The 144,179-nt window shown below is 44.3% G+C and overlaps 1 protein-coding gene across 3 annotated transcripts; it reads left to right on the top strand.

Annotated features, from left to right (window-relative positions):
- The first annotated feature begins 90,517 nt into the window (after positions 1–90,517).
- On the top strand, positions 90,518–141,648 carry LOC141096524 (probable tRNA methyltransferase 9B). Of its 3 annotated transcripts, XM_073583205.1 has the most exons (5): positions 90,594–90,716; positions 121,157–121,257; positions 121,990–122,177; positions 136,624–136,797; positions 140,522–141,648. In XM_073583205.1, exons 3-5 carry the CDS (start codon positions 122,006–122,008, stop codon positions 141,490–141,492), a joined length of 1,317 nt encoding a protein of 438 aa, XP_073439306.1. In that variant the 5' UTR covers positions 90,594–90,716; positions 121,157–121,257; positions 121,990–122,005; the 3' UTR covers positions 141,493–141,648. The 3 variants fall into 3 exon arrangements, with proteins under 3 accessions (XP_073439304.1, XP_073439306.1, XP_073439305.1); XM_073583203.1 differs by lacking the exon at positions 121,157–121,257 and having other exon boundaries at positions 90,518–90,716; XM_073583204.1 differs by lacking the exons at positions 90,594–90,716; positions 121,157–121,257 and adding an exon at positions 118,624–118,761.
- Positions 141,649–144,179: the final 2,531 nt, after the last annotated feature.

Here is a 144,179-nt window from a genome sequence, read left to right as displayed (position 1 = left end):
CATCTTATAGAGGCAAAAAGAGGTGACAGGTTCCCTTTAAAGGAGTTGCCCAAGATAATTTTTTTCCCATAGGGTTGCAGCTGTAGAAAATAACAAATAGACCTATATTCATGCTCCACAGGTCCATTACTGCCTCTCTGCTGTTGGTGGTCTTTGTTTACAGGCTGCAGTAGTTCAGAAACTTTCACCAACACAAGCCGCTGTGCACAGTGACTGGCTGCAATGGTCAAGGGCGCTGTAGTTTTTTTTTTTTTTTTTTCAAACTATTTTTATTGCATTTCAACAGAAAAATACAGAATTATAATGCACATGACTTATGTAATCATCATTACATATTTCCATATATCAAAACAAATCTCTGTTAATATCCTTAGCCTTTTTATAATACTTTCAACCCTCCCAACTTTCCCAACCCTCCCAACTCGCTCCCTCCGACCCCCCCACCTCCCCTTCCCTGCGTACATTACTGTTTGCCCAAGATCAATTATGGAATTGGAATGTGTCCACTAGTGCACCGTAACAAATACCACTGTGTGTTTCCAAAATGAGCTTTGAGCCTGTTCTTAATCTCTATATCAAGTGTTGAGATGAACAATGACCAAGTATTGAAAAATTTCCCCGCTAACTATTCCTTGTTTGTTAATGTATCTAACCAATCCATTTTAAATAGGAAAAGAATCTTTGATAAAATTAGAGATTTTGGTGGAGCAACAGGGTTCAACCACCGGTGCATAATACTTTTCCTAACCGCCGAGGCCCAGATCACCAACATAGCCTTCACATGTATAGGTACCTTTTGTTGAGACTCATCCAATATATTGAAAATAGCCCATTGTGGAGTGAGGGGGAAATTGAATTTATAGTTGAATTGTAATTCCGCATGAATGCTACGCCATAAAGCCTGAATCTTATCACAACCCCACATGTGATGAAAGATATCGGTATTGTGTATTCCACATTTTGAGCATTTATATGGATCTGTAGGTGTCATTTTAGATTGTACATATGGGGTAATATATACTCTATGCAGGATTAATAAAGCCATATCGGTATAACTACTATATGGGATAATTTTCTTTTGTGCTATCGTTGCATTCAAGAAATCCTCTACTTCCACCCCTTCAATATCTTTTGCCCATCTTGCTGGACCTGTATCCTTCCCTACCCATGACCACTCTCTACGCAAGACAGAATATATGTGGCTTGTCAAAGAAATCAAAGTTCTTGTCGCCCTAAGAAAGGAGTCTAATTTATTTCCTTGATTTGCCTCCTGTCCATTACTGACAAATTTTTGGGCTAGACTACGCACTTGTAAAAATAGAAATTGTCTATTCCTGAAAAATGGGAAGCGATGTCCTCGAAAGAAAGCATGGAAAAATGTTGGTCTAAAATGTCAACCACCATGGTACATTTCTGTTGTGCAAGGGCTGTATAATCCTTATGTGGCCTACCTCCCACAAATTGAGGATTGTCTAAAAACGGTTGAAAGGGGGATATTTCGCTTTTCAACTTACACATCTTCCTCCCACTCCTCCAGGTCAAAGTAGTCTGCCACAATATCGGTTGATCTCTGATATCGTTGGGGAGGTCTTTATTACTTAGATGGATCATAGCCATTAGTGATATGTGGGGGTATAATTGCTGTTCCAGATGGACATTAGCAAAATGAGAGCTCCCCGTAACCAGTCAATATAATGTATCTAAAGTTAGCCGCTAAAGCCTCTTTCACACTTTAGTTTTTTGCCATCAGTCAAAATCCGCCAAAATTTGAAAATGGCAGATCCGCTTTTCTTGTTGCGGATCCGCCATTTTCCCCCCTTGGGATACATTAGTGGCGGATTTTGACGGATGGTCGTCCGTTGCGTCCATTATTCGGCGGATCCGCAAAATTCCTTGCGGATTCTGTCTGAGGGGGACGGAGCATGTAACGTTTTTTTTCGACGTCAAAATGGCGGATGACGGCGGATCCGCCGTCATCCGCCATGCGGTAGAATGGGCGCCTATGGGCGGCGGATCCGCCGGGATCCGCGATTTTGCGGAATCCGCCGGCAGGATCCGCAAAATCGCACTGCGCATGCCCAGGAAAAAAGATACTTTTCCAGACAGTCCCAAAACTATATAAGATGGGCTAATTGGGCCCAGACATGCAGTAGCAGCCAGACAGCAAGCCAGCCAGACAGCAAGCAAGCCACCCACCCAGCCTGCCAGACCACCCACCCAGCCTGCCAGGCACCCACCAAGCCTGCAGCCACACAACTATCAAGAGGCCTGCCAGTACCAGCTACCAAGTGTGAGTATACCTATGACATTTCTGTGTGTATGGCCTGCTAGTGTGTAGCGTGTGTGTGTGTGTGTGTGGTCTGCGAGTGTTGCATGTCTGTTTTTTTTTTATATTTTTTTTTTTTTTCTGTTGCTTGTGTACTGCATTTTATTTTCATACAACTGTAATTATATTGTATTTTTTATGCTGTGATTGAGTGGTGTATGGTATGTGGTGTAATTGGGCCCAGACAATCCGGCACCAGCAACACTGAAGACTCCAAGCAAGATATCCGACTGCAGCCTGCCTGATAGAAGATTGAACTAGAGCTATAAAACCTGTCTGCACAGCTGCAAGTCTACCACCTGCAAGACCCCTGGAGCGTGCGTGTGCGGCCTGTGTGTGTAATGCATTTTTATTTATTTTTTTTTTTTCTGTTGCATGTGTACTGCTTTTTATTTTCATACAACTTTAATATTGTATTTCTTGCTGTGATTGTGTGGTGTAAGGCCGGTTTCATATTTGCACTTTATAGCGCAGTGATAACCTGCACACGTCCGCCACTAATCCCCGTCCCATCTGGTCATCACCGCCTACTAGCACACATGGACGCTTGCGATCTGCACACCCCATCTTTAGTATGGGGTGCGCAGATTGCAAGCGTTCATGTGCGCTAGTAGGTGGAGATTAGTGGCGGACGTGTGCAGGAAATTGCTGCGCTATAAAGTGCAAATGTGAAACCGTATTGTATGGTGTTATTGGGCCCAGACATCTACATCAAACACCAGCCTGACTGTATCAGTCAGGCTGGTGTTTGATGTAGATGTCTGGGCCCAATAACACCACATACAATACCATTTAGGCCGGTTTCACATTTGCACTTTATAGCGCAGCGATTTCCTGCACACGTCCACCGCAATTACCGTCCCATCCGGTCATCCCCGCCTACTACCGCACATGAACGCTTGCGATCTGCGCACCCTATCTTTATCATAGGGTGCGCAGATGGTGTGCTGGCAGGATTTTACCGTGTGCTGCGCACTTTTGAAGGTGTGCCCTTGTGCGCCAAACGCAGCATGTTGCATTTTGGCGCGCACGGCACACCTTCAAAAGTGCACAGCACACTGTAAAATCCTGCCAGCGCACCATCTGCGCACCCTATGATAAAGACAGGGTGCGCAGATCGCAAGCGTTCATGTGCGGTAGTAGGCGGGGATTAGTGGCGGACGTGTGCAGGCCATCGCTGCGCTATAAAGTGCAAATGTGAAACCGGCCTAACTGGTATTGTATGTGGTGTTATTGGGCCCAGACATCTGGCAACAGCCACACTGAAGACACCGAACCAGACATCAAACACCAGCCTGACTGATAGAATTTCAAACTCCGCTGCAAATCTTCCACCTGCAAGACACCTGGAGTGTGTGTTATGCGTGTTTGTGGTTTTTTTTTTTAAATATTTTAATTTTGTAATGTATCTGTTGTAAATTTGCGTTTTTTTATTTTTCATTTATTGTGGTATTTAAAATAAAGAGCAGAGTAGCTCCTATTTGTTGGAAAAAAAATAATAAAAAAAAAAAATAAATAAATTTGTTTTGAAAAAAATCTCCTTTTGTATCATTTTAAAAAAGGTAAAATTAAGTTACCATACAGGTAATTAAAATTTTTTGGTATACAAGTGTGGTTAAAAGTGAGATTGCAACATACCATGAAAAAATGGGTATACACAGCTGAGTTTTTCAGGGAATTCAAAAACATGCAAACACAGTGGGTATACACAGAAATTAAACACCTTCAATCACTGGTTACACTCTGTTGAGAGTTTCAGGGAATGCAAACACTGGTATACACAGCAATTACACACCTTCAATCACTGGTTACACTCGGTGAGACCTTCAATCACTGGTTACACTCGGTGAGACCTTTAATCACTGGTTACACTCTCGGTGAGAGTTTCAGGGAATGCAAACTGGTATACACAGCAATTACACACCTTCAATTACTGGTTACACTCAGTTACAAAACACAAAGAAAGTGGGTTTACACAAAATATTACACACCTTCAATCACTGGTTACACTCTGAGATAAGGGAATGTAGACATGCAAACACTTAAAATTGCGTATAATTAGTTTCAGGGAATTACACATACAAAATGTTTTTTTTGGTTTGTTTTTTAAACTTTCATATCATTTTCTTTCAGTTCACACAATGAAGCGCCACCATACAAGCAGAAGACATGGCCAGCCCAACCGCAGCAGGGATGGAGAACGCAGCAGAGATTCAGACCGCAGCAGGGATCAACAACGCAGCAGAGATGACCGGTCAGACCGCAGCAGAAACAGTAACCCTGACCGCAGCAGAGAGGAACAGCCACACCGCGGCGTACAGGCAACCATTAGTTTCCCTGTAAGTATAAAGACCTGAAAGCTTATTATGATCCTTTGTATAGTAGCTTAACAAGTGTCTTTATACTTGCAGATCACTTCAAGCACTACCAGCAAGGCCGCAGCAGAGAGAGCAGCAGCAGAGAGGGCCAGCCAGACCGCAACAGAGACTGCCAGCCAGGCCGAAGCAGAGACTGCCAGCCAAACATTTTCCCTGTAAGTATAAAAGCCTGAAAGCTTATTATGATACTTTGTATAGTAGCTTAACAAGTGTGTTTATACTTGCAGATCAGTTCAGGAAGCAATGCAGCTGCCCCAAGCCGTAATGTCTTCTCCTGAAAGCTCCCCCTCACATCATCAGCGAGCTGAGGTAAAAAAAATTTTGTTTTTTTTTTATTTAAAATAATTTTTTTGGGGTTAAAAACACTATCCTATTATGTTTTAACAGGAAGCTGATTCAGAGGAGCTTCCAGGAGGAGACGTGCAGGGTGGAGAGACACACGGAGGGGGTGCGCAGATTGTAAGTTTAGCACATACACAGATACATAATGCTACACCCAACACAAACATTCATCACAGTGCACACTCCATAACTACGCATCCATCCAAACAAAATTTTTTTTTTTCCCACAGTCTTCAGAATCCGGTGCCCGCACTAGAGTGACTCCCAGGACATCCCAGGGTCGTCAAGGTGATGCCTCTGGTGGTCGGCAAACGGTAAGTAACCCTATTTGGATAATTGTTTAAATGAACATCATGTGTTTGAATAGAATGTAATTTTTTGCTTTTTGTTTTGTTTTTTATCTTCACAGGTTTCACAGCGTGCTCCCCGCAGACATCAGGAGGAGGGTGTCCTTATTGATACCGATGACCTCATCCGTGAGGTGGAAATCCGGGAGCCGCTGTGGAACATGGCAAACCGTCTTCACGCCGACCAACCAATCACCCGACGGCTCTGGGATGAAGTCTGTTCTTCAGTTATTGACAACTGGGAGGAACTCAATGCGAGGGCCAGGGATTTTGTGCATAAGTATTACAACTTCAGTAACTTATATTTCCAGTATGTGAAGTGTTGAATACTAAACCTTTTTTTTTTTTTTTTTTTTGCTTCACAGGTGACAGGGTTATCACACGGTGGCAGTCGCTCCGGGATCGCTTCAAGAGGGACTACAAAAAAGAGATTCAGACCCCGAGTGGATCGTCGGGAGGACGCCGGGGACCCCAGTACAAAAACTTCAAAGCCCTGGCGTTCCTGCGATCTACAATGGTGTGCAGAAGGTAAATATTCCCCAAACAATTCCTGTAGTAGAAATGTTTAACCAATTTTTTTTTCAGCAGACTTAAATTAAATATCAATATTTTTAATATACATTTTTTTTCTCTTTTTTTAGCACCATCTGCAGCACTCGGGAGTCTGCATCAGAGTTGCGTCCCTCTGGAGTGATCCCTAGTGAGACTGCCCCCGGTGACCACATCGAGGTATCCGACCCCTCTGTACCTACCCTCTTGTCTCATCCCTCTATCCCCTCCACCAGCACTGGAACAGCAGGGCAGACTTCATCACATGAAGCTGCTGGTGACGACTTGTTCCCTGTTCCCCACCCCTCAGACACTGCCGCAACATCTCGACCAACTTTTGGTTCTGGCCGGCAGCGTCTGAGGAGTCAGGAAAGGCTGACCTTGTCTGACTGTTTGAATCTAAACTCAACTGTTCAACACGGTTTCCACACTTATGGACAACGGTTATCTTCTGGGTTGACCATGATCAATCAAAGTATCATGGAACTCAGAAGATACATGGAACAGATGAATTTAGAATCAAACCAGACACCGAGACATACCTTTTTTCAATCTGTTGTCCGGCAAATGGAAGGTTTAAGTACTCACCAGCAGATGCGTGTGATGCAAGCCTGTCAGAATGCTCTAGTGGAAGTGCTTGCTTAAGCATCTCATCCTCCCCCTGTCCATCCTCCCCCTGTCTATCCTTCCACAGTCCATCCTTCCACCACCATCCATCACACAGCCGTCCCTCCTCCTACCACTTCCTCTCCTTTCTCTAGTTCCCCATTCCATTCTTCCCAGTACCTACCTTCCCCATTGCATTATACCCCAATGCCCTCACCATACCCACCCCCACATACACCTTCAATGTACCCACAAACCTCATCTGTCCATCCACTCCCGTCCCAACCACATGTGTTAAACCCCCCCTTCCACTTCTGGTCCTCACCAACTCCCTCCCCAGTCCTCTACCCCCCCCTCGATGTGGTCAACCCTGTTAACCCCTCCAATACTATCTCCACCCAACATTATCACACTCTGTGATGTTTTCTTATTAAAAAAATAAATAAATAAAAAATAAAGGTAATATATACCAAGAAAAAAAGTTACAAAAAGTAATATATACCAAAAAAAAATTACAAAAAAGGTAATATATACCAAAAAAAAAAAAAAAATTACAATATTACAAATTCAGAAATAAACTGTTTTTTTTTTCAAAAAACTTTATTGTGTTGTTTCTTTTTTGCTTCTTTTGAAATATTCAAATTACACCAGTGGTGTAAAAGGTAAACACAACACTTGGTAACACAACACACAACAATATTTCACAGTACATCGGTGGTGTACAAGGTACAAAAAAACACTTGGTAGCACAACATTTGGTACCATTTCAAAGTGTGAAACGCTTGGTACACAACACTTGGTAAAATTTCAAAGTGTCACATTTTACACTTGGTACATTTGTAAGTGCAAAACAACACTTGGTAAAACTTTATGCTTGGTACCCAACAATTTGTACCCAACAATTGGTAACACTAGTAAAACTTTATGCTTGGTACCCAACAATTGGTAACACTGGTAAAACTTGGTAACACTGGTAAAACTTTATGCTTGGTACCCAACAATTGGTAACGCTGGTAAAGTGTAAAACTTGAAGAAAAAAAAAAAATGGTAAACCAAATCACATGGTAACAATGCTTGGGAAATCCAAACACTTGGTAACATTTCAGTTAAAAAAAAAAAAAAATTACTCACAATTGGTATAGAAAATTATATCATGTCATCTTGCCAGTCCACTTGTCCCTCTGGGGTCACAAAATAGTCTGCAAAGGTGTCCCTGATTCTTGCCACTGATCCAGTACTCCGAAAAGTTTGTTGCTCATAATCCCACAAGGTGGTTCCAGACAGATTATCATCGATGGAAACTGGTTCCTTTGAAAGGACAAAATTGTGCAGGATTACACAGGCCTTAACCACCTCATCCACAGTCTCTGTTTTCATTTTCATGGCTGTTAACAGGACTCTCCATTTGGCAGTTAAAATTCCAAACGCACACTCCACAACTCTGCGCGCTCTAGTTAACCAATAGTTATAGATTCTTTTCCGGTGTGTTAATCCACGACTACCGTATGGTTTGAGTAGGTGTTTAGAAAGCTGAAAAGCATCGTTGCCAACGCACACAAAAGGCATTGGTGGGCCTGTTGTTCCAGGGAGTGGTCTTGGAGGTGGGAAGTTAAAATTATCTCCATACAAGCGACGGCCCATGGTGGAAATCTTGAACACCTGAGAGTCATTAGAACGACCGTATGCACCAATGTCCACGGCAATGAATTTGCAGTTTGCATCCGAAATGGCCATCAGCACAATAGAAAAGTATTTCTTATAGTTGTAAAACTGTGAACCAGATCCCATAGGTTTCACAATCCTGATATGCTTGCCATCCACGGCACCGATGCAGTTTGGAAACTGGCAGATTTCTTGAAACTTCTCTGCAATCTCCAGCCACCTCTCCTGTGTTGGCTCTGGAATGTATTCCTCCTGTAGAGAATCCCATAATGCCCTGCAGGTTTGTTGTACAATTCCAGCAATAGTGGAAATCCCAATCCGGAACTGGAAATGGAGGGAGGTGAAGGATTCTCCAGTTGCCAGGAATCTGTTAAAAAAATTGAAACAGTAAAATTAATACAAACTACAAGCCATAACATAACAATAAAATCCTGCAGAATCAGAAACATTTTAAAATTTAGGTAACTTACTGAAGGGTCACCATCAAACGCTCCGCTGGTGATATAGAAAACCGCATGTAAGTGTCCCTTCTCCGGATTTGTTCTCCAACACGATCCACCAATATCTCAAAGAATTCCAGCCTCATGCGCACGTAGTTGAAGAACTTGTGCGGATTATCCCTCAATTCCAGGTACAATGTGGAAAAAACACCACGGGTGAACCTCTGCGCATTAATGGGATGAATCCACTGGCGCCGTCTCCTCATACGCAGGATTCGCAATCTTCTTTTCTCCGTCTCGAGAGCAATAATTGCCAACTGATTCAAGTGAAGATCCAATTCCACACTGAAGCTGTCAATACTCGCAATAACTCCTTCCAGACTCGCACTAACTCCTTCCATCGCTGCCACTAGCTCTAAAACCTTTCAAAGAAATTGTATCACAACACCCTAGATATATTTCTCCCTAGTTTCCAGCATCCAATCACATTTGAGAGCATTTTCCAAGAGCGAATCATATTTGGGAGCATCCCATTTTGGAGGCGTGGAAAAACGGATCCGCAAGAAAACGGATCCAACGGATGTATACAGGGCCGGATTAAGGTTGGTGGGGGCCCCTGGGCAGAAAATCTGGTGGGGGCCCCCATATCATTAACATTTTAGCCATAACAGTAGAGCGCGAACTGTAGCACTCAGATGTACAATCTAATCTTATCCTCTTGTTCTGCCACATTCAGATTTACAGTACTACAATAGAGATACAGTCCAGGATAACTCAAAGCAGTCCAATTATAGACAGAAAGAGTTACTCACATTTTTTTTATTGAACCCAATGTTAAGACAGCCAAGGAATAATAAAAATGCAGAAAGGGAAAGTTTTCACCGGCAGCAATTGTTGCTAACTACTGTATAACAATATGCTCTCTATTGTATTATCTCCGGAGTACAGCTCCCCCCCCACGCAAGGGTATACAGCTCTTGCCCCCTACAAGGGTATACAGGCAGCTTCCCCCCCCATGGGAATACAACTCCCCCCCAACGGGTATACAGCTCTTGCCCCCTACAAGGGTATACAGGCAGCTGTCCCCCCCCCCCCCCAAGGTTATACAGTTCTCCAATGTTTCGTCTTTATACAGTTCCCTCCTCCAGGTATACAGGCCCAAATGTACAGCTCCCCTCTCGCGCATACAGCTCCCCCGATCAATATATAGCTAGCTGGAGCCTGGAGGCAAGGGGGTTAATCACCGTGGCGCTGCAGAGTTGATTGGCGGGTACACAGCAGGCGGCGGGCGCACGATGCTCGTGAACGCGGCGAGCAGGCAGAGGAGATCCACAGGACAGGAGGCGTGACAGGAGAGGAGGCATGACAGAAAGAAAGAACAGAGAAAAAAGAAAACAGAGAAAGAAAGAACAGAGAGAGAGAAAGAAAGAATGGAAAGAAAGAACAGAGAAAGAAAGAAAAGAAAGAAGAAAGAAGAGAGAGAGAGAGAGAGAGAGAGAAAAAAAAAAAAGAAAGATTAGAGAGATAAAGAAACAGAGATAGAAAGATTCTATAAAGATACTATAGCAGCCCGGCTCCCACTGTAGTGCCCACCTGAGCCTCCCGATGCAGGAAATATAACGATCCGCTCACATGGCCGACATCCCCAAGTTCAAGGCGATCCTGCTGTCCGCGCTGTTGGAGAAGGACATGGTGATGGATCTGAAGCATTCCCTAAAGTGCTTCATAGAATCATAGAATCATAGAATCATAGAATCGTAGAGTTGGAAGGGACCTCCTGGGCCATCTGGTCCAACCCCCTGCTCAAAGCAGGATTCGCTAAATCATCCCAGTCAGATGTCTGTCCAGCCTCTGTTTGAAGACTTCCATTGAAGGAGAACTCACCACTTCTCGTGGCAGCCTGTTCCACTCATTGATCACTCTAACTGTCAAAAAGTTTTTTCTAATATCTAATCTGTGTCTCCTCCCATTCAGTTTCATCCCATTGCTTCTAGTCTTTCCTTGTGCAAATGAGAATAAAGTTGATCCTTCTACAATGTGACAGCCCTTTAGATATTTAGATATTTAGATATTTGCTTCCATGGTTCCGTCACAATCTCCTCCCGAAATTACCTAATTTCCGGTCAGCTTCTAGCACGTCACTTCCGGTGGAACGTCACATGCGAATTTTAAAGTGCTCCTCGGGGCTCCGCCGTGTACTCCTGTGTCCGCACGAAAAGTAAGCTCCCAGCCGGGGCAGTATGTCTCTCAAAATCGGGACTGTCTCGCTGGGAGGTATGAATGCTCCCCACCATACACCTTGTACACGTATGGCACCGCATACATCATACACACACGGTTCCGCTTTTTATGCCTCATACACACGGCTCCGTTCTGTACACCTTGCACACACACACTGCTCAACTCAGTACACACATGGCTCCACTCCGCAAACCTCGTACACATGCGGTTCCGCTCCACACACCTTGCACACACGGAGCTCCGCTCCATACACACACGTGGGGCTCAGCTCCGTACACGTGCGGCTCCGCTCAGTACACCTCACACACTCGCGGCTCTGCTCCGTACACCTCATACACACACACGGCTCCGCTCCGTACAACTTGTACACACACGTCTCTGCTATATCCACCCTGTAAACCCTCCCTGACCCCACACAAACTTCACCTCATCCAGGACGATGAGAACCAGCACAGAGAGCAGAGTCCTGCATAAACCAAGGGCTGATACTGGGTACTGGGGGAACATTATACTGTGTATGGGGGGGATGGCGGTACTGGGGGAACATTATACTGTGTGGGGGATGGCAGTACTGTGGGAATATTATACTGTGTGAATATTATACTGTGTGGGGGTGACGGTAGTGGGGAACATTATACTGTATGTGGGGGGATGGTGATACTGTGGGAACATTAAACTGTATGTGGGGACGTGATACTGTGGGAAAATTAGACTGTATGTGGGGACAGGAAAGGGACATTGCAATATGTGTTTTGTTACTTCCTGTTTTCCATACTTGGGTCACATGTACAAGGAACAAAATGCTATGATTCATAGAAAGTGACAACAAAAAAGCACCAAGATAGTCTCAGCTCTGAAAAGGTTACTGCCCCCTCTGCCCAGTAATGGGGAATCTCCAGCACCTACCTCCACATGCAGAGCCACACTCCACATAGAGAATAATGGAGCCTCCAGCACTGACCTCCACCCGCAGAGCCGCACTCCACATAGAGAATAATGGAGCCTCCAGCACCTATCTCCACCCGCAGAGCCCCTCTCCACATAGAGAATAATGGAGCCTCCAGCACTGACCTCCACCCGCAGAGCCGCACTCCACATAGAGAATAATGGGGCCTCCAGCACCGACCTCCACCCGCAGAGCCGCACTCCACATAGAGAATAATGGAGCCTCCAGCACCGACCTCCACCCGCAGAGCCGCACTCCACATAGAGAATAATGGAGCCTCCAGCACCGACCTCCACCCGCAGAGCCGCACTCCACATAGAGAATAATGGAGCCTCCAGCACCGACCTCCACCCGCAGAGCCCCACTCCACATAGAGAATAATGGAGCCTCCAGCACCGACCTCCACCCGCAGAGCCGCACTCCACATAGAGAATAATGGGGCCTCCGGCACCTACCTCCACCCGCAGAGCCACACTCCACATAGAGAATAATGGAGCCTCCAGCACCGACCTCCACCTGCAGAGCCCCACTCCACATAGAGAATAATGGAGCCTCCAGCACCGACCTCCACCCGCAGAGCCCCACTCCACATAGAGAATAATGGAGCCTCCAGCACCGACCTCCACCCGCAGAGCCGCACTCCACATAGAGAATAATGGAGCCTCCAGCACCGACCTCCACCCGCAGAGCCCCACTCCACATAGAGAATAATGGAGCCTCCAGCACCGACCTCCACCCGCAGAGCCGCACTCCACATAGAGAATAATGGGGCCTCCGGCACCTACCTCCACCCGCAGAGCCACACTCCACATAGAGAATAATGGAGCCTCCAGCACCGACCTCCACCTGCAGAGCCCCACTCCACATAGAGAATAATGGAGCCTCCAGCACCGACCTCCACCCGCAGAGCCCCACTCCACATAGAGAATAATGGAGCCTCCAGCACCGACCTCCACCCGCAGAGCCGCACTCCACATAGAGAATAATGGAGCCTCCAGCACCGACCTCCACCCGCAGAGCCACACTCCACATAGAGAATAATGGAGCCTCCAGCACTGACCTCCACCCGCAGAGCCGCACTCCACATAGAGAATAATGGAGCCTCCAGCACCGACCTCCATCCGCAGAGCCGCACTCCACATAGAGAATAATGGAGCCTCCAGCACCGACCTCCACCCGCAGAGCCGCACTCCACATAGAGAATAATGGAGCCTCCAGCACCGACCTCCACCCGCAGAGCCCCACTCCACATAGAGAATAATGGAGCCTCCAGCACCGACCTCCACCCGCAGAGCCGCACTCCACATAGAGAATAATGGGGCCTCCGGCACCTACCTCCACCCGCAGAGCCACACTCCACATAGAGAATAATGGAGCCTCCAGCACCGACCTCCACCTGCAGAGCCCCACTCCACATAGAGAATAATGGAGCCTCCAGCACCGACCTCCACCCGCAGAGCCCCACTCCACATAGAGAATAATGGAGCCTCCAGCACCGACCTCCACCCGCAGAGCCACACTCCACATAGAGAATAATGGAGCCTCCAGCACCGACCTCCACCCGCAGAGCCGCACTCCACATAGAGAATAATGGGGCCTCCGGCACCTACCTCCACCCGCAGAGCCACACTCCACATAGAGAATAATGGAGCCTCCAGCACCGACCTCCACCCGCAGAGCCGCACTCCACATAGAGAATAATGGAGCCTCCAGCACCGACCTCCACCCGCAGAGCCACACTCCACATAGAGAATAATGGAGCCTCCAGCACTGACCTCCACCCGCAGAGCCGCACTACACATAGAGAATAATGGAGCCTCCAGCACCGACCTCCACCCGCAGAGCCCCACTCCACATAGAGAATAATGGAGCCTCCAGCACCGACCTCCACCCGCAGAGCCACACTCCACATAGAGAATAATGGAGCCTCCAGCACCGACCTCCACCCGCAGAGCCGCACTCCACATAGAGAATAATGGGGCCTCCGGCACCTACCTCCACCCGCAGAGCCACACTCCACATAGAGAATAATGGAGCCTCCAGCACCGACCTCCACCCGCAGAGCCGCACTCCACATAGAGAATAATGGAGCCTCCAGCACCGACCTCCACCCGCAGAGCCACACTCCACATAGAGAATAATGGAGCCTCCAGCACTGACCTCCACCCGCAGAGCCACACTCCACATAGAGAATAATGGAGCCTCCAGCACCGACCTCCACCCGCAGAGCCCCACTCCACATAGAGAATAATGGAGCCTCCAGCACCGACCTCCACCCGCAGAGCCACACTCCACATAGAGAATAATGGAGCCTCCAGCACTGACCTCCACCCGCAGAGCCGCACTACACATAGAGAATAATGGAGCCTCCAGCACCGACCTCCACCCGCAGAGCCGCACTCCACATAGAGAATAATGGGGCCTCCAGCACTGACCTCCACCCACAGAGCCGCACTCCACATAGAGAATAATGGAGCCTCCAGCACCGACCTCCACCCGCAGAGCCCCACTCCACATAGAGAATAATGGAGCCTCCAGCACCGACCTCCACCCGCAGAGCCACACTCCACATAGAGAATAATGGAGCCTCCAGCACCGACCTCCACCCGCAGAGCCGCACTCCACATAGAGAATAATGGGGCCTCCGGCACCTACCTCCACCCGCAGAGCCACACTCCACATAGAGAATAATGGAGCCTCCAGCACCGACCTCCACCCGCAGAGCCGCACTCCACATAGAGAATAATGGAGCCTCCAGCACCGACCTCCACCCGCAGAGCCACACTCCACATAGAGAATAATGGAGCCTCCAGCACTGACCTCCACCCGCAGAGCCACACTCCACATAGAGAATAATGGAGCCTCCAGCACCGACCTCCACCCGCAGAGCCCCACTCCACATAGAGAATAATGGAGCCTCCAGCACCGACCTCCACCCGCAGAGCCACACTCCACATAGAGAATAATGGAGCCTCCAGCACTGACCTCCACCCGCAGAGCCGCACTACACATAGAGAATAATGGAGCCTCCAGCACCGACCTCCACCCGCAGAGCCGCACTCCACATAGAGAATAATGGGGCCTCCAGCACTGACCTCCACCCACAGAGCCGCACTCCACATACATGGCTGCTCTCAGTGCTGTGCGCACAGGACCTGTGATGAGGTCACAGGAGGGGAGGAGACAGGGGTCACATGATCGGGGCCCTGACACCTTACCTCCTGTGATCTCATCACAAGCCTTTGCACGCTACCAGCAGCATCAGCGTTCACGCTACTTGTAGATGCTGCTGGTAGCAGAGCACATAATGCCGCCCCCACGGTCACTCACTTTTAGGTGGGGAGAAGATGGAGTGCCATTGCAGCAGCCAGCAGGAATGTGGTGGGGGCCCCCTTAGAAGCTCTTGTGGTGGGGGCCCCGGGGCTGAAGCCCCGCCTGCCCTGCCTTTAATCCGGCCCTGGATGTATAAAACGGATGCCAACGGATGGGACGGATCCGTTTTGTTGAGGATCCGCAATAAAATCGGTATGGCGGATCCTTAAAAAAACGGATCCGTCCCATCAGCTTGCATCCGTTTTATACATTTTTTTGCGGATCCGCTAATTTCAAATTTTGGCGGATTTTGACTGATGGCAAAAAACTGAAGTGTGAAAGAGGCCTAAGTTGTATCTACCTATATCTGGAAAATTAACACCTCCTTCCCTCTTTAGCATTTCTAGTTTATATAGCCCAATACGTGGTCTGCCTCCTTTCCCCCATATAAAGCGCCTGAATCTCTCATTTAAAATATTAATATCTGACTGATATAAAAGAAGTGGCAAGGTTTGAAACAGATACAATAGCTTAGGGAATACAACCATTTTGATCAGATGGCATTTCCTTGAAAAGCATAATGTAAAATGCTTCCAGGAGTTCAAAAGATTTATTATTGCAGTAATAAGGGGTCTATAGTTTATTTTATATAAAATTGAGGGATCTGCTGGGAGTTGTATGCCTATGTATCTTATACATTCTGACTTAGATTTAAAGGGGAAGGAACCATCTGAGAGTCTACCTGACCTAAAAAGTGCTAAGGCATCGGATGTATTGTAGTTTATTTTAAACCCCGTAGTAACTCCAAACCTCTGTAATGTCCATAATATAGCTGGAATCGCCTGGGTTGGATTAGCTATAAACAACAAAATGTCATCAGCGAAGACTAATAATTTGATTTCTGTATTTCCAGCACGGAACCCCTCAAAGTCTGACAGATCCTGTAAGGTTCGTAAAAGTGGGTCTAGGACCAAATTAAATAATAGAGGGGATAGTGGGCATCCTTGCCTAGTACCTCTCTGAATTTGGAATGGTGAGGACAACGTGTTATTTACAAAGAGCCTGGATGTAGGGTTACTATATATTGACTTGACAGCACCACAGAACCAAGATCCAAATCCCCGTAGTTGTAACAAATTGTGTTTGATGTGGTAGAATTAATTCCGGAATAATTTGCTGTACTCTGGTTGCAAGAATTTTTGTGAGAAGTTTAAAACCGGAATTAAGCAGAGATATTGGTCTGTACCCCTCAACCTGCATTGGGTCTTTTCCTGGCTTAGGGAGCATTGTAATGCAAGCCTCATTAAACCTATCTGGAAGACACTCTGTCTCTACTACTCTATTAAACACGTCGCATAGATGCGGGCCTACCGAAGCACTCAATATTTTGTAATGTTCATTACTAAAGCCGTCTGGCCCTGGTGCTTTTGATATTTTAAGTGTATTTATCGATTGTAATACTTCTGTGGTGGTGATAGTAGCATTTAGAATGGCTCTATGTTCCTCTGTAATAATAGGAGCAACTTTTTTCTGAAGAAAACACGAGTCTTCGGTGTCCTCGCCCTCCCCAGCCCTGTATAAAGAGCTAAAAAACAGTTTGAATTCGTTTACTATGTCTTCATTATTAGTTAGAATTTGACCACTATGTTCACGAATTTTATTTATTTTTGTTGCCATCTTATAGGGTTTAGTAAGAGAGGCCAACAGTTTCCCTGGCTTATTTCCCCATTTAAAATATTTATGCTTTTGATAGTCTAAGCTGTACATAGCTCTTTCATGATCTAAAATCTTCGCAGCCTCTTTTGCCTCTAAAAACTTCTGTCTATTTAAGAATGAACCATTTGACTTAAACTCTTTATAGGCTTGGGTTAATCGCCTCTGCGCCTCCAATGTGTCTTTTAGCAATTTTTTCCTCTTGTTCCCCACATAAGAAATAATTTGTCCCCTTAACACCGCCTTCGAAGCTGTCCAAAATAAGTGTGCATAATCACAGTGGTCTTTATTATCTTCTTTGTAAATATTTTCCAAGACATCTGCAGAAATGCCTTGAAGTCATCTGACTGCGCTGTAGTTTTGACATCACCACCGCAGTCTGTCAGCAAAGACCAATGAGGCGATGGAGAGGCAGCAGTATGCCGTTGGGTCGCCCTCCCAGGGCCGTGGGGTACTCGGTACCCGGCCGGTGTCAGGGGGATTATTTGCGGCGGCGGTGACCCGGTCCGTGGCCCTGGGCGCCCAAATCATTGGTGGTTTGTGGTGGTTAATGAAATAGTAGTTCGTGACGCCACCTGTGGTGTTCGGCAAGGGAGGTGTTAAGCCGACGCTGCATGCAGATCCGCTGGGACTGATGGTGTGGTGCAGCAAGGATGGTGTAGCTCCCCACAGGTGGAGCTGTAGTCCCAGGGCAGTGTAGGTGCAATGGATCTGGAGAAGTGCAGGATGGTGTGGATACTGGTACCCAGATGTAGCGGTGCTGAAGGTGTTAGCGACGAAGGAATGGAGGACACCAGAGCTTGCAGTTTCAAAGCTTTACTCACAGTTCGTGGTACACACTGGTGCCTGCCTCCATGCTGTGTCCTCCAGGGTAAAGACTCAATCAACCTCCCGGGCAAGTCAGGGCTCTCCTCTCCAACACTCCACCAACATGTACTTTTCCTGAACGACTCCTCCAATGCGCCTTGTGGTGTGAAGCACTCCAGTACTTTGCAACCCTGGAATGCCTCCTAAGAGATGTTCCTAGAACTCTACTTGCACGGCAGACAGCGTAGCCTGCTTCGGGGACGCCTCACTCCCGGCTCTCTATCTGTGTCGCTGTTGTGCCCCAAGTCTTGGATGGGAGTAATGCATTTACAGCCAACTTCTCCACCGGTTTCTGCTGCAGAAGGCTAAGTGTCCATACAACCTCGGGGACCAGGCCCCGGCCTTGCGCTGAGAACCTATAGGCAGGGTTCCTCTTCCAACCCACTCCTCCTCTCTGTTCTCTACTCCTTTGTTCCGTACTTGTCTTTCCTTCTGATGGATGCTTAGGTTACAGTTCTACATCTTTCCACCTTTCTTACTTTCCCGTGCCAGCTGGCTCAGATCACTGAGGCAGCTGCAGCACTCCTTCCTTCATCCCTTCTCCCAGGGATCCTCACTCCTCACCGAGGGACTTCCTACTCCACCGACCTTCTGTCAGACTAACCTGTAATTCTAAACTTTTGCAGCCTTTTATATGGATCTAAACTCCACCCACCTCCCAACACATCCAGTGTTCCATGCAGGGAACCACCAAAGGTGCTCCTAATATATAGGAGAAGCAAGGACCTCAATGTGATGTGCAGAACTACCCTGTTGTGTGGGGTGCGAGTGTTGGAGTGTGGAAAGGAGTTCCCAACTTACCAGGATGGTGGGGCACCGCACCTTAGGAGAAGGTGCAGTACCTCTGTGGCGACTGAGCCTCAGGGGTGCCACACCTGGGAATAATGAACATATGCGAGTTTGTTATGCTGTACAGCTGCAACCGTGGGAAAAAATATTATCCTGGACAATCCCATTAAAATCCATTATATTTTATAATGGTTTCCCACTAGCTGCTTCCACTGGTATGAATGAAAACCAGAAAAGAAGGAAATGTCGTATCTGGGTCATAGAGGGTGTAAGGGTTGCCACATGGTCTTTCCATGGTACAGGATTGCTGTCACTTAATATTCTTGTACCAGTAGACATGGAAACAGTAAAATTGTTATTTTAACAAAATTGCAATGACTAAAGACCTTGGGGTCTAAAATGTGTCTTCCAGTGTGAACTCACCCCTATAGGGTTAGTGGCTACTATGCTGTTATAATGGATTTTAAGAATTTTCAATAAACATTCGTTTTATGGGATTTCTGGAGCTGGAGCCTTTTTTCTTCACTTTGGGTGACTAGATGATCAGAGACAGGAGGAGCTTAGGTAAGAAGAGCATCTCTGAAGCACAAACTGAAAGTAAAATTCTGTGTATAAATAACAGAAAAACTGACTGAAACAACGGAAACTAGTCTAGAACAGGTGCATACCAATAAACAACTTGCATCTCAAAATATGAAAATGGTTGCATTCAATCATGCTAAACATGTCAATGTGAAATACATGAAGTGTGAATAGCAAAATGGCTTTTGAAATTTAGGAAAAATACACATGAGGCGCTTAGCACGAAATTTGGCCAAATAATGTCAGCCAATGCACCATCATCAAAGTAACCTCATGAATTGAATGGGTCCCTGACCTAACTGCCCAATGTCAACACTTACCTATGGCTAATCTCTGAATGTATGGGTGAATATAAACATGTGTGTAGAGATGAGCGACTTTGCCTTTTTTCGGGTCGAGTCGAGTTTAATGAAACCCGACTTTCGCAAAAGTCGGGTCGAACACAATCGGCCGATTATCGTGAAAAGTCGAAGGCCGACTGAAACACGAAACCCAATGCAAGTCAATGGGGAAGAAAAGTCGGCAGTGAGTGGAGGACAGGAAACACACCTACAGTGCCCATTTTAATGCCAAAAACATAAATTCTTATTACTTAAGCTTGTCAACCTTAATTTACTTTATAATAATAGTTAGGCATTGAAAACTGGGGGTTAATTGGCTAAAGTTGTGGGGGGGGGGTAGGACTGACTCCAGATTTTTGTGGGCTCAGGGCCAAAGAGTGTCACTGGGCTCCTTTAACACATGCCACAATTCATGATCCTCTGATACAGCAGAGAAATAGCGGTATAGTACAATGAAAAATACTTCACTTCTTACATCACATGACTGTCTTGCAGCAGAAACCGGAGGAAGTAGCAGCTGTAAATGCTCTGTTCCCAACTAAGGCTCGGAGGCCCCAGCAGCGACATGTGTGAGCCAGAAGGAAAAGGCTACGGCTGCCTGCCATACAAGAAAGTTCCAAAAGAGAGTCAACAGGGGGAACTTCAGTGAACTCAGTACTGCGAGTACCTCAGATAAGCGCTAGAACGGAGGCCACACTACCTATCTGCAGAGAGAGAATTCCTAATTTGCTTCCAGGCTGACCAACTGCTTCTCCATCTGTACTCTGGGTCCTGGATGGCACTTACCAAGTACAGGTAAAGGAACTGCACGACTGTGTCTGTCATCTTTCTCCTGCGCCTGGCGCATGGCTCTGCTACATCCTGCACTGCACACCATCTACCAACTATTTCATCTGCCCTGCGACTATGGCCCTACCTGTGCAGGGCTTCTACATCTTAGCTGCACCACAACATCTATCCCAGAGAAGCGACACTGCAGCGCTGGTCAATCTGATCAGAAACCACAGGTGGCATCATGTATCATTCACCTATAAACGTTATTCACCCCTTTGCATGGACGCCCAGGGCCACGGACTGGGTCACCACCACCGTGACACATTCCTCTGAGACACCGGCACGGTACCGATTAACCCCACTGCCCTGGCTGGCGACCCTCACTCCATGTCAGATTCATCTTGGACTGGGGAATTCACAATTTGACTTGATAACCCAGGCATGGTATGTGAAAAGAGCTCCATGGAGTAATCTGTAGTGTGTAGCCTGCCGCATCCTTCACTTTTGGTAGGGGTGAAGGACACAAGGAAAGGTATTGTTCCTGACCAGGAGCCTCCACTGACGACTCAGTGCTTTTATTTTTTTGAAACTTCAGAAGAGGAGGCGATAGAGCTGGAGGCTGTGTCAGCAATGTAAGACAAAACTTGTTCCTGAAGCTCCGGCTTTAAAGGCGGTTTACCTACTCCCAGAAAAGGGAGCCTTCGAGGCCTTGTGGAGCCAGACAATGATGCAGGCTCAACACCTCCTGCCTTAGGTGCTATTGTGCTTTTGCCACTACCAGCAGATGCACCACCACCACCATCAGTACCAGCTGGCAACCCCCGCCCACTTCCACGGCCTCACCCACCATACTTCCTCATTTTTGGGAAAATGTACCCAAAATACCACCATCTATATCGTACTGTAAAACAAGGTACAAGGTGTATATAGTATTGGGGAGAATTTGAATCTCCCTAGAGATTTTAGGAGGCTGAACTATTATCTCAGGCCCACTATAGATTACACCTCAATTTAACAGGCTGAAATAGGCTGGTGTATGACAAGGTATTTATAGTATTGTGGAGAATTTGAATCTCCCTAGAGATTTTAGGAGGCTGAACAATTATCTCAGGCCCACTATAGATTACACCTCAATTTAACAGGCTGAAATAGGCTGGTGTATGACAAGGTACAAGGTGTATAAAGTATTGTTGAGAATTTGAATCTCCCTAGAGATTTTAGGAGGCTGAACTATTATCTCAGGCCCACTATAGATTACACCTCAATTTAACAGGCTGAAATAGGCTGGTGTATGACAAGGTACAAGGTGTATATAGTATTGGGGAGAATTTGAATCTTCCTAGAGATTTTAGGAGGCTGAACTATTATCTCAGGCCCACAATAGATTACACCTCAATTTAACAGGCTGAAATAGGCTGGTGTATGACAAGGTACAAGGTGTATATAGTATTGGGGAGAATTTGAATCTCCCTAGAGATTTTAGGAGGCTGACAATGATGCTCTCAGTCCAAGTATGGATGCAGGCAGCCTAATAAGCAGGACTGCTGCACACAGAAGGGTGGAAAAATGAACGCTTGGTAACTGTGCAGAAAAGAGGAAGAAAAGTATTTTTGCTTTTAAAAAAGCAGTTTGCACAGCAGTGTGCAAACAGCAATGCAGCTATCAGGGAGCCTTATAAGGCAGCCTAATAACCAACAGAGCTGATGCACAAAAATATAGCCTCCCCTGTCACTGCACACAAAGTGTTGTGTTGTACAGTGAAAATCGCAGAAGCAGTTTTTTTTTCTTCTTCCCTGCCTAACACTCTCCCTTATTCTGAATCAGCAGCAGCAGCTCTCCCTATGCTAAGATTGGCAGAAGTAAGATGGCGGTCAGCGTGCACGCCCTTTTATAGCCCCTGTGACGCCACACAAAGCCAGCCAATCACTTGCATGCCCTACCCAAAGATGGTGGTAACCGCTGCCCATGTCATCGCGTTGCCCACAGTGTGGGTCCTCCATCATTGGTTGAAAAAGGGCGCTGGAAGCATCACTTGAAACGCGACTTTGGCGCTCTGGTCGCCGACCTCATGGCCGACCTCACGCTATGGTCGGGTTTCGTTTCATGAAACCCGACTTTAGCGAAAGTCGGCGACTTATGAATTTGACCGTCCCGTTTCGCTCAACTCTACATGTGTATTTTTTCTAAATTTCAAAAGCCATTATGCTATTCACACTTCATGTATTTCACATTGACATGCTTTAACACGATTGAGTGCAACCATTTTTGCATTTTGATATCTAAGTTGCTTTTTGTTATGCACCTGTTCAGACTAGTTCTTGGTGTTTCAATCAGTTTTTCTGTTATTTATACACTAAACTTTCTGACGGTGCACTCAGCCCTTCATGCAGTGATTTTATTTCATCTAATCACATCAGGTTCCGACCAACTCATAAATGTAGGCTTTACCAAGAGAGGTGTTTATTTCTATCCATACATTCAGAGATTAGCCATAGGTAAGTGTTCACATTCACACTGGGCAGTTAGGTCAGGGACCCATCCGATTCATGAGATTACCTTGACGATGGTGGATGGGCTCACATTATTTGGCCAAATTTTGTGCTAAGCGTTTCACATTAACATGCTTTAAAGGGAATCTGTCACCCCATTTTTCGAGTATCAGCTGCCAGCACCGCCACCACAGGCTTATCTGCAGCATTCTGTAATGCTGTAGGTAAGCCCCCGATGTAACCTGAAAGAGAAGAAAAATGAGTTAAATTATACTCACCCATGGGCGGTCCAGGTTCGGTTCGGGTCCGGAGGGTGTCGCGGTCCGGTCCGGCGCCTCCCATCATGTAGCGGTGACGTCCTCTTCTTTGCTTCCTGTTGCGGCTCTGGCACAGGTGCACTGGTCAGCCCTGTTGAGGGCATAGCAGAGTACTGCAGTGTGCAGGCACCAGACCAGGTCAGAGAGGTCCGCAACGTGAAGCAAAGAAGAGAACATCACCGCTACAAGATGGGAGGCACTGGACCGCAACACCCATCGGACCAAGACCGGACCGCCCCCCCAGGTGAGTATAATATAACTCATTTTTCTTATCTTTCAGGTTACATCGGGGGCTTATCTACAGCATTGCAGAATGCTGTAGATAAGCACCTGATGGCGGTGCCGGGAGCTGATAGTCCAAAAATGAGGTGACAGATTCCCTTTAACAGGATTGAGTGCAACCATTTTCCTATTTTGCTAAGTAAAATTTTGTGTGGTGTACGAGAAACACAACATTTATGAGTATATGTAACTTGGATAACTTAAAATCATTTATAGTATTAATAATGATCTCAATAATTAAAATATGATATGGTTGGCTCTGGGACACTCTTAGAATTCAATTATCCGAAGTGCTGGATGCTGATTACAGGAATATTGGATTGCTCTTTGGATAATCCCATTTATAAAAGGCTCATTGCTGCATTTCAGAAACAAAGTATTGTCTCCTCTTAACTATTAAACACTTCACCTTTCCTTTTGATCTGCTAATCTGTCTCAGCTGACAGAAAATGTGTAATATGCTATTCTAGTAAAAATGATCATCAGCAGCACTAGTCTCCATCTATTAGGATTTCCGTCACTTTTTGATGGTAAGATTAATACAGTCTGTCTGCCAATTCTTACCAGAGGAAAAAAATCTTGTCTCATTTTTTCAGGTTCGGAGACCCAAACCCTCAAGATAGCAGCAGGGTTAAATGATAAAATTCTGGTTGCCTCTACCTGCTCTTAGGGGAACCTTCAAAGCTTTCTGCCTACTGTTTTATGATTGAGTTTAATGTATAGACAGTTTGTATTAAGCTCCTAAGCTCCTCATGCTGGCTAAAGTGGAATTTAATTTTATATTCTTCAGGGGATAAAAAAATTATAAAAGAGATCAGACTGGTATAAAAAAATAAAAAGAAGTGTTAGCCTCACTGACTCCCTGTAGATCCCATTGCAACACTTACCAATGGGCTCCACTTCCCGATCCTATCTCTACACAAAGTACATGGTAGCTCGATGGTCCTCCAAAGCCTTTTAGAGGCCATTGGGGAGCAAGTAAACATTGGAAAGGAGGCTGAAGGGAGATCATTGATGGTGAGTATAAATTATTTTATTTTTTATACCAGTATGAGCCCTGTCTGTCCGTCAGCTTCTCACTTTCTCTCTCCCTATCACATGTGAATTAGCTCTTCCTAGGGCCTCTTTCACACTTCAGTCTTTTGACGTCAGTTACAATCCGTCAAAGTGTGAAGAGAGAGAGAGAAAGAGAGATTCTGTGCCAGAACGGCTTTTGGGGTTAAATTAAATGAATGGAAATTCTTCCAGGCATGCTCAGTTTAAAAAAGCAGAATCCATCTACGGATTCTGTCATTTGACGGCTTGCAATGGATCCCCCACCCATAGGCTTCCATTCTAGCCAACGGTGGACAGCGACAGATCCATCACAATCCGTCTTTTCAACGTAGACAAAAAACGTTGCAAATTCCATCTACTCCAGACGGCGGACGCTGAAATTCCGATGGATCCGTCAAATAACGGATGCAACGGATGACCATCCGTCGCAATCCGCCACTAATGCAAGTTTATGAGAAAAAAACTGATTCCGACAAAAAAACGACAGATCCGTTTTTTTCAAAAAAGGGCGAATTTCGACTGACGCCAAAAGATTGAAGTGTGAAAGAGGCCTAGGGGAACCTATTCTGCTTTATAACTCCAGCCTGTTGCAGGGTCTGGCTAACTGTTAACCCTTTCCTGCCTGCATCTGCAGTATGCTCTCTCTCTCTAGAGCTATCATGTCTAATGAAATACAGTGCATTGTACATTACACTTAATATAGGCACTTAATATAATGCATAACAACAAGTAACAGTGCTAGACTCTTCAAGGGGAGCCACCAACGGAGCCACCGACCTTTCATTCCATTACAAGGAGACAAAGTTGCAATCAGATGATGTCCTCAATATACACAATTGTCTTGATTCCCACAGTTCGGCTTATGGTTGCACTAGAAAAATTCATCTTGGATCGTGATTAGTCTTTTCACAAAGAACATACTGGAACATCAGACAATTCTGTAATGCAGTAGATTTCCTTGTATTTTTTATGTGAGGTTAGGGGAAGTGTTATATTAAAGGGATTGTCCCCTGCTAGGAAAACACTTTCTCAATCGGAATGTTTGCTCCATTAAAATAAAAACACTTATACTCACCTCCACCATTCCAGCAGTGTCATCACTCATGATCCTGAAACTAAAGTGATCTTGTCATGTCATGTGAGCCAGGTGCTCAATCAGCGCTAGGGTCAATGTCCCCGGAAGTATAAGTAATCAAGAGGAAGTGATGTTATGCAATTTAGGTGAATAATCTAAAGTTATAACTCTATGGAAAGTTATACAGTCATGGTCAAAGCCAAAAATGTTGGTTTATGTCCCAGGTAATGGGTCTTCCAGCAGGACAAAGACTCCAAACATACTTCAAGAACCACCCAGAAATGGATGTAAATAAAGCCCTGGAAAGTTCTGAAGTGGCCAGCAATGAGTCCGGATGTAAATCCCATTGAATGCTTGTGGAGAGATCTTGAAATTGCTGTTGGGAGAAGGCGCTTTCAAATATGAGAGACCGGGAGCAGTTTGCCAAAGAAGAGTGGTCCAAAATCCAAGTTGAGAAGTATAAGAAGCTTGTTGATGGTTATAGGAAGCAAGTGATTGTAGTTATTTATTCCAAATGGTGTGTAACCAAATAATACGTTGAGGGTTCCCACAGTTTTGTCAGGGTTTTGTGTGAAATTATATCCAATTTGAATATTTTTCTACAGATTTTTTTTTGTGTTGTTGCAATACACAAACTGGAAATAAACTTGTGTATAACACAACATGTGGAATTGCAATAATTTACTGGGAGAAATACTTCATTTTCTGTAACAATTTCAATGCTGCCATCACTTTTGGTCATGACGGTATATGTTCTGGGCTTTAGTTAAGGATAAGTAATGAACGACAGTTGTCCAAAGTTATTTTCCTCTCTCTTCTTAAAGATCAATGTTTTTATTAATCCCAAAAACTGAATTGGGTGTTAAGATTTGTCATTATAAAGAATAAATGGAGCTAAAGGAAATTTATCACAAATTATTAACTATTAGTGATCACCAAACGTTATATTTGATATATTTTCTATCATCTAAAAAGAAAGGAAGGCATACACGTCATGGAATCTGCATAGATGACGACTGAACAGCAGATTATGCGGCTTGATTTTTATATCTGCGCATTCCTAATGTGGTGTAACATTGAGAATGTCGTAAGTAATTTACATATATCCTCAGATCATTGATTTATGTATTCCGTAAGGTTTGCTGCATTTTACAGCTACATGTATCAAGCCATGATTTACTTGAATGGAATCCAACTGAAGAATTTTACCTCAAAAACCTATTTATATGTAGCACTTGCAAAGACAAATCCACGCAGACCTTTAGCTAGACAATCCATTACTCTGTTACTGAGAAACCTGCATTTGAGTGATATGCAAATGAGGTTGAAGTCCTTTGGACACCAGGAAGCACTTCCTAAGCCTCTGTCACTCCGGCTCTATTGCCCACCCAGCATTGCCTACTACTGTTTGACTGACAGTTCCTTTGCTTGTAGTCACAGAAGCAAGAAATGGCAGTGCTGGGCAGGGAATAGAGACGAAGAAACAGAAGCTTAGGAAGTGCTTCCAAGTGTCCAAAGCACTTCAGCCTCATTTACATATTGATTCAAGCACATATTTTTTGCTATTGAAAGAACAGACTTTCTAACTAAAGGTATGGCATGAGTTACATGCACATAAATAAATTAATCTATATATATATATATACATACAGTGGGTACGGAAAGTATTCAGACCCTTTTACATTTTTCACTCTTTGTTTCATTGCAGCAATTTGGTAAATTCAAAAAAGTTCATTTTTTTCTCAATAATGTACACCACTCTGCACACCATCTTGACTGAAAAAAGCAGAAATGTAGAATTTTTTTTCAAATGTATTAAAAAATAAAAACTGAAATATCACATGGTCATACTTATTCAGACCCTTTGCTCAGTATTGAGTAGTAGATTCTGTAACAAAATCTGAAAATTGAATGAAGTGTTAAAATTTGACCATTATCCAATGCCCTAGGTGGACGAGCTGATTGAGCGACTGGGGCAGGCCCAGTACTTTACCATGCTCAATCTGACCAAGGGTTACTGAAAGGTGCCTTTTACAGAGTCAGAGAAAGAAAAGACTGCCTTTATAACACCGGAGGGTCTTTATCACTTTGTTGTCTTGCCTTTTGGATTACATGGGGTCCCAGCCATGTTCCAGAGGCTGATGGACAAAATGTTAGAGCCCCATCAGAAGTATGTGTCAGCATACTTGGATGATATCATCATCTTTAGTACTGACTGGCATATCCACTTGTCCCAGTTACAAGAGGTAGTGAATTCGCTCAGAGATGCGGGCTTGACTGTGAATCTAAAGAAATGTGCGCTAGGTCCTGAGGAAGCTCGGTACTTAAGCCGTGGGGTTATCAAACCCCAAATAAATAAGATCGAGGCCATTCAAAACTGGACCCGACCTGTTACTACTAAACAGATAAGAGTTTGTATGTTCTCCCCGTGTTTGCGTGGGTTTCCTCCCAGTACTCCGGTTTCCTCCCACATTCCAAAGACATACTGATAGGGAATTTAGATTGTGAGCCCCATCAGGGACAGCGATGATAATGTGTGCAAACTGTAAAGCGCTGTGGAATATGTTGGCGCTATGTAAAAATAAAAATTATTTAAGAGCATTGGGTATTCATCGACGGTAACAGAGTAATGGCATCATTGGGTATTATCGACAGTTCGTACCTAATTTTGCTGGAGATAAGCACCTCTGACCAATCTCTTAAAGGGAAAGAAGTCGGTCATGGTTCAGTGGAACGCTCAGGAAGCTTACTAATCTATGAAGTTGACGTTGCGTGGACAGCCCGTCCTCACCAGCCCCAACTTCAAGAAAGACTTCATCGTACAAACGGATGCCTCTGAGGCCTAGGAGCGGTCCTGTCACAGAAGGTGAACAGAAAAGAACATCCGGTGACCTACTTGAGTAGGAAACTTACCCCAGCCGAGAAAAAATATAGTGTAGTGGAGAAGAAGTGCTTGGCCATTAAACGGTCCTTGGAGTCCCTGCGCTATTATTTGATTGAGCGACATTTTCAATTGGTGACAGACAATTCACCCTTGGTCTGGATGAGAAATGCCAAGGAGAGGAATGCAAGGGTCACCAGATGGTTCCTGTCACTGCAAAACTTTAGCTTCATGGTGGAACATCGAGAAGGGAATGCGCAAGAAAATGCGGATGCCCTGTCACGGGCACCCTGTATGGTGTCAAGTGTTCAACCCCACAAGTTTGAACAGAGGTGGGATATGTTAGGCAGTAAGTGGGATCATATGCAAGAGGATGCAGACAGAGTCATATAGAACTTGCTGGAGTGCCTTGTGTTTACTGAAAAACATCTGTGAATTACAAGGCAAAATAAAAGTAAGTGTGGATTGGGTCCAAATAGTTGACAGTCAGATTTTAGGAAAACCCGACATGGGCTTTTATTTTTAGAGGGATTTGCAGGTTTGGCTGTGGGGTGAAACCCTCTTTCCACTCCGGGTTTTGGGAGTGGTTCTATGTCCACGATTCCCATTTAATCTCTCAGTTTGGTTTTAGGTGCGTCAGTTTTGAGTTTTGCAATGTGATAGGCCTGTAAGAAGCAAACACAGAGTTAGGGACTTTAAAGTGGCTGACGCACCCAGGAGTTACAGTGGTGTCATTGCCCACCCCAACGGGTTGGAACATGAACTGTTTTTCGGAACCTGGCTGCAAACCGGAGGATATTGTTCTAGAAATAAAGATATTTTATGTTGAACTTTCAGTGGTCACTGCCTATCTGTCGCACTGTGTAAACCGCGCTGCACTACTATCTACAGCTCTGGCAAAAATTAAGAGACCACTTTCAAATGTTCAGTTTGTCTGATTTTTCTCTTTATAGGTACATTTTTGAGTAAAATGTAATTTGTTCTTTAAGTCTACAATCTTCTGACAACATGTCTCCGAATTTCCAAGCAATAAATTTTGTATATTTTCTGAAAAAGAAAAATGGTCAAAATAAAAATCAAAAACCCAGAGCTTTCAGACCTCAAATAATGCTAAGAAAACAAGTTCATAGTCATTTAGAAACAACAATACTAATGTTTTAACTCAGGAAGAGTTCAGAAATCAATATTTTGTGGAATAACCATGATTTTTAAAAACAGCTTTCATGCGTCTTGGCATGCTTGCCACCAGCCTTTCACTCTGCTTCTGGCGCAAAAATGTAAGCAGTTCTTCTTTGTTTGATGGCTTGTGATTATCCATCATCCTCTTGATTACATTCCAGAGATTTTCAATGGGGTTCAGGTCTGGAGAATGGGCTGCCCATGACAGGGTTTTGATGTGTGGTGGTCTCTAAGTTTTTGCCAGAGCTATATATACAGGATGGGCCATTTATATGGATACATCTGGGTGGGCCATTTATAAAGTTGGATCCAAAATGGCCGCCATGGTCACCACCCATCTTGAAAAGTTTTCCCCCTCCCATTTACTAATGTGCCACAAACAGGAAATTGATATCACCAACTATTCTCATTTTATTTAGGTGTGTCCATATAAATGGCCCACCCTATCTATAACATATATATATATATATATATATATATATATATATATATATCATATACACACAAAAAATATTAGCACTCATTCCAAATTAATTACTATTACATTTTCTGACAAATGTAAATACAAAAGCCAAAAAGACTGTAACTAAATAGTATAATACTACAGTATAATACCTTTATATGATAATAATATTTGTAAGCGCTGTATATTTAGCAGTACTCAACCACATGTTACATTGAAAATGTAACAAAGACAAAGCACATTTTAAATATTTTCTTTTTTCTAACATATATATTTCTGAAATTATTTCTGGAAGAATACCACCCCCTAGTGTTAAAAATCAAACCATAAATATTATAAATGGATTCAGCGCAGAATAATTTGTCTGAGTCTCTAACACAATTACCGCACAAAGCTGCCAACATGTTTTATGAGCATACAGAATAGACATTTATATTCAAATCACATAATCTTAATTTGGTTTAAAAAAAAAAACATAATGAGGACCTTGAATTCATTCCCAGGTATTACTTAGCATATAATACAGCTTTATGCGGAACATTCTGTTTGTGGCCCCTGTGTGGGCTAAAAGTGTGCCACCATCTGTTTAAAACTTTTTTCTTCTTGAAGGGCAGTAAGTAACCTTATGCTAAATCTTATACTTTAGAATTTATATTAAAGGAGAAAGTTGCCAGTTGCCACCGTTAACGTCTCTCAAGGACTGCTGGAGACATAGAGTGATGTACAGGTGGCTCCTTGGTCTCAGAATCTTCTTGGGAAGTGTGCTACCATATTTATAATGTTTTGTCGTAACTTGTGCCAAATTTATCATTAAAATGCAACATGTTATAAATACGGGGTAACAGAGTGGGGTACACTAATGATTCGGCACAATTTACTACATATTCGACATATGCGGGTCACCTTGTTTTGTTCTGGGAATTCCTGACCAGGGCAAGTTGGTAGCCATTTGAAATTTTACTTGTTTATCTTCAGACTAGTTGAATGATGATGTCTTATATGTTTGACAATATTTATAAATCCCTATTCCAACACATTGATATTGCAAAACATTTTTTTTTTCTGGAGGCGTCAGACTTTTTAGATCTAAGGCCCTGATTCATGAACTTGTTTCCATCAGTTTTCTGGTGTAATGCAAAGTTTTTACACAACTTGGAAGTTGCCAAAATTTTGGCGACTTTTGGCATTTTCATACCAATTCCTGCCAGCTCCGCCAAAATGAATGGAGCAAGGGAGGGAAGGGGAACAGCTAAGCCCTCCTACCTAATTCATGAAAAGTTACTCCACACTAGTGGCGTAACTTATACCAGTTATGTAGTGCAGGCACTGACTTGAATACATTTCTGCTGGAGGCGCCTGGCATGTGTAAGATGTATCTATCATAATTCATTAAGTGGCGTAATCCTCTTAGTGAGCGTCATACTCCAGTAGCCCCATTTATTATCGGCATCCTAATGAATGGGGACCAATGTATGGAAAACTCTACAGATCATTTCTAAAAACTACATAAGTAATTTCTCCATCTCCTCTGCTGCTGGCCTTTGTGGAAATTGCTCTCAGGTGAAATCCGAGTGCAGTGCAATGTTTCACACACACCCATAGACTTATATGGGTAGCTGTGATCCGAATTTAGCATGCAATAGCGTCATGCTGCGTTTTTTTCCTGTCCCATCGAGATCCGATGGCAGCAGGAAAAAAAAACGCCATTGAGAACAGAAGCGTAGGATTAATTTGGTATGAATGCAATCGGATTTTTAATTGGATTGCATTCGTCCAATTTAATAGCAAGTAAGAGGAAGCCCTAATACTATGTTACTTCAATATTTAATTTTCTGATTCTCCAAAGTTGGCACCGAAAGTATTAGTAAGGCTTCTAATATCTGCCTTTACTTTTATAGACTAGATCACATAATTATCAGTGATGGAAATATTTAGTAGTCTTGGTGTCAGGACCTTATATTCTCTCCAAAGAACTATAGGATGTGCCATCTGTCAGCAGCCTGGTCATAAAATTTATATTTATAGGCATTCTGGCATTTTCTGCACAAATTACAAGCTGCTGGCAAATCTAGGGTCCATCTGGTTTGAGCATTTTCCAAGAGTCAATGATATGAGATTTTCATCTCTTGGCTTTGGCCATCCCCGATTCTTTCTATAAACGTTGGTCAAGCCCGTTTACAAGACTGTTGGCTGTAATGTAGTGATCACTTTCCTTTAAAAAAATAAGTGCTGAAAACCTTATCAACAGTAGAAAAATAAAACGCTCCATGGAACGCTACTTTACGGTTACAGACATTACAAACACTGAGCAGTTGGCGGACAGCATCAATGCAACAATCCAGAGGATTTCAGACAACTGGAAATTTAAGTCTAAACTCTGCAGCCAAGAGACAAACAACTGAGCATAATCATCCCATCATTATGCAGCTATAACGGTTCCCTGTTGAACAATACGATAGCATGTCAACTATTCCGCAGCCTAAATGTTTCTTTCTAATGGGCATGCCATAAAGCCATGATTAAAATGTGAAATAACACTCTTGCTTGCTATTAGCACACTGACATTGATATAGATTTCCTTTTTTTTTCTCACAAGCAACATAAATCTCAAGCGGAAATGTAGATAATAGCCAAGCAACTGGTATGCTGTAATTGCGTCTGCAGATAGAGGGGGATTCTGAATACTATAAGGCTGCAGTCACACTTAACCTATCAAAATACGGTCCGTTTTCTACGGACGAGAATCGCAGAAATGTTCCCTGAACAGTGATCCGTATGTCATCCGTGTGCAATGCGAGGATGCGTATGGCATCCGTACGGCGAGATTTTCTCGCCGGCTTGCAAAATGGGCATATAATGGATCCATGGCCTCAAATATTCATGAAAAAATATATACTGTCTGTATATATATATATATATATATATATATACAGTATATATGTCACTGACACACATATATATTTATATTGCATAGAGATATAGATATCAGAATAGCTGATAATTCAATTGTCGGCATCTGCAAAATCATTACAGAACCCACCAGGATATGAGACATGTTTTACATACAGTAAACCATTGCATATCTGTTAGATTTATATATGTCCCTCACTAATAATGTTAGTAGTGTGTTTGTGTTAAACTTTGGAGCAGTAGTTGTTAAATTAAAGGATTAATTCACGGAAAAAAACTGGCGTGGGCTCCGCCCAATTTTCTTCACCAGAGAGGGAAAGCCAGTGACTGAGGGCAGAAATTAATAGCCTAGAGAGGGACCATTGTTTTTGGGCAACCCTGGCTAAAAAAATCTGCCCCCAGCCAGCCCAGAAAAGGCGCTGTTCTTGGAAAAGATTCAGTATATCTTTTATTTTACTCATTGAAATGCCTTTACATGCATATGAGTCCAGTGGGTGGTCCTACTATTGATTGACAGCTATCTCTGCATTGCACTGTCATACAGAGAAGACTGTCAATCACTAAATATGATCACCCACTGATTCCATTTTCAACATGACAGGTTCTCTTTAACCCCTTTACTCACCAGGCTCTTTGCTCCTTCATGACGAGGCCAAATTTTACAATTCTGACCACTGTCACTTTATGTGGTAATAACTCTGGAATTCTTCAATGGATCCCACTGATTCTGAGACAGTTTTTTTCATGATATATTGTACTTCATGATAGTAGCAAACTTTTTTCGATATATGACGAGTTTATTTGTGAAAAAAAACAGAAATTTAGCAAAAATTTAGCAATTTTCACACTTTTAATTTTTATGCCCTTAAATCAGCGAGTTATATCACACAAAATAGTTACTAAATAATATTTCACACATGTCTACTTTAGAACTGCACAATTTTTGAAACATCATTTTTTTTTGTTACGAAGTTATAAGGTTTAAAAGTTGACCAGTGATTTCTCATTTTTTCAACATAATTTACAAAACCATTTTTTTAGGGACCACCTCACATTTGAAGTCACTTTGAGGGTCTATATGATAGAAGATACCCAAAAGTAACACCATTCTAAAAATGCACCCCTCAAGGTGCTCAAAACCACATTCAATAAGTTTGCGAACCCTTCAGGTGCTTCACAGGAATTTTAAGAATGTGGAAGGAAAAAATAAACATTTAATTTTTTTTCAAAAAAATTTTACTTTAAACCCCAATTTTTTTATTTTCACAAGTGGATACCATGTTGCCTTTGGAGAGCCCCTGATGTGCCTAAACAGTGGAACTCCCTACAAGTGATACCATTTTGGAAACTAGACCCCTCAGGGAACTTATCTAGATGTGTGGTGAGCACCTTGAGTATGCAGATACCCCATATGCAGGGGAAAACTACTATGTCATGTTTAGAGATACCCTGATGTGCCTAAACAGTGGAAACCCCTCAAAAGTGACACCATGAGTGGTGAGCACCTTGAAACCCCAGGTGCTTCTCAGAAGTTTATAACATTGAGCCGTGAAAATAAAAATCATACTTTTCCCATAAAAATGTTTTTTAGCCTCAAAGTTTGAATTTTCATAAGGGTAACAGGAGAAATTGCACCATACAATCTATAGTGCAATTTCTCCTGAGTACACCAATACCAAACATGTGAAGTAAAACTACTGTTTGGGCACACAGCCTGCTTGGAAAGGAAGGAGCGCTATTTGACTTTTTGAAAGCAAAATTTCCTGGAATAATTAGAGGACGTCATGTCGCGTTTGAAGAGCCCCTGATGTGCTTAAACAGTGGAAACCTCCCATAAGTGACCCCATTTTGGAAACTAGACCCTTCAAGGAATATATCTAGGTGTGTGGTGAGCAGCTTGAACCCCCAGGTGCTTCACAGAAGTTATATAACATAGAGTCGTTAAAATAAAAAATTCTAATTTTCCCACAAAAATGTAATTTTAACCCCATTTTTACCCCAAGGGTAACAGGAAAAATGGACCCCAAATTTGTTGAGCAATTTCTCCTGAGTACACTGATACCCTATATGTGGTTGAAAAGTACTTTTGAGGCACAGTGTAAAGCTCAGAATGAAAGAAGCACCATGTTTGAGTTCAAATTTTTCTGGACTGGTTTGAGGGTGCAATGTCACAATGGCAGAGCCGCTGAGGTGCCAGAACAGTAGAACCCCCCCCACGAAAGGGACAACATTTTACAAACTACACATCTCAATGAATTCATCTAGGGGTGCAGTGATCATATTGACACAACAGGTGGATCACAGAATTTTAAAACATTGGGCAGTGAAGAAAAAAATAATTACATTTTTTCCACCAAAATTTTATTTTAGCCCCCTCTATTTCCATTGATGGGTGAGGGACCTGAGTGAAGACTTTTTTGTGGATTGAGTTTATGCTTTTATTGGGAACATTTTACATAACATATGAAATCACATTTAACCTGCGCTATATGTTGAGCATTTACTTTGGGGTTTCCATCTAAATCTCTGAGTGGCGTGATTCAGATGAAATCCCCAAAGGATCCATCTCTATATATAAAAATGAATGTGTGTGTGTGTATCACCAACCAATCACGAAGCATCTTTCATTTCACCAGAGCTGTTCAAAAGAAGCTGAGCTGTGATTGGTTGCTATGAGCAACAGTTTTTCTTGCAAACAATCACTAAGCATCTCTCAGTTTTCCAGAGCTGGTTAAAAGAAGCTGAGCTGTGATTGGTTGTGCTATGACCAACAGTTTTCCCACTTGACAACACCTCAGCAGACACTGACATGGTGGGAGAAATATAGCATCTTCGGGAACATAAGCTCCCAGCCATTGTCTGCCCCCCTGAAAGGAGCACAGAGCACATGACAGAAATGAATCCCCCACTCGCATGCCCATATACCATCACACATCCTCCATTCCTCCATCCTATAGGCACATCTTCCCCTCTTAAAGGGATCATTGGTATGGAAGTCAGAGCAAATCCATCCAGCGCTTTGGTTTTGACCCCAGGCCTCTCTTAAAGGGATCCCCAGTGTGGAAGTTAGGACCGTTCCTCTCAGCTCTGTGGTTCTGACCCCAGGGTCTCTTAAAGGGATCATTGGTATGGAATTTAGGGCAAATCCACTCTGCGCTTTGGTACTGACTGCAGGCCCTTCTTAAAGGGATCTCCAGTATGGAAGTCAGGGCAAATCCATCCAGCGCATTAATTCTGACCCCAGGCCTATCTTAAAGGGATCCCCAGTTTGGAAGTCAGGGCAATTGCCTTCAAATGCTCTGGTACTGACCCCAGGCTCTCTTAAAAGGATCTCCTGCATGGAAGTTAGGGCAAATCCCTCGGCACTCTGATTCTGACCCCACGGTTCTATTAAAGGGATCATTGGTATGCAAGTCAGGGCAAATCCACTCAGCACTCTGGTTCTGATCCCAGGCTCTCTTAAAGGGATCCCCGATATGGAAGTTAGGGCAAATCCACTCAGCACTCTGGTTCTGACCCATGTCACCTCTTAAAGGAATCCTCGGTACGGAAGTGAGGGAAAATCCACTCTTCGCTTTGGTACTCGGTATGGAAGTTAGGGTAAATCCCTTAGCGCTCTGATTCTCACCCCAGTCTTCTATTAAAGGGATCACTGGTGTGGAAGTCAGGGTAAATCCACTCAGTGCTCTGGTTTTGACACCAGGCCTCTCTTAAAGGGATACCCACTATGGAAGTTAGGACCGTTCCACTCAGCGCTTTGGTTCTGACTCCAGGCTGAGGGGATGATGTGGGATATTAGTGGTAGTCGTCCAGTGGCTCTGGCTGATGGGATGATGTGGGATATTAAGAGTAGTAGTCCGGTAGCTCTGGCTGACGGGATGATGTGGGATATTAGGGGTAGTAGTCTGGTGGCTCTGGCTGACGGGATGATGTGGGATATTGTGGGTAGTAGTACGGTAGCTCTGGCTGATGAGATGATGTGGGATATTAGTGGTAGCAGTCCGGTGGCTCTGGCTGATGTGGGATATTATGAGTAGTAGTCCAGTAGCTCTGGCTGACTGGATGATGTGGGATATTAGTGGTAGTTGTCCGGTGGCTCTGGCTCATGGGATGATGCGGGATATTATAATGAATGTGGCTATGGGGAATGGACAAGGCTATACACTCAGCTTTATATATATATATATATATATATATATATACAGTCATGGCCAAAAGTTTTGAGAATGACACAAATATTAATTTTTACAAAGTCTACTGTTTCATTTTTTCTAATGGCAATTTGCATATACTCCAGAATGTTATAAAGAGTGATCAGCTTAACAGCAATTACTTGCAAAGTCAATATTTGCCAAGAAAATGAACTTTATCCCCCAAAACACATTTCAACATCATTGCAGCCCTGCCTTAAAAGGACCAGCTAACATCGTTTCAGTGATTGCTCCATTAACACAGGTGTGGGTGTTGATGAGGACAGGGCTGGAGATCAATCTGTCATGATTAAGTAAGAATGACACCACTGGACACTTAAAAGGAGGCTAGTGCTTGGCATCATTGTTTCTCTTCTGTTAACCATGGTTATCGCTAAAGAAACACGTGCAGTCATCATTGCACTGCACAAAAATGGCCTAACAGGGAAGAGTATCGCAGCTAGAAAGATTGCACCTCAGTCAACAATCTATAGCATCATCAAGAACTTCAAGGAGAGAGGTTCCCTTGTTGCCAAAAAGGCTCCAGGGCGCCCAAGAAAGACCAGCAAGCGCCAGGACCGTCTCTTAAAAGTGTTTCAGCTGCGGGATCGGGCTACCAGCAGTGCAGAGCTTGCTCAGAAATGGCAGCAGGCAGGTGTGAGTGCATCTGCACGCACTGTGAGGCGGAGACTCTTGGAGCAAGGCCTGGTCTCAAGGAGGGCAGCAAAGAAGCCACTTCTCTCCAGGAAAAACATCATGGACAGACTGATATTCTGCAAGAGGTACAGGGAGTGGACTGCTGAGGACTGGGGTAAAGTCATTTTCTCTGATGAATCCCCTTTTCGATTGTTTGGGACATCTGGAAAACGGCTTATTCAGAGAAGACCAGGTGAGCGCTACCACCAGTCTTGTCTCATGCCAACTGTCAAACATCCTGAAACCATTCATGTGTGGGGTTGCTTCTCAGCCAAGGGAATGGGCTCTCTCTCAGTCTTGCCTAAATACACAGCCATGAATAAAGAATGGTACCAGAATGTTCTCCAAGAGCAACTTCTCCCAACCGTCCAAGAGCAGTTTGGCGATCAACAATGCCTTTTTCAACATGATGGAGCACCTTGCCATAAAGCAAAGGTGATAACTAAATGGCTCAGGGAACAAAACATAGAGATTTTGGGACCATGGCCTGGAAACTCCCCAGATCTTAATCCCATTGAGAACTTGTGGTCAATCATCAAGAGACGGGTGGACAAACAAAAACCTTCAAATTCAGACAAAATAAAAGCATTGATTTTGCAAGAATGGACTGCTATCAGTCAGGATTTGATCCAGAAGTTGATTGAGAGCATGCCAGGGAGAATTGCTGAGGTCCTGAAGAAGAAGGGTCAACACTGCAAATATTGACTTGCTGCATTAACTCATTCTAACTGTCAATATAACCTTTTGGTACTCATAATATGATTGCAATTATATTTCTGTATGTGATAAAAACATCTAACAAACACACACAAAAACCAGAGGCCAGCAGATCATGTGAAAATATAATATTTGTGTCATTCTCAAAACTTTTGGCCATGACTGTAGATATAATCATTATAATTTGTTATAACTAACCGTAGTTAGTTACTATGCCTGGGCAGCGCCGGGCTCTTCAGCTAGTTCACTATAATAAGGCAGCAGAGTTATCTCTGTTCAGCGATATCCTTTTATTCAGAAGTGCACAAAACTGTGGCAGACTGCGTTTTTATGCAAGCCTAAAAAAGACTGCCACAGATGGATTATAGACCAAACGGCGTCAACAGTGTCTCCATCTGCATCATTATAGTGAATCTTCCCACGGGCATTCCATCTAATCACATATTTCAGAGATTTACAGGGAAACCGCAGTGTAAGCACTCAGCACAAAGCTAAGGATAAATTTGATAAATTTGAGCTGAGCCTTACTGCGATCTTTGGAATGCAGAATGAACAAATCAACAGCACGTGAAGAATTGGTTTTATTTATTTTTCACATTGTTCCTCGTGAGGTATAAGTGAATAGTCTTTATTCTTTGGGTCGGTGCAATTACAGCGATGCCAAATTTAACCTTTTTTTATGTTTGGCTGGTGTCACACAGAAAAAGACGCTTTTTTTGGGAAAAAAAATAAATTGCCATATTTTGAGAGGTATAATTTTTCCATATTTTGGCTGACACAGTCATGTGAAGGCTTGTTTTTTGCAGGACAAGGTGACGTTTTTTATTGGTATCATTTTTGTACACATTTCATTTTCTGATCGCTTTCTATTCTGATTTTCGGGAGGCAGAATGAATAAAAACCAGCAATTCAGGAATTTTTTTTATGCCATTCAGTGTATGGCTAAATTGATAAGGCAGCTTTATTCTTTAGATCAGTACAATTACAGCAATATCACATTTATTTTTTTTATGTTTTGGCACTTTTACACAATAAAAACTATTTTATCGAAAAAATGATTATTTTTGCATTGCTTTATTCAGAGAGCTATAACTTTTTTATTTTTCTTCTTGCAGAGCTGTATGACAGCTTGTTTTTTTGCAGGACAAGATGATGTTTTCAGTGGTACCATGTTTATTTACATTTGTCTTTTTGACCGCGTTTTATTCCATTTTTTGTTTGGCGGTATGATAATAAAGCAGTTTTTTTGCCTTTTTTTTGCAGTGTTCACTAAAGCGATTAACTACTGGGACAGTTTTATAGGTCGGTATCATTGGATCATCATGGCAACGATCGGTCCCTCGCGATGATGTCACCGATCCCTCTGCTTGTCTACTAAATACTGCAATTGATATCAATCGCAGTATTTAGGGGGTTAAAGTGCCCGGAGCGGTGCGGGCACTGTGCTCACCTTACAGCTGATGCTCAGTGGCGATCACGCACACACAGCCCATGTGCGCGCAAAATCGCCATGACATATCCATACATCCAAGGTTCGTAACTACCATTCAACCTGGACGTAAGGATATAAGTGTTATTTGTGTATTAATCCAAAGTTGCATGAAGGTGTTTGCATGCATAAACTTTTGTTCACAGTGATCTCTAGAAGTACATAACATATGTTGGTATATACTCCTCACATACAGTTTTTGTAGCATATTTTTTGCTTGCGTTGTACATTACAAAGGTAGGATGCTTTTGTGACCATATGTGTTAATCTGTTTAGAATTTAGGAGCAAAATGAGTTAATTGATTTCACCATTGCATTCAATGGACAAGTGACTTGAAAAAACTGGCAATTGATGAGTCCCACTAAGTCTTACAGATTCATGTTCAAAGCTCCATTTACTATCCAAATGCTGTAAATATCCTTATCTCGCTTACAGTTGATAAATGCCATCCTCACCGTTTTTTGTGACCACTAAGGAAAATAGAACCTAAAAGTTGCATCCTCTAATACCCAAAGAAATCAACAAGGAATTTTAGAAAAGGCTTAGAATTTCATCTACTCTCACTTCTTGTATTTTTCTCAGAACCAATAGGTCCTGTTTGAGGATAATTCTGCCAGTAGTTTTGACCATTCCAGATTTGTTGCGCCATCGGAGCCTACGTAATTGCCATCTCTTTTGGGCTGCGTTTGCCGTAAACCTGAGGATCAGGTGAATGCGGAGGTGAATCTTAGTGGATCAAGGCGTCCTCACCGTACATAGTCTCCGGTGAGGTCCAGTGTTAAAAGGATGGTACTTTCACGATCCATTTTTGGATTCGTGGCAGCTCTGGTTCCATTATAATTTAAATGTAGCTTTTTTCCTTTCAAGTCAGCAGGGGTTAATGTCAGTCTTCCTTGCTGGCAGCATGCTGCAACTGCAGAGTTGCTAGGTCAGCTGATGTGGGTGGTGACCACTCCAACCATCATTTAAATGGTCAGCTGATGCATCAGCTGACTGTGATAGAGTTATTATATGGAGATCAGTCTTGCAGTTTCAGCTCTCTGGTGTCAGTGCTGTATCAGCTACTTCAGGAGTTTGGGGTTCTGTTTTAATGTCCTCTGCGGTGTGGAGCTTGGCAGCAGAGTCTGGAAGCTAAGTGTTGTGTTTTTACCTTGTCTGTCTCGTGCTTGTCACCACCCCCTGTGTTGTGCCATCTGCAGTGGTGAGGCTAGCGCCCTTACAGCCAGTGCACTAGCCAGGGCAGTGCAAGCTGACAGCGAGGGACGAGGCTCGTGATGGTAGTGGGGGGAAGGATCCACTTAGGGCATTAGAGGAGTGCAGGGACAGGCTCTGTTTGGAGCTCAGGAGGTGTCCCATCCCTCATTCCCTATCAGTAGAGCCAGCGTCGGACTGGAATACCTTGGGCCCACCAGAGAAAAATTATTCTTGGGGCCCACCATCATACCTCGCAACTTTTGAAGAAGGGAAAGAGGGACAAAGGTTGCGTCAAATTTTAGACCATGCCCAAATTCACCCATTTCACAACTAGACACACCCATGTCCACACCCCAACTGCACCCATTTAGCACTGCTGATCACACTGACTGGTACTGAGGGCACAGTGGCTGGCAATATGGGCACAGTGGCTGGTACTGTGGACACACTGACTGGTACTGAGGAAAAAAAAGAAAGAAAGAACAGAGAGAAAAAAGAAAACAGAAGAAAAAGAACAGAGAGAGAAAAAAAGAAAACAGAGAGAAAGAGAAAGAAAGGAGAGAGAGAGAAAGAACAGAGAGAGAAAGAAAGAACAGAGAGGGAAAGAAGAAGAGAGAGAAAGAAAGAATGAACAGAGAAAGAAAGAACAGAGAGCGAAAGAAAGAACAGAGAGCGAAAGAAAGAACAGAGAAAGAGGGGAAAGAACAGAGAGAGAAAGAAACAAAGAAAGAACAGAGAGAGAAAGAGGGGAAAGAAAGAACGAACAGAGGGAGACAGAAAGAAACAGAGAGAGAGAAAGAAAGAAAGAAAGAACAGAGAAAGAAAAACAGTGAGAAAGAAAGATTAGAGAAGGAAAGAAATAAAAGAGAGAGACAAAAACAGATAGAGAGAAATAGAGAGAAATAAAGAAAGAACAGAGAGAAAGAAACAGAGAGAGAAAAAAAGAAAGATTAGAGAGGGAAAGAAAGAATATATAGAGAGAGAAAGAAACAGAGAGAGAAAGATTCTATAAAGATATTATAGCAGCCCGGCTCCCATTGTAGTGCCCACCTGAGCCTCACAATGCAGGACATATCATGATCTACTCACATGTCCGGCATCCCTGATTCCAAGGTCATCCCGCTGTCCGCGCTGTCGGAAGAGGACACGGTGATGGATCTGAAGCATTCCCTGAAGTGCCTCCATGGTTCCGTCACAATCTCTTCCCAAAATTACCTCATTTACGGGGCTCCGCCGTGTACTCCTGTGTCCGCGGGAAAAGTAAGCTCCTAGTCGCAATAGCGGGGCAGACTCTCAAAATCGAGACTGTCCCACTGGATCCGGGATGGTTGGGAGGTATGAATGCTCCCCACCATACACACGCACAGCTCCGCACACTTCATACACACACGGTTCCACTTTGTATGCCTCGTGCACACACAGCTCCGCTCCGTACACCTCGCACACACACGGCTCCATTCAGTACATGTTAGGTGTCAAGTTCCTGCCTCTGCACAGGAGGAAGCCCGAGCCATGCCTTCTGCAGTCTCCCATTCTGTTCCGGCCGCAGAGGAAGCTGCCCAGCAAATGCGTCGATCCCGGCATCTTGCTCAAGCTAGTGCTGTCAGGTTGGTTGCTGCTGCCACCTCTGGGTCAGCTTTAGCAATCTGCCCTAGCCAGCAGCGAGCAGGTCCAGAGTCTAAGTCCTTTTTGCAGCCTACTAAGCATGCCCGTGGGACGACCTCTCATTCGAGGTCGGAGGTCACGTGCTCAGGTCCTCAAGCAGCTCGGATTGGACCATCAGGAAGGTCCCGGAAGGACGCTGCTATAAAAGGTTTGCATGGCCGCTCGGCCATGCGCTAGTATAGACTCTTGTTGTTATATGAGTGAGTGATGATGGATACATGAAACTGGTGACTGACTTATTATGACTCCCCTCCCTTGGATACGCATGTGACAGAGAACTGTCAGTGCCTATCAGTGGCATTGCCTTTGCGCCACAGTGCTTCCTACTCACAGCACCTTACTTAGCGCCATATTGTGCCATCCAGCACAAGGCACCTTGTACCGCCTAAAGTAGCAGCAACCGCAGTAGCGGCGCCATGCGCAGGTTGTGTGCTTTCCTTGCCCTAATCAGGGAGGTTAGTGTGTCCGCCAGAGCGGTGCAGCGCGCACCTAGTATGCTTATATTTCAATTGCTCTCTCCGGCACCGTGCGGCGCCGAGCGCTAGTGGTCTAGAGGGACTCTAACTCTGTGTCTCTGGGGCAGAGTCCTGTGACTATTCTAGCGCTCTTCCGACTGAGGCCTGTGAGTTTTAACAGGCTTCGGTAGTTACACTCTGCGGCTAGGCGGTTCTCTGAAGCAACAGAACTCGCCACTGTACACACCGGGTGACCTTAACCCGCGTGTGTTTATCTATTACTTTGCCATATAGTCTCCGCCATTACCAAGCAGCAGTTAAGATCTCTGCATGGTGGACACTGGGCTGTGAACGCACCTAAATACCATCTTTATTATTGGGTGCGTTCCGCTAGCCCTTAACAGTACACACATGGCTCCACTCCGTAAACCTCGTAGTCACATGGCTCTGCTCCGCACCATACACACACGGCTCCATTTCGTACACCCCATACACATGCGGTTCAGCTCCATACACCCCGTACACACACAAGGCTTCGTACACTTCATAAACACAGGGCTCCATTACGTACACCTCGTACATACACGGCTCCGCTCTGCACACCCCATACACACGCGGCTTCGCTTCGTACACCTCATACACATGTGGCTCCGCTCTGTGCACCTTCTACATGTGGCTCCGCTCCACGCACCACCTACACACGCGGCTCCACTCCGAACACCTCCTACACACGTGGCTCCGCTCCGTACACCTCCTACACATGCGGCTCTGCTCCTTGCACCTCTTACACACGTGGCTCCATTCCCGACACCTCCTACACACGCGACTCCACTCCCTACACCTCCTACACACGAGGCTCCGCTCCGTACACCTCCTAACCACGCGGCTCTGCTCCGTACACCTCGTACACACACAGCTCTGCTACATCCACCCTGTAAACCCTTCCTGACCCCACACATAAACTTCCCCTCGTCCACTGTGCCTGCTGATGCGGTGTACTGGACTGGCCCCCCATACACAGTGACAGACGGACACGGGGCCCCCATACACAGTGATGGACTAACACACGGGGCCCCCATACACAGTGACGGACAAACACACGAGGCCCCCATGTGGTATGGGCCGGGTTTGGGGGGTGGTCCACTGCTTACCACGTCTGGACGACACAGGCACCAGGCGAAGCAAGGACAAGACAGAGGCAGAGTTCTGTTGCAACAGTTCCGAATTTTATTCGTCGTCCTCCTGACGGCCACAACCACGCACCGCAGTTCTATACAGTTCTCTGTCTCCAGGCCCGGGTACCTGTACCTTTCCTTCAGTCGAAATAACGTCCCTTGCGGATCTTTCACTGGGGCTGTTCTAGACCAATCTACCGCCAGCGCTTCACCTGCCCGAGGTTGTCATCCAATCGGTACCCCTGGGGCCTCGTCTGTCCTGCGGTCCGTCGGGTCAGGGACACCCCCCTGACTGTCTCTTTCCTGTCAGTCCCCTAGCCGAGCTCTTCACTGTTCTCCGTCTTCTGCCGAGCTCCTCCCGGGACTAGACTACCTGGAACCCCAACCAGTCCTATTTATCCCCTCTCTCACTGGGAATTCCCCTCCTGGGTTCCTATCTCCCTGCCCCCCATGACTAAGCGTTTCTCAAGCCCTAACCTGCTGTTGAGTCCTGAACTACTCCCCCCTGCCATCTTGTGGTCATTTCTAGGTACTGCACTCTCTTGTCTGTCTTTCCCAGCTACCACCCTGCTGTCCTTGTCAATCTCCGTCCATAGTGCACCAACCATTCCCTCCTACTTCCAGTCAAGTCTGTCCGTCAAGTCATCTTCCCCACACTCCCCCTTCCTTTGTCCATTGTCGTCCCGACAATCATACTCCCTACCTACGTCGTCCTGAAGCTTGTCCACAGTCTGTTGTCGGACCAGTCATTCGGCCAAACCCGCTGCCCACGGGGGCGCGCACACCACTTGACATCTCCTTTCAGGCTGGCGAGGTCCACACGGGCTACTCTACGGCGTGTACCCTCCACTTCTCTCCCCTTCTACTACCTTCAGCTGTCCGGAACGCCAGGACCAAGGCCTGTTGCCTACCAGGTCATCACTGGCGCCTGTCCTTTTGGGGTGTCCGTGGTGTCGGGGACCTGACTGACGGACCACTGTCTGGTTCAATGCTCTTCGTCTCTTCGTCATTCACTTAAAAAAGAGTCATGGTCGGTGTCATCACATCTACCTCGTACCCGGGACCTGTTACACACACATTTTTTTTTTTTTGTTAAACACACTACTTATTAAATCAACTTTAACATACTGTTACTTTTACTTTAATAACAACAGGAGTTACTCAACTGGAGTAACCCTTTTATTCTTTTTTTTTCCTCTCTTTTTTTTGTTTTTTTTCCCACACAACATTTTCTCACAGCACAACATCTTTGTTTGAAATGGAATATAAATGCTCCCCCTCCCTTTAGCATTAGTATCTTCTCCTCCACATCCCCGCTATGTCAGGAGAAAAAGGTCAAACAATAAAAAACATTTTTTTTTGTAACCTGGACAAAAAACTGTCCTCGTGGCCTGCACAACTGTGCAGCGAAATCCTGACAGTCCAGGCCATCTCCTGATAGCCGGTAGCAAGGGGCCCCACAGCTATGAAGCTCCCGGGAAGCAGGGAGTGTCTCTAGGGGTCCTTTTTATGGGGGCTCGTGGTCTTCGGGTTCAGTGATTACGGCTACCGCGTAGTATCCGCAGGGACAGTACTCCTTGTAGTACGATACCAGGTCCCCCTCCCGGAACGCCCGGCCGTGACGGATGGAGGTCACATTGATGTACAACTTCTGGACGGTTGCGAGGTCCTGAATGAACCCGTATCCCTTCTCCAGGTTGGTGTGCACGAGCCGCCCCATAGATCTTGAAGCCGCCATGCCAGCCTCCCCTCTCTCATGGAGCAGGTTCCAGACCTCCTGCTCCCTGGCCTTTTTCTTCTGTATGACCTCCGTGACCCAGACGGAAGGTCTGGTGTAGGCCCCGGAGACCGGTGGGTGGGACACGGCCAGGGTTGAGAGCGGGGCAGAGGCGGCCGCAGATTCCGGTAACCCAGCAGCCGCTGGGGCCGGGCGGCTGGCAGGGGCAGCCCCCAGTCCCGGTGGATAGGTCGCAGGGCCCAACAAGCAGGCCGTGGCCGACTCCGGGGGTGACGCAGATGTGGCCGCGGGGCAGGCCGCAACCAGCGTCGTGGACGGGGCCGGAGCGGCGGCCAGTTTCAGGGGTTAGGCCGCTGCTGGCAGGTGGAAAGCAGTAGCGTTGGCCACGGGCTGGTCCCGCACCGGTGATACCGGACGTGGCGCCACCGGGCAGGGTGGCTCGGGGACGTGAGTAGAGGCGTTGCTCAGCCTGGGGGAGGCCGCAGAGCCCTCCGCAGCTGGGTCTACAGCAATGCAGGAGGCCGCGCGGGGAGGCCCGGTGGTGGCGGCTGGCTGCGGAGCCATCGGCTGGGCCAAGGGACCTCTCACCTTCCCCGGTGCCCTGGCCTCCGACAGGCCACCCCGTGACTCCTCCTGCAACCTCCGATCTTCACCCCGCTGTCCGGCAGGGCTAGCCTCCAGGCTTGTGGGTCCCGCAGGGAGGCTTCCAGGCGATGTCTTCGGCGGCTGCTCCCCAGGGCCCGCAGTCGCTCCTCCTGTCCGTCCGATGTCTGGGGGGCTGTCTGTGGCTCCAGAAAGCAGGTCTCCCAGCGAGATCTGACCTCTTGACGCCACCGCCATTCCAGGCGTCCGAGGCCACGGCAGCTGTAGCGTTGCATCCTGTCTGGTGTACAGCAGTCGAATGAAGCCAAACAGCCGCAGCCGGTCTTCCCACCCGGGCCACTCCCGCTCCTGGGTGGAGCGATGGTCGGCTTCTTCACCCATCTCCCCGGGTCCAGTATGAGGGGGCGGCGGTCTCCGGACATTCACCGCTCCCCCCAGGGGTAAGTTGGAGATGGCTCCAGTCTGTCCAGAACAATTGCAAACGCCAGGGCCTCCTCCTGGTGTTGGAGTACCACAGCCATGTTGGTCGGCTTCTGGTACCGCCCCGGATCCTCTGATGACAAGCGATGATCCGGAACAAAGTCTCCAAATTATAATCCACAGGTGAGCAGTCTTGTAATCCACAGGTATTTGTAATCCACAGGTGAACAGTTCTTTTGGAGTCCTCCTGGCGCAGGCCTGCCGCGGAAGATGTCGTATTAGCGGCGGCGATCCTGCCGACTACACCAAATGTGGTAGGGGCCGGGATTGGGGGGTGGTCCACTGCTTACCACGTCCGGATGACACAGGCACCAGGCGAAGCAAGACCAAGACAGAGGCAGAGTTCAGTTGCAACAGTTCCGGATTTTATTTGTCGTCCTCCTGACGGCCACAACCACGCACCACAGTTCTTTACAGTTCTCCGTCTCCAGGCCCGGGTACATGCACCTTTCCTTCAGTCGAAGTAACGTCCCTTGCGGATCTTTCGCTGGGGCTGTCATAGACCAATCTACTGCCAGCGCTTCACCTGCCCGAGGTCATCGTCCAATCGGTACCCCTGTGGCCTTGTCTGTCCTACGGTCCGTCGGGTCAGGGCCACCCCCCTGACTGTCTCTTTCCTGTCAGTCCCCTAGCCGAGATCTTTGCTGTTCGCCGTCTCCTGCTGAGCTCCTCCTGGGACTAGACTACCTGGAACCCCAACCAGTCCTATTTATCCCCTCTCTCACCGAGAATTCCCCTCTTTGGTTCCTATCTCCCCACACCCCATGACTAAGCGTTTCTCAAGCCCTAAGCTGCTGTTGAGTCCTGAACTACTCCCCCCTGCCATCTTGTGGTCATTTCTAGGTACTGCACTCTCTTGTCTGTCTTTCCCAGCTATCACCCTGCTGTCCTTGACAATCTCCGTCCATAGTGCACCAACCGTTCCCTCCTACTTCCAGTCAAGTCTGTGCATCAAGTCACCTTCCCCACACCCATACACAGTGATGGATGGACATGGTGCCCACAAACACAGTGACGGACGGGGATGAACACGGGACCCACATACACAGACCGACCCTGGCAGGACTAATGAAGGAGGCAGGAGCTGGGGGCTGGAGGCGAGGCCTACCGGAGGATTCTCCGGTGTCCCGGTGCCTCAGTCCGACACTGAGTAGAGCCTTCCTCTCCCCATTTCCATCCCGTTGAGTGTGTGTTGTGCCGTCCGCTGACTGACCCCCTGTGGGATTGTGAAAATAATACTGTAATCATAATTGCACCATATGCTAATAAGTTGATACAGTCATGGCCAAAAGTATTGACACCCCTGAAATTCTGTCAGATAATATTCAGTTTCTTCCTGAAAATGATTGCAAACACAAATTCTTTGGTATTATTATCTTCATTTAATTTGTCTTAAATGAAAAAACACAAAAGAGAATGAAGCAAAAAGCAAAACATTGATAATTTCACACAAAACTCCAAAAATGGGCCGGACAAAAGTATTGACACCCTCAGCCTAATACTTGGTTACACAACCTTTAGCCAAAATAACTGCCAACCGCTTCCGGTAACCATCAATGAGTTTCTTACAATGCTCTGCTGGAATTTTAGACCATTCTTCTTTGGCAAACTACTCCAGGTCCCTGATATTTGAAGGGTGCCTTCTCCAAAGTGCCATTTTTAGATCTCTCCACAGGTGTTCTATGGGATTCAGGTCTGGACTCATTGCTGGCCACCTTAGAAGTCTCCAGTGCTTTCTCTCAAACCATTTTCTAGTGCTTTTTGATGTGTGTTTTGGGTTATTGTCCTGCTGGAAGACCCATGACCTCTGAGGTAGACCCAGCTTTCTCACACTGGGCCCTAAATTATGCTGCAAAATTTGTTGGTAGTCTTCTGACTTCATAATGCCATGCACACGGTCAAGCAGTCCAGTGCCAGAGGCAGCAAAGCAACCCCAAAACATCAGGGAACCTCCGCCATGTTTGACTGTAGGGACCGTGTACTTTTCTTTGAATGCCTCTTTTTTCTCCTGTAAACTCTATGTTGATGCTTTTGCCCTAAAAGCTCTACTTTTGTCTCATCTGAGCAAAGAACATTCTTCCAAAATGTTTTAGGCTTTTTCAGGTAAGTTTTGGCAAACTCCAGCCTGGCTTTTTTATGTCTCGGGGTAAGAAGTGGAGTCTTCCTGGGTCTCCTACCATAAAGTCCCTTTTCATTCAGATGCCGACGGATAGTACGGGTTGACACCGTTGTACCCTCGGACTGCAGGGCAGCTTGAACTTGTTTGGATGTTAGTGGAGGTTCTTTATCCAACATCTGCACAATCTTGCGTTGAAATCTCTTGTCAATTTTTCTTTTCCGTCCACATCTAGGGAGGTTAGCCACAGTGCCAGGGGCTTTAAACTTCTTGATGACACTACGCACGGTAGACACAGGAACATTCAGGTCTTTGGAGATGGACTTGTAGTCTTGAGATTGCTCATGCTTCCTCACAATTTGGTTTCTCAAGTCCTCAGACAGTTCTTTGGTCTTCTTTCTTTTCTCCATGCTCAATGTGGTACACACAAGGACACAGGACAGAGGTTGAGTCAACTTTAATCCATGTCAACTGGCTGCAAGTGTGATTTAGTTATTGCCAACACCTGTTAGGTGCCACAGGTAAGTTACAGGTGCTGTTAATTACACAAATTAGAGAAGCATCACATGATTTTTCGCACAGTGCCAATACTTTTGTCCACCCTCTTTTTTATGTTTGGTGTGGAATTGTATCCAATTTGGCTTTAGGACAATTCTTTTTGTGTTTTTTCATTTAAGACAAATTAAATGAAGATAATAATACCAAAGAATTTGTGTTTGCAATCATTTTCAGGAAGAAACTGAGTATTATCTGACAGAATTGCAGGGGTGTCAATACTTTTGGCCATGACTGTATGTAAACTCTGAAGTTTTCCTGAATCAGTGTAGGATTCTGGTTTCTTGTCTGCACACCATACACAAACCTTCCCCTCTGTTTTTAATTTGCACTATCAAAAGCCTCCAGCTGTATAAGATGTTTTATGACACCTTTAACAAATCAAGAAAGACATGTTGCTCAAAGCAGAGATCACTAAGTTTCAACTTACGTGCTTTGGACAAATCATGTGAAGAGAGCAATGACTGGAGAAGGACATCATGGTCAGAAGAATAGACGGAACAAGATGAAAAGAAAGACCAGCAACCTGATGACTTGATACGATCAAGATAATGTCAGTGAACACTCTGGTGGACCTTTCTACACTTGCACAAAATCAATCTTCCTATAGAGCGTTCATTCATCAGGTTGTCATGGTTCAAGATCGAGTTGAAGGCGTTAAATAATTAGTAGCATTACCGGAAGGGACAACTGTAAGACACTGCAGATCCCACTTCAGGCTGCTCGATCTACAGTGCCATGTAAAAGTTTGGGCTCCCATGGTCAAAATAAATTACTGTTTTTGTGAACAGTTAAGAAAGTTGAAGATGAAATGATCTCTAAAAGACCTAAAGGTAATGATAATATATTTACGAAACATATATTTTTTCATCGTTTACATTTTTAAAATTAACAAAAAGGAAAATGGGCCAATGCAAAATTTTGGGCACCCTGCATGATTAGTACCTAGCAGCACCTCCTTTTGCAAGCATCACAGCTTGTAAATGTTTTTTGTAGCCATGCAAGAGTCTTTCAATTATTGTTGCTTGAAGGATTTTCACCCATTCTTCCTTGGAAAGTTCTCCCATTTCTGTGAGATTCCTGGAGTGTCTTGCATGCTTTGCTATTTTGAGGTCTCAGCAGATCTTCAATGATGTTCAGATCAGGGGACTTTGAGGGCCATTATAAAACATTCAACTTACACCTTCTGAAGTAGTTTATTGTGGATGTGTGCTTAGGATCATTATCAATTTGTAGAAGCCATCTGTTATGAATTGGTTACCGAGGAGGATAGCAGGCCAGGCTAAGCCACAGAAAACCAGAGAGGTTGGTAGCCAAGCGGATGCAGACCCCTGATCCTATCCACACAACTAGCAGTAGCCGTGGAGCGTACCTACGATGATCCTAGATGCCTCGGCACAGCCGGAAAGCTAACAGCCTAAAGCAAGAAAGGAGAAATCTAAACTACCCCGGAGCAGACCCCAAAGGAATAAATAGCCCCCAAACATATATTGTCGGTGAGACAAGATGAAAACACAAACACAGGCAGAAAAATAGACTGAGCAAATGATGGGGCCCACACTGACTAGACAGGACAGGAAAGGAAAGACACTGTCTGCAATCACGCAAAAAACCCTGCAAAAAGTCCAACATGTCTGATGCACAAAAACACTGAAGTCGCACGACTTCACCCCCACTATATCAGCACTCTGGTAAATTCTGAAAGCAAAGCAAAAAGAGACCAATATAAAAGGGGACAAAACAAACTGGCACATGCAGTAACATATGGGCGGTGATTCAGCACAGCCCCAGCCGGAGCTAGCTGACCCGCACAAAGCAGAGATAACAAAACCAGCTCAAATGCAAACAGAATAGCAAATGAACCACTTAGCTGAACATGCAGGGAAAGAGCAGGAGACATCAGACCTCAGGAGGCACAGGAAGAAAATCACCAGCAGGGATAGAGGGAGTCAGCTGTCTTAAATCCCAATCAGAAACCCCAGATCTCCAATCGTCTTCCTCATTATCAGGTGGCAAGCCTCTGTCAATCAGATCGATCAGCTCCACTACCTCCAGTAACCACCAGAGGGAGCCCAGAAAGAGAAATCTCAATCTGACAGGCTCCACTATCTTCAGTAATCACCAGAGGGAAGCCAGAGAGAGAATTCACAACAGCCATCCTCTTTTCAACTTGAGCTTTTTTTTTACAGATGGTGTTATGTTTGCATCAAGAAGTTGTTGACATTTCATTGAATCCATTCTTCCCCTTACCCATAAAATGTTCCTCTTGTCATTGGTTGCAATAGAACCACAAAGCATGATTGATCCACCCCTATGCTTAATGGTTGGCGAGATGTTCATTTTCTGAAATTCTGTGCCCTTTTTTCTCCACACATACCTTTGATTATTGCAGTCAAATAGTTCTATTTCAACCTCATTGATCCACAGGACTTGTTTCAAAAATGCATCAGGATTGTTTAGATGTTCTTTTGCATACTGCTGATTGTTATGGTGAGGACACAGGAGAGGATTTTTTCTGATGACTCTTCCATGAAAGCCATAGTTGTGCAGGTGTCTCTGAACAGTAGAACAATGTACCACAACTCCAGCATCTGCTAAATCTTTCTGAAGGTCTTTTGCAGTCGAGCAGGGGTTCTGATTTTCCTCTCCAGCAGTCCTACAAGCAGCTCTTACCTAAATTATGTTTGGTCTTCCAGACCTGATTTTGACCTTTCTGTTAACTGCCATTTCTTAATTACATATCAATATCAGGAAAGGGCAACTTGAAAACGCTTTGCAATCTTCCTATAGCCTTCTCCTGCTTTGTGGGCCTCCAACATTTTATTTTTCAGAGTGCTATGCAGCTGCTTAGAACAACCCATGGAGGCTGATTTTTGGCACAAGGTTAGAGGAGGCTGGGTTTTTATAAAGCTGGGAAATTTGAATTATCTGTCCTTTCCTAATGATGATAGTGAATGTTCTGCCTTCTTCCACGGATGACGCTGTGTGGATTCCAGCATACGGCTTAACCTTTCATCCACTCCCAGAAACAAGACTGTATGGGTGCTTAAGTCTATTATTTATTGGGATGATATGGACAACGATGGGAGATGATAACAGATGGTATAGTAGAACAGTAGTAGATGATATCAGAGGTTGTTGAACACAAATATGGATGATTCAGCAGATTGTTGTACAAAATGTAGATGATTCAGGTAAAGACTACAAGAGACAGATAATACAGCATATCAGTACTGAAAGACAGTATACAATACACAAATACTGGCAGGTAATAGCAATGCAGGGTATTATCATACAGTAGCAATGCTACAGGATGCTGTTATCATACATTATATAAGAGCTGGGCAATATAACATACACAGCAGTAAAGGAGAAAGATAGCTAACACACTAATGGCTGACAGCTTTACACTCACTGAACGGAGGATGCATAACTAGAGGATGCTTATAACAAACATGCAGTGAAATAACATCACAGGAGCTGAGCATGCAATGCAAACATCATAGGGGGCTGCATTATGGCTGTTAACAGAGATGCATAACTAATAACTGCATTATCCTTACCGAAATCCGCTTGTTATAAGCAATGGTTTGCAAAGAGCTGAGCTGAGCAGGTGTGAGCTACTCTGGAGACGGCTGGAAAAATGGTTATATGTTGTTGACCAGGCAGAAAGAAGGGGCAGTTCTGAACAATTAACCATTTGGAGAACAGAAAATTCCAAACACATGAATAAAAGGAGAAGGGCAACTTATGACACCTACTGGCGATAGCTGGAACAGCACTTAAAAATATCTAGCTGCACAGAATGGGCAGAACAGTGAACAAGCCATAACCCTAATGCTATGTGCGCACGTTGCAGATTTGCTTGCGGAAATTTCTGCACGGTTTCTGCATTTTTTTGCAGAAAACAGAGTGGAAATTCCACGTGTTGTTTGTGCTGATTTCATGCATTTTTGATGCAGATTTGTTTGTGGAATTTTTTGCGGATTTGGTAGCTAAATAAACATCTATTATTTAAAAAAAAGATGTAATTTTCAAGTCCAACCTACATTGTTGATGTGATTCAACCAAGAGGCTCTATTCTATATTCTCCGCCCACACACTCTTCCTCCCTCTGACATCATATCCTTTCACAAATCTGCGTTTTTGGCACCAAATCTGCATTAAATCCACAGCAAATCCAAAAACCTTTTTACACCGGCTTTTTTTCTGCAGATTTGAGTTACTTAGTGGAAGTCAATGGGTAAAAAACACTGCAGATTCGCAAAAAGAATTGACATGCTGCCAAAATAAAATGCTGTGAGTAAGGCCCGAATTTTCCGCATCATGTGCACAACAATTCTGGATTCTCATTGATTACCCTTGCTCTAGTAATCCTTTCCGTTGTTTGTGCATTTCTGCGCAGAGAGAACTGCTGCGGAAACACAACAAATCCGCATTGTGTAAAGTCTGAAATCTTGGTCAAAGTAAGGGCTCATACTCACTTGCGAGAGACTCGCACAACTCCCATGCGAGTCTCTCGCATTAAAACCTGGCACTGCTGCCGGCACGTGGACCGGAGCATGCGGCTGCATAGAAATACAAATCTCCAAGAGTTCCCAAACTTTAGCATAGGCCTATTTTCCTTTTTGTAATTTTTAAAATAAAAAAGTCAATACATTATATATATATATATATATATATATATACTGTATATAGATATATACAGTATATGTATATATATAGTGAGCCAGTTACCCCTGTTATAGCTAGGGTGCGCTGTGTGTTCTCCCCAGGGTATGCATGGAGGCATAATGAAGCTATGGGAATGCATTGTGGTCACAGGCATAGCTGTGATTGCAATGGTGAAGCAGTGACCAATGTCACAGGTAGGGGTCGCTGTGTAGTCTCCCCAGGATATGAGCGGAGATGTATGAGGGCCATAGGTGTGCATGGCAGTCACGGGCGTAGCTGTGTGTGTGTGTGTGTGTGTGGTACCGCTGCTTTACATATGGTGGAAAGAATGCGGGCAGTGTGAACTGAGGCATACCCCAGAGAGTGCTGCAGATCATTGTGCAAGGCTGCTGGAGAAATTGAGGAACTTTTGGAGCAGTTTTTGCTCAGTCAGAAACGGCTGCAGCAAGAGGTGCTGCAGTTGCAGCAAAAGGTTCTGCAGCAGCAGGAGCTGCAGTAGCAGAAGCAGCATCAAGAGACGCTGCTGTTTCAGCGGTCGCAGCAAGAGGTTCTGCAGCAGGAGCTGCAGTGGCAGAAGCAGCAGCAAGATGTGCTTCAGCTGTGTAAAGAAGAGACCCCAAAGGTACGGGGTGATCATTGGGGGTACCAGTGGTCCTATGTAGAGTCTCGGCCCGCCAGGTCTCAGGCAAATGAATTGTTGCCGTTGGTGGAGGAGTGGCTCCAGCCTGAGTTTTTTTCACTGATCAAGATGATGGAGAGAGTTGTGGTTGATCGGATGGTGCCGGCTCTGCCGGCCACCATGCAGCATTGAGTCGGGCAAAGGGACCTGGGCAATCTGGATCTGCTTATAGAATTGATTGAGCAGTATAAACCCACTCAGGACATTGTGTCAGAGCTCAGGCATGGGGCTAGTAACTGTTCTGTGACATCTGAGCCCATGGGCTGCGGGTATACTCGCCCTGTATCTATGTATGCTCAACCAGTCTGTACCACCACTATGGGCCCTTCCAGCAGCGAACAGCAACTGTGTCAGTTACTTGTGAACAGGTGCCGCACAGAGGCTCTCCTGGACTCAGAGAACAAAGTGACTTTGGTCCATAGGTCCTTTGTTGCTGGGGACAACCCCAAAGAATGGAAAGTGGAGGTGGTGGGTATCCATGGGGAAATCCAGGAGTACCTGACCGCTGAGGTCAATTTTTCTACACCATGTGGAGACTTTAAACAGGTAGTGGGAGTGGTGAAGACCCTTTCATATGGCACTGTGTAGGGAGAGACTTGCCCCTGTTTTGGTCCCTGTGGGAGACCAGGGTCAACCCTCTCACTGTAAAGGTTGAGTGGGGCATAGAACCCGAAGATGCTGAGATACCTACCATAGGGGTCGCCAACCTAGGGACAGAGTATAATACCGATAGGCTCCCCCTAGAGGTGTTGGTAAGAGGAGTGAAGGATGTTGTGTCGGGCGTAGAACCCGACGATGTTGAGATGCCTACCATAGGGGTCACCAAACCAATGGACAGAGTGTAATCCCGATAGGCTCCCCCTAGAGGTATTGGCAGGGGAGGATGAAAATGTTGTTTCGGGTGCAGAACCTGAAGATGTCAAGTCAGAGATATCAGCCACAGGGGTTTTAGGGACAGAGTGTAACTCCAATAGGCTCCCCCTAGAGGTTGTGGCAGTAGAGGTTGTGGAGACCCCACTGAACCCCGAGCTGGAAATGTCCCCTGGTATGTTCGGGACAGCTCAGTTCCAGGGTTCCATGCAGAAAAACTGGTGTAAAAAACACAGGTTTAAAAAGAACGCGGGGAAGAATCGGGAGTGTGCGGTCACGGAGGCAACTGGGGATGTGCGCACAAGGAACCCTCTGGTACTGGCCGGGGGTCAGGGTAAAATAGATAGAGTGCTCGCAAGACAGCAATGTTGGGAGGCTCAGGTTCGGGTGCGACGTAATAAAGATGGATGCTTGGAGTTGCCGGCGATCACCGCGGCGTTTCAGCGTGACGTAGGCACCGAGGCACATGTAAGGGTACAGAGGAAACAGTACCAGAGGTCCGAAAGTGAGTACTTAGGTGACAGGATGAGATGAGGGGTTACTGAACCCACAATAAACAAGATCGAGACCACCCAAAATCGGCCAAAATCTACGGTAAAACACGAAAGTGAGTGTGGCGTCTGCAATGGAGAACAGCGAGGTGGATGGTCCTATAATGAAGTATGGAGGAGAAATACAAAGGGGAGGGATGCATGTGCTGATTGATGGTTCTGGACCCTACTTTGGTTTCTTAGTGCAGTGTCAGGCAGGGATGTCACAGGGGCATGTGAATGCCCTGTCTCGCGCCCATGTGGGGTGCCAAGTGTTCAACCCCACAGGTTTGACCAGGGGAGGGGGATAAGTGAGGAAGTGACCCCTGTTACAGCTAGGAGCTGTGTGTTCTCCCCAGGATATGCACGGAGGCGTATTGAAGCTATGGGAATGCATTGCGGTCACAGGCATAGCTGGCATTGCAATGGTGAAGCACTGACCGATGTCACAGGTAGGGTTCACTGTGTAGTCTCCCCAGGATATGCACGGAGGTGTATGAAGGCCATAGGTGTGCATGGCAGTCACGGGCGTAGCTGTGACTGCAATGCAGACTGATAGTAAAAGTAAGTGTTAGTCTTGGACATGTTAGCATCCAAGGCGGGTGTATGGAAAACCTGCTCTGCATGTTGTGTTTGAAACAGATTGCAGTATGATATATAGATCTAATATATAAAGCTCAAGTGTGTGTATGTATGTATGTGTGTATGTCTGGGGCTGGCATCCGCACCGTCGCAGCTACAGCCACAAAATTTGGCACAGTCACACGTCTGGACCCCGAGAGCGTCCTAGGCTATGTTGTGTGGTGAAATTTTAACCCTGCGCGTTCCAATTCACCATACAATTTTGACCCTATCTACATAATGGGGAAAAAGTGTGTGTATGTGTGTATCAAGCCCTGCCCCTCATTATGATATCATAATGGTTGCCATGGCGACGCTGATGTCATCATAGGTTGCAAGCCCCGCCGCTCACTATGATGTCATAATGGTTTACTATGGGATGGAGGATGTGTGATGGGTATATGGGCACGGGACTATGGGATGGAGGATGTGTGAGGGGTATATGGGCACTGGACTATGGGATGGAGGATATATATGACGGGTATATGGGCACGGGACTATGGGATGGCGGATATGTATGATGGGTATATGGGCATGGGTCTATGAGATGAAGGATGTGTGATGGGTATATGGGCACTCGACTATGGGATGGCGAATATGTATGATGGGTATATGGGCATGGGACTATGGGATGGAGGATGTGTGATGGGTATATGAGCACAGGCCTATGGGATTGTGGATATGTATGATGGGTATATTGGCACGGGACTATGGGATGGAGGATATGTGATGGGTATATGGGCATGGGACTATGGGATGGAGGATGTGTGATGGGTATATGGTCACTCGACTATTGGATGGAGGATATGTATGATGGGTATATGGGCACGAGCCTATGGGATTGTGGATATGTATGATGGGTATATGGGCACGGGACTCTGGAATGGAGGATAAATATAATTTGCTATAACTAACCACAGTTAGTTACTATGCCCGGGCAGCGCCAGGCTCTTCAGCTAGTATAGATATATATATATATAATTTTTTTTTCCTAAACTACAAAGGAAATGTATCATTTTAACTTTAGGCATTTTAGAGATCAGTTCATCTTCAACTTGCTTAACTGTACACAATAGCAATAATTTTGACCTGAGGTGCCAAAACTTTTACATGCCACTGTAAGTAGATGGCACAAGGTCACAATTCTATTCTTGTTCTAAAAGCAAGAGTCTAGCCACAATCTAGTTTGAGCTAGAGTCTTTAGCCGCAAGGCGATTCTGAAGAAAGTGTTCTGGCTTCTTAGATGAAAATCCTTCCCCTCCCACAGCTCTTAGCTCTCAGCTCCAGCTCTGACCTGTTGGTTTGGACATTGAGCCAGGAAGCCACTGGAGCTTGGACAGCCTGGACACATCTTTGGTTCAGGAGAACATTTTGCAAATCTTAGTAAATGTCCAATCAGTGATTAAAATGTTACTTTCTCTGTCATTCTAGCAGCATAATCAGCAACTTTATACAATGTGCCGAGTGTCTAAATTCAGAAGATGTGTGGTTGTATTGGTGTAATATTATTTTTTCTGTAATTCAGAATAGAGCCTTGGTGAAAGGGGTAAGAAAAAAACAGCGACTGAATTATACAAATCGTATTTATTAAAATAGCTGAGAGAACAATGTCCATTTGCTGATATTCTGCCTGCTATACAGTATGTTATACAGATGATGTTTTTAGTGTTTTTCTTAACAGAGACGAGCAAATTATCATAAATCTCACATGGGGCAAATCTGAAGGAAGAATACATTTACATATAGCACTGGAAATATGTGTCACATTAGCAAGCTGGCAGCTATCACCGTTCACACTGTCATTTTTCTTTACACAGTAATATGAATGCTCTAAAAATAAGAGGGTAGTGGTAGTGTCACAAATTCATACTAATGTGTCGTGCTGTGCCATGAACACCGCTATAGGGGAGCTGTCTCATGGAAGCACACTAAAGTGGGAAATGCAACATAGTATCAAAAATAAAGACAGCATTCGACATTGCAATTATGAAGTTCTGTTCACATGTCTATTTGTGATCCATTTATAAAGCATTAAAAAAAATGAATAAACAAAAGGATGCAAATGAATACCAAATTGAAGTCAGAGATTCCTTCTTTAAATACATTTGTTTTGTATCCATTTTTATTCTATTTTGAACAGATCTATTTTTATTAGAGGTTTATGTGAACACCTTTAGTGTATGCTTCAAAAGGTGATGAACCACTAAATGTTGATAATTATTCAAGACACCGGTCAGGCATGTCAGATTTTTTGAGACGATGATCAGCACTCGCTGAAAACACCAGCTGACCAAATTCTATATTGGCCGATATAGTCTGTGATTGTTTGCCAGCTGATTTTTCTCTTTGTTTGGGGACCTTAAGACTGACATGTACAGACAGATAGAGAGAAGGAAGCAAAGAAGCAAGGCAGAGGCTTCTCTAGGCTTTCCAAGGTAAAAATCAGTTTGGCGCCCCCTCTTATACATAGCTCAAGCTTTTTGAGTAGTCATCATGTGCTCACTCATATGCGATCTGCATACTTACAGTCCAGATTTGAGAGAAAAGTCTGCAGTCACTCTGTGACTGCATACTTCTGAATCCTCACAGTGCACATGCTGCGTGCTCTCAGGATTTTCCCATTCTGGTGTAGGGAAGGTGACCTGATGGATGGACGGACTTGTCAGTTATGATAGAAGGGAAACAGCTGAACAGTATAGATTAAGTGCAGTACCCTGGATGACCACAAGATGGCAGGGGGGAGTGTGAGTTCAGGATTTGACAGCAGCTTAGGACTTTAGAAACCGTTTGTCATGGGGGGCGGAGTTACAGGGAACCAGGAAAGTTATAAATTTGACAGGAGGGTTCCAGAAAGTTCCAGTCCCTTGGAGGAGCTCAAGAGATGAGAAGTCTGTGACAAAATTGTGTGTTGTGAGGAGAGCTAAACCAGGGGAGTGAGGAGGAAAGAAGTCAGGGGGGTGGTCCTGACACAAAGTACCGCAGTACAGACGAGATCCCGAGGGAGAGCATACCGAATTTGACGACGACAGCTGACCAGTAAAATTGCTGTTGCTGTACAGGCCTAAGGCGGCCACAGTGACCAAACTGGCAGGAACGTCACTAAGCTGAAAAAGGGACGGTGTGTGTATCCACGTCTCAAGTGAAAGTACGGTGTGTGTGTACCGGGGCCTGGAAACGGAGGGCCGTAAAGGAATTGCGGTGTATTGCTTGGGCCGTCAGACGGACAGCTGGAAATAAACTTGGACCTGTTGTACCCGAAATCTGCCTCCATCTGGTGTCTGTGACGTCTTTGCGTGGTATAAAGAGGGACCACCCCCCAGTCCGGCCCACGACCTTACATTTGGCGTAGTCGGCAGGATCGCCACCGCTAATACGATACCTTCCGCGGCAGGCCTGCATCTGTAGAACCGAGAAGGACTTGGACTGTTATGTTGTGGAATATCAACACCTGTGGATTACAAATTGCTGACCTGTGGATTACAAATTGGGGATGCTGTTGTGGATCTGGGCTGCTGACAGAGGATCTGGGGCGGCACCAGGTTCTGTCCAAGATGGCGGTGGTGCACCAATGCAGGGAAGAGGCTCGGGTGTTTGCAATTGTTCCGGACGGCCTGGGGCCCCCTCCAACGTACCCCTGGGGGAAGAGAAGTGTGCCAGGAGGCCGCCGCTCCCACATACTGGACCCTGGCAGCTTGGTGGAGAAATCGGCCATTGCCCCACCCAACAGAGGGAGTGGCTCGGAGGAAAAGGCAGGCTGCTGCTGTTTGGCGTCATTTGACTGTTGCCCACCAGACGGGATGCGACGCTGTAGTTGTCGAGGCCTCGGACGCCTGGAGTGCCGATGGCGTCGGGAGATCGAGTCTCGCTGGGAGACCTGCACCTTGGAGTCACAGACAGCCATCACGACCTCTGGCAGAGAAGAGGAGCAAATGCGGGCCCCGTGGGAGTGGCCGCCAAAGACAACACCGGAGATCCTCCCCGCAGAACCCCTGAGCCTGGAGGCTAGCCCGGCCAGATGGCGAGATGAGGAACGGAGGCTGCGGGAGGCCCCGCGGGATGATGAGCCGGAGACCACGGCGCCGGGGAAGGTGAAAGTTCCCCCTGCTCCACCGGCGGCTCCACAAGTGGCCTCCACCACTCGGCCCCAGCACGTGGCCTCCCGTGTATCTGAGAGCCTGGCCGCGGAGGGCTCTACGGCCTACGCCGAGCTGAGTGATGCCCTCGCTCCCGTCCCCGAGCCACCCCGCCCGGCGACGCCACGTCCGGTGTCGCCGGTGCGGAGCCTGCCCGCGACCGACGCTGCTACGTTCCCCCTGCCAGCAGCGGCCTCGTCCATGAAACCGGCCGCTACTCTGGCCTCGTCTGCAACTCCAGGTGCGGCCTGACCCGCGGTCACTTCCGCGTCATCACTGGAGTCGGCCGCAGCCTACTTGTGGAGCTCTGTGGCTTATTCATCGGAGACTACGCCTGCCCCTACCCGCCGCCCGGCCTGTTGACATCTATGGTCGCCTCTGCCCCGCCTTCAACCCCAGCTACGTCCCGCCCACCGGACTCCAGGGCCTACGCTGGACCCTCTGTTTGGGTCGCGGAGGTCATCAAAAAGAAGAAAGCCAGGGAGCAGGAAGTGTGGAACCTGCTCCATGAGAGGGGAGAGGCTGGTATGGCGGCTACACGATCCTTGGGGCGGCTCGTGTATACTAACTTACAAAAAGGGTACGGGTTCATTCGAGACCTCACAACCAGCTAGAAAGTGTATATTAATGTGACCTCTATACGTCATGGCCGGGCCTTGCAAGAGGGGGACTTGGTATCCTACTATAAGGAGTATTGTCCCCGCGGCCACTATGCGGTAGCCGTGCTCGCTGAACCCGAGGAACATGAACCCCCGTAGAGAGGACACTAAGGACACTCCCTGCATCCTGGGAGCTCCACGACTGTGGGGCCCTTTGCTACCAGCCACCAGAAGATGGTTTGGACTGTCGGGAAACCGCTGCATCGTTATGCAGATCATGGGGACAGTTTGCGTCCTGGTTAAAGGAAAATGTTTTTTTTTTGTGTTGTTGTTGTTTTTCTTTCTCTTACTCCTATATGCGAGTTAAAATGTTTTGCCTGACATAGCGGGGATGCAAATACAGAAAAAAGGGGAGTGTCAATGTCCAAGGAAGGGGGAGTAAACCTGTTATGTTTTATGTGTGTTGGCTAAAAAGAAACAGTAAATGAAAAAAAGGGGGTACTTGTGCTATTATAAAGTTGGTTTAATGTATAATATGCATAAGAAGATTGCAACAGGTCCGGGTACGGGGGTCTGTGTGACCAAAGGGACTATGAGGTAAGAGGGTCTGTGTAACTGGGACGCCGACCATGACTTGTTACTGAGAGAAAGGCAAAGAGATGGAAGATGTGGAAACAGACAGCAGTCCAAAATCAGGTCCCTGACACCACGGACACCCCAGAAGAAAGAAGGCGGACGCTGGCAATGATCTGGTAGGCGCGAGGCCTCGGTCAGGGCATGCCGGATAGTGGAAGGTGACAGAAGGGGAGAGTAGGGGAAGGTACACGCTGTAGAGAAAATCTGGGTGTACCTGGCCCAATTTGAAAGGAGTTGTCATGTGGCGTGCGCACTGACGAGTGGCGGTAGGCTGCTCGGAGCATGGTGCTCCCGGTTTGGTTCAGCCCCCGCAAAAGGTGGGTTTGGCCCAACCACCGGTCCGACAACAGATAGTAGGAGAAGCTTCAGAACGACGAAGGCAGGGACTATGATTGTCGGGGATGACAATAGGCAAAGGAAGGGGGAGTGTAGGGAAGGTGACCTGACGATGGACGGACTTGTCAGTTATGATAGAAGGGAATATATAGGAAGGAGAGAAGTCCGGCTTTCAGGATCACGCTGTTCCAGTCCAAAGTACACAAGGAGTTAATCCAAGGACCAAGCAGTGATTATAACTTTCTTTTTATTCCATAAGCTCTACGCGTTTCGTGTACACACTGTACACTTCCTCAGGAGCAAAAGTTACACTGGCATCACATTCCATTCTCCTTATATACTAGCTCCCCCAGGAAGTGAGGTAGATGCTCATTGCACTTAAAAAAATTCACACATAACTATCAACATAATGTAAAATCACGAAAATCACTAAAATTCATCTATAAAACACACTTCTATAAAAACACACATATGTAAAGCTTCACACTAGAAAAAATATAAAACATTATAATAAAATTATGATTATACTCAATAAAAATCTAAATTTCTTGGTACATCATATCAATTAGCAGAACAACATTCACAAATCTCTTATATAACCGCACTTATATTTTCCTTTCAGTATTAACCCTTCATTCAACATATTATACTTTTACTTTCCTTATATTTCAGGCAGATGATCATATATTAATTAATGTATGTACTCCTATGCGGATTCGATCCTGCACAGCAGACCCATGCTCTGCACTCAAGTAACTTTTCTGTTCTCTCAGCCAAAGGCTCCACATCTCCAGAGGTGTCAGTTCCTTTTCAAGGCACCAGCCAACAATTCCAATCATAGTAAATTACCGCCGATTGTATCTCTTTATATGTTAGCGATATGATCATTCCCTTGCTGTAATGTTATAGCATGGACATCACACAATTATCAGATGCCAATACTACTCCAATCCTTAGCAGACAAATATGCAGAGCACCAAAATTATTTAAAGATGTCAGATATTTCATTTAAACCGTATGGTTGCAGAGTCTGCAACCTATGAATCCAGTAAATTTCCTTTCTTCTCTGAATGACACTCCTGTTCACAGTGTCTTCTGAAACATAATCAATTGGGGCCACTTTAATACATGGTTTCTTCCCATGTCTTATAGTGCAATGTTTTGATACTCCATGGAACATAAAACCTTCAATTATAATGTGTCTGTGCGAATTCATGCGGTTATGCAGTTCTTGTGTGGTTTTACCCACATACTGTAAGCCACATTCGCATTCTATCAGATATATCACAAAACTACTTTTACAATTCAGGGAAAACTTTATATCAAACACCTTATTATTCTGAATTGAACTGAATGTGGTCATATTATGCATAATCATGCCACAACACAGACACCGAGTGGTATTACATTTAAAGACTCCTGGTTTTTTGCATTGTTCATACCTAATTTTTTCTTTTTTCAGGCGACTGGGGGCCAGTATATTTCTAAGAGTAGAGGATCTTTTAAAGGTTAGTCCTGGTTTATTCGGTAGCATACTCCCCAACACTGGATCATTAAGAAGAACAGACCAATGATCCTGTAAAATGTTCCTAATTTTTTTATTTTGTTTAGTAAAATTAGTTAAAAAGTTTAAGGAGAAACTATCATTCTCTTTTTCTTTTTTCTTAGGATTTACTAGGTCCATCTGTTCCAAAATCAGGATAAAAAACAGGTGAATAGGAAAGATGGAAATAAAAGCTTGCCACCTCCTATGACTCCTATGAGGATTGAACCCCCGGATATGATTAATTTTTCAGATGATAACATGAAGAGTAATCTCCTGGATAAAATTGATGATCATAGACAAAATATTTATATTCTCCCCCAAGTGGGGTTGGATGATAATTTAATTGTGGGAGCGACAGATATTGCAGTTGCAGAGAAGGAGTCCATTGTATGTGAAAACTTACAAGAGTTGAGCAAAATGTGTATTATTGACAACTCTAAAAATTAGAGCAGTTTGGTCCCTTTTCTTCCAAAATTTAACATTAGTGAACAAAAGAACAAACAATCCTTTCAAGATGATATACCGTCTTTTTTAGTGAAAGGAAAAAACCAGCAGAATGTAATAACGCACTTTTTTTCAAACCAGCCAAGAAAAAGAAAAAGTGTTACAGAGGCTGCAGAGGGGGGCAAACGCAACAAAACAGAATAAAGATACCGACACCAGAAAACAAAATAATAAATAATATTTTTAATTTATCATCTATCATATTAAATACAGCAGAAATTTCTGTGTTGCAAAAAGGATTATCCTTTTGTCCTGTCACGAATTCACAGGAACTGGATCTTTTTATTGATTTGCAAACTTTTATCAGGAAATTAACGGTAAAAAGACACTTCCTGATACAGGATAGTAAAAAAGTGTCTTTAGATGAGGAAGTTTCATTACAGCAGCCTGAAAATGGAATATTACACACTACATTGAGGAATAAATCTAATTTTTACCCGATACAGAACCAGGGACACCATTTAAAAACATTTTCTGATTTAGTACTGAAGGATTTTGAGAATATAAATCCTGCAGATTATAAAAATGAAAGAAATATGACTAAAGCAGAAAGGGAGGCTGTTAAAAGTCAGAAAGAGAACACAGAGGTGATTATTAGACCAGCTGATAAGGGGGGGAGTTGTAATCCAAGATAGGAAGGAATATTTGAAAGAGGCATATAGAATATTAAATGATGAGAATACATATAAAGTGGTTACAATGGATATTTATAAGAGTGCGATAACTGAATATAATAAATTAATTGCAACTGGAAAAAAGGAGGGGATTTTAAATAAAAATGAATATAATTTTCTGACTATGAAAAATCCCCCTATGGCTTTTTTCTATCATCTTCCTAAGATTCATAAGGATCAAAACAACCCCCCAGGGAGGCCCATCATTTCTGGCATAGGTTCTCTCACGTCAGGATTGGCAGCGTATGTAGATAATATAATGTATTTCCATGTGATGTCTGTGAAAAGTTTTCTAAGGGATTCTGCCCAGCTGATTCATTTGATGAAGGATATAGTGTGGAAAGATTCATACATGTTTCTGACTATAGATGTTGCATCCCTCTATTCAAATATTAGACATGATCTAGGATTGTATTGTTTTGGGAGATATGTGAAAGAAGATGCCCGTTTACCATTGAATCAGAAAGCCTTTTTAATGGATAGCATGAAGTTTATACTGTACAATAATTTTTTTGATTTTCAGGGAAAACTATATCACCAACAAGTCGGAGCCGCAATGGGTTCGAAAGTAGCGCCAACTTTCGCTAACCTATTTATGGCCATTTTTGAATTCATTTATATAGAAAATTCCATTTTTTCAGAGCATATTATATTTTTTAAACGGTACATAGATGACCTAATGATAGTCTTTGATAATAAATGTAATAACATAGAACAATTTCTGGAGAGCATTCAGAGGAATGATTGGGGTCTCACCTTTTCATGGGTATATAATATGGAGAGTATAGATTATTTGGATCTGACCATTTTCCATTCAGAAGGGAAGATTTTTACTAAAACTTTTTTTAAGAAGTGTGATGCGAATAGTCTGTTAGATTTTAATAGTGGCCATTATTATAAATGGTTAATCAATGTCCCGAAGAACCAGTATAAATACAATACAGCACAATACAGCCAGATCCTTTTCCTACCACAGCGTGAAAATCCAGCAATTTTAAAGTGGTCCCAAACATCCTTTTTGAGTGTGCAGAGAAATATTTATTTTTTATGTCGTACGGTTGAGTAGTTTTTTTTTTTGAGTGTCTTACACAATTTATTGACACTATTTTGCTGAACCCCCCCAAAAAATACAGACAGGCCACATATTTTACAGTGTGGTATATCTGTGACATGCCTCATCCATCCGTCTGCTAAAAATTTTGGTCTTTTTAGCCTTAAATTCAATTTTTTTTGGCTGTCTGGCATTGTACTTATATACAGCACTATTTACCCCCAAAATTAAAAAAAATACAGGCCACACATTTTTTGGTGTGGTATCTGTGTGTGCTCAAATTTTGGCCAGTTTATGGCTGATTTCTTTTTTGGTCTGGGGTGTCACTGGACTTATATACAGCAGTATTTACCCAAAAAATTAAAAACATACAGACCACACATTTTTCGGTGTGGCATCTGCGTGCCAGCTCATATCTGTGTGTGCTCTAAGGTTGGCCAGTTTACGGCTGATTTCTTTTTTGGTCCTGGGTGTCACTGGACTTAGATACAGTGGTATTAAGCCAAAAAATTTGAAAAACAGGCCACACTTTTTTTGGTGTGGTATCTGCATGCCAGCTCATATCTGTGTTTGGCCAGTTTACGGCTGTTTTTTCCTTTTTGGTGCGGGGTGTCACTGGACTTATATACAGCAGTATTTACCCCCCCCAAAAAAAAAAAAAAAAATTGTCATAGTGGTATCTCCGTGACAGCTCATATCTGTGGGTGCTCAAAGTTTGGCTAGTTTAGGCCGGTTTTCTTTTTTGGTCCTGGGTGTCACTAGAATTCTATACAGCAGTATTTAGCACAAAAAATAGTTATAAAAAGCAAAAATACATTAGTAGTAATGGTATCTGCGTGCCAGCTCATAGCTGTGCGTGCTCACACTTTGGCCAGTTTACAGCTGTTTTCTTTTTTGGTCCTGGGTGTCACTGCAACCTCCTTCACCCTGTAGGACCGTAGGGCCTGTGTCTGCTTGCTAAACTTCAGCGTCCACAGGTCCTGTGTATCTGTACTTTCCGGCTGTACCTGACCCCGGGCCCCCTACAGTGAGGGTGAGTCCCTGCTCAGCGGAGGCTGCACGCCAGCGCTGACAGGATCCTGACAGGGGACCAGCTTAAGAGAAAGCAGGCAAGACAGCAATGATTTTTGGTGTGGACAAGCAGCACATAGGAGGCTGAGTAGCGTGCTTCATCCTTAGAGCAGTGGCGCTGCAAAGGACTGTTCCCGTAGTCTCCCGCCACTAAAGTGATACTGCCATTTAGCAAGGTGCCGTTTGCACAGTAACCACCAGAGAGCGAGGCGCCATGCGCTCCTTGACTGTGAGTGCAGCGCACATGCGCAGTAGAAAGAGCCAGTTTATGCCACATGTCCAGCTTGGATAACCAATATTTATAATGCACAAAGGAATGACAGAGGACGTTGTTACGGTCAGCAAGGTACTCCCTCAGCATCTTCCAAAATATTGCATTCCTTGTGACAATACCCTGCGCCTCTGTGTCAGGGTGATGAGAGGGTCTGTTAAAACTCTACAAGAACTTTGCCATTGACTTTGCCATTGTTCCACTGCCTCTGCTGTATTGGAGTTGTGTGTCTCTCTCACCTGTACTCCTTGGTTGGCCAACGAACTGTGTCCTCTGCCGCCAGTGCTTGAGATAGTAATTTTATTAATAATTCTGCTCTAAGGGCCCTCTGGTACTACAACATTTTAGTACACCTGTCTGCCTCAGGACTAAGAGATACAGTATAAAGTTCTCCGATTACTGTGGGTCTACAAATGTCACAAGTCAGTATTGCCTGTCTGTCATCCAAAATTTTGAGAGTGCGAGGGTCACGGGAAAGGCAGCGTGTCGTCAAAAAGGGGACGACTGACCATGCTGTCCTCCTCCTCCTTGTCCTCAGGCCTACAACACTTACAGTGAACCTCAGTAAGATCATAGTACAAACATCATTGTAAATACCTTCTTGTAAATACACCCCTGTATTTTTTATCTCCCCACCTCATTTTAGGTTTGTAAGTTGTCACGAGCAGAATTGTTTTGTTTGGGTTAAATTATTGTTATCGTTGTTACTTAGTAAAAAACTGGGGTCAGCTCAGACCCCGGTTTTTATTCAGTTCAATGTGCATCCTGTGCATATAAGGGTGTGACCACCCTGTTTCTGAGCTGGCCTATGCTTTTACTGGTGGTTTAGTCGCTCAGTCCTTGTTCACATTTACGTCACTTGACAAGTCGAAAGGTTTTAATACAAGAGTTAGGACTGTCCCACAAGGGCTGCCTTGACGTGGCGGAATGGCTTGTACATTCTTTTGATCAAATTATGTTTTCTAAATACTCTTATTGTTATTACTACCTTCATGCATTTTTTGCAGTTTATTTATTTTAGGATATTTGTGTTTTGTGCCTTGTTTTTGGTTTTCCTTGTTACTCAGTGTAGATTGTAAGCTGACATGAGCAGGGTAGTTTTATTTGGGTTTAATCATTGGATTATTGTTATCGTTGTTATTTAGGACTGTTGTGTTTGAAACTGTAAATATGTTTTTGCTCTATAATAACTCTCAATATTCAAATTAGAACACAGATAAGCAGGATGGAGACGTTAATTATGGTGTCATTGACGCTCACCCTCTTGGTGGATTCCTCAAAGTTTTGGAGGATGGTACACATGTCAGACATCCATGTCCACACCTCAATGTTATGTGTGAAGACAGAACTGAATACCGACAACCTTGTTGATGCTGGTAGACTAGTCACCAGCTGCCCTCTTCTTCTCAGAAATCCTTTCCTACATCTGCAGTGTAGAATTCCAAGGCCTGGGGGCATCACACACCAGTCGGTGAGCTAGAAGCAGCAAGCACTGCTGAATCATGGAAAGGGCGAATGAAGCTGTAGCTGACTTTCTAAAATGGGTATTTAGAGTGTTGTATTTTTACCAGCAGATCTGCCAGCTCCATGTCGCTTTTCAAAAAACGTTGACCAATTAGGTTATGCGCATGAGCCAGGCATGGCACATGTGTAAGCTCGCCTCGCCAAAGAGCAGCCACCAGGTTCCTCCCATTGTCACACACAAACATGCCTGGCTGTGGGTTCAGCGGTCTCATCGACCGATATGCCTGCTGTTTCAGAGCTGTCCACAACTCTTCAGCATTGTGGCGTTTGTCACAGAAGCATATTAGCTGCAGCACAGCCTGTTCCCGCTATGATTAGGCAGTGCTTCCAGCTTGTGACTGATGTGCTACCTTCTGGAGGAGGCGGAGGAGGAGGAGGTGCAGGAGTTGTACACTGTGGGGGCAACCCAGATTGACGTAGGGCACCCAATACTCTGTGAGAACGGCCATCATACCAAGGTCTGTTTGTGTCCCGGATTCCACTATATTAACCCTGTCTACCCTCAGTGAGATGTATCGTCCCTGACCACAAGCACTTGTCCACGTGTTTGTGGTTAGGTGGACTTTCCAAGTACCAGCATTGTGGAGGGCACAGGTAATGTTGTGGGACACGTGGCTGTGTAATGCTGGGACGGCACACCGGGACAAATATTCCCGCATGTTCGTGGTCTCGGGGTGATCCTCGACTCTGCCCTCTCTTTCAAACTACATATTAAAACCCTTGCCTCCTCCTGTCCATTACAACTTAAAAACATTTCCTGGATCCGTATATTACAAGAAACTTAAAAAATGTTTGTGCATGCCCTCATTATCTCCTGACTCGAGTATTGCAACCTTGCTCTCTGTACACTCCTATCTAACACTGTTGCACCACTCAAATCTATCCAAAACTCTGCTGCCAGAGTACTCCAACTGTCCATCCGTTATTCCACAGCCTCTCCTCTCTGCCATGCCCTTCACTGTCTTCCTATTGCCCATAGGCTACAGTTCAAAACCATACTGTAAATATGACATACAAAGCCTTCCCCAAATTGTCTCCTTCATGCATCTGTGACATGGTCTCACAATGGCCAACTGGGTCATGACTTTTTCTACACAAACACAGTGTGCAGTCAGCAAGATGTACTGTCTCTGCCCACAATCACTTGTCCACGTGTCCGTGGTTAGGTGCACTTTCCATGTACCTGCATTGTTGATGGCACAGGTAATGTAGTAGGACACGTACTTGCTTGTCTAATATCGTGACAGCAGACCGGAAGAAATAGTGCCGGGTGGGGACCGAGTACCTTGTTACGGTCACCGCCATCAGGTTGCGGAAAGCGTCTGTTTCCCAAGAGCCTACAATGCAACATTTCCAGTGCAAGCAGAACACAAATTTGTGAATTTAGTACTGTGGGCTGTTGGCTGCGTCTTTCCGCTTACGGTCCAATGACTAGGCTATGGACAACTGAAGGCTGTGCTGGGACAAGGACATGGATGTGCTTGATTATGGGGCAATTTGACTGTGGTCAACAACAGGTGCAGGCCAGGAGGCATCTTCACATGCACCGTGGACTTGCCTTGCACGCACAACAGCAGAAAAAGCAGTGGTATCACATGCAGACACTGTTCATGGAGCCTGATGTTCAACCAACAAAGTCTGTTGCTTTGCTGCCATGTGCCTGATCCTGCTTGTGGTGGTAAGGCTGGTAGATTTACTACCCCTGCAGATGCTGCCATGACCAGTGGTGCAAATGTCCTTTTTGGGGTTATTGGCAGAGTCTTTAAAAAACAAGAAAACTGGTAGGGGGACATTCATTGACTCCCTCTACCACGCCACCTCCTCACCTCGACACCTGTCTTTCGTTGTTCCCCAAGGCTCTGTTCTAGGACCCCTACTTTGCTCCATCAAAACCTTCGGCCTGAGCCATCTGATGAAATGGCACAGTTTACAATATCATCACTACGCTGATGACACGCAGATCTACCTATCTGTACCTGACATCACCTCCTTACTGACCTAAATCACACATCTTCCCACATAATCATCCTTCTTTTCTGCTTGTTTTCAAAAAGTGGACATAGACAAATCAGAATACATCATCTGTCAAGCATCTCACACTGAGTACACCAAAGAGCTGTGTATGCCTCATTCGGTACCACTTTAGAAAGAGGTAAACTTTGACCTAGAGAAAATGATTTTCAAGACATTCGCTGACTTTTTGGAACATTTTTTGCAGCTGTGATGTTCATCTTCTTGGTGTGGATATGTAAAATTTCTAAGTCGTCATCAATACAATCATCATCCATATGTTGTAAAGAGGAAATCAGGTTTTTCAAAGGGTCATCGCTATTTACGTTTTGTGGCATTCCTTTAACAGTGTTGGTTACACTCGGACAAGGGTGGGTGTTTTTGCTGGGCGTAAACAACTTGTTGTGAAAACGGTTGAGGTGTATTCCACAGGGGAAAATGTTTGACAGCCAACACACTTAGTGTATGAGCATTCCAAGTCTAGGAGACCCGCTCCTTTTTAATGGGACATTTTTGGTTAAGAGACCCTCCTGCATGTTTCTTCCAAGGGGGGATTGGGGTTATTGGGGTGCATATGACTTGGTAACAGGGCAGGCCTTGCAGTCTATGCATAAGAAAACAGAATGGGAGTACAAAATGAATAATGTAAAGTGGATTTTCCTGTGCCCATCCAGTATGTGGTTTCAAAGGCATAATGGGGTGCAGATGACTTGGCAGCAGGGCAGGCCTTTCAGAAAATGCATAACAAAATAGTTTGGGTTTATAAAATGAATAATGTGAACTGGATTTTCCCGTGGACATCCAGTACGTGGCTTGAAAAGCTTATTGGCTGCATGTAACTTTGGGGCAGGCCAGGCCTTGCATTCAATGCAACATATTTTCAGGAAGTCCTCCTGTACCTCTCGTGAAAGGGGTATTGTGGGGCGTCGTAATTCTTGGCAGCCCATCCTCTCACTGCATAGGCAATAACAACTTATGAAACCCACTGACTAATTAATGCTGCCTGATGCCCCTGTAAAAATAGGATATGTAACTTTAAGAGTCCATCCTTTATAAATGAAACAAGATGTGTCTGATTATGTGTCATACACCACATGGCCAGCTAGGTTTGTTAAATGTTACAATGACATTTCCCAGAGTGCATTTGTATTGGTTGAAAGCAATGATAAAGTTGAAAAATGCTTCAAAAACGCTGCGTCTGAACATAGCACAAGTGGGGGAGGAACATTTTGGTCTGGGGTTAATTATTTTGCCTTGTATACAAGTCATTAACCTGGAAAGGATGTACCTTACCATATTTCCCAGCAAAATCTGTTTTGGTTTAATTTTGGTATGTTTTTTGGTGCACAGGTAAAAATGGCATGAAACGCTGAAAAAAGTGTTTAAAGCTGTGAACTAGGAGTCAGGATTGCTTCCAGGGGCGATCCTCATGATATCCCCGTATCATTTGAACAGTGTCTCCATCATTTTTAGATGTTTTTAGACCTTTAAGGGACCCCCGAGGGGGGATCGCAGCAAAAATGCTCGTGTCTCCCACAGACTTACATTGGTCTTGTTGTTCTGTCCGAGTACCCGAGTATTCCGATTTGTTCAACCTGAGCAACGAGCACCCGAGCATTTTAGTGCTCGCCCATCACTAACTGTGACCAGAGACCCGCCAGGTGCTTGTTGGCTCCCGCAACCGAAAGTGCCAAATGCTCCAAGCCAGTTGTTACCGGCCGCGTGCCACCTAAGAAAGACCGGTTGACTCTCCTAGAACTGTGCCCTTCCTTACCCGCATACTATTGTCGAGCTACAAGACTATTACGGCGAGTCTTGTAATATGACTTAGGATAAAAGCAAAATCAGAATCTGCAAATTTGAGATTCTGATTTGGCTTTTATCCTAAGTCAAATTACAAGACTTGTTAAAGGGTTGATTGTACCTTGACAAGTCAGAGCTGGTATGTCACTCTCCACAAGGAGAAACCTTACCCCTTAGACCTCAGTCCAGAGCCTCTCACCTAGCCAAATCAGTTCTTCTACTTTGCACTGACGAGGGCCAACAGGCCAAAACACCGTGTCTGCAAATTGAGATTCTGATTTGGCTTTTATCCTAAGTTATATTACAAGACTCGTTAAAGGGTTGATTGTGACTTGTAGGATCGCTACTGCCAACAGGTGGCGCTATAGAGTTCAAGTCCTCTTCCTCTCTGAAGAGGCAATTTGCATATTATTTTCCCAGAGGAGCATTACACGGCGAATAAGCCTCCTTACCTTGACAAGCCAGAGCTGGTATGTCACTATCCACAAGGAGAACTCTTACCCCTTAGACCTCATTTTTACTACTAAAATGTCATATTTCCATGTCTCAATGTTATAAAATTTTGTGAGACACCTATGGGTTCAAAATTCTCACTACATCCCTAGATGAATTCCTTGCGGGGTCTAGTTTACAAAATGAGGTCACTTATGGGGTGCTTCTGCTGTTTTCACATGACAGGGACTCTTCACATGCGACATGGCATACACAATCTATCCCAGGCAATTAACGCTTTTTCCTTTCTTAGTTCTGTCATGTGCCTAAGCAGAAGTTTTTGACCACATATGGTGTAAAGTCAAATTTGTGACAAATTGTGCAACAAATTTTGGAATCCATTTTCTTCTATAATTATCCATTATGAAAATTACAAATTTGTGGCTAAAACAACATTATCGTGAGAAAAAGAACACCTAATGTTATAAAATTCTGTGTAGTACCTGTGGGTTCAAAATGCTCACTATACCCATGAATGAGATTCTTGAGGGGTGTATTTTCCAAAATGGGGTTACTTGTGGGGGGTTCACTGTTTAGGCACATCAGGGGCTCTACAAATGTGACATGACGCCAGCAGACCACTCCTTCCAAGTCTGCATTCCAAAACATCACTGCTTCTTTTCAGAGACGAGCCGTGAACCCAAACAGCGGTTTCCTTCACATATGGGGCATCAGCGTACTCAGGAGAAATTGCACAACAAATTTTGGGGAATATTTTTTCAAGTTACTCTTGTGAAAATAAAAAAATTGGAGGGGAAAATGTGATTTTGCATTTTCACAGCTCTACATTATAAACTTCTGTGAAGCACCTGGAGGTTCCAGGGGCTCATCACACATCTATATAAGTCCTTAAGGGGTCTAGTTTCCAAAATGTAAACTAGAAAATTGGGGTTTCCGACTGTTTAGGCACATCAGGGGCTCTCCAAACGTGACATGACGTCTGCTATTGATTTCAGCCATTTTTATGTTTAAAAAGTCAAACAGTGCTACTTCCCTTCCAGGAACTGCTGTGCGCTCAAACAGTGGATTTCTCCCACATATGGGGTATCGGAATACTTTTTTTTGGGAAATTGCATACCAAATTTTAGGGTCCATTTTCTCCTGCCTTGTGAAAATAACAAATTTGGAGCTAATCTTAAATTTTTGTGAAAAAAAATTAAATGTTCATTTTATTCCTTCCACATTGCTTTAGTTAATGTGAAACCCCATAACAGTTAATAAACTCCTTGAATGTGGCTTTGAGGACTTTGAGGGGTGCAGTTTTTAGAATGGTGTCACTTTTGGGGTATTTTCTGTCATATAGGCCCCCCCAAAGTCACTTCAAATGTGATGTGGTCCTTAAAAAAAATCGATTTGTAAATTTGTAAATTTTGTTGAATAAATGAGAAATCACTGATCAACTTTTAACCCCTGAAACTTCCTGACAATAAAAAATGTTTAAAAAATTATGCAAATGTAAAGGAGACATGTGGGAAATTTTATTTATTAACTATTTAGAGTAACATAACTTTCTGATTTAAGAGTATAAGAATTAAAATTCTGAAAATTGCACAATTTTCAGCAAATTTCCAATATTTTCACAAATAAACACAAGTAATATCAAACAAATGTTATAACTATTATGAAGTACAATATGTCATGAAAAAACAGAATCAGTGGGATCTGTTGAAGTGTTCCAGAGTTATAACCATATAAAGTGACAGTTGTCAGATTTTAAAAATTTGTCCTTGTCATTAAGGTCAAAATTGGCTCTGTCACTAAGGGGTTAAGCATTCAAGTGTATAAAGCTTGGAGCTGGAAAATCTGCATAAAAATGGTGATATGATCAAAATACTGACTGCCTAATAATTGTGCAGTGAACCGCCAATAGATGTTACAAGGACACCTTAACAGAAAACATCCTTGGATTCTTTAATTAGCAAGGAACACGAAAATAAGAATGTGGGGGTGGACAAAAACACTTTTCAGACAAGACAAGTTTTCGAGTCTGTAATAAAACCTGAAAATTTCTTGTATTACAAATGTACTCACACCTTCCCATAAAGAATCTTACACAGAAGTGATGATGGATGTGTGTACATGATCCGTGCAGTAAAGTTCAGTTACTTTGATCACTCATCATTACGATAATTACAAAGATTGCGTCATGTATGACCTGTGTTACTATGTGTGCGTACATATCTAGTGTGTGATTATAAAAAATACCTTATAATTAGCATTTTCCAGTTATTTACTACCATTGCAAAGGAATTTATACATTTTACTAAACATGTTATGTAAAATAACGCAGCAGCAAGTAAAAGGGGATTCTTAGGAAATTGTAGTTATTGATAAAGGCTCAAGCATCGAAAATAAGGTTTACTTTAGAAGTGAGAATATTTACAAGTGCAAAAACCTGGAATATATACATATACATAGCGGATGAAATAAGTATTGAACATATCATCTTTTGTAAGTAAATTGTACTATAAATGGCATACAGACTGGTACGGAAGGTGCAGGCAGGTACAGCTGGTATACAAACTGGCACGGTAGGTGCTGGAAGGTATGGCTGATACGAGCAGGTATGAGCAGAAACAAGGAGGGAATTGGTATGTACCGACAGGTATTAGCAGCAACTAGCAGGTCCTAACAGACAGGGGACCAGAGAACTAGGAAGCGTGTAGACTAACTGACTTAACACATTGCTCAGGCACCCCCCAATGGGTGGAGGTGACTTAAATAATAAGTGTCTCCCAGCCATTGGCTGAGGAGACTTTTGAATGGTGTAAGTTGTCTCTTTAAGACACGCACCCTAAGTATAGTGAATGGGGATTTGCCAGGTATACGCAGACCCAAGAAAACAACAGGAGGAGGATGCGTGGGACAAGGCCCCGGGCGGTGAGTCTGTCTCCCTGTCGGGGGAGGAGAGCGTGCAGGCATACCGACACTGCATAAATATATTTCTAAAGGAGCTTGACATGAAATTCTCACCAGATGTTGATAACAATCCATCCAAAGAAATAAAACCATAGATGTCCATAAATTAAGTTATGTGTAATAATGAGAAATGACACAGGGAAAAAGTATTGAACATATGAAGAAAGAGAGTTGCAAAAATCTATGGAAAATCCTGACACCAGCTGAAATCTATCAGTAGTTAGAAAGCAATCCTACCACTTAGAGAAAAGCAATGTCAGCTGGTTCAACGGATAGCCTATACAAAGGTCTCATTACTAAAATGCCACACAATAAACATCTTATGATGGGTAAAACCAGTGAGCCGTCTCAAGGCCTTTGTAACCTTATTGTTGCAAATATACTGATGGCATTGGTTTAGAAGACGTTCTAAACTACTGAAGTTTCCAGTGAGCACTGTTGGGACCACAATCTGAAAGCTGAAAAAACATAATTTTACCATAAACCAGCTATGCCCAGGTGCTCCCTGCAAGATTTCGGCAGAGAAGTGAAGAGACTTATCAGAAGAGTTGTCCAAGAGCCAAGGACCACCTGTGGAGAGCTACAGAGAGGCCTGGAATTAGCAGGTCACTGTCATTTCTATACATGTGCCTTATTTAAAGAGGTTGTCCAGGCTTGGGGCCCAAGTCTGCAGTGACTCTATGTAACGGTGCGTGCATTGTCAGGATTCTCCAGGAGTAAGCAGGCAATTGTGTGACCGCAAGTACATGATTTGCATTCCTGCAACCACAGTTCGGCTAGATGTGTCCGGCCTCGCTAAATACACTTGCATTAATCGTGGCCGTGCTCATCTAGTCAGAATGTGCCGGGAATACGCAAATCACATACCTGCGGTCACACAACGGCCTGCTCGCTACTGGAGAATTGTGCACACAGCGCTATGTGAGGGCTCACATGTAGAACGCTATGTCACACAGAGTGACTACAGACTTTAATCCCAACTCTGGACAACCACTTTAACTTGTATTAAAATATTTAGGGCCTCATTCACATGTGGATCCGTGCACTCTACATGTCACATGTGTATGAAGCCCAACATCTTGCCCTATTCTTAAGTGACACATGCCTTTAATAAAACTACAGTTTTGTGCAGTGGGGATGCACTGAGGCTGGTGTACTCACTGTGACAGGTCAGGACTGGGAGAGAGTCCAGGGCAGAGTGCTGTGTTCATCTGACCTGCCTCTCTATGTATCTCTAGGCAGGTCAGATGCACACAGGAATGTTCAGGACCTTGAACAGCACCGCCCTCCGCTCTGCCTCGTCTCCGCCCTCTTCTGATGTTCTCATGCTGGCAGCACCATAGCCGCTCTGCCTCCTCTCTGCCCTCTTCTGATGTCCTCATACTGGCAGCACCATGGCTGCTCCGCCTCCTCAGACTCCTCACTGCATGCTGATTTGCTACCCGGCCTGCTCTTTCTGCAATCTCCGGATAGTTGTCACTGCTGGAGCATTCCTTCTAGTCTGTCTGTGGGCCGGACAGGCAAAGGGCCGGATGTAGCCCACGGGCCGCAGTTTGCCCAGCCCTGCTGTAGGGTATTTTATCATTATGTTTCTGTCTTTTTTTTTCTGTTTAGTGGCTAGTGTGAACATGTGCTTACATGCTGCTTGCACACCAGTTTATATCCAAGTTCATACCTTTTGATTTTTTTTCCTTTAACCCTTTTCTGCCATTGGATGTACTATCCTGTCTATGTGCCCTGGGCCTCTCTGCCTATGGACGGGATATTCTCACAGCTGACACCCGGGCCGCCATCAGGGCATTACTGCCCTGACTTGCGTATGGGGCCCGATCAGCAGAGGGGGCCCGCATCAGGCCCTGTCACCTCTACCCATCAGGTCCCACTGCCCATCTCCTGCGGCAGGATTCTGCCGATCAAGTAACTGAAAATGGATCCAGGACGCAGGTTCAGTTACTCTATTGCTGTGTTGGCCCGCACGGCAATAGTTAAAGCTGCCAGCCAATCGGAGGCTGGCAGCTGACTTCAGCGCTGGCGTCTGACATCATTGTTAGTCGCCGGCGAGTGCGTGCTTTCAGGTAAAGATCACTCACCGCTGGAGCATGGCAAGGTAAGAGGAAAGGTGTTTTTTTTCTAATTAGTATTGAAAGCGGCAAGCCGGGCCCGGAAGGATGGAGACGGGGCAGGATGGAGATGGGGCAGGATGGGGATGGGCAGGATTGGAGACACTGGGGGCAGGATGGAGACTGGCAGGATTGCAGACACTGGGGGCAGGATGGAGATGGGGCATAATTGAAGACACTGGGGGCAGGATTGGAGACATGGGGGCATGATTGGAAACACTGGGGGCATGATTGGAGATACGGCAGGATTGGAGACACAGGGGGCAGGATTGGAGACACAGGGGGCAGGATAGGAGACAAGGGGCAGCATTGGAGACTCTGGGGGCAGAATGGAGACACAGGGGGCATGATTGGAGACACCGACAGAATGGAGACATAGGGGGCATGATTGGAGACACGGGGCAGAATGGAGACACAGGGGGCATGATTGGAGACACTGGGGGCAGAATGAAGACACATGGGGCAGGATTGGAGACACAGGGGGCATGATTGGAGATAAAGGGGGCATGATTAGAGACACAGGGGGCATGATTGGAGACACGGGGCAGAATGGAGACACAGGGGGCATGATTGGAGACACAGGGGGCAGGATTGGAGACAGGGCATGATTGGAGACACAGGGGGCATGATTGGAGACACAGGCAGAATGAAAGACATGGCAGGTTTAGAGACACTGGGGGCATGATTGGAGACACAGGGGGCATGATTGCAGACATGGGAGCAGAATGAAAGACATGGGGGTAGGATTGGAGACACTGGGGGCAGGGTTGGAGACAGATGGGGCAGGGTTGGAGACAGATGGGGCAGGATGGTTACAGATGGGGCAGGATCATGGGGCAGGATGGATATGATGGAGACAGATGAGGCAGGATGGGGAGAGCATATTGGGCAGAATGGATACTCATGAGGGTAGGATGAGAGAACATATGGCAGAAGCCGGGGTCAGGATGGGGGATATTATTACCATAGGGGCTAATTAAGGGATATTATTACTGCAGTGATGTATTCATTTTATTTTTTGAGTATACTGTTTTAAATGGGGGGTGGTCCTGTTACTGTGTAGAGTGATACTCTGTGTCCTTTTTTTCTTCATGTAGTGTAATGTAGAAGTTGGGAAAAAAAGAAGTAATGTGTTCTGCAAGCGAAGCTCTAGATAACTGTGTTATTTCCTGCAGAGACGAGCCCTGGCTGGAAGAAGTGACGTCGGTCTGTGCTAGATGAAAGATGAAAGGCGAAGATGAAGGACTTCATCTAGAGATGACACTGGTGAGTCAGTGTGTTAACCAAAACACTGACACTATACACTGTATACTATATACAGAGGTCCTGTGTATAATGTCACCAGCGACCACTGTATGACCTATACATTATATATTTTATATACAGAGCTCCTGTGTTTAATGTCATTGATCACTGTATTACTTGTGCACAGACACTGCATACTAAGTACAGATCTCCTGTGTATAATGCCACTTATGGTGACATTAGTAACGTGTTTTTTTATTACTGATCAGTATTGTAGTATTCAGTCTCTATGTGGTGGCATTATGTGGTCTGGACATGGTGTTGCGGTATTTGTCCCTTGTATGTGCTATTATTTGGTCACTTTGTGGTGGTAATATGTGGTCTGGTCATGGTGTGGTGGTATTTGTTCCTTGTATGTGATATTATTGCTCATTTTAAAAATTGAAAATAAAAAAAAATACATGAATTGCATTGCATATTTTAACAAATATTTAATAGGTTAGAGTAGAGGAGGGCCCGGCCAAAAAAGTCTACTGTGTCGTGGTGGCAGCTTAAAAAATCTTTTGGCCAAAACAAAAGCTGCCGGCTATATGTGTGATCTGGTGATGGGAACTGTGTATTTGGTGAGAAGTGGAGTTTTTCCAATAGAGAGTAGTGGGACTGTGGATAGTTGTAGGGGTGGAGGCGGGGAAGGGGTGGAGCCTAGGCAGAGTCTCAAGAGGACCCTGAAAATTTTGCCAGTATGGGGCCCCGAAATTCCTAGTGGCAGCCCTGCCCGGCACTAAATGCCAAAAGAGGTCACAGACCGCTCCCGGCACTGACAGCCCCTCTGCCTTTGGATCAGAGAACCCCGCGGCGTGACTCGGGGTCCCGATCGCTACTATGGTAACCCGATGTCGTCATGACAACATCCGTGTTACCAGAGCTGGGAAACTTCCTGTCATGCGCAGTGCATGTCAGGAAGTCTCCCAGGTCAGTGTGCAGAAAGTGCAGCGCTGACAGCTGCTATAGCATGCAGATGCTGCTTCACCTGCATTCTATGAAGCAATCAGATTGCAAAAAAATGAGTGTCCCATAGTGGGACAAAGTGTAAAAATAAGGATTAAATTAAAAAAGTTTTTAAATAATTGTAAAAATATTGAAAAAATAATAATAAAAAAAATCAATATTTATTCCATCAATAAATAAATATTTGTTTAAAAAAATCCAAACAATAAAAGTACACATATTTGATATTGCAGCGTCCATAACTACCCGACCTATAAAACTGTCCCAGTAGTTAACCCCTTTAGTGACCACCATAAAAAAACACAAGGGCAAAGAGCAATGCTTTACCATCATAACGCCGACCAAAATGTGGAATAACACGTGATCTAAAAGACAGATATAAATAAACGTGGTACCACTGAAAACGTTATCTTGTTCTGCAAAAAACAAGCCCCATACAGCATCATCAGCGAAAAAATAAAGTTATAGCTCTCACAATAAAGCGATGCAAATACAGTACAATTATTTTTTCTATAAAATAGTTTTTATTGTATAAAAGCGCCAAAGCATAAAAAAATTCTATAAATGTAATATTACTGTAATCGTACTGACCCGAAGAATAAAACTGCTTTATCAATTTTACCACACGCGAAACGGAATAAACGACCCCCCCAAAAGAAATTCATGAATTGCTTGTTTTAGTTCATTCTACCTCCCAAAAATCGGAATAAAAAGAGATCAAAAAACGTCATGTGCCCAAAAATGGTACCAAGAAAAACAACAATTCATCCAGCAAAAATCAAGACCTCACATAACTCTGTGGGCCAAAATATGGAAAAATTATAACTCTCAAAATGTGGTGATGCAAAAACTATTTTTTGCAATAAAAAGCGTCTGCCATGCGCCCAAAGAGTGGTTTACTCTCACATATTTGACTTTTGGGGTCAAATTTCTCCTGTTACCCTTGGCAAAATAAAAAATTGGGAGCGAAAAGATCATTTTTGGGGAAAAAATATGATTTTTTATTTTTACGTTTTTTACGGCTCTACATTCTAAACATCTGTGAAGCACTTGGGGGTTCAAAGTGCTCATCACACATCTAGATAAGTTCCTTAGGGGGTCTACTTTCAAAAATGTTGCCACTTGTGGGGGGTTTCCACTGTTTAGGCACATCAGGAGCTCGCCAAACGCGACATGGCGTCCGATCTCAATTCCAGCCAATTTTGCATTGAAAAGTCAAACGGCGCTCCTTCCCTTCCGAGCTCTACCATGCACCTAAACAGTGGTTTACCTGCATATATGGGGTATCAGCGTACTCAGGACAAATTGCACAATAACTTTTGCATTCCAATTTCTCCTGTTACCCTTGGTAAAATAAAAAACTTGGATCTGAAGTAAATTTTTTGTGAAAAAATGTTAAATGTTCATTTTTTTAAACATTCCAAAAATTCCTGTGAAGCACCTGAAGGGTTAATAAACGTCTTGAATGTGGTTTTGAGCACCTTGAGGGGTGCAGTTTTTAGAATGGTGTCACTTTTGAGTATTTTCTATCATATAGACCCCTCAAAGTGACTTCAAATTTGATGTGGTCCCTAAGAAAAAATGGTGTTGGAAAAATGAGAAATCGCTGTTTACATTTTAACCCTTATAACTTCCTAACAAAAAAAATTGGTTCCAAAATTGTGCTAATGTAAAGTAGACATGTGGGAAATGTTATTTATTAACTATTTTGTGTGATATATTTCCCTGTTTTAAGGGCATGAAAATTTAAAGTTGGAAAATTGCAAAATTTTCAAAATTTTAGCAAAATCTCCATTTTTGTCACAAATAAACGCAAGTCATATCAAAGAAATTTTACCACTAACATGAAGTACAAGATGTCATGAGAAAACAACGTCAGAATCACCGGGATCCATGGAAGCTTTCCAGAGTTATTACCCCATAAAGGGACAGTGGTCAGAATTGTAAAAATTGGCCTGGTCATTAACATGCAAACCACCCTTGGGGGTAAAGGGGTTAATTTGGTGCATCAAAAAAGCACCACTAATTTTACATCTAAAGCATCATATGTTTTACATCTAAAGCATCATATGTGCCATGAATGTGACCACATGGTCAACAAACTTATTCCGTTAACCCCTTAACAACCAGAGGTATTTTTGCTTTTGCACTTTCGTTTTTTGCTCCCCTTCTTCCCAGAGCCATAACTTTTTTATTTTATGGTCAAAATGGCCATGTGAGGGCTTGTTTTCTGTGGAATGAGTTGTACTTTTGAAAAACATCATTGGTTTTAACATATTGTGTAATGTAAAAGAGCAAAAAAATTCCAAGTACGATGAAATTGCAAAAAAAGTGCAATCCCATAGTTGTGTGGTTTTTTTTTTTGTTTTTTTTTTTACCATGTTCACTAAATGCTAAAACTGACCTGCCATTATGATCCTCCAGGTCATTACGAGTTCATAGACAGCAAACATGTTTAGGTTCTTTTTCATTTAAGTGGTGGAAAAAAATTCCAAAATTTGCTTTAAAAAAAAAAATTGTGCTGTTTTCCAAATCGCGTAGCATCTCCATTTTTCATAGAATCATAGAATCGTAGAGTTGGAAGGGACCTCCTGGGCCATCTGGTCCAACCCCCTGCTCAAAGCAGGATTCGCTAAATCATCCCAGTCAGATGTCTGTCCAGCCTCTGTTTGAAGACTTCCATTGAAGGAGAACTCACCACTTCTCGTGGCAGCTTGTTCCACTCATTGATTACTCTAACTGTCAAAAAGTTTTTTCTAATATCTAATCTGTGTCTCCTCCCATTCAGTTTCATCCCATTGCTTCTAGTCTTTCCTTGTGCAAATGAGAATAAAGTTGATCCTTCTACAATGTGACAGCCCTTTAGATATTTGTAGACAGCTATTAAGTCTCCTCTCAGTCTTCTCTTTTGCAAACTAAACAATCCCAAATCCTGCAACCTTTCCTCATAAGACAGGGTTTGCAGACCAGTCACAATTCTGGTTGCTCTTTTCTGATCTTGCTCCAGTTTGTTGATGTCTTTTTTAAAATGTGGTGCCCAAAACTGGACACAATATTCCAGATGAGGTCTGACCAAAGAGGAGTAGAGGGAAATAATGACTTCACGTGATCTAGACTGTATGCTTCTGTTAATACATCCTAGAATTGCATTTGCCTTTTTTGCTGCTGCATCACACTGTTGACTCATATTCAGTCTGTGATCTATTAGTATACCCAAGTCTTTTTCACATGTGCTGTTGCTTAGTCCTATTCCTCCCATTCTGTATATGCTTTTTTCATTTTTATTGCCCAGATGTAGTACTTTGCATTGTTCCCTGTTAAAAACCATTCTGTTAGTTGCTGCCCACTTCTCCAGTTTATTTATATCTTTTTGAATCCTCTCTCTCTCTTCTCTAGTATTAGCTATCCCTCCTAGCTTTGTGTCATCAGCAAATTTAATTAGTTTACCCTCAATTCCATCATCTAAATCGTTGATAAAGATGTTGAACAATATAGGGCCCAGGACAGAGCCCTGTGGTACCCCACTTGAGACATTCTTTCAACTGGATGTGCAGCCATTTACGACCACTCTTTGGGTCCGATCACTAAGCAAGTTATGAATCCACCTAACAGTTGCCTTGTCCATTCCATACTTAATCATTTTTTCAATCAGGATTGTACGAGAGACTTTGTCAAATGCTTTGCTGAAGTCAAGATATACTATATCTACAGCATTTCCTTGATCCACCCAATCAGTGATTCCGTCATAGAAGGAAATTAAGTTAGTCTGACATGACTTATTAGTTACAAACCCATGCTGACTCTGTTTAATCACTTCATTCTTATCCAGGTACTGACATACATGTTGTTTAATAATTTGTTCAAAGATCTTTCCTGGTATAGAAGTCAGACTCACCGGCCTATAGTTGCCTGGGTCCTGGGTCGTGACCTGGGGTTGGGTGAGGGCTTATTTTTTGCGTGCCAAGCTGACATTTTTATTGATACCATTTTGGTGCAGATATGAGCTTTTGATCGCCCGTTATTGCATTTTATTGCAATGTTGCAGTGACCAAAAAATGTAATTCTGGGCTTTTAACTTTTTTCTCATGACGCCGTTTAACGATCGGGTTAATTCTTTTTTTATATTGATAGATCGGGCGACTCTGACCATGTCGATACAAAATTTGTTTTATTTTGAATGGGGTGAAAGGGGGGCGATTTGAACTTTTTTTTACTTTTGCATGCTTCAATATTCTCCATGGGAGACTAGAAGCTGCAGTAATTTGATCAGCTCTGCTACACACAGGTAGTGATTAGATCGCCTGTTTGTAGCAGAAATGCTCATTTGCTATGAGCCCCGACCACCGGATGGCACGCAAGGTAATCTGGCTATGACAATCATAGAGGTATGCTGGAGACCACTGGTGGTCATGGCAACCCATGGGTGACCCGCGATCACGTGACGATTCCACCCGCGGCAGTTGCGGGCACATGTCAGCTGTATATATCAGCTGTCATGTGCCCAGAAATGTGTGGGCTCAGCGTTGGAGCCCACACCAAACAGGGGGAGTCCAACTATTGCGCCCGATGTCGGAAAGTGGCTAAAGACTTATATGTAAAAAGCATTGGGATGCCTACACATTACATCAACAGGAGCTTTTATGAAATCCTAATCTAAATCCATAGACACTAACATGGAGTTGGTCCCACCTTTGCAGCTAAAACAGCTTCTTCTGGGAAGACTTTCTACAAGATTATGGAGGTGTCTCTGGGAATTTTTGCCCATTCATCCAGAAAAGAATTTCTGAGGTCAGACACTGATGTTGGACAAAATTGTTTTGCTTTTCACTACTTCATCTCAAAAATGTTTGATAGATTGGCGGTTAGGAATCTGTGCGACCGGTCATTTTCTTCCACACCAAACTCCCCCAATCATGCCATTATGGACCTTGCTTTGTGCATTGGGGCATAGTCATGCTAAAACAGAAACGGGTCTTTCCCACACTTTTTCCATTAAGCTGGAATCTACAATTATGGACAATATCTTGTGATGAAGAATTAGGGTATGTGCACACACTGCGGATTCTGCTGCGGATCCGCAGCGGATTTGGCCCTGCGGATCCACAGCAGTTCTGCAGACATTGTACAATACAATGTTAGCCAATGGGATTTCAAATCCGCAGTGCACATGCTGCGGATTTTTCCGCGTGGATTTGCTGTGGTTTTAAATTGGCAGCATGTCAATTCTTTCTGCGGATTCCGCAGCAGTTTGACACCTGTTCCATTGTCCAGGTGTCGATCCGCAGGGGAAAACCGCTGGCAAATCCACAGGAAAACCGCAGGTCACTTTACCTGTGGTTTCACAGCGTGTGCACTCACCCTTAAGATTTCTCTTCACTGAAACTAAGAGGCCTAGGCCGACCCCTGAAAAGAAAAGCCCATAGTACTATCCCTCCTCCTCCACCAAACTTTACAATTGGTACAATACAGTCAGGCATTCACCAAACCCAGACTCAACTCTTCCCTCAGACTGCTGGATAGAAAAGCGTCATTCCTCACTCCACGGTTTCCAGTCTTCCAAAGTCTAATGGTGGCTACTTTAACTCTCTGCATTTGACCCTTGGTATTGTGCTGGGTGATGTAGGGCAAGCTTTCAGCTTCTTGGCCCTGAAGTTCCCAGCAGGGTCAGTTTTAGTGCTGATGTTAATGTCAGAGAATTTTTGGACTCTATTGAGTCAGCAAAGCTTCTTTCGCTTTTCAATTTTACTGTTCACAAGTGATGGCGGAGTATTTAGGAGGGAAGACATTTCATGAACTAACTTGGTAGTATCCATTTACAGGATTACATGACCAGTGAGCGCTCTAGAACAATTTGTTCTTTCACAAATATTAGTACAGGAAGATGGCATGGCAAGGGCTGGATTTTGTACATCTGTCCCAATGGGACTAATGAAAAAACTGAATTCAATTACCGTAGTTACTTTTTCTTTCACTGAAATATCACATACATCACCACTGGAGATGGTCACAACTTGGCAGTTTAGGCAAGATGGGTGCCCCAAAATTATGTATGGAAAATAAAATAAAAAACTGTACCATCTATGAAAAACAAAACTGGAATGAATCTTATTTTAATTAATAAAAAATATCCCTTTAAAAGTATTCATTTAATTATTTTACGTATAAGGGCTCATTCAGACATGCAATTTTCACAGATGGTACTCGTACCTGTGATTGTCTATGGAGCCATTCACATGTCTATGAATTTTCGAAAATTGTAGACATATATCCAATTTTGATCCAAGAGTCAGAACAAAAAAGGCAATAAAGTCAAAGAGTCCATTAAAAAATATGACATCCAAGTGAGATCTGATTTTTACGGACTGTCAAAAAGGAAAAGGTGGAAAAATGTATTTCTTCAAGTACGAGAAAAACAGATGACGCTCACAAAATAATCAGTCCGTTTTTCACACTTGTTTCTTCAGAAGGTGAAATAATTTTATTAAAGTGCTACAAGCATGGGCAAATTTACATAAATATTACTGGACTATGACATAAGGTGACATTTTGATTCATGAGAATCTTTCTCAAACAGTCACCTTTTGTAGCCACAACAAGAAGGACATCTCAAGTGGTGCTGTGCAGCATCTAGATGTCCTCCTTCCTGTAGCTACACAAGGTGACCATTTGTGAAGTAGGTAATGAATCAGAATTGAGAAGAAACTCATCTGAGTGAAGTGACACTTGATATGTGTGATGCTACAGATGCCCACTGGAGAGCTGAAGAGACAGCGGGACTCCAAAATGTGCTGGGGCTCGTCCAAGCATGGAGTTGTACAAGCTGCAAGAGTAGAACCTCAAGCTGAGGTCACTGTAAGAGCTCGCTCGCACAAGAAATAATTCTCTCTTCCAAAAGAATCAGATCGATTATGGCAATGACACTCTGCTCAAACTCTGATCCGAGTTTGATCAGAGTGTCAGTTTACTGTAAGCCCAAACTCTCTGATGAGAGAATCATATTGAAAAGATGGAGAATTTAATTTCTCCATCTTCTCCATTGTCTGCATCCGCGTAAATTGGACTGCTCTCAGTTGACATGTACAACTCCTTCTCATTCCTCATTTATCGCAGGCCGCGGCCATGTTGTTTTATATCATGTAATGTACACGCGCTGTGGCTGCGGGGTGGGCGAGCGGCGCGGCCCTGTCTGATGCTAATTAACCGGCCCAGGGGGCAAATGCCTCTCTGCCACCCAGCCCAGCCCGCCCCTGTTCCTCATGTTTGGTCCGGTTAAAATAAAGACGCTTATACTCACCGACCATGTTGGTGCCGTTTCAGCGGTGCTCGTTCTCGAGTTTCTGGGGTTCATGTTAGGTTGATATGTAGTATGTGTGCAGACTGGGGGGGGGTGGTCCCTTTCAGCCGCAGAACAGACTGGAGGCAGAGGCAGAAATCCGTTCAATCAGGTCCAAACTTTATTGGGTGTTCTTTTGACATCCACAGCAGACACAACAGCTTCTGCTCCCTGGCCTGGGTACCTGTCACCTTCCTTCTGCTTCGATTGGCAAAGACCCTCCGGGTTCTTTCACCGTGGCTGCGGTTAGGCCCACGGCCACAGCACTTACCCCTGGCTAAATCTGCCCGCCGTACACCTACTCACTCTTCGGTGTCCCAGCTGTCCGGTACCCAAACCTTTCGTCAGTCACTGCCGTCCTTTCCTGCGGCTGCCTTCTCTGGGCCACCCCCCTCTCCAAGTAACCGTCTCTGGCTCTCCTCTGTCCTTCCTGAGCTTCTCCTCTATCCGTCCTCTCCTGTGATCTTCTCACTTCTCTTTCTGGAAATCCCCTTCCCAGTTCCATAACTCCGCCCACCATGACTATGCGGTTTCCCTAGCCTATGGCTTGCTGTTAAGTCCTTCTCTCACTGCTCTCTGTCTCCATCTTGTGGCCAAAACCTGGTACGTTGTCCTGCACTAATTCCCAGCTGTTAACCATACACATACAATAAAGCATAGTGCCCATCATCCTTTAGGCTGTGTGCCCACGTCACGTTTTTGTAAGCATTTCCGCAGCGTTTGTGCCGGATCAGACGCTGCAGACACGCTTACAAGATGCTTCCAATTAATTTGCATGCATTTTTGGCTTTTTGTGCCAATGCATGCGTTTATAACCGCTCAGGAATCGCTTAGCGGCTAAAAACGCAGCATGCACATTGATTTCTGCATAGCTGAGCGTTTTTAGCATTCCCCCAATGTTCCCAGAAAACGCGTGTCAAAAAACGCGTCAAAAACGAGCAGCTTTTTGGCAAAAACCGCGCAAGAATCGCTCGGAAAAAGACGTGCATTTTCTGGGAAAGGGGATGCGATTCCTGAGCGTTTAAAAACGCTAGCGTGGGCACATAGCCTTACATGTTCTTTCTATCTCAGACAGGTCCATAGGTCAGTCCACCCCCTACAGCTACATCATACAAGGTCTGCACCCTATCAGCGCTGGTGTCAATGTCCCTGTGCTTAGTTGTATTGAACATCAACAGGAAGTCACGGCTGTCTAATCTCTGACTAACTCTTGGTGTTCGATTTGTCCAAAGGTGGAGACATTTATGCCAGCGCTGATTGGGCGCAGGGCTCACATGACATAACAACCTCACGTGAGCCTTGGGGACACAAGTCATGACACAGCTGGAACGGCGCCGGCACCAGAGGTGAGAATAGGTGTTTTCATTTTAACTGGGCCAAAAAGGAGCAATGAGAAGGGGTTGTCTTAGTAGTGGACAACCCCTTTTAAGCCGGGATCAGACTTGCGAGAAACTCGGTCGAGTCTCGCATGTCAGTACCCAGCACTGCCCTTAGCACTCAGGACCGGAGCGTGCCGCTGCATGTATTTCTATGCAGCCACACGCTAAGCTCACGCGTGGCAGCGGCAGTGCCGGGTATTAAGATGCGAGACTCGTCCGAGTTTCTCCCATGTGTGATCCTGGCCTTAGTCTGTTTCGGCCTGTGACTTATTGTTGCACCATCCCAGCGAACAGCCTGTATCATATGCTTGTATCATGTTCAATGCTACACTGACCTTTGCACAGAAAACTTTTTTTTATCTTAAATTACATCTGATAATATTCTCTACAGAGGGGAAAAAAGTGCAGTTTACATGTTATAGCTTGTTCACCAAGGAAATATGTTAGGAGGACAAACCGCAAACACAAGCTGGGCAGCTCCTTTGTCTTACATCTTGGAGGAGTGGTGATTGGGTTGCTGAATAATCACAAAGACATGAGGTTTCCAGAGCTGGGTTACCTCTCACATTCACTACACACCTGCAGATTCAGTGTCTCCTCCCCCACAGGCAGGTGAAGAGGAACTTTCATTCAGTTAGAGATTTGTTTTCCTTTGTTTTGTCTATATCCAGGAGCCTGAAACAAGGAAGATGTGTTAATGTCTGCAGAGGACCGAGCATTGCAGGATCTGATTATCTCTTCGTTCAGGTAACTAGTTTCTATGTGATTTCCTGAGAGACATTTGTTGTTTTTAGGCTGTTTTTGTTTTAAACACTGTAGATGTGACGCTGAGTTAGGCCTCCTTCACATGTCCATGTTTCCAGCACATACCCGTTTTAATTTATGGTGGCATTTACTTGTCTGTGTTTTTCTGGCACCATGGATGGCAAGAGCAGATACAAGTCTGAGTCCATGAAAAACACGTACAGCACAATAATGGCAAGTTTAGAAGATCTGGCGTTTCTGAACTCGACGATAGCAAATATGTATTTTTTTTCCCCATATTTTCTTGTTTTACTTTGAATGGGGTAAAAGGGAGTGATTTAAACTTTTTTTATATTTTTTTTTAATATTTTAAAAAAAAAAATTATTTTTTTTTTTTTACTTTTTCATGCTACAGTAGTCACTTTAGGAGACTTGAAGCTGTGATATTTTGATCACTTGTGCCTTGCTCTGTGTAGCAGAAATGCTCATCTGCTATGAATGCCGGCCACTAAGCGGCAATAATAGCAGAAAGGATATGACAACCAGACACCCGGTTGTCATGCCAACCCACCGGCGCCCCTGCAATCATGTGACAGGGTCACCAATGGCCATGGTTTGTGACGTGCTTCCAGTGCATGCATGTTAAATGTCGCTGTCTGATATGTCAGGTGAAGTTTTTCCAGCATTGAATGGGTATACAGTATATTTTGCCTTACCTTAATCACATGTGTATGATTTGATTTGCGTCCCTCCATTTTCTTTTCAGCACCCTTCCATTTTAATAAATTTTTATTGATATGAATCACATAGAAACAATCATTTTTTATATTATACCACTTCTATATTGCCATAAGTAAATTTTCAAATATGGTTCTTTTGTTAAAAAAATATTTTAAAAATAGTGCATCATGCCACTCACCCATTTAAGTCTATGGGTGCGTGGAAATCACCGGCCTGTACCCGGATGACATTTTTTTTTTTTTTTTCTCCCTCTTTTCCTTAGTGTGCCCTGATTCTCTCCTCTTAGAGAATTGAATCACACTATGCTGGCACTCTGAGCAAACTTGGATCAGAGTTTGATCAGAGCGTCATTAGTATAATTGACCAGATTATCTTGGATGATAGAATCTATGGTCGCATGACCCTAGCCTTAAGAGGCAGCAGTTTAAATAGACCTATCCAAAAAAGCTGTCATTTGCTCAAATATCATCCTTCCCAGCAGCAGGGTGTCCGGTGTCACAGAGAACAATGCTATTCTATGCACACTGAGCGATCATGTTAATGATTTGTTTCTCATACTGTATGAACAGCACCCATGTTAGCATAACTGAGCTTGGGAGTAGAAACTTGCAGAATAGATGATAAACAGACATCTGGGCTGGAGCTAAGCCAAGTGGAAGCCAAAACTACGTGGTAGCATTACTGAATACTCAGGCAGTACATAGCTCCCTGAGCCGGCCTTGGAAGTTGATATTAGAGGTGCTTGCCACGTTATCACAGTAACTTGGAGTGGACGAACACAGAGGGAGCCAACCAGCCATTGCAGAAGGGAGCAAAAGCTACCGATGGAGCCACAGCAGGTGATTTATAGCATGCAGCTTGTGAGTTATTATACTGTTCTCTATTACATACTTTTGCAGGTCATCTCTTATAATATCTTAAAAAATTGTGCACACCACTGATGTCAAAGTTACCGGATGGCAGTTGCATGGATCTGGGTCGCCCTCCCAGGGCTGTGGGGTACTCGGTACCGGGCTGGTGTCGGGAATGTGTCACAGCAGCGGTGACCCGGACCGTTGCCCTGGGCGCCCAAGCCAATGGCGATTATGTAGTTAATGAAATGGAATAGTTCGTGACTCCAGCTGTAGTGTTCGGCAAGGGAGGTGTTAAGCCGACGCTGCAGACAGATCCTCTGGGACAGATGGTGCGGTGCAGCAATGATGGTATAGCCCTCCACAGGCAGGGCTGATGTCCCAGGGCAGTGCAGTTGTAATGATTGGGGAGAGGCGCAGGCAGTGTAAAGGATGGTACCCAGATGTAGTGGTGCTGAGCGGGTTGGCGCAAGAATGAATGGAGGACACCGAAGCTTGCAGTTCCAAAGCTTTACTCACAGTCTGCGGTACACAAGGGTGCCTGCCTCCGGGCCGTGTCCTCCGGGTCAGACACTCAGCCAACCTCCAAGCCAGATGGAAAGCTCCTCTCCAACACTCCGCCAACATGTACCTTTCCTGAACGACTCCTCTATTGTGCCTTAAGGTGTGAAGAACTCCAGGTACCGTCGTACTCTGGAGTTCCTCCTGTCAGGTGTTCCTAACAACTCTACTCGTATGGCAGACAGCTGTAGCCTCTCTCGGGGACTCCCTTCTCAGGAGTCCTGGCTCTCGATTCAGTTGCTGTTGTGCCCAAAGTCTTAGAGGGGAGTAGTGCATTTACAGCCAACTACTCCACCGGTGTCTGCTGCAGAACCATAAGCGTCCATACAACCTCGGGGACCGGGCCCCGGCCTTGCACTGAGAACCTATAGGCAGGGTTCATCTTCCAACCCACGTCTCCTCTCTGTTCTCCTACTCCTTCGTTCCGCACTGTTCTTTCTCTCTCTTATGGAAGCTTAGGTTGCAGTTCTACATCTTTCTCCTTCTGTTCCTTTCCCGTGCCAGCTGGCTCAGATCACTGAGGCAGCTGCAGCACTCCTTCTCCTCAGACTCTCCTGACTGACTGTCTTACTCCCGCCTGACCTCCCGTCAGACTGACCTGTAATTCTAAACCTTCCCACTCTTTTATATGGATCTCAACTCCACCCACCTCCCAGCACATCCAGTGTTCCATGCAGGGAACCACCAAGGCACTCCTAATGTCTAGGAGGAGAGAGACACCTCAATGTGGTTGTGCAAAACTACCCTGTTGTGTGGGGTGCGAGTGTTGGAGTGTCGAAAGGAGTTCCCACCTTACCCGGATGGTGGGGCACTACACCTTAGGAGACGGTGCAGTACCTCTGTGGCGACTGAGCCTCAGGGGCGCCACAGATCCACCTTCTTACCTTTCTTAAATATCGACACCATATGAGCCATCACCCAATCTTGTGGCACGGACTGTGCTACAAGAGAGGTTAAGAAGATGAGATACAGCGGTCTGTCAATTATTGAGCTCAACTCTCTCAAAATGAATGAATGAAAACCGTTTGGCCCCAGGGCTTTATCAATATTTAATTTGCTCAGGTGCAGCTGTACTTCTTGTGTTAAGTCAGAGATATTGGGAGAAGTAGGATTATTGCCTTGGTGAATGATATCTGGTACAGGCGATTCATTTGTGAAAGCGTATGAAACAAACTTATTTAACAACCAAGTGCAGTTAATAACGTACGGTATTTTGTTGTTCTTGTACAGACTCCTTTGTGCCAGTTTTTTTTGTCATGAAAAGGTCTGAAATTTTGTTGCATGTAATTTATTTTTATAATGCTCTCATCACTTGGTGCTGAAATGGGTGTGGATAGCTAAGGGTCCCGTCACACCAAACGATGCACCAGCGATCCTGACAACGATACGACCTGGTCAGGATCGCTGGTGCATCGCTACATGATCACTGGTGAGCTGCCACACAGGCAGACACACCAGCGATCAGGACCAGCGAGGACGCTGGTATCCAAGGTAAATATCAGGTAACTAAGCGAGCGCGTCACTTGGTTACCCGCTGTGTACCTTGGATACCAGCGTGCTCTCGCTGAGAGCTGGTATCCAAGGTAAATATCGGGTAACTAAGCCCACACGGCACTTAGTTACCCGCTGTTTACCTTGGATATCAGCTCCCAGTGTCTGCTTACAGCCCTGGGAGCTCGCTGATCGTTGGTCTCCGGCTGCCACATGCAGCGATGCGTGCTGGCCAGCGGGAGACCAACGATCAAAAAATGGCCCAGGACATTCCTGCACGATCAGCGATACCCGGCGGGGGGGGGGGGGGGCGGTTGCTGATGCGTGCCACACACAGCGAGATCGCTGATGCGTCACAAAATCAGCGATCTCGCTATGTGTGACGGGCCCCTAAGAAATTAGTATCCAGTAGAGTTATGAATTGCAAATTTTTAAAAAGGTACAATTCTTTCTCCAGCATGGAGGTGGTGTAAAGATTGAAGAAAAAGTTGGAAAAGTGTTGCATGATTTTTTTTAAATTTATCACTTTGATATATTTAGTGCAATAAAGGCAATGCAGTCTCTGACAAAACAGACTTCAAAAATTACCCTAATGGAACATCTACATGCAGAAGGTGAACTGTATTAATATTTTGTAGTATACTTTTATGAAGTTTCCTTACTAAAGTAATAAATCATCTGTCTCTAGGGTAGGTGATAGAGGTCAGATCTCTTTGGGGTCCCACCTCTGTGACCCCCACTAAGACTAGAGTCCTGATCCCATTCATCCTCACTGTTGCTGTAAATGAATGGAGCAGCATGGTGGAGCAGGAACTGATAGAAATAGCGGAGTGCAGTAAGTCCAAAATTAAAATGGTCCTGAATTGTACCCTGAATTTAAACAGAGAAACATAATGTTTTTTTTTTTCTTTTTGTCATTGTCACTGTTTAAATTGGCAAGTAAAAAATTCTTAGAGTGTACGGATTTACAGAGCTATCACCGTACAGCAATGCATGAGGTTCATATAGGCTATTAATAGTGCTATAAAAGAGGCATAATTTTTATAGTCTGTGTTCCCTGTCATGACTTGCATGCTTTCTACCTTTGATAGTCATTAATGTTATGTATGTTGTTGTTGAATATTGTTAGTCTTAAAAAAATTACTCAGACAATTACGTAAAATAATGTACACCACCTACATTACTACATGTGATTCACTATCTACTCTATTTAATAAAATAGCTTCTATTGAAAAGGTTTGGGCCACAAAACACAAGTTTTTCATGTAGATTCACCTATTTTTCTCAGCAAAACATAAATCATGATGTTTATGCCTTCATACAAATGCATACAATCAGTTTCACTATGCTTTGTAATAACAGCACTATCTGTTGACAATGTTCTCTCATTACAGCTTGTTTACTTCCCGTTTCATTGGTTACTGTGCTGTTTAATCTTTGCTCATCAAGGCTTCTGTAGTTTCCCATCAGCCTCTGCACTAGCCTTGCCCCCTTCTTCAGCAGCCGTTTTGGCCTCATGGATGCTGAAGAAGGGGGGTTGAGTTTGAATTGACAGACAGCTATTCTTCTTAAGCACAGAGTGAGGGTGTCTAAACAATAAAACGACTTCTATAAAACGGGGTTGAAGTACAGACACTGGCTTCTAACAGAGAGCAGTGAAAGGCAATCTGTCACCCCATTTTAGCCCTATCAGCTGAAGTGCGCCGGGAAAGGTCAGAGAGGTCCGGCGCCTGCGCACTACAGTACTCTGCTCGGCCCTCAACAGGGCAGAGAAAGTACGCCTGCGCAGGAGCCGAAGGAGAAGCAAGGAGGAGGACATCTTCGTATGAAGATGAGAGGCGCTGGACGGGATGGCAACACCCATCAGACCGAACGCCGGGGTGAGTATAAGCTAACACTTTTTTTTCCTTATCTTTCTGGTTACCTCGGGGACCTATCTACAACATTACAGAATGCTGTAGATAAGCCTCTCATGGTGGTGCCAGCAGCTGATAGGGCTTAAAATGGAGTGACAGATTCACTTTAAGCCACATACAGACACAATGTCAGATAGAGAATCTGAAGATTATGCAACACTCTCACATGTCAGCTCATCATCTTCAAGGAAGTCTGTGAGCAACACGGCAATTGCCATCGCCAGGGCGAATGCGGAAGCTTCCAAAGTTAGAGCTGCCTTTGCAACAGGAGTTGAAATTAAAGTAGGAAAAAGCATATTTAGGAAGCCGACCTTGCAAAACTCGCCGTGAACACCGAAGCGGCAGCAGCAGAAGCTGAAGTACAAGCTTTAGGAGAAGCAGCACGCTGCAACAGTAGAAGTGTCAGCTTAAGACTCGGACCCGAACTTACTCATCGTGATATCTCACAATGCACTTCAGACTATGTGCTACAGCACACTCCATTCATTAGATGACTACTTACATTCAGCTCCAAGAGCGAGACCAAACCCTGCCGATCGTTAGCGTCAAAATTTTGCCACTGAGTCATCGACCCTCATCCATCAATCAACTCATGTCAAGCAAGAAGGTAACTCCATCCACCTATTAGGCTGTGTACTCACGTAAGCGTTTTTTTCACATTTTTCCTGGTAAAAACGCTTCAAAATCGCATACCAGAAGCATCCGATTCTTTTTAATGAATTCCGCAATTTTTGTGCACATGATGCGTTTTTTTACCGCAAAAAAACGCATCACTGCAAAACACGCAGCATGTTCATTCATTTTGCGGAAAAATCCGCATTTCTCACTATATTCTATGAGCTGGAGGATGCTCCTGTAAAACGCAAAAAAAGCGGAAAAAACACTCAAAAAAGCATTAAAAAACGTGCGTCTTTCCTGGGAAGAAGTCCGTTTTTTTTTCTGCATATGTGTGTACATATATTGATAACAGGAGAAGCAAAAGAGCACGCAGTCAATTTTATATAGAAAAATGCAAAAGTTTTTTATTAAATACAACAATCTAGGACAAAATGACAAAGAAGTGCTCATGAATAATTGTGGACAATATGTCCCATGAAACAACCTCTCAAATACCCCTAAATGGAAAACCCATTAGCGATGCACATGGGAAACATAGCCTATCTCAATCAAGATGCCATATCAGCATCAAAATGGTAAATCACTGCAACAGCGGTCACGGAATAGGAAATAAGAAATGCCTGCTAGCAATAGTAGTAAAAAAAAGTGTGCCCAATGCTAGTTAGATCCTGAAGCTGCAGACAGAGACCCATGGAGCCGCTTACCTGGGAAGGGAAGGAGTGGAGGTTCAGCATTGAGGCCTCCGACGCGCGTTTTGCGAAGTCCCACGCCGCTTTATCAAGGAGGAGAGTAGTAATGGAAGTCCCAGTAGGGCCTTCAAATAGCCCTTGACCCCGGTCACATGACTGGCGTCTACCAATAATAATGGCACTTGCGGCGCATGTGCCATGGCGTCTGCAGGTCCAGCACTGTAGCACGGCGTCACACACACTGCCCACGCGCCGGGAAACCCAGAGCAGAGCGCACCGTGCTGAAAGACGGCGGCCACAGCGTGGAGCCACACACAACATGGCGATGCGCACGGCCACAAATAGTGAATCAAAGGAACAGATGTATATAGCCTAATATCAGGAATCCATAGGCGGCCTAATAGTATATAGATTAAAGCAGTGTCACAGTATTATACTGCATACAACATAGATAAGGGCCACCGCACTACATGCAATATAATAACTATACATCAAAGACAATGAATATTAATTTTGTAACTAGACATCCTCTGAGAATATATAGCAGTACAAAAGGATGAATTAAGATGGTAAGTACATAAGCCGCACCATAAGGCGGATTCATTAAGATGTAAAGTCAACAGAGGGGCAAATAACCACATATATAAATATATCATAGATAAAGCATGTTGCCAGATGACGGATCTATAAAGGCATCCATAGATATACTTGATTGCAGAAAATAATACATCAGATCCGCTGTATAGGGCTAGTTCAAGACCAGACAGGTACACGTTGAATGATAACTAAACAAGTGAAATAAAATAACAAGAGAAAAATTAAAAACATCCACTGCTGAGCAGCATGGGAGATATAGAGTCATGCGGGCACACCAAAAAAGGAAGAGAACTATGTGGCACATACCCCTTTATATCAATTCCGGGCATAAAAGGAGGAAAAAGGAATATCACTTTAACCAAAGAGGAAGAAAAAAAAGGGGGAAAAAAAGAAAAAATATCTAAGGGATTATAAAAATGGGGTAAAACTTAGACTCATTCAGTCCTCTAGGGCTCATGGTGTCCAATTGGACAATCCACTTCACCTCCATTTGCCCGAGGACTTTTTTGTAGTCCCCACCCCTTATACCCATATGTAACGCATCAATCCCCCTAATTTTTAGCAGCCCGCATCACTATTATGATGTGCCCGAAAGTGTCGAGGAATGCTTTTAAGTTCTATAGGATTGGTGCAGCCAGGACCGCATCCGATGTCCTGTACATGTTCACGTACTCGCTCCCTCGTGGTTAGGCCCACATAGATTTTAGGGCATGGGCAAGTGGCGTAATAGATGACATTTGACGTGCCACATGATATCCGTTGTTTGATTTTAAATTCCCTCGTACCATCCAAGGAGCTGAAGGTGGAGCAACGCAGGACATTGGTACAAACTATAGAACTTAAAACCATTCCCCGACACTTTCGGGCGCATCATAATAGTGATGCGGGGCTGCTAATAATTAGGGGGATTGATGCGTTACATATGGGTATAAGGGGTGGGGACTACAAAAAAGTCCTTGGGCAAATGGAGGTGAAGTGGATCGTCCAATTGGACACCATGAGCCCTAGAGGACTGAATGAGTCTTTAAGTTTTACCCCATTTTTATAATCCCTTAGTTAATTTGATATTTTTTCTTTTTTTCTCCCTTCTTTTTCTTCCTCTTTGGTTAAAGTGATATTCCTTTTTCCTCCTTTTATGCCCGGAATTGATATAAAGGGATATGTGCGACATAGTTCTCTTCCTTTTTTGCTGTGCCCGCATGACTCTATATCTCCCATGCTGCTCAGCAGTGGATGTTTTTAATTTTTCTCTTATTTTTATTTCACTTGTTTTTAAAAAAAATGTTTTGTTTTTTTTTCCTACTTTCTTAGTTATCATTCAACGTGTACCTGTCTGGTCTTGAACTAGCCCTATACAGCGGATCTGATGTATTATTTTCTGCAATCAAGTATATCTATGGATGCCTTTATAGATCCGTCATCTGGCAATATGCTTTATCTATAATATATTTATATATGTGGTTATTTGCCCCTCTGTTGACTTTACATCTTAATGAATCCGCCTTATGGTGCGGCTTATGTACTTATTTTATGTACTTACTATCTTAATTCATCCTTTTGTACTGCTATATATTCTCAGAGGTTGTCTATTTACAAAATTAATATTCATTGTCTTTGATGTATATTTATTATATTGCATGTAGTGCGGTGGCCCTTGTCTATGTTGTATGCAGTATAGTACTGTGACACTGCTTTAATCTATATACTATTAAGCCCCCTATGGATTCCTGATTTTAGGCTATATACATCTGTTCCTTAGATTCACTGTTTATTTGTGGCCGTGCGCATCGCCATGTTGTGTGTGGCTCCACGCTGTGGCCGCCGTCTTTCAGCACGGTGCGCTCTGCTCCGGGTTTCCCGGCGCGTGCGCAGTGTGTGTGACGCCGTGCTACAGTGCTGGACCTGCAGATGCCATGGCGCATGCGCCGCAAGTGCCATTATTATTGGTAGACGCCGGTCATGTGATCGGGGTCAAGGGCTATTTGAAGGCCCTACTGGGACTTCCATTACTACTCTCCTCCTTGGTAAAACGGCGGGGGATGTCGTGAAACGCGCATCGGAGGCCTCACTGCTGAATCTCCTCTCCTTCCCCTCCCAGGTATGCGGCTCCATGGGTCTCTGTCTGCAGCTTCAGGATCTAACTAGCATTGGGCACACTTTTTTTTTTTTTTTTACTACTATTGCTAGCAGGCATTTCTTATTTCCTATTATGTGACCGCTGTTGCAGTGATTTACCCTTTAGATGCTGATATGGCATCTTGATTGAGATAGGATATGTTTCCCATGTGCATCGCTACTGGGTTTTCCATCTACGGGTATGTGAGAGGAGGTTTCATGGGACATATTGTCCACAATTATTCATGAGCACTTCTTTGTCATTTTGTCCTAGATTGTTGCATTTAATAAAAAACTTTTGCATTTTTCTATATAAAATTGACTGCGTGCTCTTTTGCTTCTCCTGTTATCAATACAAGTCTTTGAGCTTGCGCATATGGTGTTGGAGCTGGGTGGTCCCTTGTCTCCTCATCACCTTATAAGTGTAGGGAAGGTGACCGGACGGACGGACGGACTAGTCAGAGTGAAGAAGGAAAGGTTTGCACAGTGTAGGTAGGTGTCAGTTATTACAGTGGGGAAACAGCTAGGAAAGTGTAGTGGACGTGCAGTACCTTGGGTTGACCATTAGATGGCAGGGAGGAGTGTGCGCAAAGGACTTGACAACAGCTTAGGGCTTTAGAAACCGTTGGTCATGGGGGGCGAGGGTTACAGTGACAGGGGACCGGGAGAGCTATAAATACTGAGGGAGGGTTCCAGAAGGTTCCAGTCCCCAGGGGGAGCTCCAGTGACAGGAGGACTGCGACAGTCTGTGCGCTGTGAGGAGAATCTAAACCAGGGGGACTGAGGAGAGAGAACGTCAGGGGGGTGGTCCTGAAGGAAGAACCGCAGAAGGGACGAGGCACTGGGTGTGAGACACCGTATTTGACACGACGACTGATCAGTGGAAGTGCTGTTGGTTTACAGGCCTAAGGCGGCCACAGTGACGGACCTGTCAGGAGCGTCGACGAGTGAGGAGGGGACGGTGTGTGCAGACACGTCCCTAGCATAAAGTACGGTGTGAGAAGCGGCTCTGGAAAACGGAGGGCCGACAAGGGAATCTAAGTAAAGTGTATTGCTTGGAAGTGCGGTATACTGTGAAGGCTGTCAAGTGGACGGCCAGAGAATAAAGCTTGGACCTGTTGCACCCTGAACTTGCCTCCATCTTGTCTCTGTTTTTATCTCTGCGCGGTAAGAAGAGGGACCACCACCCCCAGTTCGGCCCACACCTCTACATATTTATGGGATTTCTGTTGCCAATATGTGTGTACATAGCCTTACAATCAGTGCAACATACACCCAAGCCTGACGATTCCTAGTACACAGCAAACTTTCAAGATAGAAGACTCTGATAGCAACTATCGCGGCGATAACGTGTTTTACGGTAACAATAGCTCACTGAGACCTCACCACAGTGACGCGCATCCAAATCGCTCTCTCAGAGATCAAGAGCTACCAGCTTTTCTCAAGTGCTTTGCATGCCGTGAGTTACTCACCAAAGGTCTCTCAAAGTTTGACAGTCCTGAAAGTTAAAGAGCGTGGAGAGCTTCCTTCAGAAACACCACTGCTGGCCTGTACATCTCTGCCAGTGAAGAGACCTACATCTTGGTTAAGTGGCTAGGAAATGAATTAGCAGAACACACAAAACGCATCAGAGATATTAATATCAACCACCCGTGCAAAGACTTGTACATGTTATAGAAGAGGCTCGATGAGTGCTACAGCTCCTCACAGATGATAAAAGAATTCCTCTTTTAAAGGTTTGAAGACTTTCCTAAGATCCCTAATAAGAACTTTCACATGTTAAGAGAATTGAGCGACTTCTTGGTAGAACTCCAAATCGCCAAGACTGAAGGAGACCTGCTAGGCTTCACGTCCCTAGACACTGCCAGGAACATCAAACCAATAGTGAAGAAATTACAGTACCTTACAGCTTGCAAGAGAAATGTATCAACCGGGGTTCAGATTACAAACACTGTCACAATGTGCTGTTCCCTCCATTCTGCTTCTTCGTAGACTTTGTGCGCCAGCAGGCCAAGATGAGGAATGAATCCCAGCTTTGACCTTTCCACCATAGATCCTGTCAACTCAAGAACAGAAAAGCCTGCTCCAGTCCGTAACCCCAGAGGCTCACCTATTGCTGTGCACAAAATGAATGTGTAAATTCTAAATTCACTGCATACTCTTAAGTATACATTGCAAAAAAGATTTATTGAAGTTAATACATAAAAGATTGGGAGAACATGGTAGCTGGTACAAAAAATCGAGTATATATTATAATACTACGACATTTCGACCCATCCCGGATACTGTGACCTTGATGACCATCACCAGCAAGGCGTGGGAGCGCCGCTAATCTTAACCAGCAATTCAGGTCACGCTACCACTCGTCTATCAAGGTCACAGTACCACAAATTTGAAATCTTTAAGGGAATTCCCTCCTTCCACATGACACCTTACTGTCAAAACAGCGACTAAATGATTAAGACCTGGAATGTCGTAGTATTATAATATATAGTCGCTTATTTGTACCAGCCACCAACTGCTCCCAATCTTTTATGTATGTACTTTAATAAAGCTTTTTTGCAACTTTTATTGAGTGTGCAGTGAATTTGGAATTTACCTTGACGTGTGCTTAAATAGCCCTTTTCGCTAGGACCTTGCTCTCTGACAGTGTTCACACGAACGTCTACTCTACCACAAAACAAATGTGTATTCTACAGATTCATCACACAAGACCCACAGTACAGCAGGAACCGAAGGGTCACTGACACAGGACCCAGACAGGGGAGTGTGCCCGGCATAAATGGCCTCACCCACTACAAAAGTGCAGGAATTTTTTTTTGAAAAATCACTTAAAGACCGTAGAATCTCCCTTACCCATAGACCAACCTACAGAGCACGGCGGGGAGGAGAAAGACAGCGCACCTCCCGAAGTGTCACCCAGTGCAGTCAAGTTTGCAGACAAGGTCTTAGTAACAAATCCTGCTTAAAGATCTGTCTTGTTACAGTTTACCCTACAGGTCACAGAGAAAAGGTGGTTTAACTCTATACTATCCTCAATGATCAAAGTAATCACTTGCCAGCTCAGCTTTCTATGACATCTTTAAAATCGAGGTACTCCGCTCATCCTACTAACTTAAAACATGCACAGACGTGAGTGAAGAATCTGGGAGAAAACCCACAGGTTATCAAATCGAATCCCTGAATGGGCAGACATCCTTACCCCTTCCTACAGTAATTGAGCATAATTCTATCCCGAACAATAGAAAAGAAATCCCCAAACCAGAAGCAGCTCTACATCATCCTCACTTGAGAAGCATAGCTCATCTCATTCCCGCACTCATTCCTCAAGCCAAGTTGATCCTTTTGCTGGGGAGAGATATTATCAGAGTCCACAAGGTGAGGAAGCAGAAAAATGATCCTCATGACTCTCCCTACGCTCTGAAGCTAGACCTGGGATGGGTCGTCATATGGGACGTTTGCCTAGGAAACAGTCACAAACCAAATAACGTAAATGCTCTCTACACGAACATGTTAGAGAATGGGCGTCCATTATTTTTCCTACCCTGACCCAACAAATTCCTTGTAAAGGGGAAGCTCACCAACTCGGCATACTTGAACGACAGGAAAGACCGGTACGCCATGGCGTACTTGTGCGACGGAGAAAAAGTAACTAGGGTGTGCTGTCTATCAAAGGACTAAGGATTATAAATTAGTCCAGCTGGGGGACAGAAAATAAGGATGCACCCAAAAAGTAATAGGCAGACAAATGAAAACACCTGTGTTAAGCTAGACTGACTGCAGTCAGAACAGCAGAACCCAAACACGCAGAGAAAAGATGCATCTCCTGTGGCTCGGCAATAAGAGAAGCCAACTACAGAACACATGCTCAAGGGATCGATTTCAGGAGCATGACATTACCCCCACTTCTCCCTTTTACAAGGAGCCACTGGCCCCGAAGAGATCCTCAACCGCTGATGGTGCTGACATAGCCCCCTCATTAGGAGAACCGCATGCAAATCTTTTGCATCAACCCCGGCAATATCCTTTGAACAGAAACCTTTCCATTTAACGTGATGTTGCCATCAACATCTGACACATCTGGAACCCAACACCTGCTCCCCCTCATGCTTCTTGTCAGGCAAATTTTCCCCCTCAACATTGTTACTATCAGGAATAAATGTCAGAGAAATCAACATTGGGTTGACTGAGGACAGGAGCTTTAGAGAAAGCTGTCTTGAGGGCAGCAAAAGCATACACAGCCTCAGTGGACCAAGAGGAAAAAATTGTACCCTTCTTGGTCAAATCAGTAAGAGGTTTGACTAAGACCAAGAAGTTCTTAATCAACTTAAGATGAAAAAGAGCATACCCGAAAAAAAACCTCTGTAAAAGCTTTACAATTAGTTGGTTATATCCAACCAAGGACGGAAAGTACCTTAACTGGATCCATCTGAGCACAATCATAAGACCTTTGCAGGGAATGAACTTGACCCTCAGAATCTTGAACCTAATCGGGAGGAGGAGACCATATAAAGTTATAGCTGAAAGAGTTTGGCACCCTTTAAATTATTTCAGAAAATTAAGTATTTTTCTCAGAAAATTATTGCAATTAAACAAGTTTATAACAAAATATGTGTATCTCTGTAGTGTATATGAACAACACAAAAAACAGAGAAAAGTAGCCAAATTGGACATAATTTCACACACAACCCCCTAAATGGGCCGGAGAAAATTGTTAGCACCCTAAGGCTAATATTTATTTGCACACTATTTGGGATAAATAACTGCAATCAATTGCTTCCTATAACCATCTACAAGCTGACATTTTGGACTACTCTTCTTTTGCAAACTGCTCTAGGCCTCTCATATTTGAAGTGTGTGACAGCTATCCTGATGAAAGGTCAGGACTTTTTGTGGGTTGTTGGTCTCCCACTGGCCAGCACGCATCGCTGCGTGTGGCAGGCGGGAGAACAACAACCAGCGTACTGGTAACCAAGGTGCTTAGAAACCCGATGTGTACCTTAGTTACCAGCGCACTGATGCATGGAGCTGGTAACCAAGGTACACATCGGGTTTCTAAGTGACACACGCTGCTTGGAAACTCGATGTGTACCTTAGTTATCAGCGCGCTGGTAACTAACATACACAGCGACGTGACCGCTCGGCATCGCTGGTGAAGCTGCCTGTTTGACAGCTCACCAGCGATCATGTAGCGACACACCAGCAATCATGACAACTTGATATCGTTGTCAGGATCACTGGTGAGTCGCTATGTGTGACGGGGCCCTTAGGCGTCGAGTTCCCGCCACTGCACAGGGGGAATCTCAAGCCATGTCCTCTGCGGTCTCCCATTCTTCTGCAGCCACAGAGGTTCCTGCTCAGCAGAGACATCGGTCCCAGCGTCTTGCCCAGGCTAATGCTAGGCGTCTGGTTGCTCCTCCAGGCTCAGCTATTGTATCATGCATGAGTCAGAGGTGAGCAGACACTCCTGGAACGAAGTCCTGCTTTTCTCCTACTAGCATGCCCGTGGAGCGACCTCTCATTGGAGGAGGTCACATGCTCAGGTCCTGTTGCTGCTCCGATTCGACCACCAGGAAGGTCCCGGAAGGCTGCAACTATAAAGTTTTCGCATGGCCAGGCTAATATAGAACAGGATTATAGACCATGTGGAGTGAGTGTTGTATGCATGAATGGTTGTCTCAGGTGAATGACTCATATGAAACCCCTACCCTTGGTACACATGTGTTGTGTAACCTAGTCTGTTAGCGCCCAGGCTGAGGTGCAAGTAGGAGGCAGAATCAGAGACTGGCATCAATGCCAAGTGGTGGCTTGGTCTGTACGCCACGGTGCACCTGGTCCACACTCCACAGTCGCCAGCGTCAATTAGGGGCATCCGCAGTTGCGACGCTGAACGTTTAGTAGGTCCAGAGGGACTCTGACCCTGTGTCCTAGGGGCCGAGTTCTGTGACCACTTACTGAGCGTTTACCTTGCCAAGCAAGGAAGTGCTTTTTTGGAAGTGCATTGAGCAGCAAGGTGGTGTGCTGGTGAAAGGGAAAAAAAACAAAAAAAAAAACTTTTAAATCTTCTACCTGAGCGAGTGTGAACGAGCTGAGTGTGACCTGAGCGTAAGTGCGAACTGTGGTAAGTGTGTGACTTGAGATTCTGTGAAGAGGTGTTTGGAAAACCTATAACAAATACCTGTGTGAGTTGCTGAATTGTAGGTTGCTGAGTGCTTTCTACCTGTTCAAATTTTGGGGGGCTTGGGGGCTTGTTTAACCTATTTTTTTCTCTCTACAGGGTTAATCTCTTATTTTACTATCTGTTTTAAGGGTTAACTATATTGCATTTAAATCTTGAGGTGTAACTATATTCACAAGGGGTTAATTAAGGGTGGGAGTTCATACAGTAATTAAGGGTTTATAAGGGGCAGCTGGTTGGGGCTCAACTCCTTTTGGAAGTGCATTGAGCAGCAAGGTGGTGTGCTGCTGAAAGGGAAAAAAAAAAAAAACCTTTTAAATCTTCTACCTGAGCGAGTGTGAACGAGCGGAGTGTGACCTGAGCGTAAGTGCGAACTGTGGTAAGTGTGTGACTTGAGATTCTGTGACTTTGGATTCAGGGAGTTTCCAAGGGAGGTCTTACTGAATTGCTGTTATATTATATTAATACTTTTTTTTTTTTTTTTTTTTTTAATTTATTTTTGCTTATCTTATTGTCTGGTGCAATCCCCATTAGGATGTGCTCCACTATTGCCAATGCCATCCAGTGCATGTCATGCCGCATGTATGAAATTCTTGAACAGCCAGTTGAGGGTGCATACTGCTGTGCAAGATGTGAGCACGTTGTGCATTTGGAAGCCCAGATACTGGATCTAAATGTGCAGCTGGCAACACTGAGATCCATAGACAATATGGAAAGGAGTCTTCTGCTCACTGAGCAGACGCTCAATGGGATAGATGAGGGGGGGGATGCTAGGTTGGAGCTGCAGGACAATGAAGCAGCTAGCTGGGTGACAGTTAGAAGGCGGGGTAGAGGGAAGAGCACCAGGGAGGCTAGTCCTGATCTGGCACACCCCAATAAGTTTGCTAAGTTGGCAGATGAGGGGAGTGTTAGTGCAGGAGTAGCACTGCTGCAGCAAGGCACGTCCTCTGAAAGCCGGAGGAGTGTCTGCTCCAGTAAGGGGGGAAATAGGAGAGCAGGGCAGGCCAGACAGGTTCTGGTAGTGGGAGACTCAATTATTAGGGGAACAGATAGGGCAATCTGTCACAAAGACAGGGATCATCGAACGGTGTGCTGCCTACCTGGCGCTCGAGTCCGACACATCGCTGATCGGGTTGACAGATTACTGGGAGGGGCTGGTGAGGATCCAGCGGTCATTGTGCACATTGGCACAAATGACAAAGTTAGAGGTAGGTGGAAGGTCCTTAAAGATGATTTTAGGGAATTACGCTGTAAGCTTAAAGCAAGGACCTCCAAGGTGGTATTTTCGGAAATACTTCCTGTACCACGTGCCACGCCAGAGAGGCAACGGGAGATTAGGGAGGTTAATAAGTGGCTCAGGAATTGGTGTAGGAAGGAGGGGTTTGGGTTCCTGCAGAACTGGGCCGACTTCTCAGTTGGCTACAGGTTCTACGCTAGGGACAGGCTGCACCTCAATGGGGAGGGTGCAGCTGTGCTGTGGGAGAAAATGGCTAGAAGGTTGGAGGAGTGTTTAAACTAGGGACGGGGGGGAGGGTATTCCTTTTACAGGAGGGGAAGACAGTGCAGCTAGAGACCTGGGCACAAATAATGAAATTGGGGGGGGGGGGGCGGTAGCATGGGAGGTGGGGTTAGAACAGTTAATAATTTAAGAAAGAATAGAGGTACAGAGAGATACATAAAGTGCATGTATACTAATGCCAGAAGCCTTGCCAACAAAATGGAGGAATTGGAGTTAATGTTGTTGGAACATAATTATGACATGGTGGGGATATCTGAGACATGGCTGGACGAGAGCCACGACTGGGCGGTTAATTTACAGGGCTATAGTCTGTTCAGAAATGACCGAACAAATAAGCTAGGGGGAGGCGTGTGTTTATATGTTAAATCATCCTTAAAACCCATCCTTCGTGATAATATATATGAATCTAATGAAAATGTAGAGTCCCTGTGGGTAGAGATAAGGGGAGGGGGGAAAAATAATAAATTACTGATAGGGGTTTGTTATAAGTCTCCAAAAATAATGGAAGCAACAGAGAATATCCTCATAAAGCAAACAGATGAAGCTGCGACTCAAGGAGAAGTCATTATTATGGGGGACTTCAACTACCCTGAAATACATTGGGGAACAGAAACCTGCAGTTCCAGCAAAGGTAATAGGTTTTTGACTACTATGAGAGACAATTACCTTTCACAACTGGTTCAGGACCCAACAAGAGGGGGGGCACTGCTAGACCTAATATTAACCAACAGGCCAGACTGCATATCAAATGTAAGGGTTGGGGGTCACTTGGGTAACAGTGATCACAAATTAATAAGTTTTCATGTATCCTTTAATAAGAAGTGTAGTAGAGGGGTTACAAGGACACTAAACTTCAGGAAAGCAAATTTCCAACGGATGAGAGATGATCTTGGTGGAATTAACTGGGACGATATCCTGAGACATAAAAATACACAAAGAAAATGGGAGACGTTTATTAGCATCCTGAGTATGACCTGTGCACAATATATACCGTATGGGAATAAACATGCGAGAAATAGGAAGAAACCACTATGGCTAAATAGAGCTGTAAGGGGCGCAATAAGGAACAAAAATAAAGCATTTAGCGAATTAAAGCAAATAGGTAGTGATGAGGCATTAACTAAATACAGAAGATTAAATAAATTCTGTAAAAAGCAAATCAAGACAGCAAAGATTGAGACAGAGACTCATTGACAGAGAAAGTAAAAATAATCACAAAATATTCTTTAACTACATAAATAGTAAGAAACTAAAAAATGATAGTGTTGGCCCCCTTAAAAATAGTCTGGGTGAAATGGTGGATGAGGATGAGGAAAAAGCCAATATGCTAAATGACTTTTTTTCAACAGTGTTTACACAAGAAAATCCCATGACGGATAACATGATCAGGGATAAAAATTCTCTGTTAAATGTCACCTGCTTAACCCAGCAGGAAGTACGGCGGCGTCTAAAAATCACTAAAATTGACAAATCCCCGGGCCCGGATGGGATACACCCCCCGAGTACTGCAGGAATTAAGCACAGTCATAGACCATTATTTGTAATCTTTAAAGATTCCATAATAACAGGGTCTGTACCACAGGACTGGCGTATAGCAAATGTGGTGCCAATATTCAAAAAGGGGACAAAAACTGAACTTGGAAATTATAGGCCAGTAAGTTTAACCTCAACTGTGGGTAAAATCCTGGAGGGTTTTCTAAAAGATACTATACTGGAGTATCTGGAGAAGAATAACCTCATGACCCAATATCAGCATGGGTTTACAAGGGACCGTTCCTGTCAGACTAATCTGATAAGCTTTTATGAAGAGGTAAGTTCCAGACTGGACCAAGGGAATGCAGTGGATGTGGTGTACATGGACTTTTCAAAAGCTTTTGATACGGTGCCACACAAAAGGTTGATACATAAAATGAGAACAATGGGGATAGGGGAAAATATGTGTAGGTGGGTTAAGAGCTGGCTCAGGGATAGGAAACAAAGGGTGGTTATTAATGGAGCACACTCAGACTGGGTCACGGTTAGCAGTGGGGTACCACAGGGGTCAGTTTTGGGCCCGCTTCTTTTTAACATATTTATTAATGACCTTGTAGAGGGCATAGAGAGTAGAATTTCAATATTTGCAGATGACACTAAACTCTGCAGGGTAATCAATACAGAGGAGGACAATTTTATATTACAGGAGGATTTATGTAAACTAGAAGCTTGGGCTGATAAATGGCAAATGAGCTTTAATGGGGATAAATGTAAGGTCATGCACTTGGGTAGAACGAACAAGATGTATAATTATGTGCTTAATTGTAAAACACTGGGCAAAACAGTCACTGAAAAAGACCTGGGTGTATGGGTGGACGACAAACTCACATTTAGCGGCCAGTGTCAGGCAGCTGCTGCAAAGGCAAATAAAATAATGGGATGCATTAAAAGAGGCATAGATGCTCATGAGGAGAACATAATTTTACCTCTATATAAGTCACTAGTGCGACCACACTTAGAATACTGTGTACAGTTCTGGTCTCCGGTGTATAAGAAAGACATAGCTGAACTGGAGCGGGTGCAGAGAAGAGCGACCAAGGTTATTAGGGAACTAGGGGGTCTGCAATACCAAGACAGGTTATTACATTTGGGGTTATTTAGTTTGGAGAATCGAAGGCTTAGGGGTGATCTTATTACAATGTATAAATATATGCAGGGACAATACCAAGAGCTTTCTAATGATATTTTTACTCTTAGACCTGTGATGGGGACAAGGGGGCATCCTCTTCGTCTGGAGGAAAGAAGGTTTAAGCATACTCACAGACGCGGATTCTTTACTGTAAGAGCAGTGAGACTATGGAACTCTCTGCCATATGATGTTGTAATGAGTGATTCCCTACTAAAATTTAAGAATGGACTGGATGCCTTTCTTGAAAAGTATAATATTACAGGGTATATACACTAGTTTCCTTAATATTGCGTTGATCCAGGGAGCAAGTCTGATTGCCGTATGTGGAGTCAGGAAGGAATTTTTTTCCCCAATGTGAAGCTTACTTGTTGCCACATGGGGTTTTTTTTGCCTTCCTCTGGATCAACATGTTAGGGCAAGTTAGGATAGGATATGGGTTGAACTAGATGGACTTAAAGTCTCCCTTCAACCTTAATAACTATGCTATGCTAAGCTCTGTGAGCTTTAACAGGCTCCGGCATTTATGTTCTGTGGTAGTGCGGCCCTGTACACACCGGGTGACGTTAGCCCGCGTGTGTTCTTCTATTATACCGCCATTACTGAGCAGCAGCTTACCACCCCTGCACGGTGGACCCCGGGCTGCGAACACACCTTATTTCCATCTTTTATTATTTGGTGCGTTCCGACAGCCCTAATATTATATTAGCGGCAGGGTCTGGCTAGTAATGGCGGACGAACAGCGATTGCAGCGGTACATCCAGCAGCTGGAGGGTAGGTTGACGGCTCTTGAGCGCAAAACCTCAGCCGTGGATGTTAACGTAATAGATGTTTAGGCTGCTACGCGGCTACAGCTACTTTGTCCACTGCCACCCCTGTTCTGACATTATCCCGCCTCCCACTGCCAGATAAATTTTCTGGTCATAGTAAGGCATGTAGGGGATTTCTGAGCCAGTGTGCAATATACATTGAGCTCCTGGCTGCACATTTTCCCTCAGAGCGGGCTAAGGTGGGATTCATAATATCCCTCCTGTTGGACAGGGCGTTTGGAATGGGCCACGCCACTTTGGGAGCTCAACGATCATGTGGTGCAAAGTGCTCCACGGTTCGTGAGCACTCTGAAACAAGTCTTTTTAGGACCTCGGGTCACCCATGATACTGCGCTCCAACTGCTGGCATCGACACAGGGCTCGTCCATGGTCAGTCATTCTGCCATCCACTTCCGGACTCTAGCGTCTGAGCTGGAGTGGCCGGATAAAGCCCTCATTCCCGTATTTTGGAGGGGGCTGGCTGACCATGTGAAGGACGCCCTGGCCACTAGGGAGATTCCTGCCACACTGGAGGAGTTAATGGCAATATCTACTCACATCGACCTCCACTTTAACGAGCGAAGGGTGGAGCGAGCCCATTGTAGGCAGAGGTTTCGACTGGCACCCACCTTCGCCAAACCTCTGGAACCTCCGGTCCACGCGTTCGAGCCACATGAGGCCATGGAGACGTCTCGAGCGGGATCCAAGTCCCGGACCACTCATGCACGCATGGTCTGTTGTGTCTGCCTGCAGTCAGGACATCTCGCCTCCAAATGTCTTCGGCAACTGGGAAAGCATCCCCATTTGGTGACCTTGGGAGCTGGTTCACTAAACGCAGCGGTGTCTTCTTCTAAGTTGACCTCTAAGGGGACAGTTTCTATTGGCTCATCCATCCATGTGGTAGAGCTTTGAGTGGATTCCGGGGCGGAGGGCAACTTTGTCTTCTGCCTTCGCCCGATGGCACGCAATTCCACTACTTATGCTCACCAAGCCAGTGACCATACGGTTGATAAATGGGTCAACACTACTATCACAGATAACCCATCAGACCATCCCTTTTATGTTATCCATTTCTCCTTCCCATCAGGAGATTATCTCCCTGCTTGTCATTCCCGAGGGAATTGATGAGGTCCTCTTAGGGATGCTGTGGCTATGGTATCACTCCCCTCATATAGGGTGGTCCTCAGGGAGAATTCAGGGATGGAGTAAATCCTGTGTTGGTAGATATCAGAGGGAGTGCATTTAGGTTGCTACTACTGAAGTACCCGCAGATCTTTCCTCTCTTCCCAAGCACTTGGCCCTATTCAAACGTGTTCTCCAAGAGGGCGGCGGAGACCCTTCTGCCTCATCGCCCCTATGACTGCCCTATTGACCTCTTGCCTGGTGCTGAGCCTCCCCAGGGTCGAGTTTATCCTCTCTCTCTCACGGAGGCTAGGTCTCAGTACATCCAGGAGAATCTGGCTTTATTAGGAAGTCAGTGTCACCTGCATGGGCGGGGTTTTTCTTTTGTGCAGAAGAAAAACTGAGAACTATGGCCAAGCATTTGTAGGTAGGTGTGCCAACTGGGGGGTGGTCCTCTTACCGCCGCCAACAGACTGAGACAGAGACTGTAGTGCGTCCAACAGGTCCTCTTTATTGGCCATCCTTTCGACGACCCGCAGCACCACACATCAGCTGCTCGACTCCACAGCACCACACAGCAGCTTCTCAACTTTGCACACAGGCCCGGGTACCTTCACTTCCTTCCTTTCCTGTTTGACATCCCTCGTGGCTCTTCCACTGTGGCTGCCCTAGGCCTACCAAACAGCGCTTCACCCGTCTGAGTCCATCCGTCTTGTGATACCCCAGGCTCTCTCTGCGGCTTCTCCCGTCAGGGCCACCCCCCTGACTGTCTCTGTTGCCAGTCCCTTCCAGAGCTTCTTCTTTGTCCACCTCTCACTTTAGTCTTCTCCTCTGCTGAGCTCCTCTCCTGGACTGACCACTTCTAGAGCTCTTTCTTTTATCCCCCTCCTTGGGAATTCCCCCTAGAGTCCTTGTAACCCTGCCCCCATGACTGTGCAGTTTCGTAGCCATAGGCTGATGTTAAGTCCATTTCTCACAGCTCTCTACTGCCATCTTGTGGCCAAACTTTAGTATTACACCCATCTCCACTATCTCCAGCTGTCTCCCATCTATAAATACAACAGTCCACCTAAAGCACACCATACCTTACCCTCCTTCCACAGACAGGTCCGTGTGTCAGCCCACTTCCCCTACACTTTGACTACAGAACAAGTACCCTCTGCCCCTGATATCTGAGCTTTTTGATAGGTTGTGGGGAGCGGGGGTCTTCACTAAGCTGGATCTGCGGGGTGCTTACAACCTGATTTGCATCCGTGAGGGAGACAAATGGAAGAAAGCATTTAACACCAGGGATGGGCATTATGAATACCTGGTGATTCCCTTCGGGCTCTGTAATGCTCTTGCCGTCTTCCAAGATTTCGTGAACGACATCTTCCGGGAGATGCTCACCACCTCGGTTGTAGTCTATTTGGATGATATCCTCATCTATTCTCCAGATATAGACTCCCACCGGAAGGATGTTTGCAAAGTCTTCAATCTCCTATGGGCAAACTCCCTGTATGCCAAGTTGGAGAAGTGTGTGTTTCAGCAGGAGTCCTTGCCTTTCCTGGGCTATATCATCTCAGTCCAGGGGTTGGCCATGGATCCTGCCAAACTACAGGCGGTGATGAATTGGCAGGAGCCTCACTCCCTCAAAGCGGTGCAGTGCTTTATGGGATTTATTAACTCCCTTGGTTGCCCTCACCAAGAAGGGAGCGAATCCTAAACTGTGGTCAGAGGAGGTCTCCAAGGCCTTCCTCTCCATCAAGTCTCACTTCGCTAGCGCTCCCATTTTACATCGCCCCAATGTGGATAAACCATTTATTTTAGAGGTGGATGCCTCATCCGTCGGTGGTGGAGCAGTCCTGTTCCAAAAGGATGCTCAAGGTCAGAAGCATCCTTGCTTCTTCTTGTCCAAGACCTCTCCAGCGGAGAGGAACTATTCCATTGGGGACAGGGAGTTGCTAGCCATGAAGTTGGCGCTTTCTGAATGGAGACACCTCCTGGAGGGGGCTCGCTATTCCTTCTAAGTTTACACTGATCACAAAAATTTAGTTTATTTACAAACTGCCCAGCGGCTAAATTCTCACCAGGCTAGATGGTCCCTGTTCTTCTCCCGGTTCCATTTCTCCCTCCATTTCCTCTTCGGGGAGAAGAACATTCGGGCCGACACTCTCTCCCGCTCCGTAGTGTCATCAGAGGAGGAGGAGCCTCGGTTCATTGTCCCCCCAGAGAGCCTGAGAACTGTGGCCCTGGTTTTGCTAGAGTCTGTGCCCCCGGGCAAGACTTTTGCTCCATCTAATTTGCGACCGGAGGTTCTCTCTTGGGCTCATTCATCCAGGGTGGGTGGACATTTTGGGACCATGAGGATATCTGAGCTCCTGGTGAGGACGTACTGGTGGCCGTATATGGCCTGTGACGCCGGAGACTATATTCGGGCATGTGTCTCCTGCACCAGGAATCGGTCTCCTCGGCAACAACCTGCTGGGTTACTTTACCCTCTGCCGGTGGCAGACAGGCCCTGGGAGATAGTTGCAATGGACTTCGTGGTGGGCTTACCCCAAGTCTCGCGCCTGCACCGTCATCTGGGTAGTCACCGACCATTTCTCCAAAATGGTGCACCTAGTTACCTCTCCTTCGGGTACCATCTGCACGGGCCTTGGCGGCATTGTTTATAAAGCATGTCTTCCGCTTACATGGTATGACAGACAAAATTGTCAGCGATCGGGGTTCCCAGTTTGCGTCTCGGTTCTGGAGAGGGCTTTTTCGGCTACTCAGCATTGAACTGAATCTCTCTTCAGCTTACCATCCCGAGATGAATGGGTTGGTAGAGAGGGCCAACCAGACTCTGGTTACGTACCTGCGGCATTTTGTTTTGGCTAGGCAGGATGACTGGGCGTCTTTGCTACCATGGGCAGAGTTTGCGCTGAACAACGCCGTAGCCGAGTCCTCCGGACAAACCCCGCTTCTCCTTAACTACGGCCAGCATCCGCAGGTTCCTGTGCCCATGCCCATATCTTCCACCAACTCTAGGGTGGCAGACTGAGCGGTGGAGGCACGTGAGATTTGGGACCGCACACAGGATGCCATCCAGGCCTCCAAGGAGAGAATGAGGGTTTCCGCCGATGCTCACCGGCACCCTGCTCCGATCTTTGCTTTTGGGGACCTAGTGTGGCTCTCCGCCCATAATTTCAGGCTACGGGTCAAGTCTTCTAAGTTTGCACCTCGCTTTATAGGACCCTTCGAGGTCCTTGAGCAGGTTAACCCTGTGGTCAACCGTCTGGCCCTTCCTCCACACCTGGGTAACACTGACACCTTCCATGTGTCCCTCCTTAAGCCCGTTCACATGTCCTGGTTTTTGGAGACATCTACCGGGACATCAAATTGTCCTCAGACGAGTACGAGCTGAACGCCATCATGGAGTGTAAGGTGGTACAGGGCAAAAAATATTATCTAGTGGAATGGAAGGGTCAAGGTCCAGAGGACAGGACCTGTAAACCTGTAGAGCACATTTGTGCTCCTCAGCTCATTGCAGCTTTTGAGCAAAGCGAGGCCCAAGGAGGGGGGCTCTAGGAGGGGGGTAATGTTAGGAGTCGAGTTCCCACCACTGCACAGAGGGAATCTCAAGCCATGTCCTCTGCGGTCTCCAATTCTTCTGCAGGCACAGAGGTTCCTGCTCAGCAGAGACATTGGTCCCAGCGTCTTGCCCAGGCTAATGCTAGGCATCTGGTTGCTCCTCCAGGCTCAGCTATTGTATCATGCATGAGTCAGCGGTGAGCAGACGCTCCTGGAATGAAGTCCTGCTTTTCTCCTACTGAGCATGCCCGTGGGACGACCTCTCATTGGAGGTCAGAGGTCATATACTCAGGTCCTGTTGCTGCTCCGATTGGACCACCAGGAAGGTCTAGGAAGGCTGCAACTATAAAAGGTTTGCATGGCCGCCTGGCCATGTGCTAATATAGAACAGGATTATAGACCATGTGGAGTGAGTTTTGTATGTATGTATGTATGTATGTATGATTGTCTCAGGTGAAAGACTCATTATGAAACCCCTACCCTTGGTACGCATGTGTTGTGTAGCCTAGCCTGTTAGCGCCCAGTCTGAGGTGCAAGTAGGAGGCAGTCAGAGATTGGCATCAATGCCAAGTGGTGGCTTGGTCTGTACGCCACGGTGCACTTGGTCCAAACTCCACAGTCACCAGCGTCAATAAGGGGTGTCCGCAGTTGCGAAGCCAAACGCTTAGTACATCTAGAGGGACTCTAACCCTGTGTCCTAGGGGCCGAGTTCTGTGAGCATTTACTGAGCGTTTACCTTGCCAAGCTCTGTGAGCTTTAACTGGCTCCGGCATTTATGTTCTGTGGTAGTGCGGCTCTGTGAAGCAACAGAGTCCGCCCCTGTACACACCGGGTGACGTTAACCCGCGTGTGTTCTTCTATTATAGCGTCTGCCATTACTGAGCAGCAGTTTACCACCCCTGCACGGTGGACCCCGGGCTGCGAACACACCTTATTTCCATCTTTTATTATTTGGTGTGTTCCGCCAGCCCTAACACCCTATTTCTTCCTTTCTTTCTCCCTGAAGCTCCGCCTACGCTCTGCCTACTTCTGTATGCATCCTGCGTACCTATCTTTAACATTGGGTACGCAGGGATCTGCGTTGTATGCAGATGCATCCGCTTGCGGCGATTTGATGTGCGCGCTTTCCGTCGCCACACACGTCAAATCTCCAAATCTCCGCATACGGACGCATCCGCATACAACGCATGTCCCTGCATATCCAATGTTAAAGATAGGTATGCAGGATGCATACAGAAGTAGGTATAGCTTCAGGGAGGGAGGAAGTAGGCAGCCATCCACAGCCCTCCTGAACGCAAATGTGAAACCAACCTCACACTGCACATTACATTGCGACTGAAAATCTTTTGGTAATCTTCAGATTTCATGATTCCTTGCATGCAGTCAAGGCACCCAGTGACTGTGGCAGAAAAAAAACCTCAAAACATCTTAACACCTACAGTCAAATATGGTGGAGGTTGTGTTTTTTTTCTTTGTAGGCATCATTCCATTTTTGGTAAACAGTAGAATGATGCTCTAGCTTGGTCTTGTCTGTCCACAAGACACTTTCTCAAAAGGATTTTGGCTTACTCATGTACATTTTGGCAAACTGCGGTGTAGCTTTTTTTGTCTGTTTCAACAGTAAGGTCCTCCTGGGTCTCCTGCCATGGCATTTCATTTCATTCAAATGTCAGCAGATGCTTTGCGCTGAGACTGATGCCCCCTGAGTGGACAGGACAGCTTGAATGTCTTTGCAACTTAATTGGAGCAGTTTATCCTCTATCTGAACTATCTTTCATTGCAACCTTTCAGCAATTTTTCTGTTGTCCATGTCCAGGGAGATTAGATACAATGTCATAGGTTGTACACTGATTATGTTGCAGTGTGAACAAAGGAAAATCAAGATCTCTGAATATAGACTTGTAACATTGCGATTGTTGATATTGTTTAACAATTTTAGTTCTCAAATCCTCAGACAATTCTCTTCTCATTTTCTTTTCTCCATGCTTAGTGTGGCATATGCAATCACACAATGGAAGGAATGAGTAAACTTCTCCCCTTTTTTATCTGGTTTCAGTTGTGATTTTCATATTGCCCACACTTGTTACTTGCCATACGTGAGTTAGAATGAGAATCACATGCTTGAAACAAAAAGTTGTTTACCCACAATTTTGGAAAGATGACAACGTTGTTGTTCCCATTTTGGGGGTTTTGTATGAAATTATATCCTATTTTTTTTTCCTTCTTGAGTTTTTTGTGTTACAATACACACAAAGGAAATAAACGTGTATAACAAAACATGTGTAATTGAAGTAATTTTCTGGGAGAAATATTTTATTTTTTGGAACAATTTCAAATACTTTTGGATTTAGATAAACAACTGGAAAAACAGATATTTTCCCAATTCTTAATCTCATGAGTTGTGTTTGTTTCAGCAACCAGGGCATAACCACACAATTTTAGACAGAAGAACCATGAAAAAAATAGATTCTGTTGTGTAACACACCCACTTTCATGCCCACATTCTCAATCTTGGGTAATGGAAGAACTATAAATTGTGGATACTTGAACAGGATGACTAAGATATGAAACTGTATACCCACACTCAGCAGCAAGATCGCTGTCAACCTGAGTAAAAAAATGCAGAGGTAACTATGAATTCTGATTTGGTAGCCAAAGACACTTGTAGAAAACAACCAGTGACCTGCATGTGAGAGCCCCCAACCTTTACAGTCAGTGTCCTTACATATTAGTAACTCTCTTCTTTCCTTCTCCTTAGCTTTAATTCCTTATTGTATCTGAAACACTGTATTATTCCATGACCTATTCATTTGCAGTATTGACAGAAAAGATCAGGTGTTTCACGTTTTACTTCCACTTTGAAAGCTCTGCAGGCCCCAATCTGCATTGGTTCTTCTGCCTCAATAGAATAAGAGGGAGAAGTCACAAAAACACCCTTGAATGTTTTCTTATCCCAAGACATCTGTCCAAATGCATGTCCAACGGGGAGGAACTATAAACCATCATATCCTGTATCTGGCTAGAAAAACCATGGCAGAATTGACAGGGGAGGCCTGAGTCCTTCCATGAGGTCTCCACTGCCCAGTGTCTGAACTCACGGCTGTAGTCCTCCACAGTATGTTTTCCCTGATCCAACCTGCAGATCATTGATACAGCAACTTAGAATCATAGAATTGTACAGTTGAAAGGGACCTCCTGGGTCATCTGGTCCATCCCACTGCTCAAAGCAGGATCCACTAAATCATCCCAGACAGATCTCTGTCTGAAGATTTCCATGGAAGGAGAACTCGCCACCTCTCTCCCCAGAATGGTTCACTGATATTAAGGTCAGGAGACTGAGATGGCCACTCCAGAACCTTCACTTTATTCTGCTGTAGCCAATGACAGATCGACTTGGCCTTGTGTTTTGGATCGTTGTCAAGTTGGAACGTCCAAGTTCTCCCCATGCGCAGCGTCCGGGCTGATGATTGCAAATTTGCTGATAACGTGCTGTATTCATCTTTCCTTCAACTTTGACCAAGTTTCATGTGCCTTTGTAGCTCACACATCCCCAAAACATCAGAAATCCATCTCCATGCTTTACAGTTGGAATGGTGTGTAAGGGGGTGAAGAGGAGTAAGAGCCTAAAAGGGGTTACGTTTCCTGCTCCTTATCCGGAACCACCTAGCCAGACAGCAGGGTTGCCGGGGGGGAAGACATTCAGGCCCGGACCGACTGAACCATGTGACCATGTGGGGCTGTGACAAGAGAGGAGAGGTGCTGGACAGGAAGCTGTGCAGGGTAAGGGCGTGAAAGCAGAGCGTGCCAGACACAGGGGAGAGCGCGCCAGAGGCAGAGCACGTGGGTCAGAGGCCAGGCTGCAGCACCACGCTCCCAGAGAATGAGAACCTCCCACCCAGAGACCGAAGGACGAGGTGTAGAGGGCGCCGTATGTGAGTACATGGACCTGGTAGCCTCCGTGACTAGAGGGGTCTCCCCCCCCCCCCCCAGACAGTGCAGAGACAGTGACCTGAGAACGCAGTCCTGGAGACCGCAGTGACAAGCTGGGGCCCCTGAGCGTGGAAGAGAGACTTCCCAGTGTGCGCAGCATCGTTCCTGTGTAGAGACAGTCGGGGTATCATATAGAGACTCAGAGCAGAGGAGACTCGGGTTCGCAGTGTCTTCCTGCTCCTGGCTTTAACCCCTGAGGTCCCAGGTTCATTTAGAAAAGAGACTCTAGAGACTGCAAGCGTCGCTGTTGTTGGTGCCAACGTGGGAGAAGTAGACCCCTTTAATCAAGCTTTCCCCGGACTGATAAGTTCTATTTTTGTGAGGTTAACAGTTTCAATGCCTGCATAACTGTTTTATTGCTTCGTACAGCTCCATTGTGCTGTTCTACTGTTTTATACTGTCACCTTTAACCCCCTACTGCTCCTCCCTGCGTGGAGAGAAAATTCTTGTAAATAAACCTTTAACTCTTGGTCTGTCTCCGATCCGTGGCAACATCCTCAGTACCTGCAGTTTATTACAGGTGTTCTTTCGATCATAGGCCTTGTTGACCTCTCTCTAAATGTAACGTTTATGGTTGTGGCCAAAAAGTTCAATTTTGGTCTTATCACTCCAAATTAAATTGTTCCTGATGTTTTGAGGCTTGTCACTGTGCTGTTTTTCATATTGTAGGCGAGATACTTTGTGGCATTTGCACAGTAATAGCTTTTTGTCTGGCAACCATGCAGCCTATTTTTCTTCAAGTGCCTCCTTATAGTGCATCTTGAAATGGCCACACCGCTACTTTTCAGAGAGTCCAGTAGTTCAGCTGATGTTATTTGTGGGTTTTTCTTTGCATCCCAAACAATTTTGTGGACGAAATTTTCGTTGGTCTACCTGACCTTGGTTTTTTTTTTTTTTGGAGTCCCTGATTTTCCATTTGTTAATCACAGTTTGAACGCTGCTGATTGGCAATATCAATTCCTTGGATATCAACTACCTTTTCCCATAGATCTATTGACAATTCTTTTGCTTTCCCCATGAATCACAATCCAGAAACGTCAGTGACTGGATGAAAGATGCAAGAGTCTGTCTGGATCCCAGAAACTCACTCAGCTTTTATGCACACACAATGATTACAAGCAAACAGGTCACAGGTGAGGATGTTACCTTTAGTAGCCATTCAAACCTATTTGTGTCAACTGCTGTGCATGTTATCAGGCCAAAATCACCAGGGTATGCAAACTTTTGATCAGGGTCATTTGGATATCTTGGGTTGTCATTATGATTTAAAAAGAGAACACACAGTAGTTTGACAATAAATGGCTTCACCCACCCACTAACCATGAGTGGAGAAAAAGTTTTCGTTTTATCATTCATATTCTCTGAAAAAAGTCTAAGAAAGGAAAAATTCTGCCAGAGTATGTAAACTTTTGAGCACAATTGTATAGTTGCCCATTCATTAAGATCAGCAATTTTCACATAAACGGGTGTGTAGGAGTCAGACAGCTTGACAGAAATTGTTGTGGCATGTCCTCACTGCGACCCAGTACTTCTCCAGTCCTGTCCATTGTGGAGAGCTGGGGGAAATGCATGAAAATGCCAAAAGTCGCAAAATTTTTGCACAACAAACTTTTTCAAGCTATTTACACCCAAATTCAAGCGTAAAAGCTTTTATGAATTTGGGTTATAGTGTCGCATCTTAAAGTGTTTACACCATAATAAATGTATATAGTAGAGGTTTGACACTTATTGTCCTTTTGTGTATTGATAAATCTGAATTTCACATATCATTGAGTTCCTAGAACTAATGTTCACTACGTTATAGAGGATGGGTCATCACACTTGGCTCAGTTTCAGATAAATAAAATATTCTATTTTGCTTTAAGGCAATTCAAACACTCAATGACAGTGAGAAAGGCAATGGAAAAGGAGGCAAGCAATTTAGAAAGACAACATGTACACCATGTGTATGAGAAGATAGCCCCGTACTTCAATGACAAACGTTACAAAGCCTGGCCAAAAGTCCAAGAGTTCCTGCTAACTCAGGAGACAGGGAGCCTCATTGCTGATATAGGTAAGTGCATTCATTAAAAAAGACCTATTTTTTGGATTGTGAAAGGACCTAGAGATTTATAATGAATGGTTGGTTTGGAAAATTAATATCCTAATAGGGATATCAGTTGAAGAATCCACTAATTCAGGGACTTTATTAATCAATCTTGATTGAAAAATTGCTACAAAGAGTGCCACTCTCTCTAGAGTACCGTATACGTGTTTCTCAACTCCAGTTTTCAAATACGCCCCACAGGTAACGATTTTAAGGATTTCTTTAGATTTCAGGGTTTCAGCTGATTTCTGTACAGACACACTCAAGTTCTTCCCTTCTTCGCGCTAATGATCCCATGGTTCCATCACTCTCACTGTGCTCACTCCCAGCAGCAAGAAGGAAGACAGAAGTAGAGTCAGTACTACTGTCTCTAACTACATGCCCTGTTTATATCAATTATGGTATGTAAAGAATTTGAGAGATGGAGGGAGCTCCCTGTGTCATCCCATCAGCTTCCTGCAATCTATTGTGGAGTACTAATACATGGATATGAGAACTAGAGGCTTAAAGGCCTCCATACACATTAGACTAAGGTTGACCGAAGACACTGATATTGGACAAAAGTCTGTGTTTGGCAATCTCCCAACTTTTCTTCGACAGATGATGTCTGGGGAGAGAAGGATCCAGTTGAGCATTCCGGTGTATAGGGGACTAGGGAGAGATGGCTTTAAGCTAAATGACAGTTCAGCTGTCAGCTATCTAATGCATGTGGTAAGTTTTTCATTTACTGGGAATTTTTTCCCCCCAATGTGAAACTTACTGTTTGCCACATGGGTTTTTTTTTTGCCTTCCTCTGGATCAACATGTTAGGGCATGTTAGGATAGGATATGGGTTGAACTAGATGGACTTAAAGTCTTCCTTCAACCTTAATAACTATGTTACTATGTTAGATCTGCCATACACCAAAGCATCAAATCAAAAGTATAACCTCAAAACGATCTCCAAAGTTCTCTTTACAGATGTGGATCTGGACCCGTCCATATATCTGCTAAATCTTACTCCTAAGGGGATGGGGAAAAGGCTATCTAAACTGCTATTACACATTCTTGCCGCGGCTAGATGTTTGATCGCCAACTGGAGACAGGTATCCCTGCCATCACACCTTCATTTGCTTTATAGAGTTAATGACATCTGAAGGATGGAATATATGATGGCGATTCTGAATACGACTTTGGAGAATTTTGACTAAGTATGGGCTCCATGGGATTACCTTTGGGCACAGAGAAATGACTAATTCCATACTGGAATGCTGGATCCTCCCTTCTTCTGACACTTGGTCTCTCCCCCTCCCCTCCTCCCCTTACGGTTTGTGTCCTGTCTTATTGTCTGTTTAAATTTGGGTTATATGTTTGATAAATTGTTTGTTTTATTTTATAGGGTGGTTGGGGAATCATTGACATTCTCATTTTCTCTGCTTTGTAGTATAAAGTTTGACTTGACTCTCCTTTATTTGTCAAAATTGTTAAAACTTTAATAAAAATTTACAGTTAAAAAAAAAAAAAAGTATAACCTCAAATCAATCTACTACAGGGGGGAAGAGGCATACAGAGAGAGCCACTTGAAAAGGATTACTTTAAAAATACCATACTTTATTAATTCAATTTTAAAATCAGCACAACATATTCAACATATAATAATAATAATATTATAATACAAAAACAAAAACGTATCTCTTGTGTGAGGGATTGCACGTCAGATAATCCCTATGTTATGTTAATAATACTGAGCTATAGTGATTAAATGGATCATATTGGGAGATTCCTATTAGGGATCAATTAGATTTGTGGACAGTATGTATGGTCCCAAACTTGTTATGACTTACTATATCAAATATTTCTTAAGACGGCCATACAAAAAAGTGCAAGTGCATCAGTTTTTAATGGGTATGTGCCGAGTGGCCATTTATGTATTAGTATACATGGATGTCGATAACAAGAGAAGGAAAGAATTTTTACCTATTGATATAGGAAACCATGAAGATCCTCTGTGTTAGGCTAGTTTCACACTAGTGTTCAGGAGGGCTGCAGAAGGCAGCCACTTCCTCCTTTCCTTCCTCTGTGAAGCTCCGCCCCCGCTCCGCCTACCGCCGCATGTGTCCAGCGTTTCCCTGCGTACCTATCTTTAACATTAGGTATGCAGGGATATGCGTTGTATGCGGATGCATCCGCATGCAGCGATTTGTCCACACGGAAATGCAAGATTTTGCGTTTCCGTGCGGTCGATGCACACATCATATCGCCGCATGTGGACGCATCTGCATACAATGCATGTCCCTCCATACCTAATGTTAAAGATAGGTACGCAGGTAAACGCTGGACGCATGCGTCGGTAGGCGGAGCATGGGCGGAGCTTCACGGAGGAAGGAAAGGAGGAAGTGGCTGCCTTCCACAGCCCTACTGAACGCTAGTGTGAAACTAGCCTTACTATAGAGCCTAACGGTGCTTTCCTACACCCCTAGCATGCAATCTCTCTCACAAGAGGCACCTTTTTGTTTTTTCTTATTATATGTTGTGCTGATTTTAAAATTGAATTCATAAAGTATGGTATTTTTAAAGTACCGGTAATCCTTTCCAAGTGGTTATCTCTGTATGACTCTTCCCTCCCCCCCCCCCCCCCCCCCGTAGTGGATTGATTTGAGGTTATACTTTTGATTTGTGCTCCTTGTTTATGGTGCCACATTACCTGGACATTTTCATTGCTGATGTCATACACCAAAGCCTGTTAGATTCTATCCAAGGCAACATCTAATAGACTGGGATAATTTACAGCACTACATAAGTAGTTCAGAGTAGTATCTATGTGATCAAAGGATCACCTGTTGAGGCCACTTGTGGGTCTAATAAATACAATAAAAAAAGTGATAAATCTAAACCCTGAATCCCAGTTTTCACAATAAAAAGTGGTTTAACCTAGAATAAAATGTGAACACCACAAAAAAATGGATAAGATAATTCCAGAATTGCTTCTTTTTTTTATCTCTCCCTACCTAAAAATTTAACAAAAATTTGTGTGTACCCCAAAGTGGCACCAGTGAGAACTACAGCTTGTAAAGCAAAAATAAAGGGAAAAAACAAACATTTTTTTTCTCCCTGTTTTGTCTTTATTTGCTCTTTGCAAGAGAATCAAAATAGTACTTTTGTAGCTACAAATAATAATAATGAATGCTTTTTAAAGACTAAAAATAAATTCAAATAAATGATTTTACATGGCAAGCTTTCGAGACTACTTGGGTCTGTTAGCTTTATGGCTCATGTCACCCCTCCCCCCAACCAGAAGAGAAGGCTTAAAGAGGTTGTCTGGCTTTGGTGTACAAGTATGCAGTCATATCATAAATTGGGGGGGGGACGTGAGCGAGTGAGCTCACCGCAAGCCGATATGCTTTGTCAGCGGGAATGTGCCTCCCAGAGCCGCCCTAGACCAGGCAAACAAAGCTGTGCAGAAATAACAAAGACCATCAAGAAGGCAAGCTAGTAGAAATGCATTGGTTGTACAATTGTGTATTACTATGGAATGGCGAAATGTTGGCCTTTTAAAAAAAAATATGTAAATAAATGAAGTTTTATACTAACATTTTCATTTTTCTTTGTCTGCAGTCTCTCTATGTGACTGCAGACTTGTGAATCCTCACGATGCGCCATGCCTCATTCGACATGCCTGCAGCTTCCAGTGCCACAGAATGCTCACAGAGCACAGCGCAGTACAATATGAGAATTCACAAGGCAGAGAAACTGCAGGCTTGTACCTCAAGGCCGGACAACCCCTTTTAGAGAGGACTTGTAACTTGACATAAATATGTAATTTTTTTACAAGGTGTAAATGCTGCTGTACTTTTGAGTCTGGTTGTTTGTTTTTTGTTCCTGTGCTTCGCCGTTATTGAGATATGGCTCCTTCTTCCCTGTATTTAAAACTAATCTTTCTAGCCAACTGTGCATGGGTCTCATGAAGTTTCTCATAAAGATTTATATACAAGGGAGAACAAGAGCATTTACACCAGGGAGGAGAAAAAGACATATTTATGTCTAGTGACAAGTCCTCTTTAAGTTTTGGAAATATTCCTTGCTTGCAATGTGGTGTTTGCAGGTACGCAGGATGCAGTGACGAGTCGCGAGACAATTTGGTGCTTTCTAGAATAACGTTTATAAGACTAGAGGGAACTTTCCTCAGTCACGGCCTGATCAACAAAACGGGTAACACGGGTTGCCCTCGCAGGGGCTCTATACAAGAAAACACAAACGGGTAGAACACGACTACTTCCGGCAATAGCCGGTCACTATAGGGCCGCGGTATGGCCGACTACGGGTCCTTAATTATATAGTTAATTAGCCGTCCAGATGTCCCTCGCCGTTCGGGATTGTGGTCTTTCGGCGTAGTAGTCGCTGAGCCCAGTTGCTGAGGCATTGGCGAAGTCTTCGCGCGCTCAGGCGCGCCGATGACACTGGAGCCCCACAAGCCCTGAGAGCCTGTGCGGACCGGAGCGGGACAGTGGTGGCCGCCGACGGCACTGTACTTGCCGCGGCCACTGGTGAGAGCTGGGCGGCTGTGGGTGGCGGGGAACAGGCCACAGCCGCGGGCTGGAACGAGACTGCAGCGGCCGCGGGTAGGCCGCAGCCGCAGGCTGAGGTGAGGCGGCCGCGGGTCGAACTGTGGCTGCGGGCTGGAGCGGGGCAGCAAGTCTCGGATGATCGCCTTGGCGTCGTCCCTCTGGAGTCCTCAGTGAGCATCTTCCCTGGCACTGGTAAGTCGCTCCCACGGTCTCCTGCTGCCTCTGTCTCAGTCTGCTGACTCATCGTTCTGGGAATTCCCCACCTCCTTTATACTGGTCCCTCCCCCAGCCTATCTGTCTGTCACAACGGTCCATCCCCGAACTCTGTCCCCTGGGGACAGTTTCCCCCGGAACCCAGATGATGGCTCCCTTGGTTCCGGCCCGGACACTCGACGGGGCCGTTCCTCCCACAGCAATGTAATTTCCAAAGTTCAACCTAAAACAATATATTAATTTGGTAATCGTCACCCTGTGTACATCCTCCCTCAGCTATTCACTGCAGCAATTATTTGTGAAAGTATAACGGTATCAATGAACAATAATTTTTCTCTGCTCGTTACTCTTTGAACTTATCAACAGTTTTCAACAATATTTTGCACAGCCCGGTAACAGTAATTTAATCCCAATTCAGGAGAAAACAATTGTGACTAACAATTACCTGTAATGGCTCATTTAAATACATGGCCTTTTAATTTTCCTCCTGCTAAAGAAACAGAAGAGTGAAATTAGAGGCTTGTAATTATTCTGGTATTATAAGCAGATTGCATTGGATAAGTGTTTAGTTTGTGTAACTGGTTTGTGTAATTACTTTATTGAGATAAATAGTTTTTTAAACTATTCCAGTAGATGACTGTCGCTATGGTGCCTCTGTTTATTTTTTGTTACTGACTATTCTTATTCTCCTTTTAGAGCTTATAAGGGTTTTATGGGATTAGAAAACATGGCTCCTTTCTACAGAAACGGCACTGCACTTTTCCATGGTCTGTGAATGCTAATGAGGGTCAGAACTATTTAAGCAACTTTTGTACCCAGTCCTCATTTACGATTTCTGCCACTGCAAAGCAGAGTGTGTGTAAGGCTATACGGACACAGTGTTCTAGCTTCTCCTTGGAAGTATAGTGCAGGCTCACGACATACATAAACAAGTGCAGCAGCACAATGAGTGCACTAACATCCACACGTGGTCAAAATTGTTAGTGCTCTTTTGGTAAAGTAAAAGAAGCCTACAACCGACACTGAAATAATTTGAAATTTACAAGAGTAATTTTCAATGTAAATTTATGGATTATCAAGTAATGAAAATCAGACATTGCTTTTTAATTGTCATTGAAAAGCAAAAAAAAAAAAACTAATGAAAATGGCCTGGACAACATAGATGGTACCCTAAAAAAGATTGAAAATAATTTGACTGTAGGGGCATATTAAACTAAGGTGTGTCCTGTAATTAGCATAACTGGTGTCTAAAAACTTGCAGTCAGTCTGCCTATTTTAAAGGGTGAAAAGTAGTCTGTGTGCTGTTTGGTATCGTGGTGTCACACTGAACATGGACCAAAGAAAGCTAAGGAGACAGTTGTCTCAGGAGATTAGAGATAAAATTATAGACAAACATCTTAAAGGTAAAGATTATAAGACAGTCTTCAAACAGCTTGATATTCCTGTTGTTTTTTTTTTTTTTATTGAAAGTCCAAGATTGTTTGCTCTTCTTCACCCAGGTGCTCTGTAAAATGTGATATGCCACATAAAAAAACAGACTGCATCCATGTGCACTATTGCAGGCCACTCCGAAAGAAGGAAGGCGCCCAACAAATCATTTCCTATCTCTCCATATCAGAAGTTCACAGCGAGGGACTAGGTCTAGTGTTTCCCCTTTGCCAAAGCACAGAGACAGCCCAAATTGCGCTCTTGGCATCCACCTGGGCCACACAAGGGAAAACAGGAGGCTGACTCCTTTTCCAAAGGAGCGGAACCTGATAGACACATTCCCCTCCACCTGCCCTCCCCCCCACAGACCGTTCAGGAGGGAACCACACCCGAGTAGTCCTCGACACAGGACACACATGCTAAAACTGACACACATTGTAAACACCCGCTACTATTTTTTTAAATTCTTTTTCAGTGTAAAACTGACCAGATCTCCCACATTAAAAATTAAAAAAAAAATCCCCCATCCTTATCAGAAGGCCTGTATTGAGGATGTGTACTCAAATAAGTGTGAAAGAAAAGTGCTGTGTAATGGAGCACAATTTGTTTCCCACGCCCAGTAAGTTTAGGCACCGCAGGGCCACCACTTCTAAGGCACTGTATACCTCATGCTTTCAAATTTACCCAACCTTATGGCTTTGATACTGGAGAGCCAGGGTTTCCAACGAATAACTTTATGAGCCACATGCACTACTTCCAGTGCACCATACCCAGTGTGCATAATGTATCAGTCTACTGAGGCGGCTGCCTCTTCAAGTCCTAAAAGCCACGTTTTTGAAAGATATTAGACTTGATCCTTGACAATGTTTTTGTTACTACAGTTGCACATGTTATTCAGAAGTTAACAGTATATGGAACTGTAACTAATCTCCCTGGATGTGACTACAAGAGAAAAATTGATGACAAATTGAAGAGACTGATAATACGAAAGGTAACCAAAGAGCCCAGACCAACTTCCAAAGAGATTAGATGTGAACTTCAAGGTCAAGGTACATAAGTGTCAGATCACACCATCCGTCACTGTCTTGACCAAAGTGGACTTCATGGAAGTCAACCGAGGAGGAAACCACTGTTGAAAGAAAAGATTAAAAAGAAAACAAGACTGAAATTTGTTAAAAATGCATATTGAAAAGACACAAAGCTTCTGAGAAAATGTCCTTTGGACAGATAAAGCTTTTTTCAAGTCACTCCAGCTCTATGTTCACAGACACACAAATGAACCATACAAAGAAAAGAACATTGTAGCTACTATGAAACATGGAGGCTGCTCTGTTATGTTTTTAAGCTGGTTTGTTGCATCTGGCACGTGGTGTCTTTTATACAATGGTATGTAAAAGTTTTGCCATTCCTGGTCAAAATTACTCTTATTGTGAACAGTTAATAAGTTGAAGATGAAATGATCTCTAAAAGGCCTAACGTTAAAGATGACACATTTACTTTGTATTTTTTAGGCAAAAAAAACCAATATTGTAATTTTTTTCACTTTAAAAATTACAAAAAGGAAAATGGGCCGATGCAAGTGTTTGAGCATCCTGTAGATTTGTGTGCTCAGATAACTCTGACCAGGGTTTAAGACCTTAATTAGCCTGTAAGGGTTATGGTTTGTTCACCATCATCGTTCGGAAAGGCCAAGTGATGCAAAAATGCAGTTGAGGGGTTCAAGAGAGGCCTGGATGTCTTCCTGGAGCACAACAATATTGCATCTTACAGTTATTAGGTTCTTTAGAAGGACGTAGATCTGGGGATTTATTCTGACGGAATATAGGCTGAACTGGATGAACAAATGTCTTTTTCTGGCCTTGTTAACTAAGTACTAAATTTCCCAGCTTTTAAAAAAACCCAGCCTCCTCTAACTTTGTGCCAAAAAGCAGCAGCCATGGGTTCTTCTAAGCAACTGCCTAGCACACTCAAAATGAAAATTGTGGAGGCCCACAAAGCAGGAGAAAACTATATAAGAAGTTAGAAAAGCATTTTCAAGTTGCCCTTTCCTTAGTTCAAAATGTAATTAAGAAATGGCAGTTAACAGGAACAGTGGAGGTAAAGATAAGGTCTGGAAGGCCAAGCAAAACTTCAGTGACAGCTCGTAGTATTGCTAGAGAGGCAAATCAGAACCCCCAATTGACTGCAAAAGACCTACAGAATAATTTAGCAGACTCTGGAGTTGTGGTACATTGTTCTACTGGTCAGAGACACCTGCACAAATATGGCCTTCATGAAAGAATCATCAGAAGAAAACCCCTCCTGCGTCCTCACCATAAAATTCAGCGTCAGAAATATGCAAAAGAACATCTAAACAAGCCTGATGGATTTTGGAAACAAGTTCTGTGGACTGATGCGGTTAAAATAGAACTCTTTGGCCACAATGACCAAAGGTACAGTGGGGAAAATAAGTATTTGATATACTGCCAATTTTGTAAGTTTTGCCATCTACAAAGAATGGAGAGGTCTGTAATTTTTATCAAAGGTACACTTCAACTGTGAAAGACACAATCTTAAAAAAAATCCAGAAAATCATTGTATAATTTTTTCATATTTCATGCAATAAAATGCAAATGAATTATTTAATAAAAAAACAACTTAATATTTGGTATGGAAACTTTGTTTGTAATTGGAGGTGAGACATTTCCTGTAATTCTTGATCAAGTTTGCACAAACTGCAGACGGGATTTTGACCCACTACTCCATACAGATCTTCTCTAGATATTTCAGGTTTTGGGGCGGTCACTGGGCATCATTGATTTTCAGCTCCCTCCAAAAATTTTCGATTGGGTTCAGATCTGCAGATTCGCTAGGCCACTCCAGGACCTTTAAAATGCCTCTTACGGAGCCACTCCTTGGTTGCCCTGGCTGTGTGTTTTGGGTGATTTACATGCTGAAAGACCCAGCCAAGAATCAACTTCAATGCTCTTACTGAGGGAAGGAGGTTGTTGGCCAAAATCTTGCGATACATGACCTCATCCATCCTCCTTTCAACATGGTACAGTTGTCCTGTCCCCTTTGCAGTAAAGCACTCCCAAAGTATGATGTTCCCCTCACCATACTTCATGGTTTCCATGGTGGTCTTGAGGTTGTACTCATCTTCTTCATCCTCTAAACACTGCAAGTGGAGTTGATACCACTTGGCCATGGTGGAGAGTTCAAACAGGTGCAATTAATACCGGTAATGAGTGCAGAGTAGGAGGCTTCTTACAGAAAAAACTAACAGGTCTGTGAGAGCCAGAATTCTTGCTGGCTGGTAGGTGATCAAATACTTATTTCATGCAACACAATGCAATTTTAATTATTTAAAAATCATTCAATGTGATTTTCTGTTTTTTTTTTTTTTTTTTCGATTCTGTGTCTTTCAGTTGAAATGTACAGACCTCTCCATTCTTTGTAGGTGGGAGAACTTGCAAAATCGGCAGTGTATCAATTTCTTATTTATCTCCACTTTAGGTGGAGAAAAAAAGGGCACAGAATATCGGAGAAGAAACATCTCGCCAACCATTAAGCATCAATCATGTTTTGGGTTGTGTTGCAGCCAATGGCACGGGGAACATTTCACGGGTAGAGGGAAGAATGAATTCAATGAAAATTCTTGATGCAAACATAACTCCATCTTGGATTGAGTTGGTGAATTCAGTTCTACCTTACGAGCGGACAATGTATCAACATAGGGGTTGTCTGGGAAAGTTTACTAAGATTTGGGATGTGTGGAATACTTCTCACCTTACTATATCAACATGTAGACAATAGTTTGATACCATCATAATAGCTGTAGTGAAGAATACATTGATCAACACTTTATAGTTTCATAATGTCATTAGCCTTGTGGAGGTTGTTTATGGCGGCAGGATAGTAGTAGTTTTAGTTTTATGATCGATATGTTGAATGTAATGTATCACTTTGAGCTATGCATAACCAAACATATAGAATAACGAACAATGAACCCTTTTTTTCTTTTTAAATACCCTTTAATTGTCCATAGGCCTCACAAGGGCGTGAGGATCTGTGGGATTGAAATCTGTACAAATAGCTCATTATGCAAGCTTGTTGTTTTACCATAATGAACCTGTATACATTACATTGGTTATTATGTACCAAATATGTTTGTTGATGTTTATTAAATTTAAAAAAAAAGCATAACTCCAGCTGTAAAAAAGTTGAAGGCATGTACTCCGCACTTAAGTACATCAGTGAAATCAAAATACCTGGAAGTTTAAAAAACAAGGCCACTTTATTTAAAGAATGACACACCGAACAGACACAAACCACAGTGTCAAAAGCGCGTTTAAAAAGGCATGCTTAAAAAATGAACAAAAAACAGCAATATTTATATTAGTAAATACCTCCAATTAGAAATGTGGTATAGTTTTTTTTAATTCTCTGTCTTTCTTCATGTGCAGGCATTGCAGGACCTTAGGTATCCATGGTTATGACTAGAGATGAGCGAATATGTTTGGCTCCCTCCTTATTCGGCAAGTTATAGCGCTTACCGAACAAGCTGCCGCGGGGACCCAGATGCCTGGATTGCTCCTGCTGATCAGTTGTTCAGCGCCACAGCTGCATATGTCGTGGCTGTATGACAGTCACAACACATGCATGGAGGGCCTGTTTGTTTGTTAAATACATTTATTTGTCCATGGATCAGTGGTAGACTCTGAAACAGTCTTTCTTACACAGACCAGGTTTGCCAGGGCACGTGTCACGCTGATAAATGGTGTCGCTTCGTATCCCCTTTCTGTAACACACTTTGCATCTTTTTTGCTTCCTTCCTCTCTATGCAGTTTGAGGGACCTCACCGGGGAAATGTTGGCCTGGCACTTTCAGTTCCAGAAGTACTACAGCCTCCCACTCCTTCCCAAATATTAGGGTCTTGATCACTACTTCCTGGAACTGAAGGAAGGTCCAGGTCTGACCTGCACATCGTGATAGCATGAAAGTGTTTTCCATTGCTATCTGTATGATGTGCATGCACAGCTTCTTGTACCAAACCTTGGCTTTTTACAGAGCACTGTATGGCTTGAAGATTTGATCAGAGAGATAAACTGACCCCATGTTCTTGTACCCCAGTACAGTTTGGTTTGAGGACCTGTGTAGAGGTACCTTACACAATGCTGGAGTACTGCCATCACCATGTATGGTAGTCAAGAAAAGGACATACCTCTTGTACCGCAGACTGTGATACCTCGCACAGAGAGGGACTTGAACAGTGGGATGCTGGTATTAAAAGTTAACTACATAGAGGTGATATCCTTGATTCAGCATTTTCCTAGGACAGGGGGACATTCAGAGGGTTGAATCAGGGTGTCCTTCCCTTCATAAATCCTGAACTTGTGGGTGTACCCTGAGGTACTCTCTTACAGTTTGTACAGCTTGATTCTGTACCTGGCCCTCTTACAGGGCAGGTATTGCTGGAATTTGAGCCTCCCCTTGGAATGGATTAGAGACCCATCCATGCAGATGTCCCTTTGGGGATTGTACACCTCAGCAAACTTGTTGCTGAAGTGCTCAATGACCGGCCAGACTTTGAAAAGTCAGTCAAAGTTGGCGTCCTCTCGGGAAGGACATTGTGCACTATCACTGCAATGCAAGAATTTGTGGATGACCTCAAAGCGTGTCTGTGCCATAGTCATGTGGAACATTGGAGTCTTATACAAAACGCCAACACTCCAATATTGACAAATTTCTGGCTTGTCCAACATGCTCATGTAAAGAACCAGGTCCCAAAACTTCATAATTTTTATGGCATCTACAGGGCTCCAGTTGGTAAATGATGAAGCCGATGGTGTCCAATTGGATTCCTGATTGCGCCACAAAATCAGGAATCTGTGGGTCAAAATTTTCAGGAGGTGATGTCCATACGAGGTCTGTAATGTGGTTGCTGGTTAATTTTCGGTCCTGGGGTATCTGCATGGCGGTTTGCTATCACTAGAGGAAGAGGAGGAGTAAGAAAAATAAAGGAGGGGAGGGGTTTGTCGGAGGCAAGGAAAGAGTATGCCTCCCACCCTTAATACCAGTTTCCAAACAACAATTTTTTCATGTATGTGATGTTTGTGTGTCCCCCAAATTTTATTCAGTTGTGTGTGAGTGCTTGATGTAAACTTTTTTTTATTTAGAAGAGGGAAAAAAAATATAGAAAGAAAAATATTAAGATTTGGTAAAAATAAAAAACAAACTAAACGGATATCCATAAAAGCCCACAACTGACACCAAACCTGATTCAATTCAGTAAAAAATACTGCAGTAGTCTACTATTGGGCTGTGTGCACACGTAGCTTTTTTTGCGTTTTCGCTGAGTTTTTTAACGCGTGGTTTTGCCGCGAAAACGCTAACAAAAAGCATCCCATGCAATCCTATGGCATTCCGCACATGCTGTGCTAATGCTGCATATTTTTCCGCGGCGGAATCGCATCACGGAAAAATACGCAGCATGCTCAATCTTTGTGCGGAATCACTGCAATTCCGCACCCATAGGAATGCATTGTTCCGCTTACTTTCCGCATGTGGCTATGCCCATCATGCGCAAACTAAGCGGATCATGTGCTGATGGTTCCCAGGGTCTGGAGGAGAGGAGATTCTCCTCCAGGCTCTGGGTACCATATAACTGTAAAAAAATAGAATTAAAATTAAAAAAATAGTGATATGCTCACCCTCCGGCAGCCCCCGGAGTCCTTTCCGCTTCTCACCATGCTCCCGGCTTCTTCCGGTCCCAATAATGCTTTGCGCGAATGACCGGGATGACGTCGTGATCTCGCAAGCGTGACGTCATCTCAGGTCCTTCGCGCAAAGCATTACTGGGATCGGAAGATGACTGGATCGTGGCGGACAGGCGGGAAGGCTACGGCGGCTGTCGGAAGGTGAGTATATCACTTTTTTTTATTTTTTTTAATCATTTTTAACATTCTATCTTTTACTATTGATGCCACATAGGCAGCATCAATAGTAAAAAGTTGGTCACACTTCTCAAGCGCTATGCTTGATGACTGTGACCAACGTGTCAATCACCTTTCCAAGCGATGCTTGGAATGCGCATGCATTCTGCAAGTGAAAAACGCTTGCAAAACGCTTGTTTCTTGCGGGAAAAACGCATGTGAATTTGCATGCGTTTTACCCGCGGCGGGAGTTGCGGAAATTTCCGCAGCATTTCTGCAATGTGGGTACATAGCCTTACTACGGTATATTTTACTGTCTCTAATTTAATTCTATCAACTAATCAAACATTTTTTTTTTCTCTTTACTGACCCTAACTAAATTCAATAAAAAAAATACTATAGCAGACTACTATGAATACAGTATATTTTTACTGTCCCTAACTAATCTAATCCAATCAACTAATCTAAATTATCTTTTACTTGACTTTTTTCACCAAAAGAAAAAAACAATCGGAGGCCGGGTTGGTGATGTTCGGCACTGACCAGTGCTCGACTCCTGTAGGACGCATGCACGGGTGTGGTACAAAAAGGGGATAAAAGGAAAAAAAAGTCCTTGCTAAAAAATGAGCACAGGTGCTAGTGGTGTACATTTGATCAACGACTCAGCGGCTGTAGGATGCACGCATGGAGTGGTGCAAAGGGTTAGTGGAAAAAAAAAAAGTTGTGGAAAACAGCAAGCGCATATGAATTGCATCACTGATCAATGTTTGATAGTTGCACGATGCACAAAAAAGAAGAAACTGCCAAAAAACGAGCAATCAAGTACTAATCACTGCTTGGTGGCAGAAGGCCATTGATCCTAGGTCAGACATCAGTGTTTCAGGAAATCTGGTCAACAAAAATCCGAGCTATCAAAATAAAAAGATTATTAAACCTATAAGGATAAATACAAAATAAATCCTATTGCAGATTTTCAATTGTCGCACCTTCCCCCTAAAGAAAACTACAATGCAATACAAAAGTGATTAAAACATTGTATGTATCCCAAAATGGTACCAATAAACCTACAGCTTAGCATGCAAAAAGCAAGCTCTCCCACCACTCCATCGATGGAAAAATATTTTTTAAAGTCTTGGGTCTCAAAAAGACAATTTTTAAAAAAAAAATTTTATACAAAGTTAAAGGGTTTTTTTTCATCGTGATAAACTATATCAGTTCTGAACTGCTCCACCTTTCCTTTTGATCCAGTTTTGATACATCACTATCAGTATTGTTTTATCTTCAATCATCTCACAGGTTTCAATATAATTTCAGGTTGTGGAAATGGAAAATATCTACATATCAACAGTCAAACATATAAAGTGGGATGTGATTATTGCTTGCCCTTGGTGGAGGCTGCAAGAAATCGTGGCTATGAAGTAATGGTGTGTGATGGACTGCATCTCCCGTATCGGGATGGCTGTTTTGATGCCGTCCTGTCCATAGCTGGTGAGTTATAGACTTACCTACTTGTTCTGTACTATAACAAAAAATAATAAACTATTTAAGTTCCTCACATTACATATAGTCCATGTTGCTCCGGGGTTTGGTTTTTTTTTTGCTATTATCGCACAGACATGTTTATGTGGCCACGTTATAGTACGAATGATTAGGTAGGCATACAAGGAAAATGTACCTGCAATATGCTGGTGTGACAGTTGCAGAGAAGAACATACTGTGAAACCCGTTTGGCCAACTAGTCTACAGCGATACTTAGTCCCCAGTGTCTTCTCCCTTCCCGCTGACCTGGATTGATAGGTCTCTGCTGGTACGCGCACGTGGGCATAGACCTGTCGGTCACTGGCAGTGGGCAGGGAGAAGCCACTGTGGACCTGCTTGTCCAACTAGTAGATAATGCAAATGGGTCCTTGTCGGCTTTTAAAGCATGTTTTTCTTTGAAACACTTAGCGTTTCAGAGTGAAGCATTCCTGGCTGAGATCATACAGTCGGTGTCTGATACATGCTGCCTGTGGATTGAGCAGCATGGATCAGGTGTCAGGTTCACTTTAATCCCTTAGATGGCATGATCATTGCTGACTGTGACACCCAAATGGTTTTACAGAAGGAGAACTTCCATCGTGACCCTACTATGATGCAATTTCAGGTTGCCATTGCGGCAAAGGCCTAACAATGCCCTCTGCCATAGTTGTCTATGCCCTGAATAAGGCAGGACCTAATCGGCTGTTTATTTGAAGGAAGCCCATCAGCACAGAATAACTGTTTAAACCAAGTTCAGGCACTCCATGCTCCCTTGGTGTGGCCAAACATTAATAAGTGCACCTTCCCACATACATGTTTTTTTCTCTATCTCCAAACCCTCTCTATTTTGATTGACAGCTCCAGCTTTATAGAGCCAGAGAAAGGTGGAGATGGATGGAAAACAAGCAGGTGGGAAGGTGCACTTGGTTTGAACAGTCATTCTGCAGTGAGACTCTAACTGTTGATTTTTGAACTGCACACAAAACTGCAGCAGAGGAAAGGGTGAGAGTGTGTATAATATATGGTTGTAGCAGAGCTGTGTGTGTATACTACACTTGCATACAATGATTTTAGTGCCAATGATGTCTGAATGGTTTTATATTAAACCCTTAACATCCAATGACAGATATATCTGACATTGGATGCCTACCTCTGTTTGATGCAGGCTTTGACAATGAGCCTACACCTTTTATGGCACATGACAGCTGTTAAGAATCAGCTGTCATGTGTCCCTAACAGCTGCTGTGGAATCGCAATCTACCCGCAGCTGTGAACATGTTAAATGCCGCTGTCCAGCTCTGACAGAGGCATTTAACATGCATGCACAGAAAGTGCATCATTAACCCCGCCCATCGACGCCCATGTCAAGACCGCGGGTTGGCATGACAACCCGGGGTTTCCAGGAGACCTATGTGGTTGTCCTAGCCGGATAGCTATGAGCGTTGCCCAGCTGTTGGCTCTCATAGCAAGTGAGCATTTTGCTACATAGAGCAGGGCTGCAGCCCTCATTCAGTACAATGACGGATCCACTAAAGACCCAGTGATTGGCTGCAGTGGGTACGTGAACTGTAGTTGTGCACTTACTGTTTACAGCTTGTGAACAAACACTAGGTCAGTAGTGGAGATGCAGCACTGGACCTGGGAAGGGTAACAACTTAGTTTCTTATTTTATACTTTCGCAAGTCATTGAGGGACAAAATAATTATTCCAGACAACCCCCTTAGAGGAAGCACTTGCACTTCTGCAGTTTGATTCCAAATACTTCATTTGGCTTAATTTTTTTTTTTTCAGTACAAATATTGATGTGAAATGCTGACAAATACTGCCATGTAAATGTGCCCTAAGGCTCACAAACTGCCTTGTCCTTAAAGTGTTAGAGGTAGGAAATTGAACCACCAGGCCAGAAAGCTGCAGATCTTTTCAAACATAAGTCAATATTTTTTTATTGCACTTAAAGGGAACCTGTCGCCTGTTTTGGCCGTGATAAGATGCGGCTGCTGCCTTTCGGGACTTATCTACAGCATTCTATAATGCTGTAGATAAGCCCCTGGTCCGACCTGCAAAATAAGACAAATAAGTTTAATTACACTTACCCAGAGGGGGGGGCGGTCCGGCACCTCCCATCTTCTTGCAACGCTGCCCTCCTGCTTGCTTCATCGCTCCCTGGCATTGCGCTCCTCATGTAGGTGTTCTTCTCTGCCCTGTTGAGGACAGAGCAGAGTTCTGCAGCGTGCAGGCACCTGCAAAGATCAGAGAGACCCAGCGCCAGCAGTACTTTGTCCTCAAAAGAGCAGAGACGTACGCCTGCGCAGGAGCACGATGCTTGGGAGCGATAAAGCAATCAGGAGGGCAGCGCCGCAAAAAGATGGAAGGCGCCGGACCACTGACACCTATCGGACCGGACTGCTCCCCCCCAGATGAGTATAATAAAACGTATTTTTATTATCTTGCAGGTCTGACCGGGGGCTTATCTACAGCATTATAGAATGCTGTACATAAGCCCTATTTTGATACAGGAAAGATGTATATCTTTGTACCGTGTTAGCCAGTGGATAGAAAAATATTCAGGATTGAGAGTCCTCAGAAGTTGATACCTTTTAATGGCTAACTGAAAAGATGGTAATACATTGCAAGCTTTCGAGACTACTCAGGTCTCTTCATCAGGCTAGACTAATACAAAATCTGAAGTCACATATTTATGCACAATACAGCCTAGAAAAAATGCAATAGATAAGACAAGTGACGTGAAGCAGAACTATCAATATGGGAGAGGGAGAAACATAAATATAAACATTGGACCAGTTCATAGATAAGGAGTCTGGATGTTTTATGGTCCTCTGATTGGGGTCTAGTTCTGTGCTGCCCCGCAAGGTTTTAAAAGGAAATTCGTTAATTGATGTAAAAAGACATAAATCCATGCGACACATTCATTCCAGCACTGAGAGTGTCAAAGTTCGTCATAAATTTGTACTCCCAAACTCGTCTCTCTCTCTGAGATGTGAAGTTACCTTTCAATACCAGTAATTTCATATCCATGCTGCTGTGATCAGGGATACAGAAATGTTTCTGTATCCCTGATCACAGCAGCATGGATATGAAATTACTGGTATTGAAAGGTAACTTCACATCTCAGAGAGAGACACGAGTTTGGGAGTACAAATTTATGACGAACTTTGACACTCTCAGTGCTGGAATGAATGTGTCGCATGGATTTATGTCTTTTTACATCAATTAACGAATTTCCTTTTAAAACCTTGCGGGGCAGCACAGAACTAGACCCCAATCAGAGGACCATAAAACATCCAGACTCCTTATCTATGAACTGGTCCAATGTTTATATTTATGTTTCTCACTCTCCCATATTGATAGTTCTGCTTCACGTCACTTGTCTTATCTACTTATCTATTGCATTTTTTCTAGGCTGTATTGTGCATAAATATGTGACTTCAGATTTTGTATTAGTCTAGCCTGATGAAGAGACCTGAGTAGTCTCGAAAGCTTGCAATGTATTACCATCTTTTCAGTTAGCCATTAAAAGGTATCAACTACTGAGGACTCTCAATCCTGAATATTTTTCTGTACATAAGCCCTGAAATGCAGTGGCTGCAGCTTATAGCAGCCAAAACAGGTGACAGGTTCCCTCTAAAAAAATAAAATTGAAAACACTAATGTTCTGTTTTTTCGGCATCCACAGTTATCCACCATTTTTCAACCAAGGAACGACGTGTTCTAGCGATTAAGGAGATGAGTCGGATACTGAAAGTTGGTGGACAGATAATGATATATGTATGGGCAATGGAGCAAAAAAGAAGGAAATTTGTAAAACAAGATTTGCTCATACCTTGGAACAAAGATCCCTGTATACCACACGTATCTGACAAGCTGCAAAAGTCTAGGAAAGCAAAGCTCAATACCAGCTCTTTGAATCAGCACTTCAACACCGTCCATGCCTCCACAACGCTGAGGACGAAGAGTTCTTCTTTTCTAGATGATCAATCTTTACCATATCAGAATGAACTTCAATCATCCAGGTTCTTAGCACGCTCTTTAGATTCAGGATTGAATGAAACTTCTGATTCTGGGGTCATAGAGCACAACGATGGAAGCATATTCCGGAGATTGTATAATCTATGTATTGATATTAAGAGACCTCTAAGCATTTCCACTAAGCATTTGCATTTTTTAAGAAATGTTGGATATCATGTGCAAAACCTTGAGAACAATACCAACACAGTTGCAGAAAGGTTGAGCTCACCAATCACTAACGTAACCTATTGGAAGTCTCCCACTGTAGACCTTAGCAAGGAAGCAATTAATGATTTGAACACAGTTCCTTTACCAGATCTGGGTTCAGAATGTGGGGAATCAACTAATCGGAGACTTAATTGTGCTATGAATTATGCAAATCCTGGTGAAAAAAAGACTAGAAACAGAAGAGACAAATCTCTAGTCGGCTGTCGTTATGATTGTGAAATTGTTTCATCAGACCAGCCACTTCTGCAAGGTGTAAATAATGCCTGTCTACGATATTACCACATTTTTAAGCAGGGAGAGCTCAGTGACCTCATAGGACAATGCGTTCCCGAGCTTCGTGTTGTGCAGACGTTCTTTGATCATTCCAACTGGTGTGTTGTTGCTGAAAAGATTCAACCTCCAAAGATATAATGTGTCGCATGACACAGTTGATAATTAATGTTCTGTTTTTGGCATAGTATTTTAATTATAGTAATTTTATAAAATATTATTGAATTTTTTTATATTGTAACTTATCATTTGTGTTTTTTGTTTACTACCTTTTTTAAAATAAATATCTAAATCTGAGCACAAGTACTTTGTTGGCGAAGAATATGGATAATGGTCCAACAGATAATTAGAGATGAGCAAACCTTTCAAGGTTTGATTCGGCAAATATTTATTTGTTTGATGAACGTACCCAAAACCCCATCAGATTCAATGTGGGAGGCCAAGCCAACCCTAGACACAACACCTTAAGGGGTGACAAAAAATTTCCCAAACAGCTAACATTTTGGGTAGACACCATGAAAAGTGGCATCAATTGACCCACAGTATAAATTTTCAAATAACACAGCAGCAGTCAGCCATGGGTCATGCATGAAGCATCAGGGTCTGGCCCAGCATTTACAGCTTGGAACTAAAGTTTAAATAACGACCTGGTTGTTAAGGGAGTAAGCCTTCTTAGCTGGGAGAACTGATATATCATGCAAAACCTCCATTTTTTTTTTTTTTTAATTTCAGCCACACTCAGATGGCACAAACATCAGTTTTATACAGTACTATTAGTAGAAAAATGTATAAAAAAAAAAAAAGTAACACAGGTAGTTCACTAAAAAGTAAGTGCAGACCTGTCTGTATGGGAGCCCTACAGTCATGGCCAAAAGTATTGACACCCCTGCAATTCTGTCAGATAATATTCAGTTTCTTCCTGAAAATGATTGCAAACACAAATTCTTTGGTATTATTATCTTCATTTAATTTGTCTTAAATGAAAAAACACAAAAGAGAATGAAGCAAAAAGCAAAACATTGATCATTTCACACAAAACTCCAAAAATGGGCCGGACAAAAGTATTGGCACCCTCAGCCTAATACTTGGTTGCACAACCTTTAGCCAAAATAACTGCGACCAACCGCTTCCGGTAACCATCAATGAGTTTCTTACAATGCTCTGCTGGAATTTTAGACCATTCTTCTTTGGCAAACTACTCCAGGTCCCTGATATTTGAAGGGTGCCTTCTCTAAACTGCCATTTTTAGATCTCTCCACAGGTGTTCTATGGGATTCAGGTCTGGACTCATTGCTGGCCACCTTAGAAGTCTCCAGTGCTTTCTCTCAAACCATTTTCTAGTGCTTTTTGAAGTGTGTTTTGGGTTATTGTCCTGCTGGAAGACCCATGACCTCTGAGGTAGACCCAGCTTTCTCACACTGGGCCCTAAATTATGCTGCAAAATTTGTTGGTAGTCTTCTGACTTCATAATGCCATGCACACGGTCAAGCAGTCCAGTGCCAGAGGCAGCAAAGCAACCCCAAAACATCAGGGAACCTCCACCATGTTTGACTGTAGGGACCATGTACTTTTCTTTGAATGCCTCTTTTTTTCTCCTGTAAACTCTATGTTGATGCTTTTGCCCTAAAAGCTCTACTTTTGTCTCATCTGATCAAAGAACATTCTTCCAAAATGTTTTAGGCTTTTTCAGGTAAGTTTTGGCAAACTCCAGCCTGGCTTTTTTATGTCTTGTGGTAAGAAGTGGAGTCTTCCTGGGTCTCCTACCATACAGTCCCTTTTCTTTCAGATGCCGACGGATAGTACGGGTTGACACCGTTGTACCCTCGGACTGCAGGGCAGCTTGAACTTGTTTGGATGTTAGTGGAGGTTCTTTATCCAACATCCGCACAATCTTGCATTGAAATCTCTTGTCAATTTTTCTTTTCCGTCCACATCTAGGGAGGTTAGCCACAGTGCCATGGGCTTTAAACTTCTTGATGACACTGCGCACGGTAGACACAGGAACATTCAGGTCTTTGGAGATGGACTTGTAGCCTTGAGATTGCTCATGCTTCCTCACAATTTGGTTTCTCAAGTCCTCAGACAGTTCTTTGGTCTTCTTTCTTTTCTCCATGCTCAATGTGGTACACACAAGGACACAAGACAGAGGTTGAGTCAACTTTAATCCATGTCAACTGGCTGCAAGTGTGATTTAGTTATTGCCAACACCTGTTAGGTGCCACAGGTAAGTTACAGGTGCTGTTAATTACACAAATTAGAGAAGCATCACATGATTTTTCGCACAGTGCCAATACTTTTGTCCACCCTCTATTTTATGTTTGGTGTGGAATTATATCCAATTTGGCTTTAGTACAATTCTTTTTGTGTTTTTTCATTTAAGACAAATTAAATGAAGATAATAATACCAAAGAATTTGTGTTTGCAATCATTTTCAGGAAGAAACTGAGTATTATCTGACAGAATTGCAGGGGTGTCAATACTTTTGGCCATGACTGTACATACACAGGCAACTCACCAGATGGAAACCCAACTTGGCATTTTCACATAAAAAAAAAATTTAACATCAGCAGCAGTAGCAACAGCAGCAGGCACAGAAAACCTCACAAAGATGGCACATACTGCAAAAAAACAACATCAATGTACAGTTAGGTCTATATATTTGGACATGGACAACTTTTTTCTAATTTTGGTTCTAGACATTACCACAATGAATTTTAAACAAAAAAATTCAGATGCAGTTGAAGTTCAGACTTTTAGCTTTCATTTAAGGGTATCCACACTAAAATTGGGTGAAGGGTTTAGGAGTTTCAGCTCCTTAACATGTGCCA

The sequence above is a fragment of the Dendrobates tinctorius genome, unplaced genomic scaffold (assembly GCF_039654945.1).
Source record: "Dendrobates tinctorius isolate UK_male_01 unplaced genomic scaffold, ASM3965494v1 ptg000075l, whole genome shotgun sequence".
Taxonomy (NCBI): Eukaryota; Metazoa; Chordata; class Amphibia; order Anura; family Dendrobatidae; genus Dendrobates; species Dendrobates tinctorius.
Note: the sequence above shows the minus strand (reverse complement) of the source record. Positions and strands in the feature narration are given on the sequence as shown.

Coding starts and splice junctions, on each gene's coding strand:
- LOC141096524 (XM_073583203.1), top strand. CDS start 90,667: ATGTCTGCAGAGGACCGAGCATTGCAGGATCTGATTATCTCTTCGTTC. Junction 122,178..136,623: donor GAGCCTCATTGCTGATATAG/GTAAGTGCATTC, acceptor ATATAATTTCAG/GTTGTGGAAATGGAAAATAT. Junction 136,798..140,521: donor TGCCGTCCTGTCCATAGCTG/GTGAGTTATAGA, acceptor CGGCATCCACAG/TTATCCACCATTTTTCAACC.